Below are 134,470 nucleotides of genomic sequence, written 5' to 3'. Positions count from 1 at the left end.
AACATTAGGGGCGCCTGGGTGGCTCAGTGGGTTGGGCCGCTGCCTTCGGCTCAGGCCATGATCCCAGGTCCTGGGTTCGAGCCCCGCATGGGGCTTTCTGCTCAGCAGGGAGCCTGCTTCCTCCTCTCTCTCTGCCTGCCTCTCTGCTTACTTGTGATTTCTCTCTGTCAAATAAATAAATAAAATCTTTAAAAAAAAAAAAAAAAAAGAAGCCAACATTACCTTGATCCCAAAACCAGACAATGACCCCACCAAAAAGGAAAATTATAGACCAGTTTCCCTGATGAACATGGATGCAAAAAGTCTAACCAAAATATTAGCCAGGAGGATCCAATAGTACATTAAAAGGATTCTTCATCAGGACAAAGTGGGATTTATTCTTGGGCTGCAAGGTTGGTTCAACATCTGCAAATCAATCGATGTGATACATTACATTAATAAAAGATAGGATAAGAACCATATGATTCTCTCAGTAGATGCAGATAAAGCATTATGACAAAGTACAGCATCCTTTCTTGATCAAAACTCTTCACAGTATAGGGATAGGGGGTGCATACCTCAATATCATCAAAGCCATCTATGAAAAACCCACAGCGAATATCATTCTCAATGGGGAAAAACTGAGAGATTTTTCCCGTAAGGTCAGGAACACAGCAGGGATGTCCACTATCACCACTGCCACCGTTCAACATAGTACTAGAAGTCCTAGCCTCAGCAATCAGACAACAAAAAGAAATAAAAGGCATCTGAATTGGCAAAGAAGAAGTCAAACTCTCACTCTCTCCAGATGATATGATGCTTTATGTGGAAAACCCAAAAGACTCTACCCCCAAACTGCTAGAACTCATACAGGAATTCAGTAAAGTGTCAAGATATAAAATCAATGCACAGAAATCATTTGCATTTTTAAACACCAACAGCAAGACAGAGAAAGAGAAATTAAGGATTCAGTCCCATTTATGATTGCACCCAAAACCATAAGATGCATACGAATAAACCTAACCAGTGGCAAAGGATCTGTACTCAGAAAACTATAGAAAACTCATGAAAGAAATTGAGGAAGACACAAAGAAATAAAACAACGTTCCATGCTCATGGATTGGAAGAACAAATATTGTAAAAATGTCTGTGCTGCCTAGAGCAGTCCACATATGCAACACAATCTCTGTCAAAATACCATCAACTTTTTTCACAAATCTGTAACAAATAATCCTAAAATTTGTATGGAACTGGAAAAGACCCTGAATAGCCAAAGGAATGTTGAAAAAGAAAACCAAAGCTGGTGGTATCACAATCCTGGACTTTAAGCTCTATTACAAAGATGTAATCATCAAAACAGTATGGTGCTGGCACAAAAACAGACACCTAGATCAATGGAACAGAATAGAGAACTCAAAAATGGACCCTCAACTCTATGGTCAACTAATATTCAACAAAGCAGGACAGAATATCCAATGGAAAAAGTTCTCTTTAGCTAACGGTGTTGGGAAAATTGGACAGTCACATGGAGAAGAATGAAACTGGACCATTTCCTTACACCACACACAAAAATAGGCTCAAAATGGATGAAAGCCCTAAATGTGAGATGGGAGTCCATCAAAACCCTTGAGAATAATACAGGCAGCAGCCTCTTCGACCTTGGCCACAGCAACTTCTTCCTAGATATATCGCCAAAGGTAAGGGAAACAAAGGCAAAAATGAACTACTGAGGGGAAGAGAGTCTTAAGCAGACTATACCGAGCACAGAGCCCGACCAGGGGCTCCATCTCCAGACCCTGAGATCACAACCTGAGCCAAAACCAAGAGTCGTATGTGTAAATGACTGTGCCACCCAGGCACTCCTAAACACAGGCATGGTTTATTCAATCTGTTGGAGTCTCGGTCTGCTACTCTTTAAGTGCCAAAAAAGGTTAAGGCAGGAAATGAAAAAGAGCAGATTTGACCAGAGTTACTAATTTTATTTTTGGACAAAGCCACCTTTCTCCTCCACTGCTCTGAGAAATACCTATTTCTTCTTACTCTCACCAGCAGTTTCCATCTTGAGTATGTCAAGCTGCTCTCCTAGCTAGCCTCATAGAAAAAAAATACTTGAACTGTTGGTACTATGTTCTTTGCTACTAAATTACTTGGGAGAATAGCATGTACTTGAATAGGCTCTAGCTTTGAGGAAGGGCCATCCCTGCCCTTAGCCCTGGTTGACCATCACATCAGTGGAGAAGGTGTCTAATCACCCCCAGGCTGAGCGCATGAACAAACACCAAACCAGCCTTCTAGGCTCCCCTTAATGCTCTCAGCACTGACCTTTTAAACTGTATACCCACATTATATTCTTGTATGTATTATATCATTCACAATTTTAAAATATAAGTGAAAAAGGCGACCATGAGAATATATACCTTGGGAACGGAGAGAAATCTAGGTATAAATTTTGAACATACTTAATAGAATGTGGGCTAAGAGGATTAAAGGAAATTTCAGTATCAAATGACAGATAACTTTCATGGATATGTGCATTATTTCTAACTGGATGAATTTGTGAATGTATTGTCTATGTTTTTACATACACAAATAGGTGCTTTTAATCATTTTGCATTATAGCATAATAATTTTCATATTGTTACATAGCATTCATATGTCCCATTTTTAAAAGGTGTATGATTTTCTGCAAGTACGTATATAATTCTCATTGTTGGATTTTTTTTTTTTTTTGCTATGTCAGTAACACTGTGATGACCAGCTTCATATATATAACTTTTTAATATGTTGATTATAAATATTGAGTTAAGTAGTATAAATGTTAGAATTGATGTAAAATCATGAACTCAGTGGAAGTCCTCTCCCTCAGGACCATAAAAATATTCAATATTTCCTAGTACACCATAAAGTAGCTTTTTAAAAAATGAAGTTTTTGAAAATTCAAAATATGCATAGTAGTATTTCCTTTTAATAGAAATGATTTCACAATGAGTGTGAATTTCTCCATTAATCTGGCAACTAGGTTTAGCCAAGAACCTCAGTCTGAAGGAGGGCAAGTAGTTGCACTCAGGCTAGAAGCACTTCAATATTAAGCTATTCTGGAATGGTGTCCCATGCTGTGGGGAACACAGTCTAAATTTTAACCTAACACTTTAATCATGGTGTGAGCTTGTAGCTCGGGCACAGTTTGAACCGCAGAATATCAGTGAGCTTTGTACATTCTCCCACTTCCCCCAGCCCCTGGCAATCCCTGATCTGCTTTCTTTCTCAACAGATTTGCCTATTCTAGACATTCATGTAAATGGAGTCATACGGTATGCTGGTCTTTTGCATCTGGCTTCTTCCACATAGTGTAAGGTTTTCAGGGTACATCCAAGTTGTGGCATATATTAGTACTTCATTCATTTCTGTGGCTGAATAATATTCAAATGTATGGATAAAAAATACAAATAAAAAATAATAAACACAGTTTGTTTATCCATTCAAAACTGATGGGCATTTATATTACCCCCACTTTCTGTTATTATGAGTAATGCTGTTGTGGACATCTGTGTATAGGTTTTTGCACATATGCTTTCAGTTCTTAGGTATAACTGACTCTATGTTTCAATTTTTGAGGTTGAACAAATATACCATGCCACCAGCAGTGCATAAGGATACTGATTTCACTGCACACCTGGTAGTAGTTAAGAGCATGTACACTGGAGCCAGGGTGCCTGGGCTTGAATCTTGGCTGTGCCACTTCCTAACTGTGAAAACCTAAATAAGTTACTTAAGCATTATGCCTCAGTATCCACAGCTCTAAAATAGGGGCAATAATAGTATCCTCCTCTAAATGGATAAGGAAGATGTGGTCCATATACACTATGGAGTATTATGCCTCCATCAGAAAGGATGAATACCCAACTTTTGTAGCAACATGGATGGGACTGGAAGAGATTATGCTGAGTGAAATAAGTCAAGCAGAGAGAGTCCATTATCATATGGTTTCACTTACTTGTGGAGCACAAGGAATAACACGGAGGACATGGGGAGATGGAGAGAAGGGAGTTGGGGGAAATTGGAGGGGGAGATGAACCATGAGAGACTATGGACTCTGAAAAACAATCTGAGGGTTTTGGAGGGGTCGGGGGATGGGAGGTTGGGTGAGCCTGGTGTTAGGTATTAAGGAGGGCACAGATTGCATGGAGCACTGGGTATGGTGCATAAACAATGAATTCTGGAACACTGAAAAGAAATTTTAAAAATAAAAATTAAAAAAAATAGTATCCTCCTCACAGGATAAAATTTAAATGTGCTAATACATGTCAATTACCAAGACAGTGTCTAACGTGTAAAAAATGCTGTATGTTTTATTACTGCTCATTAGTCTTTATTGTAATTATTGCATTTTGTTTTGTTAATTTGAGAGTTGAAAGTGATGATAGAGTTTGCTGAGGTTTGCTACTGAAATGGAGTAGTCAGAGATGATAGCAATTTTTTTTTAACATCTTAATTTAACTGTATTTTTCTCGTGTTCCAAAATTCATTGTTTATGCACCACACCCAGTGCTCCATGGAATAGTGCCCTCCTTAATGCCCACCACAGGCTCACCAGACTCCCCACTCCCCTCCCCTTCATACCCCTCAGTTTGTTTCTCAGAATCCACAGTCCCGAGATGACAGTTAATTTAAGGGGGCAGCAAAGTCAAGGGAAGTTTTTTGAGCCGGGGGCAATTATATTTCAGAGTGCAACATGAATAAAGCTGAAGCTTCACATGGTTCAGGCCAAGCATGTAGTAGCTTTCTAAGGAAACGTAAACTGACAGCTGAAATATTGAAAAATAATACTTAAGCTTTCTTAAGGAGTCCCTGCAATGCTCTGCATAGCATATTTAAGACTCCAAAATCTTCTCTAGATCTTTCTCTCTTATTGAATTTTTTCCACTACAGTAGCTATTTATATTTCTCCTCATTCTCAACTATGAGGTCTCCATACCACTAGACTACAGCCCTCTTAACTCCCTCCTCATGCAGCTCACGTGATCCTGTTCTCTACCTGTGACTCTCAGCTGCTTGCACCCCTGAGAAATTCAGCACAAATTCCTTTTTTTAAAAAATTGAGAACAGTCTCTGAACTCTGATGAATAAAATGATCCACTTTGGCACAACATATGTTTGTGCTACCCAAAGACAGAAAAACCATACCCAAACCTCAGCGTTAATTCTTTTTCTCTCTTCCTATGGCAAGCAGCCCTGGGAAGTGCTACACCCCTGGTACAGGCCTGTTGATTTCTTCTAAGTAAGCCTGGGAGGAAGCATTTCAACATTAGAATTTATTCTTCTCCATGCCAACTCCCCATTTTCCCCTTGTCCTCCATAAACACCTGAAAAATGATATGCCAAATTGTTTGTGGTTACAGCAGGCATTAATTATCTCCTTCACCAAAATCAATCCAATGAGGGTTATCTCCAGAATTACTGGCATCTGTGCCAGCCCTCACTGGGTTTTGGCGAAACTGCTTATCTTCCAGACACATTCTCTCTTGAAACAGAAAGGCCTAAATGTTCTTTCAGTAAGGTGGGGAAAGCAAATCTACTTCTCATTTTTTTATGATGAGTCTGCAGTCATGAGTGGTAGATTAAGTAGGTTCTCAATCCAGTAATTCAGATGTGACTAATAACCTTTAAATAACTTAGTGTTTGATTGATCACTTACTCAGACCAGAAAACAAAAATCAGTTATTCCTTCAAAGGAAAAGCTTCAAAGACTTTTAGACATTTAGGACTCATATTGTTCTCAGTTTAAATCTAAGTGTGAATATAAAATAATACTTCTGGAAGCAATTCCACAAGAAACATTTGAACTAAATCATGCCCTTAAATCAAGTGAAATGACTCGAAGGGGGTTATTTCATGTGTACAGCATTCACTTAGGTTAGTTAGTTCTAGAATATTAAGTCAATAAAATATTTCCTAGTATCCTCTAAAAGGGTATCTCTCAGTTGTAAACTTTATTTTCAGTGGCCTTCACTTCTTTTGTTAAGATTCCTTAGAATTAAATTATTCACCATAGAGCCCCAAAGCTCTACAACAGTTTTTCAAGTCACAATTATTTATGTCTGGGTTTATGAATTCCTGAGGACAGGGGACTTGTTGGAGGTCTCAACTTTGTTTTAAACTACCCATGATATGGGAGCTGCCCTTTGAAGGCTAGAGCTCTTCACTTAGCCACCTCTTCCCCAGAGCTTAGGACAGGAAGGAGGGAGACATACACAGTGCAAGTGAGGGAAACATCTGAATGTGGGCACCAAGTGGTGACAGCTGCTACTCTCTGGCCATTCATGCATGTAAACTACTCCTATATTTTAAACAGTTGTATAACATGGGCAAAGTGTGCTCCATGAAATCTGTTTGGCACAAATCTACAGACTGGGAATAGATGGCGAAGGTAGAACCAACAGAAGACAGGAGTTGGTGGATGGGGACACAGAGAGAGAAATAGGCATAACATAGGGCAGCGATTTATAGTCCTACACAATCAAAAATAGAACATGGAGACAAATCTGGATATTGTCTTTATACATACTAATTAATTGCATTTTTAAGCATTCGATGCGAAGAAAGCATGTTGTTGATATTTTAAAGTATCTTCACTTTTACCCTGTTTTTGATGATCAAGAAAGTTAACTGGAAATTGCTCCTTTGCCAGGAAATTGCTAACATCATTTCAAGCCCAGTTATAAGAACTTGGAATCTATCCTCCCTTTAAGATCAGGACAAGCAAAGATCATCTCTCTTATTTTAGGAGCAAAAGTGGAAGTGGGATAAGCAGAGGTAGAGTGAAGGGTGGTATTGATACCAATTAACAAAATTAGATAGAGAAAGGGGAGTTAAGACTATAATAGCAAACAACTCTTGCTCATTTTTCCCTTAAACATTATACCATCAGTTTTAAAGCTTTAGTGTGCACATGAGCCACCCAGGGATGGCCCCAAGAAAACTGGATTCAACAAGTTTTTGGCAGAAACCTGGATTCTGTATTTAAACACCTAGCCCAAGTCAACCGTGATTCAACCGAACCCAGAAATAGCATCTCTGAGAAAGAGCACATCAGCAATGATGAGTTTTTTCCTCTAAAAATGAACAGAGTAAGAGGGGCATGAATGGGAAATAACAATGGTGAAGATGATCTGGGCATCTCATTCTCTACCTCTGGCTTCCCACTGGTCCTTCCCCATCTTAGCACTTCTCCAACTACTTTGCCCAAATTGCAAAATGGGGATTGTTTTGATTTTTGTATTTTTTAAGGTTTTAAATTTTCATTTCAGTGTAGTTACATACAGATTTTCATACATTTTTTTGAAGTGATAAAATTTATTTTTTTCTAAACACACCCTATTTTTCTATCTCCAGAGGCTATCAAGAACTTCATTAAGAAGCTTGATATGGGGTGCCTGGGTGGATCAGTGGGTTAAGTCTCTGCCTTCAGCACAGGTCATGATATCAGGGTTCTGGGATTGAGTCCCCACACTGGGATCCCTGTAAGCTCAGAGGAGAGCCTGCTTCTCCCTCTCCTTCTACTGCTCCCCCTGCTCCCCTGCTGTGCTCTCTTGCTCTCTCTGTCAAATAAATAAAATCTTAAAAAAAAAAAAACTTGATAAACTGTATGGGAAAATGAAAGGCTGCAGGATGCAAACAGGTGGGCAAGATGAACAAAATCAGCAGTCATCAGATTACTAATATGTAAATCAAATATGTAAAACAGCAAGCTAAGTAAGTACCTTCCATTACCATCATCAGCTTCAGAGAAAGGCAAATTCCATTCACTGTCTGCCTTCTCTATTGATCATTATGTAGACCCTGAACATGGCTTTGGTAAAACAAACAAAAAAACCTAAGCACCGCTCAGTTTTAAAAATTTTTCATAGATCATAGAGACCGTCTAAGAGGACGTTACTTAGTCCTGGTACTACTCAGTAAATTGGTTGCTCAGGATAACTCAGCTGGGCAGTGGTAGGTTCTAGAGCCAGTTTTTTCTGACTGTCTTGATAGTCATGACCACACCCACAGGTCATGACATCTATGTCCTGGGTCTTTATCATTTTTAGAAAAATGAAAGATTAAAGAGAAAATAGCAGAGGTAACACTGTTATATTCCACTATGTGGCCTTAAAAAGAGATTTGAGGGGACCCTGGGTGGTCAGTCAAATAAGCATCTGTCTTTGGTTCAGGTCACGATCCCAGAGGTCCTGGATCAAGCCCCACCCACAGGCTCCCTCTCCCTCTGTTTCTCCCCCTGGCTCATGCTCTCTCTCTCTCTCTCAAATAAATAATAAAATCTTAGAGATTTGAAAGAGGGAGCATCTCAGCTGAATCCAAGTCTATTAAACTTTATTGAGGCTAAAGAGAATTTCATACTCTCTACCAGATTTTTAAGGTAGTATCATCCTCAGTATTTTTCCAAGTTTTTTTTTTTTTAATTAAAATATGTGATATTCTGAGAATGTGAGAATTCTTACTTGGGAAGAAAATGTCATAACCAAGTCAATGGACATCTCACTATTCATTTGTGTTATGCAGTATTTTGGATTGCAGCTGAAATGAGTCAGTAGAAAAGTCAAAGAAGAGTTCAGTGTATCAATTTAAAATTAGAAAGAAAGCGAGAAGGAGGAGGAGAAGAAAGAAGGAGAAAGAGAGGGAAGCACCTAGAAGTCCAACAGTGGGGAATGCATAAGTAAATTATGCCATCACCTTCTGGGTGAGTCACGTGATTTCTGCGTGGCTCATCCACTGATCTGGAGTTACCAGTAGAAGAGTTTTCTTAGTCTTCACCTGGAATTTGCTAACTTAATCTGGTTCCCAAAGATGACAGGATCACAGGGATCCAGAGCATTCTTAAAAGGTGTAACTGGTGATAGGAAGTTCTTCTAATGACAAAGCAACTGAAGTTTCATTATGTCGAGGAACTTTGAGGAAGTCCTCAAAATCCACGTATTAAAAATATATTTCCTATTATAGACGCACCTACTTTCTAGAATAAAAATCAAAGCTTTGTGACCTGTCATTATATTTTGTATATATTGTAGAATTATATCAAGTTATGTCAAGAGGTTCCCTCATCTTGTAAAAAACTTTTTATCAGAGGGAGGAACCTGATGGCAGAATTTAAGGTGTCTGTATCCTGAAGATAAAACTCTCTGAAATCCTTATGGTAATTTACTTTACAACGTCTGAAGTTGGGTTGTTTTAAACCTTTGTTTTTAAAAATATGAGATGTTGGGAACTCCTGGGTGGCTCAGTCAGTTAAGCATCTGCCTTTGACTCAATTCATGATCTCAGAGTCCTGGAATCAGGCTCCACATAAGGCTCTCTGCTCAGCGGGGAGCCTGCTTCTCCCTCTGTCTGCTGCTCCCGTGGTTTGTGCTCTCTGACAAATAAATATATAAATCTTAAAAATAGGGGATGATGTTTGCTTTAATCTTTGAAGCTTTTCTTTTTAAAAGCTGATTTACAAGAAACCGAACGGTAAGTTTCAGTTTCGGTTTCACGTTTTTTTCCAAGAGTGCAGAATCCACTAATTTCCCCACTGGAAAGCGGGGCAGCCCAGAGGGAAGTAACTAACCCTAACGCGGATTGACGGGCCTGGGCGGAGGGTGGGTGGGAGGGGCGGCGGAGACCTCGGCCCCTCCTCTTGCCTGCTCATTAGTGTGCCTCGCTCGCTGGCAGCAGCCCCACCGCCCGGCAGCCCCACCGCCCGGCAGCCCCACCGCCCGGCAGCCCCGCCGCGGGGACAGAGCGTGCTGAGCCCACGAGCCCGCCGCCAGTCCCTCCGCCAGCAGGTAGGGAGCATCCTTCCCTCCAGAGGTGCCTCTGGCCATCTCGGGTGGCACTTTACTTAATTTTTTAAAAGATGTTACTTATTTATTTGATAGAGATTGCAAGTGGGCAGAGAGGCAGGCAGAGACAGAGGAGGAAGCAGGCTCGCCGGTGAGCAGAGAGCCCCAGGCGGGGCTCGATCCCAGGAGGCTGGGATCATGACCTGAGCTGAAGGCAGAGGCTTTAACCAACTGAGCCACCAGGCGCCCCTCGGGTGGCAATTTAAAAAGCAGCTGGTCTGAAGTCCTTTTCTTTGGGTGGAAGAGAAGAGAAGGACCAGGCAAAGCGCGATGGTTTGACGAGGCTGTAGAGCTGATACCTGTATAGACTAATAGGAACAGCTAAGAGGTTTGACCTTTCGTAGGGCAGGGGGGAGGTAGGGATTCGGTTTTGCTTAATACCAGTTTTGTAAGTATATGTTTCTATGCGTTCAAGAATATGGCCCTGGGGTAGGTAGCTGGTTCTAGCCGGAAATTCCTAGGCTGGAGGTCGGACACCTGGGTCCTCGTCCACCCTCAGCTGCTCCCTAGCAGTATGCTCTGAGTAAGTCATCACACCGGCAGCATCTCTTAAGGCTCCCCTCTACTGTAAGAGCGAGCCAGGATACCCCAACGGGAGCTCTTTGCTCTGTTTGCTCTGAGGACCTTCAGGAGTCCTGATGGAGAAATACCATGGTCTTTTTGTCTCATAATACAGGGAGTGTTTCAAGTATCATTGTTTCACCTTGTTTGCACCTAAAAAAAAAAAAAAAAAAAAATGCCTTGTGTGATTTTTCTATGGATCTTTTTTTTTTTTTTAAGATTTTATTTTAGAGAGAGGGAGACCACAGAGAAAGAGTGAGAGGGAGAAGCAGACTCCCCACTGAGCAGAGAGCCCAGTGAGGGACTTGATCCCAGGTCCCTGAGATCATGACCTGAGCTGAAAGCAGACACTTAACCAACTGAGCCACCCAGGTACCTCTCTATGGATTAAATAGTCTTCTAAAATGTGATAAATATTTTTTAAATGGCTGCATTCCATGGTACAAAATTAATACCCCATGCTAGGCATAAAGATTATTTATAGTGGTTAAGTGTCTTAGCCATTCAGTGAACATCATTGCTTGTAAATCTCTGGGACATTACTGATTATTTCCTTCAGATAAACTCTTTTAAGTTTAACTACTTAGGTGAAGAGTTTGAATATTTTAAAGGTCTTTCGATTCATATTGGAAATCACCTTTAAGAAAGAGCTCCGTTTACATTGCCCACAGTTTTTAAGAACTATGATAGTTTAGTTGGGTTTAGTTGGGTTTAATAGATCATTCTCTTGATCTATTAATGTGGTGGGTTTTCATCTTGGAGATACGTTGTTGAACTCTAGGAATTTTTTTTTGGAAAATTAAATTATAGTTTTTATAAAACTATAAGTATAAATAAAAGGAAAAGGAAACCCTAAACCAATAGCTATCAAGACATTTCTTGCTCCTACTTTTGAGAATGGAAGCTTGAATTCTTTTCCTGTCATTTCCTCCTACCTTGCTACCCTTGGGAGATACAGAAGTACTACAGGTTCCATAGTGCTATACTGAGTTCCCCAGGGGCAAACCTGCTTCCCCATTCTTCATTTCTTCCCTAGTCCACATTTCCTTGCTCTTCGAATGCTCTTGTTTGGGAATCCAGATATACCATCATATAGTTTCTTACTTGAAGATGTCAGTGTTCTCTTAGACCAACTGCCCTGATGTGGGGATGATGTAGGGAGCACGGTTACTCACATGGTCTCTGTCCTTCTTTTTTCCTCCCACTAATGACAGCTGTACTCCAAGGGAAGGAAACCTTGGGAAAAGGTGGTATCATGAGGAATTAGGTAAATATCAACTCTAACCCATCAGAGTCCAGTAAACTTTTCAACCAAATTCATTTTAAGGATAGGAAGTCTACCAGAGTATGCCATAAACATTGGGAAAACGAATTTTAACCCATGAGTGGGTTTCATTTCCCTTTGTGTTCAGCAGTTCTTTGCTTGGGTATCTTAGAGGTTATCTTAAGTTTTCTTTTGCCCAATAAGTGTATTTCTGTTTATAATATTACAGTTGTTGGGTTTTTTTTTGGTTGTGGTGAAATCAACTCTTGCCCAAGCAAAGGTCATGGAGATAGCTTCTGCAGACTCATTTCAACAATCTTCATGTTCTTACAGGCCTGCATGAGAACAGAAAGGAGAGAAATAGGAATTATGCACCTAATGCTAACAAGAGAATGATGATTACTTTACTTTATTGTTCTTTATTTTTACCTGCATATGTGTATATGAACATGAATGGTTCAAACAGATTGATAAGAAACTAATAAGATAAACAGGGTGAAAAATGATGAAATAATTCACAAAAGAACCAAAATAATCAACAAACCCATGAAAAATTCAAATTATAACTTTTCAATAATCAAATTAGAAAAAATATTTTTAAAACCATACCCAGTAAAGATACAGTATAACTTGTACCAGTTATCTACATGTGTCAAGAACCAGGAAGATGGTCTTTCTTCTTGATTAAAAATTCTACTTGGGGAATCAGTTCTTAGGGCCTGGCCTGCAACGTGGCACACCATAGGCACTTAAATATTTGCTGAATACACAAATATCTATGATATTTTTAAAATTGGGAACAATCTTAAACCTAACAGTAGGGGAACTAAACATTATAGGAACTCCAAAATATTTATGAATATCATTTGGTAGAATGGAAAACATATTGATATAGTCAATGAGAAAAATGAGTGTTAAATGTATGATAAGGTTATGATTGTTTTTACAAAGATTCATAGGGAGAAAGACTAGAAGAAAAATGTGTACTGGAATGCTCACAGTGGTTGCAAGGTTGCTCAACCTTGGCACTGTTGACAATGAGGCCTAGATAAGTCTCTGCTGTGGTGGCTGTCCTGCGCATTGTAGATGGTTAGCAACAGCATTCCTGGCCTTCACCACTAGGAAGTAGCAGTCCTTGCCACCACCCCACTGCATTTTGACAACCAAAAATATTTCTAGGCATTAGGAAATGTTTCCTGGGCTAAAGTAATGGAATAGTCAGTGATTTTTCCCTTCTTTTTTCATTTTCTATATTGTGTTTATATTAAATAATGAAGAAAAACATAAAAATAAACTAATACTATTACTCTGCCTCATCTCTGATGTGTGAGTTTCTAGGGTTCTTTCCATTCTTCTATTCTGTCTCCTAAACGTTCCGCAGCTTAGCAAGGTGAAATGGTTCACTAAATTTGTTTTTGTTTTTTCTAAGAAGAGGAAAACATACCCATTTATTTGAAAATATGGACATGGAAAAACACCAAAGAAATCATTAACAATCTCATCTCCCTTTTTTTTCCTTTTTCTCCCATCCTTTCTTCCTTTGAAATTTTATTTTAAAAATGGGGTGCCTGGGTGGCTCAGTCAGATGGGTGCCAGCCTCGGTTTAGGCTCAGGTCATAATCTGAGGGTCATGGGATTGAGCTTCATGTGGGGATCCTCGCTCAGCATGGAGGTTGCTTGGGATTCTCTCTCTCCATCTCCCTCTGCCTTTCTCTTGCTATCTCTCTCATAAATAAAGAAATCTTTAAAAAGATACAAAAAAGTGAAAGCCTGTTTATTGTCCCTCTGATTTCACTCCTCGAGACAATCACTATCAGTATGTTGGTATGGATTTTTCTGAACATTCCCTATGTCTAAACACACAGATTTTTCTCTTTTTTTTTTTTAAACTGAGGTAGATTTCTGCTACATGTACAGCTCTACAACTTACTTTCTACATCTTTGCAAAATGAATACAATTCTGTCCTTAGTGGTATTACATTGTAGGACTGTCACAACATTTAACTAGTTAGGCTATCTGGAATATTCCCAGTTTGTGGCTAAGATTAGCAATGTCATCACATCACATGTATTGTTTACGTATATGTTTTTGTTTTTGTAGGATACATTTCTAGGAGAGAAAGTGAAAGCTTGTATGTCATATACATTTAAAATTTTAATGGAGATTACCAAATTGCTTTCCAAAAAATGTTATATAACTTCACATTCCTACCACCAGGGAGTGAGAAAACCCATTTGTTCATATCCTTACGAGCACTAAATATTAGGAATCTTTATAATTTTGGTTAAGCTAATAAGTGAAAAATAGTACCTAATGTTTTAAACTTAAGCTTTTTTAAAAATTGTTGATATTGAGCATCTTTCTTTTTGTTTTCATTTTTTAAATTTTATTTTTTTCAGTGTTCCAAAATTCATTGTTTATGCACCACACCCAGTGCTCCATGCAATACGTGCCCTCCACAATACCCACCACTGGACTCACCCGCCCCCCCCACCCACAAAACCCTCAATTTGTCTCTCAGAGTCCACAGTCTCTCATGGTTTGTCTCCCCCTCTGATTTCCCCCAACTCACTTCTCCTCTCCATCTCCCAATGTCCTCTGTGTTATTCCTTATGCTCCACAAGTGAGTGAAACCATATGATAATTGACTCTCTCTGCTTGACTCATTTCACTCAGCATAATCTCTTCCAGTCCCATCTGTGAGCATCCTTCCTGATGTGTAGATGTCATTTATATTTCTTACTCTCTGAACTGTGTGCTAGAACATTTTGCTTGTTTTCTGTTGAGTTGTGTGTGGTTTTCTTACTGATTTTTTGGAACTATTTAACTGATCATTGGTGAGTTTTTGTATGTATACAAGAGGACAAAGAGACCTTAAGAGGGAAAACTGACTTCTCAAAGTGTGTAAACATATGTATAACACAAGAGGGAAAGTGTATTAAGAAATAAATTTGCTGAAATGCAGTACAAATCTTCTTTATTTACTCCCCTACTTGAATATAAGGTCCAAAATGAGAGTGATTTTTCTTTCTTGTTCACTGCTATATTCCTAGTACCTAAAATAGTGCCTGGGACAGAACAGTTGTTCAATCAGTGTTTGCCAAATTAAATAATTGGTAGAATTTCACGCAGAGTGACAAAATGAAGAATAGAATCTTGGCGGATTCTAGCCCTAAAAGAGTGGGTGTAAGTCATTCACATCTTAGTATGAATTGGTCAAATTCAACTGTTTCTCCCTCTCATTCCTGCTACTAGTAGAATCAGTTTATTGAGAGAATAGGATTTATAACTTGGAATAAGCGAAAGACAGAAGAGGAGATTTCTGAAGGATGGCACCTGCAAGAAAAGTGGCATAGTTGGGATGGTGATACGGAAGGCTTGAGTAGTCAAGGACAGAATGAAAATGTTCAGGGTCTAGGGTGGAAGAAAAAGCTTTGAAAGGTGAGAGATGTGGAGGTCAGGTTGTCCTTGAATTGAAATTTTGCACAGGGCAGGTTTGGATTTCTAGATATGTTATACTGCAGAAAAAAACATGAAATAGTTGAGAGGATTTTAGTATAATATTTTATTCTTAGCCTGTTTCGAGTGTTCATTATAAGTTTTTTTCAGGCCTTGCAATTACATTTAAAGATTCTCATCACTGTAACTTTTTTCCATTTGGCTTTATAGGACTGTAGGATATTAAGTAAAGGTATTAAACTTCTAAATTCCATGCTGCATTTTCACACTTACATATCAGTCATTTTTTTGGTTATCTGAAGGCTATTTATTTAGAACTGCCAGGACCCATAATGTCTGGGTGCTCAATTATTGAATAAAGCATTTTTGTTTTTATATTTTCTATAATTAGGTCACTCCAGAAAAATGAGGATATTTAGTGTCTTTGCATTTATGGCCCACTGCCATTTGCTGAAAGGTAAGACACCAAATCCTTTCGTTAGGTTCTATATTTTAACCATAAGTTAAAAACTGTAATTTAATAATAATTTAATTTAAGATGAATAATAATTTAAGATGAATGTAATTTTTTTTTTGTAGGAAGAATGTTCTGTTTTTCTTTCTGTATCTCATAAACCCATTATATTGGACAAAGATAGAGGCAATATGGTCAAACTGAAAGTAGGAAAATTAACCCATTATCTATTTATCTATTACGTGTTATCCATTTCCCAGGGATAATTACTGAAACTATCTGTAAATTTTTTGAGGAGTTTCCCAACTTCTGAAAATTGGTCGTCTTTCTCTACAGCATTTACGATCGCAGTTTCCAAGGAACTGTATGTGGTGGAGTACGGCGGCAATGTGACCATGGAGTGCAAATTCCCAATAGAAAAACAGTTAAACCTGCTTGCACTAATCGTCTACTGGGAAATGGAGGATAAGAAAATTATCCAGTTTGTGAACGGGAAAGAAGACCTGCAAGTTCAGCACAGCAGCTACAGCCAGAGGGCCCAGCTGCTGAAGGACCAGCTCTTCTTGGGCAAGGCCGCGCTTCAGATCACAGACGTGAAGTTGCAGGATGCGGGGGTTTACTGCTGTTTGATTGGCTATGGCGGTGCTGACTACAAGCGGATTACTTTGAAAGTTCATGGTAAGGATGCATACAGGTGAAGAGGCCCAATCTTTATGAGCACTTTTCCCTCTTGGAGATCCACCTTGCTCTCCACAGTGGCAGTCTGCTCATTCATTCATTCACAGGCTCCTCCAATGAGCATTTCTCAAACACTTCCTCTTTGGCAGCCCCTGGAGATCCAGAGCCAGACATGGTAGAGGCATGTTCCACAGTATGTTCTGTTCTCCTAAAAATAAATTCCTGGTCTTTACATTTTTATTATTATGATACATGTACTTGCAAACCATTCAGACACTGTGGAAGGGAATAACATGAATTACAAGAGTGTCCTTCTCCCTTCACTGCCATCTTCCATGGCATGTCAAGATAGTAGCCACTGTTTCTGTGTCCTGCCAGGAAATTTTTTAATCATCTATAATTTTTTTTTAAATTTATTAAGTCTGCCATCATTTTCCTTCTTTTATACCTCTCTATGTCAACTCCAAATTAATAAACTCCACTGTGAGTTTCACATTTTAAAAGACTTGAAGTCAATCTATAAAGGCAAAAAAATAATATCAAACATAAAGGAAACTATTCTTTTTTTTTTTTTAAGATTTTATTTATTTATTTGACAGAGAGAGATCACAAGTAGGCAGAGAGGCAGGCAGAGAGAGAGGAAGGGAAGCAGGCTTCCTGCTGAGCAGAGAGCCCGATGTGGGACTCAATCCCAGGACCCTGGGATCATGACCTGAGCCCACTGAGCCACCCAGGCGCCCCATAAAGGAAACTGTTCTTTAGAGACAGTATAAACTATGCTCACTGGGCATATATTCACCTTGAAAGTCTATGCTGCTGTTATCTTGGAGTGTTGTAGAAGAACTGTGAGTGTCAAATTCCCGAGTACTGACCCACAAATATGTCATCAGGTCACCTGCATTCAAAATTTTGTGTTGCCACTAGATAAGAAAAGGAAAACACCTTAGCTGATCCCCTCTACTTTCACTGTTAAGATTCATAGAATTGAGAGATGAAAGGATCCCAAGTAAGAGCAGCTAATCCAAACTCCCAAAGAACAGAAATCCCCCCAAGGGACCTTCTGCTCACATACTTTCCACAATGACACCCGTCACTTGGACCTCCCTTCCATAGCCTTTTGAAATTATTTTCTGATACTGAGCTAGTATCTGCCCTCTCTAGTCACAGTTCTGAGATTATCTGCCAGCTTCTTTCATTTACATGATGACCTTTTAGTGTGTGACAATCCAGTCATTACTCCTTGTTCTTTCATTCCTGGTCTAACTACCTTCAGTCTGAAGGTCAGTATTACAAGTAGACGTTTACATTCATCGTAAAGGGATAAATGATCATTGTAAACTCAATCCAAATAATATAGCAACTGGGAGAAATGCATCTATTTTTATGGCACATTACTGGGTTTCTGATTCTGGATCAGTTAATGCTTCTGTGGTCACGATGTCCCTTGTCTTGGGAAGTTGATTTAATTTTCATTTTATTTTGCCATATACTTCTCCAGAACAGTGATATTTACGAAAGCAAGCTGGTGAGATCCCAGTTTGGGATTTTCAACTTTTCTTCAGCCCATCAGCACACTGACTGTGTTTCATAACATTGAAGAAATTATCAGTGCTTAGTCTCATAACAGCCAGCATTGCTGGATCTGGACTGGGGAGGAAGACCGTAAGCTTGGCAGTCAGGTGAAAGGAAGAATAGAGTGTAAGTTTCCGCTTCTAGAAGAGAGGGTCTCTCATCAACCTTTGGCAAGTATGCAGAGTGGTCCGGCTGTCCTGTAACAAGGAAGAATGTTCTTTCAGGTACTCTGGTCTCTCTAATAATCCTTTGTTGATCTGTAATGTCCTTTGTTACGGTTCAACACAGTAGGAAACCTTTGGCACTGGAGGATTTTCCAAGAAGGGGTTCCTGATAGAGCAAAGCAGATGACCAGCCAGATTTGACGATCTGATTTTTGTCCATTCCGTTTTATATTATAAATTACTTAATTGGCATCCTAGTCCCAGTCCATCCTGTGGTCATTTGCAAACAGGGGTCTTGGGTGTTGAGTTGAGCTACACTGAGAATAAGCCAGCCACCAAGCTTCACTTGCATTGGGGCAGTGTCACCAATGGAAACAGCCTTCTTGTATGAACTTCACAACTCAAGGAAGTATAATTCCTGAGTCACCTCTATATGCAAATGATTTCACAGTAACACTTCTCTTCCCATCACTGCAAATATGTGGTAACACAGCTTCCCCACAGGGAGTTTACTCACCATGGGATTTTATAGGTGAAGCATTTCAAAACTGAAATGTGTTAAGACTTTAGTTTTGGATTAACTCAATTATTGTTATCACTCTGGGTATTATTGCCCCTTTCATGCTTATCAGTTTAAATATCATACTCTCAGGCATTTGACTTTCAATTAAGAATGCTGTTTTTCCGTAAACATTGAACCTAATAACGAGGAAAATGAAACACCCACTCATACTTTAAGGAACTTAAATGGGATCAGACAACTGAAAGAACAAAATTTTGCACAGTTATCCTGATGAAGCTAATTTGTTCATATGAACCAAGGATTAACTGCTATCATTCCCCACCAACCCTATCAATCCCCAGTTCACCAGCCAGCCTTCATATTTTTTCTATAGTGTTTTTCCCCATCTAATGTATCACGTAACCTGTTCATCCTCATCTAACACATACAGATGCACCTGTATTATTATTGCTCTCCTCTTTCTTATATATGTACTCCACAAAGCCAGAGATTTGGGTCTGTTTTATTTACTGCTCAATCCCTAGGAATTGGCATGCAAGAGGAGTTTGACAAGAGCACACAAAAAATATTTGTTGAATGAATGAATGAAATATTTCCTCAAATAGGATAGGGCTAAAAATTTTGAAACATGAAGAGGTTTGAAGATGTGAAAACTTATTTCCAAGTTTGTCCATGAGGCACTGCCGGTTCTTTCTGAAGACTATTACATGAGTACATTTCTTTTTTTTTTTTTTTTTTAACTTTTAATTTTTTTTTATTTTTTTTTTCAGCATAACAGTATTCATTATTTTTGCACCACACCCAGTGCTCCATGCAATCCGTGCCCTCTACAATACCCACCACCTGGTGCCCCCAACCTCCCACCCCCCACCCCTTCAAAATTCTCAGATCGTTTTTCAGAGTCCATAGTCTCACATGAGTACATTTCAATGGTAGTAGTAAGGGGAGGGGGAGCAGCTCTAGTACTTACTTACCATAGTGGAGATTAACACTCATGTAGTACTTGTTACGTGCCAGGCCCTGTCCTAACCATTTTGTCTATACTAACTCATTTAATACTCAAACGACTCTATGGGGTAGGGGCTCCATTATGTCTAAGATGTATGTTTTCACATTTTACTATCTCGCATCTAAGTGTGTCTTTCTGTAGATGGCATCTTAGATTCAATGATGTGTGTGGTGTTATTCTCATTTTATGGAGGAGTAAATTGAAGCCCAAAGAAGTTAAGTAATGTACCCAAGTTCACTCAGCCAGTAAGTGGTAAAGGCAGGTTTTGAACTCACATAGTCTAGTTCTGAAGTATGTGTCCCTAACAACCAGATTTTACTCCCCATATTTATACCTCCAGAGTGTATAAAGTGGTATATTGACTTCAAAACTACAGTGAGCTTTTCTTGGTCTTGATGTAGCCATTGGATTAGCACATGTGTGCTCTATATCTACTAAACCAGGAGTCTGCATATGTTTTTGATAACGTACTCCATCGGTAAAGCATGTTAGCTAATATGTGTGTTTGTGTGTGTATACAGTTAGAAAGGATATACTTATGCTAACGTAAAGGATATAGCATAAGAAATTGACATTTTTAAAAGGTAAAAGAAGTTGAACATCATTAACTTCATATGGTTCAACCTAATGTATTGTACCTTCTCTAAATGTATAAAGACAAATTTTTAAAGAATGAAATAAAAATGTAATCCTGTTTTAATGCCTTGCTAATTATGATGATTCACTATCATTAGCTAATAGTTTAAGGTGAAATTCATTGTTAACAAAGGTGGATGGTCTTGAAAATCTTGAGTATTGGTTTTTGTTTTTAGTTTCAAGTGTACAGTTTAGGAATTCAGCACTTCATAAAACAACGAGTGCTCATCACAAGTGCCCTTCTTAATCCACATCACCTTTTTAACCCATCCCTCCACCCACCTCCCCTCTGGTAACCATCAGTTTGTTCTCTACAGTTAAGCGTCTGTTTCTTGGTTTGCCTTCTCTCTCTTTTTTCCCTTACGCGTATTTGTTTTGTTTCTTAAATTCCAGTATGTATGAAATCATATAATATTTGACTTTTTTTTTTTACCATTTCACTTAGTATTTTACTATGTAGCTCCATCCACATCATTGCAAATAAAAAAAAAGAGCTCATTCTTTTTTATGGCTGAGTAATATTCGTGTGTGTGTGTGTGTGTGTATGCATGCGCGCGCATGCGTGTGTGTGTTTGTGTTTATATACACATACATGCCATGTTTTCTTTATCCATTCATCAGTCAATGGACAGATGGGTTGTTTCCATAATTTGGATATTGTAGGAAAACAGTGTGAAGGTTCCTCAGAAAGGTGAAAATAGAACTACCCTATGTTCCAGCAATTACACTGCTAGGCATTTAGCCAAAGGATACAAAAATACTAACCCAAAGGGATACATGCACCCCAGTGTTCATAACAGCATTGTCTACAAAACTTCCCTCTTCCCGTAAGACCCTCATGTGGCATACAAAGTGAGGCCCAGTGTCAATTAGTAAAGTTGATAGAGCTTAGATTATTTCTTAATTATTATGATAAAAATTTATATGTAAGTGGAAGCTCTGATATTTTCTTCCTGTATTGCAACACATGCGTCCTACTTTAGAGACTAGAATAGTGGATATCTGACCAATGAGTAGAACAACTCCACTCATTTATTGGATCCTGAGAAGCATACCACATTTATACATATGCTTAGACATAAAACAACACTCTCCTTTATTATTCTGTTAAAAATGATAAGAGTAAAAAAGCTAACATTTTACCTTTAGTACTTCACCATTATCTGTGATTTTAGTCTTGTAAACTAAATTCCCCAGAAATAAAGCCCTGTGCTATGTGAACTAGACCCTGTTATGGTAATACTATTTCAGGAAGTATGATCAATGGATTTATTTTTTTGAAGGATTGTTGAACATAACAGATACAAGGTTGAGGACTCAAGTACTCATGAGAACCATTATTTATGTGTTTTGAAATTATAATTCTGTTGCTTTCCAGTGTTTCTATTGGTGATTTCATTGAATCAAGACCACAAAAACATCACATCATTTCATTCTTCTTTGATTCTGGCTGCCTTGTATTAAATCCCTGTGAATAGATCTTATCACAAAGCCATTGCTATACCTTTGGTAAAGGAATGGAGAGTCAAGGCTCTGTGTGGACCACTGGTGGTTACATTAAAGTATTAGGAGTAAAATAAAGATTATACCAACAGAATAATGATACATTACCATGCTTGTAATGAATAAACACGAATGAAGATCTTAGGTGATGTAAATGCATTAAATAATCTACTAAAATAGTACACTTGATATCTTAATCCTAAAAGGGTCTCAAAGCAATGAGCTAAATTTTCATCAATGACCTAAAATTTAAACTTCCTTTCTTGAGTATAATAATTATTTAGATTCAAATAGCCAGCATTAAAAGGTTCAAAAAATAGGGGCGCCTGGGTGGCTCAGTGGGTTAAGCCGCTGCCTTCGGCTCAGGTCATGATCTCGGGGTCCTGGGATCGAGTCCCGCATCGGGCTCTCTGTTCAGCAGGGAGCCTGCTTCCCTCTCTCTCTCTCTCTCTCTCTCTGCCTGCCTCTCCATCCACTTGTGATCTCTCTCTGTCAAATAAATAAATAAAATCTTTAAAAAAAAAAAAAGAAAGAAAAAGTTCAAAAAATAAGTATCATAAATGTGGTATTCTGCATGAGATCCTAGAATAGAAAAAGGACATTAAGGGAAAACTAGTGAAATGGAACAAAGTGTGAAGTTCAGCTAATAGTAATGTATTAACATTGGTTCCTTAGTTATGACAAATTCACCATGGTAGTATAAGGTGTTAACAATAGGGGGGGAATTGGGTGATAGGTAGGTGGGGGCTCTGTGCTATCTTTGCCACTTTTCTGTAAATCTAAAACTATTTTGAAGCAGAAAATAAGTTTAAACTTTAAAAAGTGTGATTCAGGAACACGTAGTAGTTTCTGTAATGATACCATACTCTTTTCATGCCTAATTTCTGATCCTTGACCCATAGTTGGAAGAGTGAATGGTACATGAAAATCAGATTTTCTGTTTATTAAATAAAGGCTAAGAAAACCATGCTGGTCAGCTGGAGAGGTTCATGTTACGAAGACAGAAATACAACAACAAAAAGAAAATATCCAGGAAGTAAAGTTAAGAAGAAAAGGGCTGGCCCTATGTAAAAACTATAAAGCTTTATGAGAAAGATACAAAGACTTGAGTAAATGGAAAGACATATTTTATATTTGGATGAAAAGACTATTGGTTTAAAGATGACAATTCTCTTTTATCTGTGCATTTGCTTGCAGCTAATAAAAATAGCAATATGATTTTCGTAGCAAGGTAGTTGTTCCTTTGAGCTAAAACATAGCCCAGCTATGAGTGGGTGAGCTGAAGCAGGACTAATAGGGGTTTCTCACTGCTGAAACATCTGAACATCAAGTTTGTTTCTCTGAGAACCCACCTGAATTGATACTTTTCCTAATGTAGATGACACCAAGTCACATATCTAGTTTTGTCCTAAGTGAAAGCCCTGACTTCTTTTTGCTCATGACCTAGCCCCATACCGCAGAATCAACCAAAGAATTTCTGTGGATCCTGTCACCTCTGAACACGAACTAATGTGTCAGGCTGAGGGTTACCCTGAGGCTGAAGTCATCTGGACAAGCAGCGACCATCAAGTCCTGAGTGGCAAAACCACCATCACTAATTCCAACGGGGAAGAGAAGCTTTTCAATGTGACCAGCACGCTGAGAATCAACACAACAGCTAATGAGATTTTCTATTGCACTTTTCGAAGATCAGGTCCTGAGGAAGACAGAAACAATACTGCTAAGTTGGTCATCCCAGGTAGTATTCTGAATGTCTCAATTCAAATGTACCTCCTACTGTCCTTTGGCCTCTAGCATGTTGCCTTTTCATTGTAGGCATCCATCATTCATTAAATAAGTGAATGCATGCATAACACTATACTTACAAAAAGCTTCCTCATCTGCACTCATCCAAGTCTTATTGCTGTTTAATAAACATTCAGCAAATATTTACTGAATATGCCCTATGTGCCAGGCATCAGGGGCTCATAGAAGAGTAAGACACTGTTCACACTTTCCAGGAAACAGATAAGAAACAGGTAAGGCAATCCCATCCCATGTAGAAAATGCTTTTGTGGCTAAGGGACCTGGGGGCAGCTCAGGCAGTGTTGCAGGAATCCAGATCCCAGCACATCAGAGCTGCTCTTTTCTTTCCAGGGTTTCTGTGGTAGCCAGCAAATGGAACGTACCCCATCCATCCACCCCAACCCCAAGATAATCTATGGCATTTCAACACAAAGCAGTCTGTCTGCTTAGTGCATGAGACATAAGGTTGTGGTCCCTGCCTAAGCTGCTCAACTTCTGCGTGTTTCACTTTCCCTAATTATAACAGTTATGAAAGTTATAAGCTATTGGGCAAGGTTACTGTAGGGGTGAGTGAGCTACAGTGTATGAATATGATTTGAGGCTCTTCCCAGCACAGACTCAATTATTTCTTTTTCTTACTACCCTACAGGAGTGGGTACGGTGGGATGCAGAGTCTGATGAGAGGCTGAGACCTTTGGAGAAAGTGGAGCAAGAGAGCATGATGTTAACATGAACCCAGGGGTGTTCTGAGAAGCACTTCTCATGCCCCCCACTTCTAGTAGAGGTTGCCAGTTTAGCTTCAGCTACTTCAGAAAAAAACATTAAAGACCTCAGGTGGAAAATTCAACCAACAGGAAAGGGCAATACAAGATTGTCCCATGAATGAAAAGAGAGGGAAAAAAAAAAAGTTGAGAAACTTAAAGAGATGCTCTTACTGGGTTATGAGTCACTTTGGTAGGGGCTGCGTTTGTGGGTTCCTGCCATTTAAAAGTTGCTTTATGACAACTTATCTGAGGGAAGACTTAGGGTAATTCACCAAAATGCTTGGGGTCTGTTTCCTCATCTATCACCAAGGATTTTTTTTTTTTTTAATTGCATGACTAACTGAACTTATTTTGAGATCGAAATAGATATAAAAGGCTTTGTATGGGGCGCCTGGGTGGCTCAGTGGGTTAAGCCGCTGCCTTCGGCTCAGGTCATGATCCCAGGTCCTGGGTTCAAGCCCCACATCGGGCTTTCTGCTCAGCAGGGAGCCTGCTTCCTCCTCTCTCTCTGCCTGCCTCTCTGCCTACTTGTGATTTCTCTCTGTCAAATAAATAAATAAAATCTTTAAAAAAAAAAAAGGCTTTGTAAAATGTAAGCTACTAGAGAAAGGTTGACCACTGTTGTGGCTTTAAAGCTTTCTGAATGAGGTCGTCAGGGATCATGACTAATGGAAGGACAGTTAGCAAGCAGTCTCTGAATATCATGTGCCAGGGGACCCTTTTCTTCCTTCATGGACCCACAGACAGACTGGTGGGAAGTACCCAGGATCAGATGTCCCAAGATGTTCAAACTGAGAAAGAAAAGACAGTGAGCAATGGCCCTCAACCGTGGCCACACACACCAGGAGGTAGAAGCTCCTGGGCAGTGCCAGTTGGCCTTCCTGTTCCATCTTTACCATGTACAACAGGCGCTAGCTTCTAGGTAAAAGAATACAAGGGAGGTCACCGAGTCTCATAGTTAGTACTGAGCTCTTCACATTGGCCTCACAATAAATTTATTATCATTTCCATTTTGTAGGCAGGTGAAAGGATTTGCCTGAGATCTCAAAGCTAGTGAGTGGCAGCAGAATGTAGCCCCAGGCCCATCTGTCCAAAGCCTGGGCTGCTTCCACTTTTCTGTGCAGCTCCCATTTTCCTATAAGCGGTATCTCACCATTCCAGCCACTCACTGGTCAGGAACTGTTTGTAACCCAAAGCTAACCGAAATTCAACTTCAAGGATGATTCTTCTCTTAACCTCTTCCCATCAAAATTTCATCTTCACTTTCTTTTTGGATTCTTTTGTTTTTCAGAACCACTTCCAGTTCCATCAAATGAGAGGACTCACGTCATGGTTCTGGGAGCTGTCCTGGTGTTTCTTGGTGTAATCCTGGCAGTCATTTTCTGTCTAAAGAGAAATGGTATTTCCTTTATTGCAATGGTCTCCACTGTGCATATGGGGAAATGTATGGGGTAGCTACTTTTGTCAAGGTGGCACTTATAGGCAGAGCCAGAGATGCTCAACCTTCTGTAACATGCACCTCAGTCCCATGTAACTGGGAACTCTCCTACCCAGAATGCTAGTGATGGCCCAATCAGAAAACATGGATTTATAAAATGCTGCCTTCTTACTAGCATTCTCTTCTAGGAGCTGCTTTCAATTATGCAAAGTGGGTTTCAGCTATGCTACCATGTGAAACTGTGTCACCTCTTACTACAGTCCTGTTCATTTCACTGTCCTGCAGCATTGCTTACATTGCCAGGTGGCAGTGAACACTTGTAGCAGCATTTCCAAGGGGGTAACAGTTGGACCATAGCTGCAGGGAAACCTGGTTCGCCTTTGCAAAGTGGCACAAACACATTCCGTTGTTCGATAGCAATGACAGTAAAGCCATGCAGGATTGCTGAGTGAAGATCATGTGTATGGGAGTGAGAGGTGGGAGAATGGTATGTACAGAGGGTGGAGGAGACCAAGCATCATACAGTTTCTTTCCATCATGCAAATAACCCCAGACTTAGAGTAAGGGAGGAAAAGCTAAAATGCTTGTCAGCTTGGGTTGAACTTGAGTCTTGCATTAGTTGCACTATTTTTTTAAAGATTTTATTTTTTATTTGACAGAGAGTGAGATCACAAGTAGGCAGAGAGGCAGGCAGAGAAAGAAGGAAGCAGGCTCCCTGCTGAGCAGAGAGCCCGATACAGGACTCGATCCCAGGACCCTGATCATGACCTGAGCCAAAGGCAGAGGCTTAACTCACTGAGCCACCCAGGTGCCCCATTAGTTGCACTATTATATTGAGCTCTTTTCTGGGCACACTAAGAAATAAAATAGTTTTTTTTTTTTTTTTTTTTCTGTAGAATGGTGATGCTTTTACCATAGAGTATTTTACAAGATTTCTGGCTGAGGGTGTTATACGGTTTTCAAAATAATTTGCATGTGTTTATTTCTCAATTTGCCCACGGGAACAATTAAAACACAGGAAAATGAGTCTATTCAAATAATTTCCTCCCATTTTAAGATGATTTAAAGTAGACATTTCCACAGTACTTTGAGAGGTATAGGGGATCCAATGATGATCTGTGTGTAGAGTTATTTGAGGTCAAATAGGGAAGTGGAAGATGGGAGGGAATTCCAATGGTGGTTGAAAAATTCCCCACAGCCACTTAAGAGGATGGGTGGATCTGGGAAAGTGGTGTAATTTAGTGGAGGTCAGCTATTTCTAAAGAATAGGTATTTAACAGAACTGAGACAATTATCCAGAATAGAAGGCTCAAGGTCCAATGACGTGATGATCTTGAGATGGAGTAGATTAGTCCAAGGAAGTGACTCTTGCCAGCTTGCATTTTGAATATTTCCCCATGGAAAGTAAATAGTCATCATTAGGAATGGCTAGAAAACTAATGTATAATAAAGTGTCTCAGTGTGTTGTCTATCTTTGAGGGAAGGATGGAGAATTAAAGTATATCCTCCTAAAGAAAATCTAGGAGCATGCACCTGCCTGGCTTGGTCAGAAGGCCATGCAACTCTTGGTCTTGGGGTTGTGACTTTGAGCCCTACATCAGCTGTAGAGATTACTAAAAAAATAAGTAAACTTTAAAAATAAATGTAGGACCAAAAGCATATGCCCTAAACTGTTGAATTGACCTCAGGGGTTGAAACCCATGGAATAAATTCAGAAGTCTACCAGATTTCCTAGGGGATTAAAAATGTTTCATAGGAACTTGGAATTGAAACTTGAGTCACTATGTGGGATGTAGGGCTATGTTACAAGGGAATAGAAATGACTTTTTTTTTTTTCTCAAGGGAAAATGATGGATGTGGAAAAATGTGTCACCGGAGACAGGAACTCAAAGAAACAAAATGGTAAGAATATTAGCAGGGGTGGGGCGCCTGGGTGGCTCAGTGGGTTAAGCCGCTGCCTTCGGCTCAGGTCATGATCTCAGAATCCTGGGATTGAGCCCCGCATCGGGCTCTCTGCTCGGCGGGAGCCTGCTTCCTCCTCTCTCTCTGCCTGCCTCTCTGCCTGCTTGTGTCTCTCTCTGTCAAATAAGTAAATAAAATCTTAAAAAAAAAAAAAAAAAAGAATATTAGCAGGGGTTAGAAAGTTGAAAGAAATAGAAACAAAAAGTTAAAGTAATAACAAGGAGAAAGCTATCAGCCATAATCTCTCCTCACTTTAAAGAATGCTGGCTGTTGGAACTGCTGGCTCCTCTTTACCTCACAACTTACATAAGAACTCTTCCCACAGTCCGAGGAAATTTAGGGGTAGCCCTGGCGTGTAGACAGGTGAGCAGCTTTGGGGATGGGGGAGGAGGCAGCTTCTCTCTGCTAGATTTATAGCTCTGCATCCTAACACCTCCCTGCAAAAGGGGACCAAGTTGACTTAAGTGGGTGAGTAAGATAGATTGATAGATAGATAGATAGATGAATGAAACTTGAGCAGCAGACACTGTGCTAACTACTTCATATACATTGCCTTGTTTAATCTCCCCCCACAAAATCAAAGAGATAAATACAAGGATATTTCCTATTTTATAGTAGAGAAAACAGACGGTCAAGAAAAATATCAAATAGCCCAAGAACATACCTGGAACCCACTAGCCTGACCGTAGAACTTTACTCTTAACCTATCCATTTAAATTCATTTTACCATAAATATTTCCATTTATAAAACATCAGAAGGACCTCACCCAGCTGACTAAGAAGAAAGTTATGTTAAGATTTCTAATTCTTTTTAATGCAATTAGAGACCAAACTTCACAACAAGCCCTAATTTAAAGTAATCTAAGTAAGTTGGATGAGCCCAGGCAGGTTTCATTATGTGATCAGTTCCTCTCAACTCTTTTATAAAACTAAATAGTGAATGTTGTTCGGCGAATCCTAGGGTGACCAGCCATGTCTCTTGCTTTGCCCAGAATTAAGGAGTTTTTCAGGACATGGGACTCCCGGTTTTAAAACCAGAACAAATCTGGGCAAACCAGACAGTTGGTCACCCTTTATCATATAAAGATAATGGGACATAAATATCTGCCTCTCTCTCATTGCGAATCTGTTCTATCGTCTAGCAAGTATGAGTTATGCCTGTCGTCATCAGTCTCCAGAGATACAATTTGAAGAGACATAATCCAGCATTGAAACTCCTGATCTTAAAAGCAGGGATTCTCTGGCTGTGGTTTGAGTGTGGCAGAGCAATGCATGACCAGAGCAGCGCCATGGGCCAGGCAAGCTGCAGATGATGCAGGACTTCCAGGCCCAAGCACTCAACTGTGGAAGCTGGGAGAGAAGAGGAAGAGAACAAAGCAAGAAGGAGCAGAGCGGGTAGGCTGCAAGGTCCTTCAAAACAACTGGGAGACTCACGGGCACCTAAGGGAGAGAGAAGGGACGCTTCTGAAAGATGAGCCCCCGTGCAAATCGCCCATCGCTCATCCGAGGAAAACAAGTTGCAATTCCCTGATAATTTAATGGTCAGTTCCTGCAGAAGTGCCCTTTGCCTTCACTCAGTGTCTCTGCTTGTCGTCTGTGTGACTGAGAGTCCCAGTGTTACAACAGTATTTAAGTATGGGATTTTTATCTATTTTGAGTCTTTGGAGTCTTGTCATGTGAGTGTGGTCGTGAATGATTTCTTTTGAAGATATACTGTAGCAGAAGTTAGAATTTTGTCACGGAACTAAATTTACTGCTTAGTGAGTTGTGCATGCTCAGTAAAATGTGTAGTATTGATGAGGTACTTAGTATCCTCCACAGCTACCAGGACATAGGAAGCGTAGAGAGCAGACCCGTGGTTTATATAGGATATTACCTTGTTTAACCCACCAGTACTTTGGTTGACTCGAATAATCTTATTCTCAGACCCTAAGGTAAGATATGTTACTGCAGCATCTGTTCCATTTTAAATGTCAGCGTTAACAACTATGTGGCATCCTACACACAGAATCTCATTTAATGCCTGGGATAGCTATGTTGTGGTAAGCACTGTTATCATACCCATTTCGCAGCTGAGGGAGCAGAGAGCTAAAGTAACTCGCCTGAGTCAGTAAATAGCAGATCTCAGATTTCTACAACTGTCACTCACTGTCCTTTTAGGATATAGTCTAGAGCTGTGTTTTGCTTTAAGAAATTCATTCAGCAAACATTTAGGAAGCACCCATGTCACTAGGCCAGGCAGTGACTGAGCAAGACAAAGAACCTCTCTTTTAGTAGCTCATAGTATCATGGGGGAGACTGAAAAGGAAATTCATTATTACAGCTTAGTGCAGTAACATGACATAAGGTGTTGGAGGAGAAAGATGGCGTGAAGAGGAGAGACTAGAAAGGCTCCCTAAGGGAGGGCATGCCCTGGGCAGTACGTCAGGGTGTTCCTTTGAAGTTCAAAATACATTTTTTAAAATATTTTATTTATTTATTTGAGAGAGGGAAACAGAGAAAGAGAGAGCATGAGCAGGGGAGAGAGGCAGAGGCAGAGAGGAAAGTAGACTCCCTATTGAGCAGGGATCCCAACATGGGGCTCAATCCCAGGACTGTTCGATCACAACCCCAGCTGAAGACAGACACTTAGCCATCTGAGCCACCCAGGCACCCCCAAAAAACATTTTAATCAAACTGATTTCAGTTTATGAGGACAAGTCAGTATTTTTTTTAATTGTGGAAAATAACTCTTGAGCTCCTTTTCTATCATTGTATTTATGTTTGATTTATTTGCCTCTGCCATGCAATCTGGTGTTTATATATATGGTGTTGTTATTGTTCAGCAGTTCTCTCTTTTTTTATTTAAGTGCTGCTAAAATTTGAATTCATACCTTTCTATGATTCAAAATGCAGAAGGTCCAAGAGGAGACATTAAAAAGTCCTCATTCCATCTTCCTAGCCATCAGTTTTCCTTTCCAGAAGCAGCTGCTCTTGCCTTTTGTTCTTGTAATCTTCTAAAGATATTTGATAATATATGTAGAAACATATATAAAAGGTATATTTTTATTCACATAAATGGTAACACACTATTTGCCTGCTGTGCACTTTGCTATTTTTATTTACTGTATTATTTCTCATGGGGCTGTTGGAACAAATGTGAAGTTCCCAGAGGCCAGACACTATCTCTTATTTATGTCTAGATCAGCTTTTCCATAGCCTGTTAGTATCTTTTATGACTTAGTACATGCTAAATATGTACTTCATTGACGTTTGGATGACAAGTAATTGTTGACTGATTGCTGTATGACTGAGTTTGGATTTGGTTTATTTTGCATTCCTCATAGTGAGACCATTGGGTTCTCCAGGGTACCCTGGGTCGACCTGGTCCTAAAAAAGGCTGACTTTATTACTAATTCTATATGACAGAATCATGTCTGGAACTTCTGTTTTTTTCCTATCTGTTTTCTCTTGAGTAAAAACTAGACTTTGATATTGTATTCGCAAAATGATAGGAGTGGGTGTTGTGTTGTGTTTTGTTTTGTTTTGTTTTTTGGAAATTTCAGTAATGTACCTTGACTCCTACCTGTGCTAGAAAAGGCCATGAACTGTGCCCAAACCCCTGAGTCCTACCAGTTCTCATCACTACATAGATCTAAGATGTTGCATTTCAAAGGCTTTGAGGTTCCTATGCCTCCCAGGAGGAGGCATATTCCAGCATATTCCTGCTCTCTTGGCCATTTACCTGGGTTATGGACAAATAGAACCTTTGTTTTGTCACCTGTCAAGGCTGAGGAAACAGAATCTCCGACAGAACTCCTTCTGTTGTCTTTTTGTTCATGTTCATCTGTACAGCATCCCTTGTTTGCATGACGATATCCTTTGTGTGAAGTGTAAGGGAGGATTCTGGGTGAGCCAGAGTACACTCTATTCACTCCATTCCTAAATGTTAATGTCTCTTATGTGTTGGATTTGGAAGGCACTTTATCCCCTTGTCTTGTGTTTCACTCTAAATGGCTTGGCAGAGAGGCTATTTAGTTCTACATTTTAATTGTCATTGTTTACACTTGCATTAATTTAATAAAATATTCTTATTTATTTTGTTCCTTGGTGCACCAGCCTGTCCACTGTCTTGTTTTCTAGACTTTATAAAACAACACTCAGTGTAATGTCCCGATGGACAAAGTTCCTGGGAATATCCGCAGCTACCTTCCTAGTTCTTACCTTCACGGCTGCTGTTTATGTGGCATACTCTTAGTTCTGTGCCAATAAAAATGCTGAAAAAAAAATATTTTCTTCGAAAGAGTGTATTGGAAACTTTCCATCTTTCATACTCTATAGCTTCTTTTAGGACAATACCAAGAAAAGAGTCAAAATTGCATTGTACAAATTGAAGATCTGAGGGAGGGAGAATGAGAGAGAAGGAGTGGTCCCCAAGACGGCTCTGAGGAAACAAAGGGACTTTCCTCTCAGAGAGGACTCTTCTCAGATCAGTAAACATGGATACGCAAGCCAATGCCTATAAAGCTGGATGTGTCCCGTCTTCACATTCTCAAAAGGAAGTGAGATGTCTAGCATGAAGTCAAGGAAAGGATTAAGGCCTGGTCTTGGGGTGGGGGGGGCATAAAAAAATTTATAGTAAAAGACAAACATGAAAACGTTTGTCATTCAAAGAAGTATAGGACTCTTAATTGCTGAGTCAGCAAGCTCACTTTAAAGAGACTTGTGATCATTTCTCTGAATCAGACACTCAAAAGATGGTAACAACTATTCCTAAGAATACAGTTGGATTCTAGATGTTTTCAAAGAAAGACTGAGTATCTCTGTAGAAAAGATAATGACATGATACTTGTGCCAGCTGCTGGAATCAAAATGATAAAAATAAGTGCTGGGCAGCAGAATATCTAACCTTTCTGACAAGTCTTCCTGGCTGACTCTGGTGGCCATGGTTCTGGCTGGAATTCTGTGACATTGGAGGGGTGGGGGCCCATATTACAGGAAAAGAAGCCTGAAAATGAACTGTAAGCTTTCATTAAAGTTTTACTCCAGTCCTTTTTACAAGCATGCAACTCTCTGTTGCAAGGGGGCCAAATATATTTTTATCTAAATATTTTAGAAAACACATAAATTATTACTCTTTTAAAAGTTAGAATTCATGGGGGGTTGAGGGGGTAGGAGAAGAGTAAATGAAACAAGATGGGATTGGGAGGGAGACAAACCATAAGTGACTCTTAATCTCACAAAACAAACTGAGGGTTGATGGGGGGAGGGGGTTGGGAGAGGGGGTGGGGTTATGGATATTGGGGAGGGTATGTGCTATGGTGAGTGTTGTGAAGTGTGTAAACCTGGCGATTCGCAGACCTGTACCCCTGGGGATAAAAATATATGTTTATAAAGCTGTAAAAAAAAAAAAAAAAAAAAAAAAAAAAAAAAGAAGAAAGAAAGGATGAATACCCAAGTTTTGTAGCAACATGGACGGGACTGGAAGAGATTATGCTGAGTGAAATAAGTCAAGCAGAAAGAGTCAATTATCATATGGTTTCACTTATTTGAGGGAAATTGGAAGGGGAGGTGAACCATGAGAGACTATGGACTCTGAAAAACGATCTGAGAATTTTGTTAAGGGGTGGGGGGTGGGAGGTTGGGGGCACCAGGTGGTGGGTATTGTAGAGGGCACGGATTGCATGGAGCACTGGGTGTGGTGCAAAAATAATGAATACTGTTATGCTGAAAAAATAAAAAATTTAAAAAAAAAAAAAAAAAAAAAAAAAAAAAAAGTTAGAATTCAAAATTAACTTTTGCACTGTTGCTGTTGCTGGCCAAATTTGTGAAGACAGATACATTCTATTTTTATAATTTTTCCCTGCTCCACGTCCCCAGAGTTTCAAGGAAATTAATATAATAAGCCAAATTATCCTTATTATAATTATTTCCAGAATTATTTATATTTTAAAAGAAATTAAAGTTTGAAGAAATTTTGAACAGTTGTTAGTGGTAGGGTTTTATCACTGATAGTTGTGACAATCCCTATTTATTGAGCATGTACTCCATGCTAGACATTGGGATTACATATATTCTCTCATTTAATGCGATGGGCTTGTGATGAAATACACCAAGCAATACTTTTTATTGTAATTCTTGCTGATTATTTACTTACATCTTTCCCTCAACAGAAAAACACAAAATGGCCATTTAAAAGTAATGTTTATAAGACTTTGACATAATTTTGAATAGAGAGTAAGTGGCCAAATTGGTTGAAATGTACACTTCTTATTAATTATCATGAAGCTCATATTTTGGCTCCATTTTCCTCTGATTTATGAATGTATTGCACATTCTGTAGTATAGAAAAGTGGAATTGGATTGTCTGGAAGTTCAGAATATCCATCTCCATCCCAAGAAACCGATACACACAGATTCCTGACCTCCACACCAGTGTGGCCTCCTTGGATCACTTGCAGAAAAGGAGAGTCAAAGCTGGGGAGACGGGCAGCAGTCTGTTGTGTGGAGTGAAATCACATCCAGGCCTCAGGATTCAGTCCCTCATCAGAGCCTTTCAGGCTAGATGGCAAACCAGGGGATGATGGGGCAGGGGAGGGAAGGTTAGAAATGGTAACACCCTCTTCACTGCAAAAGGGACACCTAATATAAGGCTAGGTCTAAGACAATAGGCAGCAGCGTCTGAGTTGAAGGGGAGGTAAAAACAAGTAAATGTCTAATCTTGCATAATCTCCGTCCTGGAAACCAGCCGAAGAATCGCACACTCTCAAATTCAGTGCTTTGCAATCACTGGGATGACTACAATGGTGGTGAAATTGAGTTAGGACAGTGCTCCAAGTGCCTACATTTTGAGAGAGGAAAATTCTCAAGATAAAGAAGTAAATGGGTTTATTAGAAGGCTTTGGCAAGTTTCAACATATTAATCTGGTTTTTGTTCATGTATTCCCCTCTACCTCTGCTCTCCTTTGTAACCTAAGAGTTGATATCCCTTCCCCCGCCTGGCAAAGCTGAGACATTGAAAGTATCTGAAATTCCACTCATATTTTTCACAGTTCCATTACAAACATCTCAATGGGTCTCAGTTCCTCATTGGACAACTTCTACAGGCCAGGCATTCACGAGGCATTGCGGAGTCAAAGATACTAAATGTGGCTGCTGTCATTATGGAGCTTACTGTCTAACTGAAAACATGATACATATATTCAAGAAAAGTAATAATTCAAGTGCTAGAGAATATGAGAGTTTAAGGAATTATCTCAGGACAGTGAGAGGAGAGGACAGCAAATGTTATAATGTAGGACTCACCAATGAGGCCAGAGTCAGCTTGGACCTTGGAGAGTGGAGAAGATGCTTACCTTTGATGGTGTGTGTTTTTAGTCCATGCAGGCTTGTATAACAAAATATCACAGTGCAGGTGACTTATAAACGACAAATTTATTTCTGACCTTTCTAGGGACTGGGAAGTCCAAGCTCAAAGTGCCAGCATGGTTGTGTTCTGGTCAGGATCCTCCTTCTAGTTTGTAACTGGCACCTTCTCGCTGTGCCCTCACATGGCAAAAGGGATAAAGGATCTCTGTGGGGTCTCTTTCATATGAACACTAATGACATTCGTGAGAGCTTTGCCCTCAGAGCCTAAGAACCTTCCAAAGGCCCCATCATCTTAATAGCATCATCTCTGGGGGTTAGGATTTCAGCATGTGGATTTGAGGGGAGGGACACAAACATTCAGACTATACCATGTGGAGAGCAGTTCTTAAAAATTTTATTTACTTATTTATTTATTTATATACACGATTAATGTAATGGTAGAAGAAAATCTGTGATCCCTTACATTTTAGTGGGAGTGTAAATTGGTGCAACCTCTGAAAAGGATAATTTGGCAATATCTGTCAAAATTATACATGACCCAGGAATTCAACTTACAGAAATTTACCCTACAGTTATATTCTCATATATAAAAAAATGACGTATGTGTAAGGATTTTCATTACAACTTTGTTTATAGTAGCAAAACACTGGAAATAACCCAGATGTCCATCAATAGGGAACTGGTTGAATGAATGGGGCGGCAGAATCCAAACAAGAGAATACTATATTCGATAGCCACATAAACAGATAAGGAACTTCTTTCAGTACTGATATGAAACAGATCTCTGAGATACATTTATTGCTAAAAAAAGAAGGTAGAGAAGATCACAATATGCTCACTTTGCATGTTATATTAATAATGTATACAACATTTATACTGTGGACACTTTGCTTGCTTTGTACTTCATACATATGCTATCTATATATAATTAATTTATACATTAATTTATTATTAATATATTTATTTATTTATTTATATAATTAATTTGTATATTATGTACGCTGTGTATCCTTCCAGATAAAAATTTTGCATTTTTTGAAAAGAAAAAAATATAGGTACACATTTGCTTATTTATGCAAAAATGTATATCTGAAAGGTGCATAAGAAGCTTTTTTTTTTCATAAGAAGCTTTTTTGAAAAGATATTATTTATTTATTTGAGAGAGAGCACAAGTGGGAGTGGCATATTGGGTTCCTAGGGGGAGATTTACTGGTAGGACCTTTTGACTTTTTTCTTTTTTTTAAATTTTATTTATTTATTTGACACAGAGAGAGAGATTACAAGTAGGCAGAGAGGTAAGTGGAGAGAGAGAAGGAAGCAGGCTCCCTGCCAGGCAGAGAGCCCGATGCGGGATTCGCTCCCAGAACCCTGAGATCATGACCTGAGCCGAAGGCAGAGGCTTAACCCACTGAGCCGCCCCAGGCACCCCACCTTTTGACTTTTGAATCCTCTGAACATATTACCTATTCCAGATAAATTATAATTTTTAAAGTCTGAGCTCAATTATTTGCTTTCCAGGAACTGGAAATGATAACTCATTAATGTGTAAGACCAAATATAACAGAGGTGAGGGAGTTTAAATAACTAAATTCAACCACTTCTGGATTTTTAATCTAGACTTGAACTCAACTGGACTGAATTATTTTCTTTCATTTACTTCTTCCCTATTTTCCACTGGTTTCATTCCCAGTATAGCTCCGAGTATGGAGAAGCATGATCAGTTTATTTATGGACTCTGATTTATGCGGTGTGGATCTGGATCCACATGGTGATAAACGATACTATTATTAAAAATGAATAAACCAAATCAACCCCTTGTTTATGGTGCCATACACATGAAATATGCTTCCATAGATATGAAATAACGAAAACATATAGATCTTGGGGAAACTTGCAAGAATGATCCTAACATATGTACCCAGTCTGAGAACTGAGTTCTAACCCAAGTGAAGTTTTCGCAAAACTGCAAGGTGAAAGTTTTGGCCAGCATTTGGGGGGTTATTGGTGACTATCAAAATCCCCCAAAGTTGGGCTTCCCCTTTCAATATCTTAGCTTCTCCATGGGAAGATTTGGCTATCCACCCAAAGATCAAACAACCGGTCTTTGACAAGACACAGAAGCTGTTTTCACCTCAATGCTCTGCAGTTGTGAAAAATAAAAAAAAACAAGATCACAGAGAAGTTACTCAATAGACAACAAAATTTACATAAGTGAAACTGATTAGAAGAACTTTTTTGGCTCTGAGAGTTAAAATGCCACATCAAGCCTCAATAATGAAGAAACTGGTATCAGCAACAGCACATGACTGACAGTAGCCTCTCTCTATCAACCAGTTTTCTTAGCAAGGTTGAAATAAGTTATAAATGCTAACATATAAAAAAGCAAACAAAATGGTCTCTTTCTAGGACACTGAAGAAGCTGGGGGACTTTAAAACTGGACTAAAATGATTCAGGCATCTAGGAGAAAACTGAAAAACAGGGACAAAACCAACAAACTCGTGTTTGTACCCACCACTGCTCTAAAAGTTGCCTCATCCCAGTGACTATGGAAGTTTAAAAAAAAAAAAAAATCTAGCTGTACTGAGAAAGGTACGTGTATTTGGGAAGAGTGAGAGGTTGCTTTAGAGACCTGGAGTCAGAGTCAAGTTCCAGGCTTATTAACTCCATGACTTCGGGTATGTAATTTAACCTCAGTGAGCCCATTTCCTTGGGTCAAATGGAGTGAGGTCTAAATGAGACTATCTCCAATGTGCTTAGTAAAAGGCATGGTGAAATCTGTGTGTGTGTTGATAGTATCAATGCTAAGAAATGATTTATTGAATTATTTCAAGGTCCAAGAGCTGTAAATCTAACCAGACTGGTTTTGTTATGGATGACTTTAAAACCATTTTTTTAATGATATAATGGTTAAGCTTTATTTAAACTATTTAATACGTTATTCTGAAATTTAAAACTTAATATATATTTTTTTATTATAAATTTTTAAAAATAAACATATAATGTATTTTTAGCCCCAGGGGTACAGGTCTGTGAATCACCAGGTTTACACACTTCACAGCACTCACCACAGCACACCCCCGACCATGTCCATAACCCCACCATCCTCTCCCGATCCCCTTCCCCCAGCAACCCTCAGTTTGTTCTGCGAGATTAAGAGTCTCTTATGTAAAACCATTTTTTTTTTTAAATCGAAATTAATTTTCGAAGGCGCCTGGTGGCTCGGTCGATTACGTGCCTTCAGCTCAGGTGGTGATCTCAGGGTCCTGGGATTGAGCCCCACATAGGGCTCCCTGCCCAGCAGGGAGTATGCTTCTCCATCTCCCTCTGCCTTTACCCCCACTCGTGCATTCTCTCTCTCTCTCAAATAAATAAAATATTTAAAAATTAATACAATTAATTTTGTATTTATTATTAAAATTGTATTTTTTAATTAAAAAATCTTAAGTTGAAATGTTTAATTTTTCCTTCCACAAAGTAAAATAACTGAATTAAAGTTGTGCTGGGCTGAAGGTCTAAGTTGATCATCTTAATAATTTTGGAATTTTTCATTATGTTAAAATTAAGTAGAATTTCTTTTCTTTTTCAATTTGCACATTTAAAATTCTGGCATTGATCCCTTTTTGATTCACCGGGGCCTCTCAAGTCAGAAAATGCTGAGCTACCACAAAACGGAATTACTTACATAAGATAGCGTAACTTATTTAGGGACAATTTAGAAAATGTTTATTTTTGGATAGCTATGCTTTGTTTTTAAGGAAAGGTGCTTCACATCTTGGTAATTTCAGAACAGACAGTTCTCTAGTGGAGAGCATTCCTCTTTTTACACCTCAAGTCAAAAATTTCTGTCTATTCTTAAGTCAGATTGAAAACAAAAGATAGCAAAACAATGACCCTGCTTGGTTTCTCACTAAACAGAACTGAGCCCATAAGTGAGAACTTGTCCTCTTTGTTTAAACAAACATTCATTCAGTGCATACCGTATCTCCTAGACTCTATGTAGAATACAGAGATGAACCCACGGTCTAAGGTACCCTTGAAAACACAAGGACTGAAACATACTATCATAAATTATGGGCACAGCTTCTCCTCCCAAAACAAAAGACAAAAATAACAGTGTTTGAAAAGCCACTGCAGCACCAGAAAGTAATTAAAGCAGTCTGAACTCAACCATTATACTCTCTACCACTGAAGTCATATTTTATCAAGGCTTTGCACACACACACACACACACACAAAGGCTTTGCAAAGTTCTTTAATGTATTTTGGTGCCTCGTTGGTCCTAACCCGAATGTAGTATTTTGTGGTTTCATCCATTCTAGTGCCATATCAGAGCACTAGAACATATGAAAGAGATTTAATAAATAGTATTAAGATTTTTTAAAAATATTTACTGCATCTTGGGCAGTCTTCTCCATGCTTCGTGTGTATCGATCCAATCAGTCTTCCTAAAAATCTCTGTGAGGTATGTACTGATACCACCTCTTCCCGTGTTTATCTATCCTTGGACTCTTCTGTTACATTGATCAACTCATGTGCTTTGTCCTTGGGGTTTTTTTTGTCTAGAAAATGTTGTTAAATTAGTATTAAAGGGTTTGAAATCTTACTCTTGGCATCAGGACAGCACTTGAAGTTGTGATTTTTTTCACCTGCAGCCCTCGCCGTGCTGTGGCAGGCACCAAGGCTCCCATCCTGGGGGAATTTACGCGATGAAAAGATACTGCATCTCTTTCTCCTACTGTTTTCCCTTCCCACTTTCACCCCAAATCTTTATTCAGTCTCTTCCTCTCTGAATGTGTTTGTCTCTTTATAAGTATGAAAGCATACTCACCACTTACTTTTTTATTGGATATCTTCTCCTCATGCATTATTTTAAAAGCAGATGAATATAGGATTTAATATATTTTTAAAAAACAAGGAAATTAAGTTATACTTATCTATGTATGCTTAAATGAATTTTTTCTACTATAAATCCAGTGCACTCTAATTTTAGGAAAATATTTTGGTCTTTCACCCTGAAAAAATAGATATTTGAATTCTACAAGGAAGTGATTTTATTCCAATTTAGCAACCACTATAAAATGATATATCCTTTCTATTTTAACTTAAACATCTATAATAAAAAATAAATTTTGCATGTAACTGCATTCCTAGAATGTTTGCTCACAGCCACAATATTGTAAGAGCAAATAAACTTTATCTCATATTCTCACATCTGGAGTTGAGTAGAGTCATGTAACAATATGCAAAGCAAATTCCCTGCTGGGATGTCTGCTGGCCTCATGGGACAATACTTGACTAAAACAAAGACAGTGGGTATTATCTATCATTTCCCCATTTCTGTTAATGTTTTTTTGGGTTCCCGGTTACCAGAACCAAAATATCAGGACCACATTTACTCCTCTCTTTTCCCTATAACTGAGCTTCAATATTGATCTAATCCCCTTTCACAGATCTCTTGTTCCAACTACTTCTTTTGTGAACTCTCTGATACCATACCCTTTGGGCCTTTACATCAGAATGTTCATATTTGTTCAAGCAATAGGAAGACCATTATCTTAAATAAAAAGAAATATACAGGTAGAATGGCTCTCTCTCTGTTTCTCTGTAATTCTCTTGGCCCCCACTCTACTGGGTGGTTGACTCTATGCCCAAGCTTTTATCATGACAGCTGTGGTAGTTTCACACTCTGGTCACATGCCCATCCCAAAACCAGTTGTTGGCAAAGATTTACTCAGGAGTCAGGGATGAAATCATCTTTCTCTGTGTCACAGGAGGATAGATATCTTAACTAAGTCACGGCCTTGCCACCATGGAAGGTGGGGGTTTGAATGTTGACAGACAACCAACAGTGTCTCCTCCAGACCCTAACTACTTCAGTGTGAATAATAACAGCTTCCTCCTGATCATGCTCCCTGCCTTCTGTTTTTAGCCCCCATTTTCTCAACATTTATAATAAAGCCACTATAATTCTCCTTCAACATATTTCTGTCATCATAGCACTTTCTTAATACTCTGGTGGCTCCTCACTGAGTGTAGGATAAACTCTGAACACCTTGGCCTCCCCATTTAAGACCCCCACAATGAGCTTTCAACCTACCCTTTACCCTTTATCCTTCCTTCTCCCTACTCCCTTATAACAGGGGTGGGCATTTTAAAATTTTCTATAAAGGGCCAGAGAGTAAATATTTTGAGCTTTGTGGGCCCTGTGATCTCTGTTGTAACTACTCAACTCTGCCATTATAGTGTAAAGGCAGCCTTACATAATATGTAAACAAAGGAGTGTGGCTATGTTTTGATAAAACTTTATTTACAAAAACAGAGAGTAGACCAGATTTAGTCCCCAGACCACACTTTGATAAACTCTGCCTTTTAAGAAACCCTTCACTCCACTGGCCCTTAAACTGCCATGAGCAAAACCCCATTAGAGCCATAAAGAGGAAAAAGAGGATGTGGTTTGAGGCATTGCCACACACGTGGGCTATCTGGCAGGCTCTGGGCTTCACATCTGATACATCATCAAAATTTACTATAGCAGCAAGATTTTTTGTAAATGGGGGCTCCTGGGTGGCCCCGTGAGTTGGGCCTCTACTTTTGGCTCATGTCATGATCTCAGGGTCCTAGGATGGAGACCTGCGTCAGGCTCTCTGCTAGGCAGGGAGCCTGCTTCCCCTTCTCTCTCTGCCTGCCTCTCTGCTTACTTGTGATCTCTCTCTCTGTCAAATAAATAAATAAAATCTTAAAAAAAAACTTTTTTGTAAATATATTAATTCAATTATCATACTAATTCAAAGATCAAAAGATGTGGTAGGGTTCTATTTCAAATCTTTTCCAAGCTGTGGTACCTGAATTGCTATACTAAGACAAATAAATGGGTTCATTTCTCTACCATGCAGATAATATCTGGGCAAATCATCAGTTCAACTCTTCTCCCTATCCTCACTGGGAGTTACACACCCTAACTCATGCAATCTTTTTTTTTTTTTCTCCATAATGCTATTGCTTTTTAAAAATTGTGGTAAAATATACATAACATAAAATTTATCATCTTAACCATTTTTAAGTGTACAGATATATTCATGTTGTGCAATCATGACCACCATCTCCATAGCTCTTTTCATCTTAAAAATTGACACTTTATACCCAGGGAATAATAACACCCTATTCCCCACCTCACCTTGCCCTTGGCAACCACTCATCTACTTTGTGTCTCTATGATTTTGATTACTCTAAAATATTTCTTTTATGTGGAATCACACAGTAATTGTCTTTCGGTGACTGACTTATTTAACTTAGCATAATGTCTGTAAGGTTCAACCAGGTTGTAACACATGTCAGAATTTCTTTTCTTTTTAAGGCTTAATACTATTCCATTCAATGCATATGCTGTATTTTGCTTATCCGTCCATCGGCACCTAAGGTTGCTTGCAAGTTTTAGCAATTTTAAATAATGCTGTCATGAACATGGACATACAAATATCTCTTTAGAGACTCTATCTTCAATTATTTTCTGCATATATATTCAAAAGTAGAATTGGTGGATGATACGGTAATCCCATTTTTAATTGTTTGAGGAATTGCCACATTTTTTTCCACAGTGGCTATATATTTTACATTCCCATTAACAATGTGCAAGGTTTCCAATTTCTACACATTCTCGCCAACATGTTATTTTCCTGGTTTTTTGGCAGTAGCCATTCTAGGGTTTGAGATGGTATCTGGTATGGTTTTGATTTGCATTTCTCCTTTGATTAGTGATGCTGAGCATCTTTTCATGTGCCTATGTGCTATTTGTGTATATGGGAAAATGGGTATTAGTTTTATTTTAAATGTTTGGGAGAAATCACCAGTGAAACCATCAGGTCCAGGACTTTTCTTTGTTGGGAGATTTTTTTTTTTAAGATTTTATTTTTTTTATTTGAGAGAGAGCACATGAAGCAAGCGGAGTGGGAGAGAGAGAAAAAGAAGCAGACTCCCCACTAAGCAGGGAGACTGATGTGGGGCTGGATCCCAGGACTCTGGGATCATGACCCGAGCCAAAGGCAGACGCTTAACTGACTGAGCCACGCAGGTGCCCCTGTTGGAAAATTTTTGATTACTGTTTGAATCTCGTTACTAGTTATAGTTCTATTCAGATTTTCTATTTTTTTATGGCATAGTTTTGGTAGATTTTATTTCTAGGAATTTATCTATTTCATGGATGTTATCCAGTTTGTTGGCATATAGTTGTTCACAGTACTCCTTAATAATCCCTCTGTTTTTGTTGAATTAGGAGTAATGTCTCCACTTTGATTTCTGATTTTGATAATTCAAATCTCTTTTTTTCTTAATTCATTTAGCCAGAGGTTTGTCAATTTTGTTGCTCTTTTCAAAGAAACAAATTTTGGTTCCATTTATTTTTTTTCTGTTGGTTTTCTACTCTCTATTTTGTTTATCTCTGCTGTAATCTTTATTATTTCCTTCCTTCTGCTAGCTTTGGGTTTAGTTTGCTCATCTTTTTCTAGTTCCTTAAGTTATATATAGTTGGGCTGTTGATTGGAGATCTTTCTGGCTTTTTAATGTGTTTATAGCTATAAGTTTCCCCTTAAGACTGTTTTCACTGCACTCACAAATTTTGGTTTGTTGTAGTTTTTTTTTTTTTCATCCATTCCTAAGTATTTTCTAATTCCCTTTATGATTTCCTCTTTGAACCATTGGTTGTTTAAGAGGGTGTTGTTCAGTTTTTAGAAATTTGTGAATTTTCCAGTTTTATTTCTTATTGATTTCTAACTTTATCCATGGTGGTCAGAGAAGGTATTTGATGATATTTATTATACAATTATACCTATAGTATGACATTCATTTGAGAAGAATGTGTAATCTGCTGTTGTGGGGTACAGTGTCCTGTATATGTCTGACAGATCTAGTCGGTTTGTTGTGTTGTTCAAGACCTCTATTTACCTGTTTATTCTATCCATTATTGAGAATGGGGTATCGACATGTCCAGCTATTATTATAAAAAGATTTCTCCCTTCAGTTCTGTCAGTTGTTGCTTCATATATTTTGATGGTCTGTAGTTAGGTTTGTAAATGTATTTATAAGTATTATATCTTCTTGCAAATTAAATTTTTATTAAAATAAAATGTCCTTCTTTGCCTCACAAACTTTTTTGTTTTAAAGTTAGTTTTGTCTGATATTAGTATAGATGTCCCTACTTTCTTTGAGTTACTATTTGTGTGGAATAAATTTTCCAACCTTTTACTTTCCATCTTTGGACTTTTGGGGCTAAAGTGTCTTATAGACCACATATAGTTGGATCATGTGTTTTTTACCCATCCTGTTGATCTTTGTTTTTTGATTGGAGAGCTTAATTGATTTAAATTTATTTCTTTATTTTAAAGATTTTATTTATTTAATTGACACAGAGAGAGACAGTGAGAGAGGTAACACAAGCAGAGGGAGTGGGAGAGGGAGAAGCAGGCTTCCTGCCAAGCAGGGAGTCCCATGCAGGGCTTGATCCCAGGACCTTGGGATCATGACCTGAGCCAAAGGCAGATGCTTAATGACTGAGCCACCCAGGGACCCCATAATCCACTTAAATTTAAAGTAATTATGGATAAGGCAGGACTTAGTTTTGTCATGTTTCTATTTCCTATAAGCCTTATAGCTGTTTTGTCCTTCATTTAGTGCATTACTGTCTTCTTTCATGTTTAGTTAATTTTTTTTGGTAGGGAGATGTTTAAATCCCTTTCTCTCTCTCACTTTTTTGTACATATATATTCTATAGCTATTTTCTTTGTGATTACCATGGGATTACATTTAACATTCTAAGTTTACAATGCTCTAATTTAGATTTATGCCACATTAGCTTCAATAACATACAAAAATCCTGATCCTTTATGCCTTGTCCCCATCCATTTTGATTATTGAAGTCACAAAATTACACCTTTTATATAACATAAAGTAATAATTCTTTTTAGCACATTAATTTCTTAAATCATTTAGAAAACAAAAGTGGGCGCCTGGGTGGCTCAGTGGGTTAAGCCGCTGCCTTCGGCTCAGGTCATGATCCCAGGTCCTGGGTGTGAGCCCCACATCGGGCTTTCTGCTCAGCAAGGAGCCTGCTTCCTCCTTTCTCTCTGCCTGCCTCTCTGCCTACTTGTGATTTCTCTCTGTCAAATAAATAAATAAAATCTTAGGGGCGCCTGGGTGGCTCAGTGGGTTAAGCCGCTGCCTTCGGCTCAGGTCATGATCCCAGGTCCTGGGTTCAAGCCCCACATCGGGCTTTCTGCTCAGCAGGGAGCCTGCTTCCTCCTCTCTCTCTGCCTGCCTCTCTGCCTACTTGTGATTTCTCTCTGTCAAATAAATAAATAAAATCTTTAAAAAAAATAAAAATTTAAAAAAAAATAAATAAATAAAATCTTAAAAAAAAAAAAGAAAACAAAAAGTGCATTACAAAATGTTGTTACTATAATTCTAGCTTTTATAATTACCTGTATATTTATCTTTACTGAGATTTTATTTCTTCATTTGGTTTCGAGTTTCTCTCTATTGTTTTATTTTACCCTACAGGACTCCCTTGAGCATTTCTTGCAGAGCAAGTCTAGTGTTAATAACTATCAGCTCACTGCCTTCTGGCTTCCAAAGTTTCTGATGAGAAATCTGCTAGTTATTTTATTGAGGATCACTTATATGTGATGAGTTGCTTCTCTCTGCTGCTTTCAAGTTTCTCTGTCTTTTAAATGTTTGATTATAATGTGTCCTAGTGGAGTTCAGAACTTAAAGTTCATTGAGCTTCTTGGATGTTTATATTCATGTCTTTAATCAAATTTAGGACGTTTTCAGCCATTATTGCTTCATATATTCTCTGCACCTTTCTCTGTCTCTTCTCATTCTGGAACTCACATGATGCAGGTCCTGGCTCATTTGATGGGGTGCCACATGTCCCTTTGGCTCTGTTTACCTTTCTTCAATGTGTTTTCTTTCTGTTTCTCAGACTTGACAATTTCCACTGTCTCATTCTCAAGTTAACAGATTCTTTCTTCTGCCCATTCAAATCTGCCTTTGAATCCCTCTTGTGAATTTTTCATTTCAGGTATTGTACTTTTCAGCTCCATAATTTCTTTTGGTTTCTTCTTAGGTTTTCTCTCTCTTTACCATCTTTCCATTTTGTTCATACATCATTTTCTTGACTTTCTCCATGTCATTCTTTAGTTATTTGAGCACATTTAAGAGTTTTGGAGTTCTTGTCTAGTAGATCTGCCATCAGGTCTTTTTCAGGAATAGCTTATGTTGATTTATTTTTTTCTTTGCACCATACTTTCCTGTTACCTTCTATGCCTTATTTGTTGTTATTGTTATAGAAAACAAGACATTTGAATCTATTATAATGTAACTGGAAATCAAATTCTCCACATTCCTCTGAGTTTGCTGCTTTGTTACGATTTTCACTTTGTTATTATTGTTATTGTTGTTGTTGTTGTTGTTGTTGTAGGCTGTCTCTGTATCAAGGATCAAACTAAGATGTAAACTTAAGGTCTTCTCTAGTCTTTCCTGAACCTGTTCCTTTCCTTGGCCATATACAGTCACTTTTACATTTTTTCCAATATATGCCATTGTTTCAAATGTCCTCGTCTTTAATGTCTGGCTTCCCAGAGGGAAGAAAGAGAAAAATGATGGGGATGGAGTAAGGAAAAGGGTGCTGACCCTTTAAGACCCCTGGAAGTCACTTCAGCTGGAGGTGGAGGGGATTGCAGCAAGGAGAGGAGGTACAACAACAATGGCCACTGCCTCTTTGTCTGTACCTCTGTGATCTGATCCAGCCATCACTGATCAGAGCACAGATCCTCAGTATTGGGAGGACAGGGTCTTTTTCGCCTTCCCTGGCTCCCACAGGCTGTGTGTGAGCTACTCCAGGAACATGTACATAGCTAGCTTCCTGCCGCAAGACTCAGGGTGGGGAATGAGCAGCTGCTATTGTGCTAGGAGCTGAAATGTATCAGAATTAACTGCAATTTACCATGCCTTCCCCTGCAAATTGCAAAACTTCCATAGACTCCAGAGTTCCTGAATAGCTGTATCAGACAGATTCTGTCAATGTAATTATTGTCCAGATGGTGAGACAGACTCTTGGTGCTTTTCTACTCCATCATCTTCCTCCCACCAGCTCATGCAGTCTTATCCAAGGATTTCACTGCCTCCATCTCCCTTGGGGGGGGGGGACAAAAAACCAGAAGAAACAAAAGGTTATAATCTCAGGATTACACTGTTAGACCTATATGTATCAAACGCTGGTGAAGAGACTGCTTTAGTGACCCACAATAATACATGCCAATGGTTAGAGTTTTTCCAATGGTTATAGGAATCACATTCATGTCAGAAAAGACTAAAGTTTGGCTTGTTTATTTAGTTAGTTTGCACCTATATCAACAAAGAGTATTATAAAACTCTATTAAAAAATAGGATGGGGCACCTGTGGGCTCAGTTGGTTAAGTGTCCAACTCTTGATTTCAGCTCAGGTCATGATCTCAGGATTGAGACCTGCATCAGGCTCTACTCCAGGCATGGAGTCTGCTTGAGATTTTCTCTCTCCCTCTCCCTCTGCCCCTTTCCTACCCCCCCTCCCCAAAAAAGAAAAGAAAATAGGATAGTAGAGTGAGTGAGAGCAGGGGCTCTAGAGTTAGGCTGTTTGGGCTTGAATTCTGGATTTACTGCTTCCTATTTATTTGACCTTGGATAAGTTACTTAACTTTGCTTCTTCATGTGTATAATGGAGGCAATGATAATATCTCACTTAAGAGAGCTGTTAAGATAATTATGAGTTAATATGTAGAGAGAAAAAACCTCAAGCACATTATAAATACTGAATATGAGTTGGTGGAAGAATATATATGTTCTGTCCCTAGGCGTGTAAAATTTCTATAAACAAAAGGACAGAGTCAGTATCCACCTAGGTAGGCAGTGTGCTCTGTGTAGCCATTCAGGGATTCAGATGGTTAATGGCTCTATTATATTCAATATGTAGTTTCCAAAGTTCCCTTGGGGTGGGGGGGGTCTCCTTACAGCTTATTAAGCTAGAAAAGTATAGAGAAGCTTGATGGAAGGTTTTTATGAGCCAAGTTTGGAGACAGTGCACATAATTTCCTCTCCCATTCCATTGGTTAGAAATCTATCACACGATCATACCCATTGCAAGGGAGGCTGGGATACATACTCTGCTGAAACAAGAGGTGTATATGAATTTGGAGGGAGAGCTATCAGTGTGTGTTATAGCTGATCATCTAGACAAAACCATATTGGTCCTGGTATCCCAGCAAGAAGGATATATTGAATTGAAATAGCTATAATGTCATTGGCCTCTACTGCAGTTATTTTAACAAAGCAACTTTTTGAAACTGGTCTTTGAGTATAGTTTAAAAATACAGATGAGGACGTTCTTCATTTCATTCCACAGTGTACTTTCTAAGTACACTAAGAAAAAGGTCCCTTTGATCTTGATGTCAAAATAGTTGTGTTTTCTTTTTTTTTTTTTTAAGATTTTATTTATTTATTTGACAGAGATCACAAGTAGTCAGAGAGGCAGGCAGAGAGAGAGGAAGGGAAGCAGGCTCCCTGCTGAGCAGAGAGCCAGATGCGGGGCTCTATCCCAGGACCCTGGAATCATGACCTGAGCTGAATGCAGAGGCTTTAACCCACTGAGCCACCCAAGCACCCCATAGTTGTGTTTTCTCAAGTGAGAATTTGTTTTGTTTTACCGCCCAACCTGGAAATATTATTAGTTGTTTAAATGTCCATTGTTGGCTTGGAAAGCTTAGAGCCAACTTTATTTTTTCATTCAACTGATATTTACTGAGTATTTACTACATATCAAGCTTTGAGCTAGATTCTGAAGGTGTAAGAGACAATAGAACAGACATGGCATGGCTCCTCCCTTGTGGAACTTGCTCTCTATGAGGGTCTGGGGGTGGAGATAGAAATACATAATAAGCAAATGCATGATCACATCAAGGGCAACAAGACCCATGAATAAGAGACCGAAGTAAAATTAAATAGTCAGGAACTGATTTTAAACACAGTGAGTAGGGCAGGAACTTCTTTGAAAAGCTAACATTTAAACTGTGCTGCACAAAAGTTGGTATACTTCCCAATAGGAGCTACAATTTGCACAAAAGCTTTGAGGTGGGACTGAGCTTGACATGATCAGGGGATAGATAGGCACAGCCAGAGTGATAGGAGAGTAGCAAGTGAGGTAGGGAGGAAGTATGAAATTGAAACATGAGCCATACAGGACTTTGAGTGCATGATAAAAAGTTTGGTTTCCATTCTAAATGCAATGGGAAGTTGTCGAAGATTTTCAGGAAGAAAATGATTGATCCTGGCTTGTGTTGTGAGATCACTTTTGCTGTGGTGTAGACGAAGCATTGAAGGGGCATAGAAGCAGGGAGAATAGTCAGATGATGGGTGTCATAAGTCTGGAAAAAAGCAGATGGCAGCCCAGCTACAGCAAGCCCGTATATTCTGACAGGGAGCATACATTCCTGGCTTGTGCCCAGGGAGAAGAGGAGCCTCTTGATGTTATTTGATGTTTGATGTTATTCCTATTTCCCTCCCTTTTCTTGGCCCACTTTTCACTTGCGCTCTTGTGTTGTATGTTAAAGACCCTTAAATCCTTGCTGGATATTCTATATAGTCCTAGAATCCTAGGCTATAGATCCCTCCTTGTTCCAAGAGTGATTCATTATATCGCCAAGAAAGAATAAGTATTGTTTCTCAAGAGGTTTGGTGTTTCTGGGTAAATAAGAGAATTAAGCTGGAAAGACAGGTGGGACTTTTAGAGAAAGTGGGTCCAGAAAACCCAAACTGCTACTAAGAATAATTTGTAAATGGAGGTCATGGAGCTCTGAAAGACGTTTCTCTTTGATATTTCTCCTGGGTTAAATGAAAGAGAGATACTGAGGAATTCTGTGGACTGTCAGGGAAACCTCCAGTTTGGTGCCTACAAAGAGAGGAGCTACCATTGGGGAACCAAAGGGTAAACGTGGAGAGAGGGAAGTACAGCAGGACACTGCTTCCTCAAAATCAGAATGGTTATGAGGGTGCTCTGGTTTGAACTTCAAGAACTTACTGGAAATGAATAATGTCACACACATGCGCACACAGACATCTATTGAAAAGACGTAGCAAATGTCTTGCAAGTGGCAAGTTAAGTTCCATGATTATCCTTAAATCTCCTAAGGGAGAAGAGACATTGACTGCCCAGTGTGGGTATGGACAGGGAGTGAATATCCTGGCTGCTGTACCCATAGTGGAAAGGTACTGCTCCCTCTCTTCAGGCCAGTTCGCCCAGCCAGTTCAGTTTCCCTTCCTTCCCAGCCAATGCACCACACACACTTGCTAACTCTGTCTGCTCTTTTTGGTCACTTACCCCAGAATCTCTGTCACTTCACTGTTAGTATCATGTCATGGGTCAGGCCTCTGGCTGGACCTTTGACAGCCTTGGGTACCTCATTTGACTCAACTCTCTTCCTGTTTTATAGAGCAGTGAGGTCATAATTTAATGACCTTAGACATACCGTATATGGAGTAAAATGTTAAATTTGATTACTTAATAACACTTAGAAAATTAACAACTTGTAGATATATATTTGCATGAATGAAATATGGATGTATATATACATAAGTAGATTATATAGACATAGAGATATACACACATATCAGAGTGTTTGCATGGGAAAGAGATCAATAATGCCTATGTGTCTATTGGATACAAAGTAGCTATAGCCTATGAGGAAGAGACCAAGGGAATAGGAGGGGAAGAGTAAAGTAACCAGAGCCTACAAAGAGTAGAAGCAAAGATGCCCACATACCTTCTACTTTTAATTCAAATACATCACCGTCAGATCCTGCCACTAGTATCCCCATGGTTCCGCCCCTAAAGATGCTGTTCTCTTCTCTAACCCCAAGCCAGGAAGGGCTTCATTCAGTCCTCTTTCATTTGTCAGGTTTGATATACTTAAGAGGTCTCACTTTGGGGCACCTGGGTGGCTCACTCAGTTAAGTGTCTGCCTTCGCCTCAGGTCCTGATCCTGGGGTCCTAGCATTGATCCCCATGGCCGGGCTCCCTGCTTAATGGGGATTCTGCTTCTCCCTCTGCCCCTCACCTTGCTCATGCTCTCTCTCTCCCTGTCTCTCTCTCTCTGTCTCTCTCTCTAAAATAAATTTAAAAATCTTGAAAAAAAAAAAAAAAAGTCCTCACTTTGACTAACCAGGCTGAAGAACTCACATTGGCTTCTCTAAGGATATATACATATATATATATATATCCTGATCATTTGGGGAGTGTCTAGTTGAAGATAGCTGCCCATTATTACAAACATGAGGAGGAGCAATAGTAAGTAGAAGAACTTGGAGCTAGACTATGGGAGTTCACTCAGTTCTCCCGTTTACTCAATATATGACCTCCAGCAAATAGTCTACCCATAAATGCCTCGGTTTCCCTGTTTATAAATGAGACTAATGAGGGTACGTACCTTATAGGGTTCTTGTGAGAGTTAATTGAGTTCATACACATAAAGCACTTGGAACTGCCCTGACAATATTTAGACCTCTGTGAATGTTAGCCTATATTACTGTTTCCCCTTCAGCTAGGAATTACTACAGGTAGTAGCTGCTTATTCCATTCATTCTGTCTAATCCTCCCCCACACCAAACCAGTGTGATGGAAAGTTCCACCAAGTTTCCGACGTGGTCAGGAAAAGAGGCTGGAGTGAAATTAGTGGAGTGGCTGGCCTCTGGTTTAGGGTGAAGGACCAGGTGTTTCTTTACTTTCCTCCACCTGTAAGAAGAGCTAGTGTGAACTGACCACGTCTAGATGTGGTCCAGACTGTGTCGCTTTCCTTCCCATACTCGATTCATCTTTTATCAGTCGCTGGACAGTAGAAGGTGCTGAGCCATATGGCCACCACTCATGTCTCTTGCTGCACATCCCAGCTTTATTTGCTAAGGAAAATACTCAGGGTATTGGCCAGGTGATGAGGAACGTTAGGAAAAATCTTCCCCAAACACGATTGGAGTAAAATACCCTTGGACATTATACCCTCAGAAAGTTCCTCAAAAGTTAAGTGACGTTTTCAACCAAATGAACTTCCCTATCTGATTTCCTGGAAAAGCCAGATATTCAAAGAAATTGCATGGCCACGGTAGCCCAACAAGATGAGTAAATTCTCCCACTGAGTTCCTTCTCAGGTCTGAAAACTTACCTGCTGGTATAGGAACATGTTTGAAACTTGTGGGCAGGGACGCTTCTAAATATTTGCCCTCCTGCAAACTGCCCACTGCCCACTGCCCACTGCCCTCCCACAGCTAGGTCCTGAGTTGCTGCAAAAAATACAAGTTGGTGGCTTTGTAAGTGCCGTTAAGCCATATGACTAGCCCGTCTGTTTTTCCACAATATGTGTTATTCCAGTGGGACTTGTGTCTTCAGGTGTATATCCTTTGATCCAGAGATAACCCTTATAGCAAATGTTCCCAAGGAAATAGTCAAACAAGGGCCCAGAGCTCACTGGGTGGGGTCATTTATGGCACCATTGTTTTGTAATATCAACAATATGAGAAATAACCTAAGTGGCCATCAATAATGACAGCTTAAATACTGATGTACCTTACAACGAAATACTCATCAGTCTTTACAAAAAATCATGAGATCTATAATTATTGATATGGAAAGGTGCTTACAATATCTTTGATGAGTGATAAAAGCACTTCAATGAACAACATCCTAATATAATGACATGTGTTAAAATTACATTCATATATATATATATATATATATATATATATATATATATATATTTGTCCAGAGAGCTATAGAAAATTATGTTCACCAAAATATTAGTGGTTATCTCAGGTATGGTTATTTGGGTAATCTTTACTATTTTTAATTAATTAATTAATTAATTTTAAAGATTTTATTTATTTATTTGACAAAGAGAGAGATCACAAGTAGGCAGAGAGGCAAGCAGAGAGAGGGAGAGGGGAGGAAGCAGGCTCCCCGCCAAGCAGAGAGCCCAATGCGGGGCTCGATCCCAGGACCCCGAGATCATGACCCTAGCCGAAGGCAGAGGCCCAACCCACTGAGCCACCCAGGTGCCCCAATCTTTACTAATTTTTAATTTAAAATATATTTTATAATGATACGGGGTGTCATTTTGGAATTAAAAAACAAAGCTTTCTATATTTTAATTCTGAGGGGGGAACATGAGCTAGGTTTTAATCATATTTTTACAAATATGATCTTGGGTTTACCACACCAATCAGGTAATAGCATAAGAATAAATAACACTTATAGAGCACTTACTGTGTGCTAACAGGCCCTGTTCTAAGCACTCTTCATGTATCAAACCATTTAATCTATACAGTATTCGACATTTTAGGTTTATCCTCATTTTACAGATAATGAAACAGGTACCAAGAGAGAAAATCATTTGTCCAAGCCCCCATGGCTGGCATAAGATGAAACAGATTTGGACAGGGTCTCTGATCTTGACTCCTGTGCTGCTCCAAGCCCAGTTCACCTGCCCTTTATCTGCAGGGAGGAGCAGAAGGTGCAGAGATGTGAGAAGGAGTAGGGCTCTGTCCTCTTCCCCTGTTGTTCGGAACCCTCTTCAGCCTGTCCCTGTTCACCTGTTCGCTTAACTCCTGTGGACTTCAGTTTCCTCTTTTGTAAAACAAGACTTCTTAGACCTCCCAGCTTAAAATGACTGAGTCCCCTGTATACCATACATACATGGACTAGTGGCTACTCCTATTAGAGCACTTACCCCTGCCCCCCACTGTTACCACCAACACTCTATCTCAGGATGAGAGACAGGCTCCAGTGTCCAGTACATATTGTAATGGCCACTGTTTTTGGTTCTCACCTTCCTTTCCTCCCTTTTACTCACTGTTCTTCATAAGGATGGTGGTGACTAAAGTAATCAACCCGTGATATTCTCTAATGCTGAGCCATCAGTTAGGGTATGCTAGAGCCATCAAAATCACCTGATCAAAGTTTCCCCCAAAATGCCTATTTCTGCACCCCAACCATGGAGATTTTCAATCAGGAGGTCTGTGGTAGTACCCAGGCACCTCTAGGCTTTTAAAGTTCCCCAGGGGATTCTGATGTGCAGCCAGGTTTGGGAAAAACTGATCTGGGTCAGAGTCCTCAAAACATGAGTCAGCTGTCTTCTCCTGTCTCTGACTGCATTTGAAAAGATGAATCATCATTTCACTTTCTTTTCTTTTTTAACGAGTTGAAACCAAGAGTCAATATGAGAACTTCTTATTTCCTTTATCTGGCGTTGAATCCCCTCCTCTTCATCCAAGCACTGCCTCTTCTTTTAAAAATCTTAAGGGCAAAGGACATCGGTCCAGGAATGAGGAGAAGATTCCCTCCTCCATTCAGTCCTGGGGCCATGTTGTAGCCCTAATGAGCAAGTCCTTGGGAGTCCTTGGATGAAAGGGCTATATGATTTCTGATTTCTAAAAGAAATAGACGTTTGGTCTTTGGTCTCTGTTTCTGGCACAGAGCTCTGCAATCCCTTGGAATTTCCTAAGTGACAAGAGCTATGTTTTTGTTATGTCAGTGAAGTGACTTTCGGATGCACCTAAGTTTGGGCTGGTTGCCAGGAGAGCCAACCATGTGACTAGAGGCTTGAAATTTGGAGTCTTAACTCCCTGACCTCCTGGCAGGAGAGAGGTGTCAGAGGTTAAATCAATCACCAATGGCCATTGATTTCAACAATCATGGCTACGGAATGAAGCCTCCATAAAAACCCAAAACGAGAGGGTTCAAAGTGCTTCTAGGTTGGGGAATCAGAAGTCTTCCACATGCTACTATGCTGGGCCCAAAGTCTACCAGGACAGGAGGGCCTTTGTTTGGGATCTCACCCTTTGTATCTCTTCATCTGGCTGTTGATTAGTATTTTTTTTAATGTCCTTTGTAATAAGTCAGCAATCTAGTGAGTAAATAGGTTTCCTGAGCTCTGTGAGCCTCTTCAGGAAATTAACCAAACTCCAAGAGGGGTCATGGGAACCTCTAATCGGTAACTGCTCCATCGGAAGTCTGGGTAGCAGCGTGGACTTGGAACAGGCACATGAAGTGGGGTCAGTCTTGTAGGACTGAGCCCTCAACCTATGGAATCTGATATCTTCTCTGGGTAGTTGGGTCAGAACTGATTTGAATTGTAGGATGCCCAGCTGGTGTCCAAGAGCTTCTTGGTTGGTATAGGAAAAACCCACCCCAACCACTTCAGGTTGGCTTTGGGGAACCTTCCTTCCTGAGTTACTGGGACCATACCCGCTGCATCTTAGAGCGGGCCTCAATGTCTGGGGCCAGCAATCTTGCCTCCCTCTCTCCTCTCAGAGACGAGTCAGGACCAGGAAACAGGAGAAACATTGGGATCCATGTAGATTATTTAGTTCCTTAGTTTTACCTTATCTTCTCCCCCATATCACCACAGCTGAGGTCAGGCCTAGGTCAGCATATAGCAGTGAGGGAATCTCAGGTTCCTCTGCTCCTCTGTGTAATTACAACTGTCTGATGTAATACTTGCGCAAAAGTTCCAAAATATTTTGGAATTTCAAATTTCCAAAACTAATTCCAAACCTCATCGTTTTGGAATTCCAGCAAAATTCCAGCAAACCTAATGCTGAAACCACAGGCCAGACAGCAGAAGGAACTAGAACAAGGACCAGAATTCTAGTCAGGGCTATCTCTCTCTTCTCTGCTGCCTTCTTCCATTTCTCTCTGACGAGCTTCTGTGGGCTACGTGGCTGAAGCGGCCTCTACCTCCCGTGCGTCCTCCCGTCCCCCTGCCCGTTGGGTGGAGAGTGAGCTTCATCATATCTCAGTCCAGTTTCATAATTTGCAGCTCACTTATGACTCAGTTCAGTTCCAGTTCTCTTAACAAGTTTTTGAGATATAATTCACTTACCATACAATTCACCCATTTAAAGTGTACCATTCAGTAGCTTTTTGTATATGGACAGAGTTGTGCAGCAAACACTACAATCAATTTTAAAACATTCTTGTCATCCCAAAATGAAGCCCCATACTCTTTAGTAGTCCTGTCTCCACATCCCCTCCTAGTCCCAGTCCTAGGGCACCCCTAACTATATTCTGTCTCTAGAGGTTGTCTATTATAGACATTTCATATCCGTGCAATTATACAGTATGTGATTTTTTAAAAAAGATTTTACTTATTTATTTGACAGAGAGAGACACAGCGAAAGAGGGAACACAAGCAGGGGGAGAGGAAGAGGGAGAAACAGGCCTCCCACAGAGTAGGGAGCCCAATGCGGGGCTCGATCCCAGGACTCTGGGATCATGACCTGAGCCGAAGGCAGACGCTTTGCGCCTGAGCCACCCAGGCGCCCCAGTATGTGATCTTTTGAGATTGGCTTCTTTCTCTGAGCATGACATTGTCAAGGTTCATCCACACTCTAGACTGAATCAGTACTTCATTCACTTTTGAGACTGACTGCTGTTCCCCTGGGTGTGTACACCAGCATGGACTTATCCATTCACCGGCGGCTGGACAGTTGAGTTTGCTCCACTTGCGGCTGTCATGACTAATGCTGCTACAAACATTGGGGCACACATGTTTATATGGACATGTATTTCATTTTCTCTTGGTTATATTCCTTTCTAGGAGAGGAGTGCTTGGTCATATAGTAACTCTAGGTTTAACATTTAGGGAACTGCCAGAGCCCAGTCCCACTTGAAATTCCCATCTCATATCCCTTTCAGTCTTCCCCTTACTCCCAGGACAGGGTAAACAATGGTTCAGCTATCTTGCTGTGGGAGAGACAAATACCCGAGGCTGGGTCTGGTTCAGGCCAGTAAGTGTGGCCTCTGATACAGGCCTAGGACCCCTGTGCCTGTGGCTTAGTTCCCTTCTGTGCCCCCTGAGGAAACAGAAGCCATGGAGTCTTTGATGGTCACTGAGGGCTCCAGGGCCTGAGATGAGGGGTGTCCCTATTTTCTTCATCCCTGAAAATATCCTCACGGCCTTTCCCATCCCCAGGCCTGGTGTACTTCAGGGAAACTTCCCCGCCCCTTCAGAAACTCCAAGCAAGAAGCAGGTGTCACATTTTATTAAGAGCACTCTCAACCCTCAGGATATCCAGCATCCCTTTCTTTCCCCCAAAGATGAGAGGGGAAGAGAACAGTCCACATTTCCTTCAGGTCCCCAGAATGTCCTCCCTGTCTCTGGAATCCGTATCTTGTATTGTACATTAGAGAGGCTGGTGGACCAGGTCAGCCTCTGCCACTCTTCCACTCTCAGCCCTCGTTTCCTGGCCCTGGACCTCAAAGACTCCCCTTACTGAATCTGACCTTTGGGACTGCAGTAACTGTTCTCCACAAGAACCTGTCTCCCAAGTGTTTCTCCCTATGCAGTCACTTGGGAGGAGATGGGCAGGAAGCGTACTTTGTCAGTAACTCAGGTCAACCTATTCAACTTAAAATAAACCTCCCTTTTATCTGAGTTGCTTTCAGGAAGGAACCAAACCTTGACCTTTTTGCTTCTAAAAACAAACTTCCATCTCTGTTGTTCTGGCCAGAACACCCTTCCCATCCGCACCCTCCCTTTCCTCAGGGGAAGGCTATGCCCTACTTCACAGGCAGGGGCCAAGTAGGATCCAAGCCATGTGGGTGACTTCCGTAGGATCTCCAGAGGCTGACCTCCAGTCCCTGGGCTGATCATGGGTCAAGGAAGGGTGGTTTTCAGGATGGCCCCCCGGTGGTCTCCTCTCCCCTCTCTGCCTCCAGCTACCCATGACATTCACCATTTTCAAGAGAGGGTGCTAGCCATCATTGCTAGTCATCACATTCCAGATAAACCCGCAGAATGTGGGTTCTCTGGGAGCAGAGAAGGAGCTGTCTTGCTGCTGTCCTTGGGGAAGGCGCTGAGACTTGTTCCAGATAAGCTGCTCCTTCCTTGTAGTTCTCACCCCTCTTGATCTTGGCTCATTTCCCCAAAACCCTGGCTGCACTTCTCTCTCACCCTTAGGCTGTGTTCTCTTATTTTATTTATTTATTTTTCTCTATAATGTGAAGCCGGGTGGGAAGGATTGGACTTGTTTTTTGAATCTGCACTAGCTAACGCTGATTTCACTCCTGCTGTTTGACAAGGACTCTTCCAGGGGCTTTCCATGAACATTTACATCACATCACATCACATTACATACACTGCACTTGGAGGAAAATATATGGGGAAGAAAGGATAGAAGTGACTTCTGCCTTGCATTCACAAGGTGATCCTGGTGAAGATGTACCATCTCTCTTTGCATCAGTTTTCCCTTCTACAAAACTGTTGGGTGGGGCCTTGTAGGCTGGTGGTGTACCCTGATGGGGTTATTGCTGTGCTGCTCATACTGCATTATTTATGACCTGGATCCTGATTTTCTATTACCAAGCATCAGTGCAACACGTAGTGGTCTGTATCCTACCCACCCCTGCACGTGCACACGCGCCCACACACACACAATTCAGCTATGCCTCCCCAGGATCTTTTATTATAAAGGGAAGAGCACTGAATTAAATAAATTGGGAACAGGCATAAGCTCTTGGCCAAATTCTTAAAATGTTTTCTTGTTGCTATTATTTAGGAGTTGAACTGTCCTGTCCGTTACTGATTCTAAAGGATTATTTTTCTGTGTCCTTACAGAAGTCCTTTGTGTCCATGGCTAGTTACTTGGGAAATAAAGGTAAAAGAAGGCACCTTTAAAAAATCACCTGCAAGTACTGCACCCAGAAACACCACTCTTGGCGTCTATCCTGCTGGTGTTTTGTCGAAGCGTATGGATTTAGGAGGCAAGCAGATGTGCTGAGATTCCAGTTTGAGGTGTTTTGGGGTGCTGCTGTCAAAACACCCCAGCCTTCCCCCATCTGAGGTAAGTCTGTTTTCCTAAGCCTCAGTTGCGCAGAGAAGAGCTGGGAGCGAAGAAGTAGGCAGAGAGGAAGGGGCTTAGACCAGACAGAGGAAGGCATACCGTGGGAGTGAGGCCCTCTCTTCAAGACAAGCAGGAATGCCAGTGGGTGCTGTGGGGGTCCCGAAGACAGTAAACTTGAGAGCCACACAGGGGACACAGCCCACTCCTCAGACCATCAGCTCGCTGGGGAAGAAGGTTGGGGAAGAGCAGACATCCGCCCTGCCACTGCCTACCTGGAGCTGAGGGTGGAGAAGCGGGTCCCCAGGGGAAGGCTAGCTTCCCACAGACACAGCCCCATCCTTGGGGTCTAGGCAGCCAGTCCCATCTGTAGCCAATACAAGTTTCCGTCCCTCTTGTTTGAGGGATACAGTTAAAAGAACAAGAGGAAAGGAGAATGCCACTTTTTCAGAAGAAAACCAATGAAAGGGAAGGCATGGAGAGAGGACAAGAAAACATTAAAGAAATATGGCTAAAAAACCAAACAGGTCCTATCTGTGCTTCAGCGCCCTGTCCCTGCTCATCCCATTCTTATGAGCCCAAGGGGACGGGGCATGGGAACGGCGTTGGTCATCCAGACTTGGTCCACATTGGCCTTCTCTTGCACCTGCTTTGAGTCTTACTAGTGAAAAGCCTCACAATGTAGTGGGATCACAGCGGCCTAAGTTCAAATGCAACCATGCAACCTCGACTCTTTCTTCATGTGTAAAATGGGCCTAATGGTGTCTAGACCACACATTGCTCCAAGAAAGAAATGGAGTACCATAATGGGTTAAATAGTGTTCCCCAAATATTTATGAGACCCTGGAGCCTCAGAATATGACCTTATTTGAAGTAGGGTATTTGCAGGTGTAATTAATTAAGAGGAGGTCATCCTGGATTAGGGTGGGCAATAATCCAATGGCTGGTGTCCTAAGAAGGGGCAAGGACATTTGAAGATACACATAGAGAAGGTCATGTGAAGATGGAGACAGAGTTTGGAGTGGTCAGCTACAAGCCCAGAATGCCAAGGCTTGCCAGAATCTGCCAGAAGCTAGGAAGAGGCAAGGGAGCATTCTTCCCTGAAGCCTTCACAGGCCGTGTGGCCTGTTTTCACACGTCTGTCGCCTCCAGAAATGTGAGAGCGCTGAGAGCACAGTGTCTGTTGTTTGAAGCCACCCCGTCTGTGATAACTCCTGACGACAGCACTGGGAAGCTCACAAAGGTACCTGTGTGAGGTTCCAGGCGCAGAGCGAGAACATGCTGGCATTCTTTCCCACCCCGCTCCTACCACTATGCTTGTACCTGCTTCCCAGGGACATGGTTCAAGGAGTACCCGAGGGCCAAGAAGCCATGCTTAAAAGCAAAACCAAAACTTCTCAGGAGGCTGGGCTTCGGTCAGTTCCTCACAGCCAGTTTTGGTTTGAATTAGCCTCATGTTACAAGGAAGCCTGAGCTGGATGGAGAGGATATCTTTTCCTCGCTCGCCTCGAGTACCTTAAGTGACGGTTTTTCATGACCCATCCTCGTACGTCCCTCTGCCAGCCAGAAGGAGTCCTGCCTTGGAGCTACTGCTTGTTGTAGTGCTCAAGGCATAACCTACATTTGTTTTGCTTTGTTTTGTTTTGGCTGTTTGTTGGCTTCCAGGAGGGGATCTGATGCAAGGGCAACTGTTTGTTGTATTTTCCTTTGCGTCTTTCCCTGAGGAGAGGTACCAAGTTCTGCTGCGAGTATCTAGGAGGCTGAGACTTTCTCCTCTCTTGAGCCGGTGTTGCAGATGGTGATGAGGCCGCCACGGTTGGGTAAGTGCGGGCAGACTTTCACTCCACACCACTGGGGGCAGGAGGAAATCTGCCTTGGCGTTTGTGCTCACAGACACCAACAAGCTTATTTCTGGCTGTCTCCAAAATAGTGGGATTTCTCCTCCTTGCTCGTCTACTTATTACTCGTGTTGGAAAGTTTTAGGAGATGAGGGTTTGTTTGTTTTTTTCTGCATGTAATAAATGCGCAGGGAAAAAGAAACGAACTTTCTTGAGATTGTCTCTCAGCTTACGATTTGGGGAGGATCATTGGAACTTAAAAATTGGTGTCTTTTTTTACAATAGACATCTTTTGTGGTTATCCCTTTGGCAGGTAATCGCCATTCCAGGTGAGCCAGTGTTTACAAGCTATGCTCTAAGAATAAGCTGTTTAAAACACAGAAGAGCAACAACAAAAATGCACCTACAATTAAATTAACTTATAATACAGGCAACCGTTACTTTGAAAAAAAACAACATGATTCGATTAGAGCAAATTTATCTAAATGAGAGAAACCTGCTGCCTCTGTTCTTCATTGCTCACTGCCTGGGTGCAGATAGTAGAAAAGAGGTGACTATGGATTCTCATGGGAGAGGGTTGAAAGGTGCGGCTTGAGTGAAATTCCCTACAATTAAGGCCTTCTGACGCTGAACTCCCATGGTTCTGTGGAATGGAATCACAGATAGCCGTTGACAGAATGCACAGCAAGAATACTCAGTGTCAGCAATAATCAGACATGGTCTCAGGAGTCAAACGCCAATTGCTTGGATATTCTCCAAGCTCCCTTCCAAGCCTGAGAGTTGAGGAGTGGATGAACCATATTGCTCTGAGAGCAGAAGTGGTCTACGCATGTTCACCACTTGAACTCTCACTACCAGCAGCTCTCCCTTACCTGCAGCTTCCAGGTGTCTTCTCCCATATTTCGCTTGTGTGGGAGCCTTTCCATTCAGCCAGAGCTCTTCCTGGGCAAGGACTGCACCTTTCAGGTTGTCTCAATCCCAAGTGCCTGGCACAGTGCATAGGTGACGTGAGGGAATCTGAAAGTTCAGCCAGCCCCAGTCAGCTCAATGCCTTCCAGCCAGCCCTCTCTAACCCCTCTAAGGGCTTGTTCCATTTCTCATTTTCCAGACCTCTGTTATCAACCCCCTCTGCTGCTTAGAGTTTTCCTCCCTCGGCTCTGAGACACTATAGTGGGGAAGCTTCTCATAGTCTTAGGACCATTTCTTCTTTGCCTTCTCTTGTCTCCTATGCCCGCTCCCCTAATTTGGGGGCATTCGTCAGACTTCAGACCTTTTTCTCTAACCTGTGTTTTTATAGTCTCCCCATTAGAAAGTTGATTCATTCCCCAATGTCAATTAACATTTGCATATCGGAATAACTTTTTTATCTTTGTTTCTATCACTGAATTGTGTCCCAAACTTTAGGATTTCATTTTTCTTATATTGTTTCAAGTCCTTCATGACTCAAAACCAATTCATTCCATAGAACCCAGCTCTAAAACCTGGCTCCTGATCTAATATTTCCTTCGTCTCACCCTTCTGCTGTGGCGTCAATATGGTTTTAACTATCAGGTCTCAAAACCACAGTCCACCTGTTGCTTCTCCTTCTTTCCTGAATGGATGATCACTTGTTAATTGCTTTGTCAATTGTTTTGTGAATTGCCTTGTAGTAAGTTTCTCCTTCCTCTGCCTTTCTTCCCTTTCCTGACCCTGAATCAGGGACTTTACCAAATATTTGGATTAATACCATGACCCTCTAATTGAATGACTGGCGTTCCATTTCACTCCCTCAGTTCTATACCAAAAAAAAAAAAAAAAAAAAAAGATTAAAAAAAAAAAGAACAAAAAACCCCACCAGCTTTAATCTATTTTAAATACTCCTTTTAGTAACTGTCACTATCTCTTCCTGGCAGCTCTACCTGGCATTAAGCCCTTGACATTTTTGGCTCAACCTGTATTTCCAGTGTAGATATGCTACTCCCAGTCCCCCTCAACAACCTCTGTGTGTGTGGACCTCTGAGATTATTTCTAACATTTCTTCAGGCCCTCGAGAGTAGCTCCAATTCTCCAAAGCCCATTCATCTTAGAAGTATCCTTCCACCAGTCAGCCTCCATAGTTTGGGCATTTTCATGCAACACCTTTCACATCACTTCTTACCATTTTTCGTGTGTATAGAATTTGGGCTTTCTGACTATGACATCATGTCTTCAAGGGCAGGAGCCCTTTCTTACTTGAACCCTTTTCTTGATTCCCCACTTTGATTTGAATTGATTCCCTGACTTGAAGACTTGCAAAAAGTGGGGGCATAGTGTTTGTTGGCTAAAGAGTTGAGATGCAATTTGAATTTAAGTTAAACATGAACTGAGGTTAAATAGACTATTGTCTTCTAATGCCTAGGTCAGAGACCACACCGTCAAAAGAAACAGCTTCCCTAGTGACCCGGGTGAGAGCAAAGGCAGGGCAGCAATCCGAGCAGGACTTTTCACCAATCTAAAGGGTAGCTTTTGCTTCCTCTCTCTCTCAAGCCTGAGAACTTGTGAGTGAGAGACCCTTCATGACTCTTCGTAGAGGCACCAGAAAATGTTCTTGAATCTTTTATCCTATGCTGTTCTGTTCTGTTTTATACCACGATGACATCTCAACTGCTAGGGTGTGTTCATGGGCAGCATTGTGAAGAATTACCCAGAAATTAATTAAGAATTATCTGGAAGTAAAGAAATTCAGCTAAACTGATTATGTGATTGAAAACTGATTTTTTCTGCTCATGTTCCAATGTGCCCCTTTGAGGGTAGCTTGCCTGAGAACAGATAGCTACAATCAGCATCCTGTCTGACGAAAGCTCCAGCCCAAGCCGCTCATACGTAAGGAATATACAATTAAGATAAAAACGAAAAGCCATGCAGCCCTGGACAGTAAGATACTTACATCCAGACCAAGGTGAATTTTAAAAGGCGAGATTGAAGAGGAGGCATGGTTGTTTGAACACATTCATTTCATCTCATGGTGAAGAGTCATCTCTATGCTCTTTTGGCCAAAGGAGAGCCTTACATATGGATGCTTTATAAATTATCCTTGGGTTACTTAATTTTGGCAATGTACTCTATAAGTTCTCCAAATAAACTCTTTCAGGCTTTGCCAGCATGAACAGAAAAGAATTCATACTTTCCTAATATTGAAGGTTTCCAGAACCTGCTCTTTCAGAAAATGTCATTTTCCTAAAGCACCCAGAGGGCAAAGATCTCATTGAGATGGACTGGCCTTTTGAGAGAGATTGGTGAGGGGCTTGGGGTACCTATGGGAACATTCTTTGGGGAGACAACCTTGTAAATAATCCTACTAAAGAGATATTCTTTTAATCTCCCATCTCTTGTGGAAGCACTTCCTTCAACATGCACCTTCGCTCAAGCAATTTTAAGGGGGTGGATGATGTCCCCACCCCATTAGCAGCCCATTCCACTGTCAGTGACTTAAACTGATGAAAATTTCTTTCTTATTTGGGGCCAAAATTATTAACCAAATTAAGTTTTCTGTTTCTCCAATAGACAACGGAGTCAACTTGGGGGCCAGTAGTCTCACAGTATGATACTAAATTGCCATGCATGCACTCATTCATCTGTCCATTCAGAGAACAGTCGTAATTGGTTATAAACAGTTATAAACACTCATGAAACACACTACACACACACACACACACACACACTACACACACACATACACACAAACACACACAAAGAAAAAGAAAATTATTATAAGGACCTAACACAGTTCCAAGAACTCTTGTTCTAGCACAGAAGACAGATGTGTAACCAGTTATTATACCAGGTATAGGTAAGTGCTATTACTTACCTAGTTAACACTAGTTAATAGCAGATAACAATTAAGGCAAGAGAAACTGCTGAGAGCAGTTAGGAAAGGCTTATCTCCTTGTGTTGAAGGCAGAAGAACAGTAAGGCCACTTAAGGAAATATTTATTACGCAGGACAGTTTCTTTGAGCTCAAGTAGAAATTGAGATAGAAAATAAGATTAGACAAGATAAAGTAAGATCAGATATGAGAGATTAGACTCAGAGCCCCTGTGAGGACCTAGTCATGGAGAGCACATGTATTATTTCTGTGACTGAGGCAGGAGGGACCAGATCACACAGGGTTGTGTAGTCCACGCTAAGGCCTTATAAATAGTGGGAGCTATTGAAGTCTTTTCAGCAGGAGTGTCATGATCACATTTGGTAATTCCATGTTCAGAAGATTCTTCTGCCTAGAGGTAAAGGACTCATTCATTCAGCCAGTATTATCGGAGTGCCAACGTCCTACCAGACACGGCTCTAGGGACTGAAGGACAGTAGTACGCGAAACAAAGATGTCAGTCCTTTTAGTGATTATATTCTTACGTAAAATAGCAGCTGATAATCTAATATAAATGTAATCTAATATAAATGAGTACATTATATGGTATGTTAGGTGGAATTGAGTGCCTTGGGAAAGAGGAGAGTTGGGCATGCTGGAGAGAGAGGCGCTGCTCCCGCAATCTGCATGAGGCAGTCTCACCAGAGAGAGCAAGGGAAGTCTCTGGATGTGGGGAGGTGCACCCTGGCAGCCAGGTCAGCCCTTGGGCAGTGAATCTGAGGAAGAAGCCCACAGGCCTGGGAGCAGGCTTAGGGCCGTTTAGAGATTTCCAGAGTCCCAGGATCCCAGACTGCAATGGGTGGTGGGGTCAAGAGCTCCAGAGGACACTGTCAGTTCTGCAAACGCCTCACGCTGCAGGGAGAGGCATGGCCACTCTTGGGTCTTCTAAAGCGTGGGGCACAAGGCAAATGTCTCTCTTGCCTGGGATACTAGACAGACTTAGGATTTTATTCTCCCATCTGAATGGGAGTGAAATGTTGAGTCATCAAAGGATTTTGAGCAGGAAGTTCTGCTTCAATATAAGGAGGAATGACAAGAATTAAGGTGATAGTAGTGGGGTTGTAAAAAGAAAAGGCATCATCCAGAAGTGTCCCAACACAGAATTAATAGGACTGGGGGATGGACTGGATTTTCAAGATGAGAGATGTATAAGTTTAAGATGACACACGCAAGATTCTGGCTTGAGGTGGCTGTTATTATTATTATTGGCATTATAGGAAAAGGGGGCACAAAGAGTTTTAATAAAGCGTCCAGGGTCTTAAAGGCTCATAATTTCTAGACCCAGGATTTGAGCTCAAATGTGTCTGACTTTAGAGTATGAGATCTTATCCTTTGCACAGAAGATACTACCCCTAGAAGGTTGGAAAGTACCTTCCTAACAGTGTCTATCTCTCTCTTGGCTAAAGGAGACATTGTACAAGGAAAGTCCCCTCAGATGGGCAAAGAAGAGAGGGAAGTTACAGCCAGAGGGGGGTGAGCCAGACATCCTTTCTGTTGCCAGAGCATGTTACACGCTCTTGTTTTGAGCTCCAGAAATAAGGATGCTGGGCAAGTGCAGCATTAGGATGATACCTTGTCTGGGTACATTTGCATTTCAATAAGGAGCAGGGTCTTCAAGTCCAGCTAAGGTCCAGCATTTCCCTATGGAAAGCACTTGATAGGGCTCCCAGTTGATACCCACTGATATGTCCCTCCCTAAAATGAGAACAAGACTATAGCCCACTGTGGACCTCACAGTCTCTTCTAGCTACTGCCTCATTGCTCGCTCCCATTATAACACTCTGAAATGTTGCCTGTATTCTCCTGTCTCTGCACCCTTACCCTTATTTTCTCTCCACTTTACACAGGCTCTCATCTGCACAAATCCCCCGATGTCCTGCTTGGCAGGCTCACTCATGACCTCCACGCTGCTAATGGCAGCTCTCAGCAGCATTTGGCTCAACGGAGCACTCCCTCCTTATGGCACTGCCTTTGAAGCTCTTTCATTATAATTGAGGTATGGCGAGGCCAACAGATCAGGAGATAACTGCTATTGAAAAAAAAAGTTTGTTGTTCTCAGACCCAGAGAGAAGGAGGCATGCCACACTTTAGGGGCCACACAGGGAGGCATCAGGGTCAGACAGGAGGCAGAGCAGAAGGGGAAATGTGGCTAGAAGTCTTTATTGTGGTTTCCACAAGAAGGAGTGGGCAAGGCAGGGTAGGCAGGCTTCAATTGTCTAGTTTGAAATAGCTCATCAGGATTTGGAACAGAGGGGCTGTCCCTTGTTGTGTGGTACCTGGCCCTAGGGAGGTTAGGGCGGTAAAGGAGTGGGTTGAAGTTAGGGGTTCTCAGTTGCTTCCTTTGCATTTGAAAGGCCTCCCTGGGGTGAGTTGTTTACTATCTCTAGGAACTGGCTAATCCTGGTAGGGGCAACCCTGCAGGATCAGCAAGCATCAGAATACAGAAAATAAAAGACTTGATTAATTTCCATTTTTGCCCTTTCCCTCGATCTTCTTTGCTAGTGCCGTCCCTCCCAGAGACACATTGGAATCCCCGACATCTCAATCCTTGGACGCTTTTTCTCTCGTGTGTCTCTTGTGGTGATGTCATGCAGCTCCCTGGCATTAAGTAACATGTAGCCATTGAGGACTCCCAAATTTCTCTCTACCCCAAACTCTAGACTGTTATCCAACTGCTTACTAAACATCTTCATGTGAATGACTAGAGTCTCAAACCATGTACTGATTTCTGCTCCTTAATCTGTTTTTCTCCATCTTCTCCAGTTTAAAGTTAGCACTTTGCTTCTCCTAGAGCTTCAGCCTGAGGGGTAGCCCTATGGTCTTGCACACATTTAGTGGCCCACGGAGCTGCTCTCAAGAAACATAGGCTGTGGACGCCATTTTGGTGCTCTCCCTCTGCCTTGCTTCCACTCAGCAGTATGATCCAGAAGAAAGATGATATGGTCATCTGGAGCCCAGATTTTTGTGACCAACCCCAGAGAACACCTCCAGATTGCCTGGCCTTGGTAGCCAATAGGACTTACAGTTCCAGCCCACAGGACTGTATTATTTGCATATATCACAAGTTGCTGCCTAAGGATCTGACTTTCAACCAACCTGAATCTAGGTGCTAAGATCCTCCTCTTTGGGCTACTGACAGGTCTTGGCATATCCTCCACTGCTGGAAGCTATTAAAAATAAAATCGACTGCTTAGATAAGCACAAAGGTTTGCAGGACAACCAAGAACTGTGGCACGGTTGGAGATCAAGTTTCATTTCCTACATAAGATCAGTTCTTCAAGACTGGGAGAGGGAGTTGTTTCATCTACTGTGTAGAAACGCAGAGAGTCAGGCAAAATGAAGTAACTAAGGAATATATTCCAAAGTCTTCAATAAATAACATCGGAAATATTGGACAGCCATACACAATAGAATGAAACTGGACCACTCTTTTACACCATGCACAGAAATTAATTCAAAATGGATTAAAGACTTGAATCTAAGACCTGAAACCAAAAACGTCCTAGAAGAAAACCTAGGTGAGGAACTCCTTGACATTGGAGTTGGTGATGATTTTTTAATCTGACACCAACTAAAACCAAAAACAACAAAAGCAAAAATTAAACTAAAAAAGTATCAAACTAAAAAGCTTCTGCACAGCAAAGGAAACCATCAATAAATTTAAGTCAACCTGCTGAATGGGAGAAATATTTGCAAATCATATATCTGATAAAGGGTTAATATTAGTCCAAAATACCTAAAGAACTCATAAAACTCAATAGTAACATGCACGCACACACACACACACACACACACAGTCAAAATAAAAATGGGTAGAGGATCTGAATAGATATTTTTCAAAAAAAGACAAATAACAAACAGGTTCATGAAAAGATGCTCAACATCAGTAATCATCAGGGAAATGCAAATCAAAACCACCATGAGTTATCACCTCACACTTGTTAGAATGGCTAGTATCAAAAAGATAAGAGATAACAAGTGTTGGTGAGGATGTGGAGAAATGGAAACCCCTATGCACACTGGATTCTAAGTTGGTACAGCCACTGTGGAAAACAGTGTGGAGGTTCCTAAAAAAATGATAAATAAAAAATAAAACTACCATATGATCCAACAATTCCACTTCTGGGTATTTATCTGAAGAAAATGAAAATGCTAACACAAAAAGATATATGTACCCCATGTCTGTTGCAGTATTATTGCAGTATTATTTACAATAGCCAAGATATGAATCAACCTGCGTGCATGTGTGTATGTGTGTGCATGTAATGGAATATTATTCAGCCAAAAAAAGAATGAAACTTTGCTATTTGCAACAACATGGATGGACCTCAAGAGTATTATTACACTAAGCTAAATAAGTCAGAGAAAGATGAATGCTGTATGGTTTCACTTATGTGTGGAATCTAAAACAAATAAACAAACCAAGCTCATAGATACCGAGAACAGATTGGTGGTTGCCAGAGGTAGGGGTTAAGGGCGTAGGAGAAATGGGTAAACTGGTTTTTTTTTTTCTAGTTTTTAAAAAATTGAAAGAAAAAAATAGAACTTCATAGAGAAAGGTTAATTGCATGCTTGGGCAGCAGAGACATGAAATCAGCTTAAGGCAACTTGTACAGAAAGCAAACAAGCTTCCCAAGATTAATAGGAATGTGGGAAAAGCAAACAGAGGCTACCTTGAAGGGACTTCTAGTGGCTAAAATTACGGTGATTTAGACTATAAAAGAACAATTATTGGGGCACCTTGGTGGCTCAGTTGGTTAAATGACTGCCTTCTGCTTAGGTCATGATCCCAGGGTGCTGGGGTTGAGCCCGCTTCAGGTTCCTCACTCAGCAGGGAACCTGTTTCTCCCTCTCTCCCTACCTGGTACTCTGCCAGCTTGTGCTCTCTCTCTGTCTGTGTCAAATAAATAAATAAACTCCTTAAAAAAAAGAACAATTATTATTATTATTATTATTATTTTTAAAGATTTTATTTATTTATTTGACAGAGAGAAATCACAAGTAGGCAGAGAGAGAGGAGGAAGCAGGCTCCCCGCTGAACAGAAAGCCCGATGCGGGACTCGATCCCAGGACCCTGAGATCATGACCTGAGCTGAAGGCAGCGGCTTAACCCACTGAGCCACCCAGGCGCCCCAATTATTATTTTTTTAAAAGCCCTCAAAATGGATCAGGGACCTAAATATAAGAACTAAAACTATAAAATACTCAGAAGAAAATATAGATGTAAATCTTTGTAACCTTGGATTTGGTGATGGTTTCTTAGATATGCCACCTAAAGCATAACCAATAAAAGAAAAAAATAGATAAATTGGGCTTCATCAGAATTAAATTAATTCGTGCTTTAAAATTAAATTAAAATATTTGTGCTTCAAAGAACGCTACCGAGGAACTGAAAAGACAATTTGTAGAATGAGAGAACATATTTGCACATTATGTATTTGATAAACACTTTGGCAGTTTCTCAAAAAGTTAAACAAAGAATTACCATTTAGCTAAGCAATTCCACTCCTACATATCCAAGAGAATTGAAAACATGTCTACAAAGAAGTTTGTACGTGAATGTCCATAGCAGCATTATTCTAAAAGCCTACAACTAGAAACAGCCCAAATGTCCATCAACTGATGAATGGATAAACAAGATGTATATTCATACAATGAAATACTATTCAATCATGAAAAGGAATGAGGTACTGATACATGCTACAACATAAATGAATCTTGAAAATATTAAGCTCAGTGAAAACAGCTAGATTCAAAAGGCCACATAGTGTATGATTCCATTTTTATGAAATATCCAGAATGAGCAAAACAATTGAGACAGAAAGTATATTGGTGGTTGCCAGAGATTGGAAGGACAGGGGAGGGGAATTGGGAAATTACCATCAAGGGGTAGTGGGTTCCTTTTTAGGGTAATGAAAATAATCCAAAATTAGATAGTGGTGTGGATTTCACAATTCTGTGAATATACTGAAAACCACTGAGTTGTACCACTAAATTGTCTGTATTTTAAGTATATATGAATATATACACACACATGCACACACACACACTCTTTTATCGTATGTCAATTATACTTCAAGAAGGCTGTTGGAAAAAATAAGTTTAAAGAAAAAATACATATTTGTATATAATATATACCTCTCTACAGACCACTTCTCACCTCTACCAGCACCACCATTCAAACCAAACTATCATCTCTGTGAAAACATTCCTCACTGATCATCCTGCTTCTAATCTTGTCCAACCCACTGTCCTTCCCAAGTCTCCATTGTCTATGCCAAAGCTGAGTCCTCTTTTGAAAATGTAATGAGATCATATCATTCACCTGATCCCAGATCTTCTGCTGGCTTTCCATCACACTCAGAGAAGCATCTGACTTAGACGTATGGCTCCAACCAATTTCCCTTGGAAAAATGGTTCCATGGCCAATAAAATTTTGAAAGTCTCTTTGAAGACAGACTAGTTCACAGTGATATATCCTGTCCCTTTTGCCTCAACCACAAGAAGTCCTTGGATTTGAGAACAAAGGTAGTAGTGTAGGAGGGCTAGAAGGACCAAAGTCAGGCACCCACTCAGTGTAGCCAGTTCTGTGCTCTTCCTGTCTAAACTTCTTAGTAACATGTAGTTCAAATAATGGGCAAACTTGATCACAACACTCAAAAGAGCCTGACGCTCTCCTGCTCAGGCACATATCAAGTGTTTATTGAGAATCTCGCTCTGCTCTACTGAGCGCTGTCCTTGAGTATCTGACTCCCAGAGTTCAAGTCCACCTGAAGAAGTTGGTGTGCATTATTCATTTGACAGTCATTTGGTTTTCAAGGACCCACAACTGAAAAAACTATGGGAGGTTTTGTGGAGGAGACAAAGGGGCTCAGATAATTACCAGTGCAGGTGACTCAGTCAGGTTCACAGTCAGGTTCACAGTCAGGAAAGGAAGAAGCTTCTGATTTGGATCGATGAAGAACACCTTGCTTCCTCTTACCTCGTCTCCCATCTCCTCCAGGCAACAACTTTGAACTTCTCTTCCTGGGGGTCCACTATGACTCTGCTGCCTCCAAGATGACCAGAAGGCAGTAGACTTCAGTACAACGGAGCCCCTGGGAGAGAAGCTAAAACTTCTCTTCTGGGGCTTGTTTATGTGTCATTTCCCTGTTTTCAGGAATGAGCAAGTCACCCAATCACGAGACCCAGAAAAACTGTAGGAAGTGCTGAGACGTTCAATTGTCTGTTTCAGATCGGGTACAGATCATGTTCCTCCTTCTGCTAATTTTGAGCCTGGGAATGCAGCTTCATCAGACAGCAGGTAAGAATGGGCGAAAGGAGGGGGTCTGAGGAAGAGGAGTAAGCAGTTGCCCCCAGCTGAAGCCGATGATGAGAATGGGGTCCTCAGGCTGAAGTCTTTCTCTGAGAGGAACTGGGATTACTCTCTATTACGTGCACAGTAAAAAGAATGGTGCCCAGGTGGCCTGTGCTTGCCCATGTCCCTGTCTTACAGAAACAATAACCATTGGGCAGATGAGGAAACTGGAATTCAGAAAAGTTATTTAATTTACCCAAGATTATGTAGTTAATAGACGCCACAGGCAAGCTTTCTACACAACTAATGTCCTTTCTGCCTTACGGGGCAAGATGATGTTGATAAACAAGCATGGCAGGCAGCCCCTGATCTTCCCACTTTGGAATGGGATTTTGGAATTAAGTTTGACTATAGACATATATTCAGTGTTGATACTGGATGTTCACAAAACCAAAAAGTATTATGATGGAGTATGCTGAAGAATTAACCAAAAGATGAGGTGCCCGAGTGGCTCAGTTGTTAAGTGTCCGCCTTCAGTTCAGGTCATGATCCCAGGGTCCTGAGATCTAGCGGTCTCTCCCTCTCTGTCAAATAAATAAATGATATCTTTTTAAAAAGAGAGAATTAACCAAAAGGAAAGTATAAACAAGTTGTATCTTGCTTTCTCCTCAAATTTAGAATTCTTCTCTGCTTTCCACTGTACATTATGCAGATGATATCCGTTCAAACAAATATTAATTACTTGTCTAAATTGGACTGCTTTCTCCTCAGGGGTATTTTTGGTTTTTGTAAGTCTGATCATTTCCCATCTCCCTAATTAAGGAGTTTTAACTTCCAAGGTTTCTCATAGAGGCTACCTGAGCGGCAAAATGTAACAAAAGGGTCTGAGGATGGATAAGAACGTTTATTTCTGGGGAAGGGAAGCAGTCCAGGATGAGGATTAAGAAGGACAATCTTTTTTTTTTTTTTAAGATTTTATTTATTTATTAGAGAGAGAGAGAGCAAGAGAGGGAACACAGGAGCGGGAGTGGGAGAGGGAGAAGCAGGCTTCCCGCTGAGCAGGGAGCTCCACATGGGGCTCGATCCCAGGACCCTGGGATCATGACCTGAGCCGAAGGAGACGCTTAACAACTGAGCCACTCAGGTGCCCCAAGAAGGACAATCTTAACTAGTATGTTTCCCAGGTGTTCTGTTTTTTTTTTAAAACGAGAAATACGCATTTATTTGTGTATTAAAAGAAGTATTATGCCCTTACTTGTCTATTAAAAGAAATATACAAAAATTACACTTGTATGATAAAAATATAAATTTTAAGATATAAGAATTATTTTCAAAAGAATGCTTTCAAAAGCATTTGAAGGCATCAGGCTATAGCATCAGGTGCCTGAGGACAGCCGCAGTTCTCAGGGTGACACCCTGATGGCCTCCTCCCCCTCACTGTGCTTGTTCACCCCTAAACTTCCTCTCTTTGAGAAAGAAAAAAAGATAATATGGACTGAATCAGTATAATTCTTTATTACCTTCCCTATGTAAATTTCTATTTTTAAATTTTAAAAAGAATGCCTATAACAGCATTGTTAATCCTTCCAAAAAAGAAGCCCAAAACAACCAAATCCACATTGATCAACAGGATAATGCATAAATTGTGGTATATGAACAGAATAGAAAAATATACAGCGTTCAAATAAATTAATTGCAAAAATATGCAACTACATTTAAGAGTCTTAGTAACATAATATTGATTAAAAAATACAAAAAAAACAAACACGGAATACAACATATAGTACAATGTCCTTTTTATAAACAATATATACCTATAGCTATATATATTGCAATATACCTATATATATGTATAATATATGCATATAATGCATGTGATATGCATATCATAATGATATGATATAAGCAGTATATATGTGTGTGTGTGTGTGTGTGTATATATATATATATATATATATATATATATATATGATAGAGCTAGAAAATAAGCCAGAGATTAATAAACACAATATTCAGGATGCTGATTACCTTTGGTGGAGGAAGTAGATGTATGTCATTATTAATGTTCTGGTTCTTGGGGTAGGTAATAGATTTGCAGGAGTTCATTTTCTTTGATTTGGTATCCTTTAAAATTTTTTTGTATTTAAACTTTTATGTTGTAAAAGATGCCACAGGCAGAGAAAACCACATGAAACAAGTGTAAACCATCATGTTGCCGTAAGGTGAATGCTTGTAACCAGTCACCCATGTCAAGTGGTAGACCTGTACCAGCCTTCCCTGAAAACATTCCCCTGCCCCAGTCCTACATAACCTCCACCCCATAACACTCTACTGTCTACCCTTTTCTCCATTAAAAAAAATTTCCTAAATATTATTAAAAGAAATATTAGTAAGCACTCAGCAAAATATGTTCTTTATTGTTTCTGAATCAGCAAATACAGATATCGCTCATTTTAAAGTTAATCTATATATTTCATTGGACATGCTGTAATTTATTTAACCAGTCCTTTATTGAGAGAAATTACAGTTATTTAAAAAACAATCGTTTCTTGCTAGATTAATGCTTGAAAAAAATGTGTTTCCTAAAGACTGTGATGAAGGCTGACTCTGAGTATGACCCACATAAAACATTCATCATGAACCCTTTCCTTACTTGCCTGTCTGTGGGTGCTCTGTTCTGTTGTCTATCGAACAGCTTAAATTTTGAAGAGGAAAATTGGCAGAATACATTTTCATTTCATTGTTTAAACATTTATTTATTTTCAAATTGACATAAAGCGACATTTAGTCTTTTTAATAGAAACATCTACGAGTTTTTGGCAAACATGTGATCATATAAACAACGCCACAGTCAAGATCCAGAACAATTCCACCACTTGCCAAGCAAACAAACACAAAACACTCCCCAACTCTTAAAGCGAGGTACCCACTGATCTATTCTCTGTCCTATAGTTTTAAATTTTCCAGATAATCACATAAATGGGATTATCTGCTACATACCTAGAGACGTGTTTTTTCTGGCTTCTTTCACTTAGCATAAAGCAATTGAAGATTTTATTCATTCATTCATTCATTCATTAGAGAGAGAAAGAAAGCACAAGCAGGAAGCAGCAGGCAGAGGGAGAGGGAGGAGCAGGCTCCCCAGTAAGCAAGGAACCTGATGTGGGACTCAATCCCAGGACCTGGGATCATGACCTGAGCTGAAGGCAGATACTCCGACTGAGCCACCCACGCACCCCATCATAACCCAACTGAGATTTACCCATGTTTTTATAGTATCAGGAGCTCATTCCTTTCTGGTGCTGAGTAGTATTCCCTTATATAGACCAAATTTTGCTTATTCATTCCCCAGCTGAGGGACTTTTGGGTTGTTTCCTGTTTTGGGCAGTTATGAATCAAGTTACTGTAAGTGCTAATGTACAGATTTTAGTTAGAAAATACGTTTTCATTTCGCTTGGGTAAATACTTGGAAGTAGGATCGCTGGGTCATGTGGTAAGTATATACTTAATTTTATAAGAAACCAGCAAACCTCTCCATAGTAGCTGGACTTCTTTGCTCTCTCAGCAGCAAAGTACAAGCACTCCAGTTGTTGCATTCCTGGGAGCCCTTGGTATTGACATTTTTGTGTTTTATAAAGTCATTTTAATAGGTGTGTTGAAGTATCTCTTTGTGGCTTAATTTGCATTTTCCTAGTATGTCGTGATGATAAGCATATTTTCACACGGACATATCCATATGCCTTCTTTGGTAAAGTTTGTATTCAAACTATTTGACCATTTTTAATTGGTTTATTCATTTTCTTACTTAGTTTTAGAGTTCGTTGTATAATCCAGAAGCAAGTCCTTTTTTTTTTTTTTTTAAAGATTTTATTTATTTGACAGAGAGAGATCACAAGTAGACGGAGAGGCAGGCAGAGAGAGAGAGAGAGGGAAGCAGGCTTCTTGCTGAGCAGAGAGCCCGATGTGGGACTCGATCCCAGGACCCTGAGATCATGACCTGAGCCAAAGGCAGCGGCTTAACCCACTGAGCCACCCAGGCACCCCAGAAGCAAGTCCTTTAACAGATGTGTGATATGCAAGTATTTTCTCTCAGTCTGCGGCTCATCTTTTCATTCTCTTAACAGTGTCTTTTACACAGCAAAGATTTTAAGTTTGGTGGAATCCAGCTTATCTTTGTTTCTTACACAGACTATGATGCTTCTGGCATCATGTCTGAGAACTCTGCAGAGAGTTCTCAAAGAAAATCTCAAAGATTTTCTCTTATGTTTTCTTCTAAACACTTTATAGGTGTACATTTTACATTTAGGGTTATGATCCATCTTGAGTTACTTGTCACAGAAGATATAAAGTATGGGTTGAAGGTAATTCTTTTTCTTTTCCGTGTGTGGATGTCCAGTTTCTTCAGCCTCTTTTGTTGAAAAGACTATCCTTTCTTTATTGAATTTGCCAAACATCAATTGGTCATATTTGCGTGGGTCTATTTCTGGACTCCATTCAGCAGTCTGTTCTTTGCGTGTATGTTTTCCTTCATAACACACTCTTCTAATTTCTGTAATGTTGTAATTCTTTTTTTCTTATGTTTTTATTTCAAAACCTAAGGTCATCTTGTAACCCAGACATGGTTAAGGGGAAATATTCATTTCTGTATTTTGTCATGCCTTGGAGGAAAAGTAGCTCCAATTATTATTCCTTTTATTCATATTTTTCCTTCTTCCTTCATCCTCCAGGGAGGGATAAAAGCCAGGGAGTCACATGACAATGGTGACACTTGAGGTCACTCTGGGATGGGGACCACACCTTGGGTCATTCCACTTAACCTATCTTCAGGCTCTGAAACTACTTCTTCAGATCCCTGAGGTATACAAAGCAGAACTATCAGGCTGCAGAAAGGATTTCTAAGAGATGACATGTCCCTATGCAGTGTTCCTACAAAGAGGAGTAGATGAGTCAGGAGCCCAGAGCAGGCTTCTATCCTAAACTAACAACTAGAGCTTTCTGAAGGCTGTGGTGTCAAGCAGACCCCACCTTTCAAGTTCATTAAGTACAGAGTCTGAAAAAACTTCAACTTCTGTTATTAAATGGAAAAAAAAAGTATAAAATTAGCTTGAAGGGGAAGCTATCTTGGGAGGTAATGCAAATGATTTGTTTTGTGTTTCTGGAGATGTGACAGGTGCTGACTCCTATAGATGCCTGATTGCAAATAAAAGACAATTTCCCTAAGAACTTTCAGAAAGGCTCCAGCATTCCTAAAGCCAGCTGCTTTCATTTGCTTAAAGAAAATGCATGTATGAATTTTTCATGCCCTGGCCAAATGTGTTACCCTTTAATTTACTCAGGGAGCCAAAATGAATGGGAAAACCTGCTTTGTTTTGCTTTTGTCTGCTTAATCTTGTAGTTGCAGAAACTTTCCAATGTTCTCCTTTGTCTCATAACTTCAGGAGTTCAATGCTAGGTTGAAGCTTAATATAATAACCTCTAATTTCAAGCTGTATTACAAAAGTATAGTCATCAAACAATATGGGATTGGCATAAAAACAGACATATAGCTCAATCAAATGGAATAAAGAACCCAGAAATACACACACACACACACACACACACACACACACACACAAACCAAATTATATTTTCCTTACTATAAAGTTGAAAAGTATATCTATCTCCTTCATGGATGTAATATATACACGCCAGTGGATACATTGTCGTATCTGTAGAGTTGTTAGTATGGGCTTTCAAGACACAGAGAGCACACAACACACAACTCCATGAGCTACCACTCTTGACCTTGGGCAAGTTGAATCACTTCTGTAAGCCTAAGTTTCACCTTCCATGAGATAGGCATGATAACTCCTGCCTTGCAGAGTTTGGGGAACATCAAAGGAGATGATGAAGTAAAGATTAGCCCAGTGTCTGCCTCACTGTGTTGAATAAATGTTGAGGTTTTACTCTGCTTCCCAGTGAGAGCCCAAGTGCAGGCTCATGTTAAAAGAATGCTTCTCAGACAGTGACGTCCACATGAACCACCTCCGCTTTGTTAAAAGGTGGAGTCTGCTTCTCTAGGGCTAAGGCCTAGGGACATCCCTTGCTTGCTTCCAGGTGAAGCTGAGGCGGGATCATAAAAGATATTTGCCTGTGCAGGTATTTTGTTTATCTAACCAATGCTTCCCAATACTCCGCACATTAGAAGCTTCCAAGGAAATCTTTTAAAAAAAAAATGGATGCTGGGGCACCTGGGTGGCTCAGTGGGTTAAAGCCTCTGCCTTCGGCTCAGGTCATGATCCCAGGGTCTTGGGATCGAGCCCCGCATCGGGCTCTCTGCTCAGCAGGGAGACCGCTTCCTCCTCTCTCTGCCTGCTTCTCTGCCTACTTGTGATCTCTGTCTGTCAAATGAATAAATAAAATATTTTTAAAAAATGGATGCTGGCCTCACAAAAGGATTAAAATTTATATTTAAAGAATCCAAGGTGGAGCCTGGTATTTTTTTAAAAAGCCTCCCGAGTGATTCCAATAACGGCCACAGTTGAGGCACCCTGCTTAGTGACTGTGATGTGCATCCAGGCTTGAGAAACATGTCTTATGCAGTTGTTTGCAACTGTAATTTTATTGCCTCTGTAATTTACATCAAGTAAGAATAATTTAGGATCTTAAAAGCATATTGCATTTCCTGAACTCCTCATTTTTATGGGGTAATCAAGCTCTCAGCTTTGCACATCTTCGAAGATTTAATTGAGAAAAATTACACCAAATAACAATTAGTCCTCTAGTTTTCTGAGCTACTCAGATATTTGATTCAGGTTTGCCAATTACTCTTTCCTCTTATGAACATTAGCTGAAAAATATCACCTGCCTAAGAGGTAACATGCTTTATACCCACAACCCCTACACACACTCTGCACAAAGCAGAGGAGAAAAGGAGCAAGCAGAAAATGGACTTTTGTCAAGGGCCCAGAGTGTATAGAGGGGAGTTCTGCTGTCTGCTATGGGGAGTTCCAGAGGAAGTTACATTTTCTCTCTCTCATGAGAAGAAAGCCTAAGTGCGGTAGATAAATTTGCTAAATAAATTCAATAGAGGCAACACCCAAGGTCCTCTTACACTTATATATCAGACTTAGCAACTGAATTTACTTGCAAATCCCATTTATCTTCCCTGCTTCCTGCTGTATCATGTGTTTAAAAAAAAAAAAAAAGTGAATTCCTGAACCTGGCACACAGAAGATGGTTGCTTATGTATTAGGTGAATGAGTAAGTAAATATTCCTCTTCGGGCCAGAGTGGATTTGGTAGCAGGTAGCTCTGTCTTGGTTAAAAGAGGACTTAATAACTCAACGTTTGGAGGTGACCCCTATCAGAAAGGGATCTACCCTTAAGAGGTCCTTTTAGAGAGACCCAGAGTGAGAGTTATTACGAGTGGATTTCATGAAATGGAATCATGCAGGAAATTCGGAAGCACGACTCTCTATTCACATGTGTCATTTCACAGTCTTCTCAACCTGTCCAGGCAAATGCGGGCGTGATCAGCAGTGTTTGACCGAGAAGCACTCATGTTCTAGACCTGCCCCAGCCCCAGCCTGCTGGCAGATGTGAATTCCTTCCTGTACTGCAAATCTGTCAGAAAGATATGTTAATGTTCTAGTCGTGGTGAAAACAGGACTTGCAGGCAAAATGTAAACTCACCCACTTGTTCTTGAGAAAGCTCAAGAACTTGGGCGTAACTACCAAGTGTACTGTGTGATGATTAAGAATGCCAGCCAGCTTGTGCCACAGGGGCAAGTTGCAGTTTGATGAGAGGAAGACAGAAGTGAGTATGGTCAGGCTCATCCTCTCTTACTTCTCCCTCTTGCTGCCCTTTGCCAAACCCTTAAGTGGAAGGTACTGTGTGCTAGGCGCTGAAGATACCAAAACAAACTCAGCCTGGTCACTACCTTCAAAGTCTTGCAGGATTGTAGGAGGAGAGACTCATGTCAGAAGAGAATTGCAATGTGAACCATTTAAGCAACGGGAAACCCAGAATTTACTAGTACTTGAAAATTTATTGCCCAGGAGGTTCCTGGGTGGCTTAGTCAGTTAAGCGTCTGCCTTAGGCTCAGGTAGTGATCCCAGGGTCCTGGGATGGAGCCTGCAATGTGACGTCTCCCTCTCCTTCTGCCCCTCCCCCTCAAACTGTGCTCTTTCAAATAAATAAATAAAATCTTTCAAGAAAAAATCAATTGCCCAGGATGGTCAGGGAATGGGCTGTCCTGGTTAATAAAATATCACAGTTAATAAAGAATGGCCCTCGGGGTGCCTGGGTAACTCAGGGGGTTAAGCCTCTGCCTTCAGCTCAAGTCATGATCTCAGGGTCTTGGGATCGAGGCCCACATCAGACTCTCTGCTCAGCAGGGAGCCTGCTTCCCCCTCTCTCTGCCTGCCTCTCTGCCTACTTGTGATCTGTCTCTGTCAAATAAATAAATAAAATCCTTAAAAAAAAAAAAAAAGAATGGCCCTTGTTAGGTCCGTTATTAAACGAAACGAGACTGAGACAAAGTGAAAAGTTATTTAAAGCTTTATTTTATGATAAGTATTAGAAGTCAGGCTGGTTGGTCAGAGGAACGAGACTGATACAAGGTGAAAGTTATGCAAAGCTCTATTTTATGCCAAGCATTAGAAGTCAGACTGACCGGCCAGGGCCGTCTCCGAAGAGGGCGACCCCTCCCCATCTTACAGACGACCTTTTATAGAGCAAAAGTCTGGCCACACATAGGTGGCCAATGAGATTGTAGTCATGTTAGGTCACATGCAGGTGGCCAATTGAATTACAATTTACCCTATAGTAGCTGTTTGACCCAACCTATTACTCTGGTTAGAGTTGGTGCTCAAGGTTGGCGCCCAAACTGTGGGGTTTACATTCTTTGGTGGTTAGGGGAAAAGTATGTGTGTTTCTTACTGACTGGATGTCTCCACCTGGTCGGACTCGTCCTTGTATTCTGGGCTCTGTTATCAAGAACTGGCCGACCTGGCCTTGTATTCTGGGCTCTGTTATTAGGAACTAGCTGACCATATTTTACTGGTTCCCCAGACTTGCTTCTAAGTAAGTTCCTCTCAGGAGAGGGGTCAGGGTCAGTTTAAGTTTTACTGCACAAACAACAAAATGGCTTTTAACCAAGATGGAGTCGCCCTGGCTAAATAGGTCCTTACAGCCCTGTGTTGCATATACAGATTACCACTTTCCCAAGAATTTTAACAGGGTACAAAAGACAGGAACCAGTGTTTGCTGACTGCCTATCCCCTGCCAAAATAAGGCACTGCATACGTGCCATTTTGTCTAACATTCACCACAGTACTTAGATGCAGATATTAACCTCGCACATTTATAGATAAAGAGGCAGAGACTCACAGAGCTAAATGACATATTCAAGATCAAAGAGCTCATAATCTCACCCCAGTCGCTCTGTCATTAGACCCCAGGCTCTTACTGTACCACTTTTTGTAATAGTAAAATCTCCTTGAATAGCATATGCTTAGAAGCCACAAATATTTGTTGAATGGATGTCTTGACTAATTACATGAATGAATGAAGCAAGCTGTCCTGAATATAATTTGATCTAGTCTTTTGTCATCGTTCAGAAATTACTTTAAGATCTTGCCACACCTCTGTATAATGAATATCCATTCACTAATGATGGAGGTGACATAACCTTGTGCAGTTTCCCACAGTGTCTTCATGCATACACTACCTTCATTAGTTTTACTTTGCTTTACCACTCTTCATGCCGTTGTTTTTATAGAATTCCTTAAAATCAACTCAGCTTTTATTCTTTGAGAACAATGGAAAACAAGGACCACTGTTACTGGTAAACAGAGGATATAAGCAAAAATAAATGTGATGAGGGGCACCTGGGTGGCTCAGTGGATTAAGCCTCTGCCTTCGGCTCAGGTCATGATCCCAGAGTCTTGGGATCGGGCCCCGCATTGGGCTCTCTGCTCCGCAGGGAGCCTGCCTCCACCTCTCTCTCTGCCTGTCTCTCTGCCTACTTGTGATCTCTGTCTGTCAAATAAATAAATGGGGTCTTTAAAAAAAAAAAAGAAAGAAAGAAAGAATAAATAAATAAATAAATGTGATGAAAGCAGTGTTATTAAATTCTACCCCGATACCTACAGCATCTGCCTGGGAGCTTTCTCTTTTATTAAAAGGAGAAATAGCCATTATTGGAGGTGTGAGAATCTAGCTGCAAATTATATGTTACTTGAAGGGTTGAAACAGGATTAAAGAGGAAATAAATTCCTCTCTGAATAATTCAGTTCCCTTTAGCCCTTAATTCTACCTTAAATAAAATTATTTTGCATGCTTCATATTTGCCTCATATTTTGGGAAATACTGTTGCAGTAACTATAGAATTTTAGCGAAACATCTAACTGGCTCCAAATTTTAACTTCACTAACTGTATGTCCTGGCGTGAACCTCTTTGAGCCAGTTTCCTCAACTGTAAAACAGTAATAATAATACATATTTCATGGTTGTATTTTCGGGATTAAATGATGTAGTTATAGAGGACTAACATGGTGCCTGGTACATAGTGGGTATACACTAAATATTAGTTCTATTCTTCCTTTCTCCTTACTGACAAAAAAAAAGAACTTTGTCCAGTGGGCTGATGTGACACAGTGGTTAAGGGCACACCTGGGTCTAGATCCAGGCTACTTTCCTGTGGCTCAGTTTCATTTTCTTTTTTTTTTTTTTAAAGGTTTTTATTTATTTATTTGACAGACAGATCACAAATAGACAGAGAGGCAGGCAGAGAGAGACAGAGAGAGAGAGGAGGAAGTAGGCTCCCCGCTGAGCAGAGGGCCCAATGCAGGGCTCGATCCCAGGACCTTGAGATCATGATTTGGGCCGAAGGCAGAGGCTTTAACCCACTGAGCCACCTAGGTGCCCCTCAGTTTCATTTTCTAACAAGAGGATGGCTCTACCTTGCTGGCTTTCTGGGAAAACTCAATGAGATTGTGTGTTGGCAGAGGACTAACCCCTAGTAAGAACTCAACAGATGATAATTATTATTACTCCCAGTCACGAGAGGAGGTCGTCTTTGGCAGGGTTGATATAATCTGATCCATACAGAGAAAATGAGCCTGGGTGAGAGGTGAGAAGACAATAATCAGCCACACAGGTGGGGCATGTTGAGAGGAGCGAAGTAGCTCAAAACAGTGGATCAAGAGTTCCACTCTTGCCCAGACAGGACAGGGCACAGGAGAGAAAGGAGCCTGAAGGACAGCCCAGTTCGTGACAGGTGTCTCCCGGACCACGGGGGAGGGATGGGCCCCCTCAACTCCCACTCTGTACAGAACTGAGATGTGAAGGCAAACAATGGGAGAACGCCTTGTTTTTTGTTCAGCTTTATTTACAGTGACGGCCCCTAAGGAACTGTACACAGTAGACTATGGGAGCAATGTGACCCTGGAGTGTCACTTTGACACTGGAGGTCATGTGGAACTCAGAAACTTAAAGGCCAGTTTGCAGAAGATGGAAAACTATACATCCTTGCAGAGTGAAAGAGCCAGCTTGCTGGAAGAGCAGCTGCCCCTGGGGAAGGCCTCATTCCACATCCCTCGAGTGCAGCTGACAGACGCGGGCCAGTACCGCTGCCTCATCATCTACGGCCTCGCCTGGGACTACAAGTACCTGACTCTGAAAGTCAAAGGTGAGTCGTTTCCAGCGCGGGAATCTGTGGAGGCATCTGCCCAAGTAAAAACCAGGAGGATGGTTGCACAGAGACGGGGCTATCAGAGAAAACAGAAGCACCTGCCCAGAAATATTTTCTTAACATCTGAGTATAAGGTAGCTGAGGTGAGGGTACGTCAGGGTAGGAGCTGCAGGAATGATGTGGATCTAGAGGGAAGGCAGGAAAGTGGTCCCTGAAAGCCGGGAAAGTGCCAAAGATAAGCTTTGCCTGCTCACAGTTCCCCCAAGGAACAACACTGGCTTGGTCATTAAGCTCCTCTTTAAGAGAAACTTACTCCTCTAGTCCAGAGTTTTTCAAACCATGGTTTGCTGGCCATTTGTGGAATAAAGAATCGGTTTAGTGAGTAGCAACCAGGTGGGTGTCTAAAATGAATAGATCAGAAGGCATCACATAATAGGGCTGAACGTCGTTTTGTGGAACTCTTGTTTCAGAGATGGGGTGTGTGTGTGCATGTGTGTTGGATTATGATGTAAAATATTTTTTCTCACTGTGGGACGCGGTCCCAAAAGTTTGGAGAACACTGCTCTAGTCCAAGCTTCACGTATTGCAAATGAAGCGGCCAAAGTCCAAGAAGCGAAGGGTGCTGGGCTTGGGGAACCCAGTCCGGTCCAACACCGTCCCAGTTCCTCTAGACTGAGGGCTCTCCTCACCACAACACAAGCCAAGAACCTAAGTCTGAAGACATCTTCAAGTTCATGTTTGCTTTGGAAAAGGCCATTTTGGGGAAGCCTTCTAACAAATACAAAAGAACAGACTTGGTTCTGTTGCTAGCTTGTGTCTTTCAGCCCACACTGACTTATCTGGGTTTTCTCTGTCCCCTCCCAGTCTCACCCAGTAAGCCTCAGAGGATCTGTACCGTCTTCTGGAAAGTCCATAGACTTTGGACCCTAAAGACCATGGACCTTGGTAGCAATATTGTGACTTCATGATCTGGTACAAGGAAGGATAAACTGGGAGGATTAGACATGAGGCTGAATGTTTTCACCTGTGATCTTGGGCAGGTTATTTCACCTTTACAATCACAGATTTTTCTTATTTGTAAAAGGATACCATAGTAGCACCTCCCACAGAGGATTATTGTACAAATTTAAAAAGATACTGAACCTAAAGAAGTGAGCATGGTTCTTGGCATGTGTTGAGTGTCTGGAGAGCTGGTCCAAAGCCCTCCTCTCTCTTCAGCTCTCAGTAAGTCATGAGGAGAGTCATTAGCCTGGATGTAACTGCCTTCTCTCTTAATTGCATTTCCCGTACCCACAACTGGGATGAACTCCAGAACTTTGAAGTTCGTCTGATTTCAATTAATGGGAGGAAAGCAGGCTCTACATTCTCACGATCCCGTAATGAATTCAGTGTCTGCACCCCTAGTGCACTGCCTCCGTGTTTGTTAACCTCTGCTTGAATGCTATAATGCATTGTAGGGTCTCTGGGCAACCTGGGGCCAGTCCTTCCACTCCTCTCCAGCTGAGGGCTGCCCCTCCTTCCTGGGATGCCACGCTGCCAGCTTCATCACCTAGAGCAGAGATGGCTCAGCTGCAGACCAGTGTATTCCTTAAATCTTAATTATTTATTCTTTGAATCCTTGCTGCTCTTCAAATGATGGTATATGGGGATCACAAGATTTTCTGAGGGTTTGCAGGGGCCTGGGCAATTTTAGGAAATGAGTTTCTAATTCTTTCTCTTCCCTACGTATTCGTTCCCCAAACTGAGTGTGCCTGAGAATTAGGCTTCCAGGCAAGTCTCTTGGGGTTCCCCTAAAACACTTCCTCTTTTATCATTGGCTTCTTCCATTTCATAAGAAGTGTACCTCTCACCAATGTGGTGTGTTGCCTCGGGGTGTAGAAAAACTCTACCTTGCTAAACAAAAGATTAATCGGAAATATTGATACCTTATCAAACTAATGACTAACAAATCCTTCTGCAGAACAGGTGATGCCAAATTCTGTTTTCAGCAAAGCTGGAGGAGGTCCTAATACAGTTAAGGGCTGATGCTAAAAAATGAAGTAGGGGTTGTTTTTTTTTGTTTTGTTTTGTTTTGTTTTTTTTGCCGTATAAATCATAAGGCTTTTGAGCATGAAATGACATCTCTATAACAAAACTCCTCCCACAACCACTTACTTGTTCGTATGAGCAAGTTTCCTTAGCCTTTCTTGTCATAAAAATGGAAAAATTGAAATAGAGCTGAGGCTAGTCTTGCCTCATTCCAACAACCATATGCATCCTTGGATACATGAACAAATTGAAAAAGAGAGACCCACCCGTCCCCTTAAGGGATACATTTCCAGAAAACCTTTATCTTTTTTTTTCAGTGTTCCAAGATTCATTGTTTATGCACCACAGCCATGGAGGACATTAGGAGAAGGAAAACTCTTATCTTTTAATCATTATCAATATTCATAATATTTTACATTTTGATTTTAGGTGTTCTGATAATAGAAATTAGATTTCAGTCCAGAAGGAAACTGAACACTTGAAGCCTTGTGATCACAAGCAAAAAATTAATCTCAATAGCTATAGGTATTTCATTGTTGCACAGAAATATAAGGATCCCCAATGCAACATGTTGAGATTGGACAGAATCCTATAGAAAAAGTGGAATGGGAGCTGAAGGTCATGGAATGAAACAGTGTGAAAAAGAGAGAGTTTAAAGCTCTGACCATTACAGGAGAATTTTTAAAAAGATTTTATTTATTTATTTGAGAGAGGGAGAAAACACGCAGGGAGAGAGAGAGGGAGAAGCAGACTCCCTGCTGAGGAGGGAGCCTAATGTGGGACTGAATCCCAGGACCCTGAGATCATGACCTGAGCTGAAGCAGATGCTTAACGGACTGAGCCTCCCAGGTGCCCCTACAGGATAATTTTTTTCTTTTCTTTTTTTTTTTTTTTTTAAATTTATTTGACAGAGATCACAAGTAGGCAGAGAGGCAGGCAGAGTGAGAGGAGGAAGCAGGCTCCCTGCTGAGTAGAGAGCCTGATGTGGGGCTCGATTCCAGGATGCTGGGATCGCGACCCGAGCCGAAGGCAGAGGCCCCAGCTCACTGAGCCACCCAGGCGCCTACAGGAAAATTTGTATATGTATTTTTCCAAGGACGGGGGTGGTGTATAAAAGATACCTCCTTTGATGTCTAGACAGCATTAGGTACATATGTAAGAGGGAAATCATTGTTTTACTTAAAATATATAATGTTTAGGGACGCCTGGGTGGCTCAGTTGGTTAAGCCGCTGCCTTCGGCTCAGGTCATGATCCCAGCATCCTGGGATCGAGTCCCACATCGGGCTCCTTGCTCAGCGGGGAGCCTGCTTCTCCCTCTGCCTCTGCCTGCCTCTCTGCCTGCCACTCTGTCTGCCTGTGCTCGCTCTCTCTCCCTCTCTCTCTCTCTGACAAATAAATAAAAAAAAAATCTTAAAAAATATATATATAATGTTTATAAAATGATAAACCTTATATATTTTTCCAATACACACACTTAGAAAAAAATTTTAAGAACCTACCTAATAAATGTGTGAGATGGTGCATACTGTGTCACAGCCTTTAAGAGGAATGCAAGCCAAAACAGGAAAAGTTGAAGACCATCACCTGAGAGTATCCTATCCTGATCAGGGGAGACCCGGTGCCTCAGTTAGGATCTGCTTCAATAAAACAGGACAGGGGGCACCTGGGTGGCTCAGTGGGTTAGGCCGCTGCCTTCGGCTCAGGTCATGATCCCAGGTCCTGGGTTCGAGCCCCACATCGGGCTTTCTGCTCAGCAGGGAGCCTGCTTCCTCCTCTCTCTCTGCCTGCCTCTCTGCCTACTTGTGATTTCTCTCTGTCAAATAAATAAATAAAATCTTTAAAAAAAAAAATAAAACAGGACAGGAAGAAGTATGTGCTTCTTCCTTAAAATGCCTGATCTATGGCATAAACTTGAAAACAGGTTTATAGCACCTACTTTGATATCTGGGCAGTAGTTGATATTAAATATAGTGAAAAGAACTACTTTTTTTTTTAAGATTTTATTTATTTATTTGACAGAGATCACAAGTAGGCAGAGAGGGAGGCAGAGAGGGAGAGGAGGAAGCAGGTTCCCTGCTGAGCAGAGAACCCGACGTGGGGCTCGATCCCAGGACCCTGAGACCATGACCCGAGCTGAAGGCAGAGGCTTTAACCCACTGAGCCACCCAGGCGCCCCGAGAACTACTTTTTTAAAAGCACAGGAAAAACAGTACTAGGTAGAAGGGCTAGAGAGTCTAAAAGACACAGGATCACAGGGTTCTGACAGGCAGCTGTAACGAGGAACCTGTCTGAGAGAGGGTAGGGAGTGTGGCTGAAGACAAGAGGCCAGAGAGCCCAGGGACTGAGCCCGCAGGCTGAGAACTGGCCTGAGGCCAAGGATCCCAGACAGACACAGAAGTCCTGGGAACAGAAGGGCCAAACCCGCCCCCAAAACCCTAGTAGGAAATGAGGAGGGGGATGGGAGAGCGCCAACCCCCAGAGTGGACTGAGGCTCACAGAAGTCTTTCAAACCCACAAAAAGGCCCAGGCTAGATGGGAGTTCGACTTGAGCGGGCAGAGGAAGGAGGCAACAAGGCTTCCATTTTCTCTCACCATGGCCTCTACCCGGAGGAGGGGATGACAAAGGACCTGGAGAGGAAACCGCCCAAGGGAAGCAGGGCAGCCTTGAAAGGATAAGGGACAGTTGGCCTCTGGACCTAGAGAAAGCATTGGCTTAAAGCACTTAGTGATGGGGCTAAGTCTCTCCCTTTCCTCCTTTGGGGAAACAGAAGGGTAATAAGGAAAGCTGGAGTTTGACAATTACGTTCTGAATTCCGCAGTGGGCAAAAGCTCCTGGGGAGTACAAGCTGCGTAACCCGAGCTTCCTTCCGAGGCCCTCTGACAGAGGAATTGAGAGCAAGCCTAAAAGATTTCCCTCAGCGATTCCTAGAAACCTGCCTACATTCTGTAAGACCAAGGCGTGCGAAAACTACATTTTTTCACCTTCATTACGTCCTTACAATGATAGAGCAGATAATACCACCGGCTGCTTATGCCAGAGTGGCCAGTCACGTAGGGATCCTTCAGTCAGAGATGACCAGGGAGACAGAAACCATTCAAACCGGCAGAAGTTTAAATTTGAAAACAGAAATTCTTTTACTAGAACGGACAGAGTAACTAATCAGGGGGAACAGGGAGGCGAATCAGCAATTAGCAATAACGAGAAGCTGCTGCCTGCACTGGACTGGAGGGAGAGGAAGAGGGCAGGGCTCATGGAGCTCAGCGGCCGGAGTCACGGAGCAGACACGAGAACCACAGCAGGCCCATCCAGCGGCAGCAGGAGGAAGGAAGCTGTGGGGGCTGCTGGAGAAGCTGTGGAGCGTAAGGCATTGGGGGGAAACACCGTAACTTCTCCCTCCTGTTTGCCCTCCAGACTTCCCACTGTGCCTCCTGTGGGCTGTCAGGAACCTGGGAGATACGGCCTGCAGGAGTCGGCCTTCACACAGTGCAGAGCAGAGCAGAACACTTGCGGGATGCATCTGAGGGCAGACAGGCCCAGGATCCACACAGCACACATCTTGTGTGTAAACTGGTAAAATGTGAGATGAATGGTGGTGTAGTTGACCAGAACTGTAACAGACTCAATAGCTGGTAGGTGTTGACTCAAGGCTGACAAAGGGTGATGGGCTCTTGGGTCAACCAGGAGACAGTCTGCAGGTGCCCACAGAGTTGTTATAGCCAACAAAGCTGCACCTGGATCATTCATTTAATAACATTTATGACTTTAGGCTGCGTGAAAACCCTATGTGGGCCTAAAATGTGCTCAACACATGGAAGTAATTAGTCATCCTGCACTTCATACTGCTTAGGTAAAATCTGGAATATAGATCATGTTACATTGGCAAACAAAGTGAATCCAAAGACTGGTATGTGGAACTGGGTCTAAAAATTGTCCTGTGAGATATGGTTGAAGAAAATAGGCATGTTTTACCCAGAAGGGAAAGACTATATGGAATCTTGCCACTTACCTTCAAATACCCAAAGGATCATATTCAGCAACTAATGATCATTGCTAATATTAATTGAATTTTTACTATGCTCTAGGCACCTAGCTCATTCAATCACCCTAACACCTCTGTTAAGGATAGGTATTATGATACCTGGTTATAAAGGAGAAACTTGAGGGCTTTAAAGGTCACATAACCAGCCCTTGGCTCAATCCTAATCTAACCACGTTCTTAACTACTATGTAGCTCATACATTGACTTAGTAAACCAGACAGTTATCAAGGGGTTGAAGCTGCCAAGAGGCAAAGTTTGACTTGGGAGAATGATCTTTCCAGTGAAAGTTTAGCTTTCTTATTGTCTAATCATGGTAATGGCTGCTCCTAGCAGGAGGAGTTTCCATTTATAGATGTATTTAGCCAAAAGTTAGTTATCTAGCAGCTTACCGATATCAGAAAAGATAATCTTTAAAAAAAAAAAAAAAGGAAGAAAAAAGAAAAGATAATCTTTATTTTATTGATTGTTATTTATTTATTTATTTATTTATTTATTCCTTTTATCTTTATTAAAGATAAAAAGGGACATTTCATCATGATAAAGAAGTCAATATGAGAGGGAGACGTAACAGTCCTCAATGTGTCCATGTCTAACAACATAACTTCAGAACATACAACACACACACAAAAAAACCACAAAAAAAATCTCTAAAAGCAGAAATAGATCCACAATCTTTTGGAGATTTCAACTCTATTACAATAGGTAAAGTAAACAAAAAAGAAAATAGAAGAATTGTGTAAACAGTGCCATCTTGGCCTATTGACGCGTGTGAAACTTATACCCAACAACAGCCGAGTAGGAAGGTGGACTCATTTGAATTGGAAGATCACTTTTAGCTCTGAAATTCTAAAATTTACTCATCTTTTCCTAAGAATAGCCCCCTTGGTGCAGCTTCCCCATTGTGTGTGGCTGATAATGATGCCTTTCCCCCCACTTCCCGAATTGCACAAGGCTGTGGAGACATCTTTAATATTGTATACATGCAGGTTGTAAGCACCCATCCCTTTTCCCAGCCTTGCTGGTTCTTCTAGTTGAACATCTCTCTCATCTTCTCCCTCATTTGTATATCCCAGGTTACAGACTCAGCCTCCCTTCTGATTCTTGACTCTCCTACCGATGAAATCACCTCTCAACATGGCCCCCAAGAGCAGCTTCTTATTCTGAGCTCCCCTGCAGGAATGGGCCAGACCTTCATATGCAACACATTGCATCCATTTGTTCTCCTCCATCCCTCCCCCAAAGACTCCAGTGCTTACAGAAATAATCTGCAACGTAATAGGATAAATGATCGTAAGAGGACATCAAACCAAGGGGAAATAGTATAGATAAATAAAATGAAAGATAAGTGAGTCCTCAAAATGCATGCTTCAGATACTGTTAAATTGCCAGAGGTAGATCAAAATTGGCCTAAAGGAGACTGGTAAGTCTAACCAGTTCAAGTCCTCACTAGGCTGCTTCAAAACCTGATTCTCCTCATGTTCTACTAGTCCCGTGTGCCCCTAAGTCCCCGCCCTTCCTGTGTCTGTTGCTCCATTCCCCAAACGTTTTGCTATTATATAGACAATCATCCTCTTATGAAGATTCCTCTTATGATGATTCAGAATAATGTAGCCATGAAGGGCATGAGTTCAAGTCCCCCACCCCACCCCAGATTCCAGCTGTTTCCCTGTTTATAAAATAGGAAAACAAATTTTCCCTAACTCCTAGAGTTTAAATGAGGTAATGTATGTTAAAGAGATAGAATCAGATTTTAGAGCCACTCACCTCTGTTCTTCTCTAAGCTATACATACAAGAATCAATAACCAAATGGGAAATGAACTCCATTTTTAAATTCATAATCAGATGAGCACATGATTTTCTCCTTTCCCCTCTCCCAGCTTCAGGGCTTCTCTGGTGGTCTACACTGGAGAACATGACTTGGGGCCTCTTTTTTCTTGCACCCTCATCTTAGCTTAGAGTTCAGGTTTGCAGAAGACCCTGAAGTTACTCATCTATCCAGCGTCATGGGTAAGAAAGTTCACCTCACCCATCCAGTTACAGCAGAAGGTGGAACCATGAGCAGGGAAGATATCAGAGTTTTTTGAGCTAGGCCAGCCAACGGGCCCAGCTGAGTATGCTTTCCCACATGGAGGCAAGAACTTAAGAGAGGGCTGTGGGTTGTGAACCGTGCTTCAAGACTCAGTCACCCAGTCCAGTGAACTGTGACCCACTGAGCATCTTTGACCATAACTAATCAAATTAGCAACTCTTAACACAGGGACACAAAGAGGCAAAAATTGTGAAGAGGGGCCTGAACATTCCTTTCCCCTCCGCAGGATGTAAAATCACAGGGCACGAAGTTGAGCACCTAGAAAACCCTTAGTACCTCACTGTTATCGTGATTTTAAGTTAAAATCGCTTTTCACAAAGGGTGTGCTCATTTCTACTCCTCCCAACAATTTAAGAAAAAAAAAATAGTTTTGTCACCCCTGTGCCATATATGCGATCAAAATTTGTATCAAAATTCTGTTTCTTAAATATTTCCTACCTAATGAAAGCTAGTATGCATTTCCTCTTCCCTTCACTGAAAAATCAACAGGTTACTTCCCGTATTCCCTGGCATTTGCATGTGTTATCAATATTTGTTTGTTTTAGGCTATCATCTAAAATAATTGGACAATTTGTCCTTGTGTCTTCCTATTGCTTTCAATGTCACTTGTATTCATTTTAGATCTGTTTCCTAGAGGGCAGGGAGCGATGTTTGATTAATTCACTCAGCATGTACCACAAGTGTGTGCGGCTCACTGTGTGTGTGTGTGTGTGTGTGTGTTGGACAGGAGAAGCAAGTAATAGATATAGTCAAACTACTTATAGACAGACTCTAGGTCTTTATTTTTTCTCCTTCTAATCTCACAGAGAAGAAAGGAAAGAGGGAAGTGGGAAGAGAATTTTCTCCTGTAGAAGCAGCAACAAATAAACCAAGAATGTGGGGGTAATCAAGTGATTTTATTTATCCCCCTCTCTTTTTTCCAGTCCTCAGCCGTGAGATAATTTGGAATAATACAGGAAGCCACAGAGTGTGGTGGGATAAAGTACTGTTGAGATGTGCAATCCGACTTCTGGTGTACAAACATCGACTCTCCCAGTTATTAGCCCCGTGACTCTGGGAAAAATACTCAATTTCACTTCAGTTACTTCCAGCAAAAATTGGGACTATCAACAATGCCATTTTTGTTATAAGAATTATATCATTCAGTGTAAATAGGGTGCTATCTGAGGCAAAGAAATGTGTAAAAAAGTAAGGCCATTATTACTTAGTATCGATAATGATAATTTTATTCATTTCGCATGTTATCAAGTCCAAAGCCGTCTCGGAACCAGAAAAGAAAGATTATTTCTTTTTCTTCTTTTATTATCCAGCTTCCTACAAGAAAATAAACACTTATTTACGTAGGATCCCGGGGGTAGATGAGGTAGAGCTCACCTGCCAGGCTGAAGGTTATCCGTTGGCAGAAGTATCCTGGTCAAACCTCAGCGTTCCTGCCAACACCAGCCACATCAAGACCGCTGATGGCCTCTACCAGGTCACCAGCATTCTGCGCCTCAAGCTGCACCCTGGAGGGAACGTCAGCTGTGTGTTCTGGAATGCTAACATGGACGAACGTTTTTCAGCCGTCATTGAATATGGTGAGAGTGGTAAGAGTGGCTCCCCCCTTCCTAACTCCCTCGGTCAGGGTTTAGGCAGGAAATAGATGGCACACTCAGAATGAGTCATTTGAGGACAGAGGGATGAAAGACCTATGTATGAAGGTGTGGCAGGATTTAGAGAAGCTAGGAAGAGTACTGCAGGACCCTGGGGCTTCCCCAGTCAGAGAAGCAGTTACCACTGTTGGAGGGATTACTGAATCCTGGGAAAGGGAGCTGCAGGGAAAGTGCCCCTTGACAGGAGCAGTGGCCTCCAACAGAGGGACTCCGCCACCTGTAACAACTCTGCAAGATGGAAGCTGGGTAAATGAACTCCCCAGCCTCCGCCTCCTCCCACCCCCCAATCTCCTGCTGGTGCCTCCCATTGGCTGAAGCCACTAGAAGTCAGAAAACAAGGGAGTCCACTGATGTGTTCCATAAAGGTCAACCTCTCAGAGCTCAGAGCACAGTGTGGCAGTGTAGAGAATGGATCTGAAGAGGAAACAGAAAATATCCACAAAAGCGAGTCGCTGTGACTCAGGCACAGTGCAAGAAATCAGCAGGATGAATATTACTTTGCTGGCTTTGCTGATAATCAAGTGGTTATGGGGATTCCAAGGAAAACTGGTCTTTTGTAAAATCAGAGCCTTTGCTGAGTATGCTGAGTCCCACCCTTTAGATCTTCAGACACCAGGACAATTTCACACGATTTGGGGAGTCTATTTTTTATTTGCCGAATAAGACCATTTATTTGCTAAGTAAGAGCAACTTATATCTAGTACCAAAATTTTTTCATAAGAGGTCATTTTATCACCAAGCACGTCATAATTTTCCTAGTGCTCCTATAACAAATTACTGCAAACTTCATGGGCTTAAGACAACATTAATTAACTTACGCTTCTGAAAATCAAAAATCCAAAAGGGGCTGTGCTGGGTTCAAACAAAGGTGTTGATAGGGTGACAGAGGCTCTAAGGAGAGTTCCTTTTCTCATCTTTCCCAGTTTCTAGAGATCACCTGCCTTTCTTAGTTCATGGTTCCTTCCTCCCCCTGCAGAGCCAAAAGCTACATGCCTCAGACCTCTGTTTCTGTGTCCTCACATCTTTCTTTAATTCTCCTGTCTCACTCTTCCACCTTATAAAGACCCTTCTAATTACATTGGATGCCTTCCCACAACCCAATAATTCAGGTTAACTTTCCCATTTCAAGGTCCTGAATATAATCATATGTGCAAAATCCCTTTTCCCATGTGGGATAACATGTTCACAGGTTTCAGGGATTCAAACATGGACCTCTTTGAGGGGACTCAGTATTCTCCTACCATACCAGCAAAGGACATAATCTCTGAATAAAGGACAGTCCCTAGCACTACTTAAATATGACTTTATAGAAAATTTACTGTGTTGTCATTGTATTTCACCTTTTGCCCTTCATGTTAGTTAGACAAAACAGAGCGTGTGATAGGAGCTTGTGTAGCATCTAAGTATTTAAGTGGCGACCTCAGGGAGCAAAAAGGAGAGGTTGGGGAGATTCAGACAGAGCAGAAGGAAAAGTAAACATAAGGGTACATTATCAAAGTTGTTGCTGTTGGGAAAATAGAGCCCAGATACCCAAGGACCACCTGAGAAGTGTACAGATGGCCTCCTCAGATGCTCACTCAGAGCACGTCAGGTGAAGGTCATCTGCTTTCACCCCTACAAATTGACAGTAGTGTCCAGGATTGCACAGTCCATTCCCCCATGAGCTATGCATGCATGTGTGCTGAGTGAGCCCCCCACCCCAGCATCTGCACTGTCAGAGTCATCCCAGGACAGAAAGCAAAGTAGCCATTTGAGGTGATTGAAATCCATTTAGACTTCTGCTGAGCCATGGCTGAAGTTAGAGGTGAAGTGAGAGGCGGTGGGGTAGGACTACAGCAGTCTGTCCCTTGCATGCTCAAGTTCACCTACAACCCTACATTAAGTCCACTGTGACTAAGCCTTCAGGCTGGGAGGCAGCCATGATCTCTTCAAAAGATTTCATATGAAGACTTCAGAGAACAGATTACAGTTCCTGCTGCTACAGTTGATCCCAAGCCATAACTGGTCATTGAGATCTCTCTCATCCACCGGACATTCTAGGTTTCCCTCACTCAGCACTTCAGATGGCACAGTCTGCTTCTCTGGGGGTGGGGAGAGGACTGGAGACTCTGAGTTCCAGGCCTGAGAGAACTGAGCCTTTAGTTCCCTTGTCCTGAACAGTGGTCGCAATTACCTTTTCATTGTTACTATCGAGCATGCAGGTCACAAAAATCAGAGACTCACGTGGTGAGGAAGGGGAGCTGACTGGAGCCCAGGAGCCATGTCAGGGGGTGGTTGCGTGGATACAGTTCTGGCAAGGATGGGTGAAAGATCTCTAGCTGCACAAAGGTCACCTTATCTCTTCGCCAGTTGCATGTATGAGTGATATCCTAGAAGAGCCTGAGCTAATGTAGACCCACAAGCTGTTGAGTCTGCGGTCAGCTATGCTGGCTTCCATGGAAAGAAGGGCCACCCTACTTCATCTGTAACTTTTCACTAGTTCAAGGTTTCCAGAGGAATGGTCAGTGTGCCCTTTCACTTCTCCACCACAAAGAAAAAAATACTGATGTAATCTGTGGTGCAAAGGCTAGATTCTAGTTATTTCTAAATTCATCTTACCCAGGCCCCTATTTCCCTGACCCTTCTGGAAAACCGCATTCCATCCAAAGTACTGGCTTGCACTTAACTAGGCAAGAGATTCCACACAGCAAAGGACAGTTAAGCAATTCCAAGAAAAATAAATCCCCCTGTGATTGTTAGCATTTAAATGCCTCTAAAGTTCTAGTATGAATTAGTTACAGCTCAGTTTTCATAAGGTGACAAGTCTGGGGATCGTCACTGTGATAAAAAGAGATAGAAAATTTTGAAAGACCAACTTGCCTAGTTCACTATTTTTACTCAAAGTTGACCCTAAAAATGAGGCTTTTCTTTTTTTTTCTTTTTTTTTTTTTTTTTGATTATTTATTTATTTATTTATTTGACAGAGAGAAATCCCAAGTAGGCAGAGAGGCAGGCAGAGAGAGAGGAGGAAGCAGGCTCCCTGCTGAGCAGAAAGCCCGATGTGGGGCTCGAACCCAGGACCTGGGATCATGACCTGAGCCAAAGGCAGCGGCTTAACCCACTGAGCCACCCAGGCGCCCCAAAATGAGGCTTTTCTTATGACTTCATTTCTACCAAGATGCTTAGAGTTATATCCATGCTTCTACCCACTGACATTGTTCCTGGGTTCTTGTCAGCTCCCCTTTCTCACCATGTGCTCTCTGAACTTGTTTGCACATCTCCCACTTTCGTGATTTCTTTGCTCAGGCAGTTTCTCCCACATAAAATATAATCACCTTCTTCACCAACTTGAAGCCCACCCTCTCTCCAGAGAAGCTTAGAGAACTCCGGTGCACAAGAGGTTTTTACCTTATCTCTCCTCCTAAGACTGATTACATGTACCATGACTTTGTTTGCCTGTGACTATATATGTCTTTTATCGTTCGTTGCTATTTTACTTTCCATGTATTTTAATTGTTCACATGGGTCTTCTCTATACCCAGATGAAAGCAAAAACAGAGCAGTCTCCCTATTCAAAGTGTTCAATAAATGACAGATTAGTGGGTTGGAAGATGAGCCTTAATAATCCCAGTCCCATTATCCCAGCTTCCAGACTGTGTGGGCTGCCAGATCTCAGCAGTCAAATGATCCCCTAGTTTGTGGTCCAAATACCAGCAACAAATGACCAAAGTCATACATCCTCCCACGGTTCCTCACATCTAATTCTCAAAGGGATTTTTAAGTTGCCTTATGACTGTCCCCTTTCTACTCATTCTCATCAGTTGAGCTGCTCATTGCTGACTTCTGTGACCCATCACATACTTCTTCAGAAGTCAATGAATAAAGCAAATACAGCAATGAGAGTGTGGTGATGGGAGGTGCTCCAGTGGCTCTAGGATATGACTGAACATCTTAATTTCTAACCAGAAATGAAAGGGCAATAAAACCATTTTCTTTTTGAAACAAGGGTTCTTCTGCTTGGCCAGCCTTGTTGCATTTTCATGAGGACATGTAATGAAATTGGAGACTGGAAATAACTCTAACAACATTCTTGTGGGGTGGGAAGTGAAGGTCCCAAGAGACCTGGAGGGGACTCTCTGACAGTCTTCAAGAGTCTTTAAATTCTCTTTCTGCTGCTGTTAGCTTTGAGAACATGAACATATAACCAAGACATCCTAGAACTTGGTCTCACATTTGTAGAATAAGGGTGAATAATGATAGATACCTTAGAGCATGATTGTGGGGATTGAATGAAACATGCTTGCAAAGTCCTCAGCACTCAATGTGGAAACGGGGAAAAAGATAGTGTCTCTAACAAGAGTGCATGGGATTGTGGCAAGGATAAAACATAGTTCTCCATTGCATCATCATATCATTGTTAAGTAACATGTAATTATTGTAAAATAATCTATAAGAATACATATTAGGGTATAGACTAGGCTTCCATAACAGAGAGACCTCAAAATATGACTCCAACAAGACAGGAACATATTTCTCTCTTATGTAATATTTAGAGATAGAAGGTGACTCAGAGCAGGGAAGTATCTATATTCTGTTCCTTCTGGGTTCTTTCCATCTTATTGCTCCCCTATTCTGTAGAATATTGTCTCTTTGGAACTGTCAAAGCTGGATGACTACCACATCCATGTTTCCAAAAGGGAGAAGAATGGTGGAAGACCTATCCATTATCTGAAGGCCAAGACTCAGAAGACCCATGACCTGAACTGAGTTTTCATGGTTGGCCATGCCTAACTGCAGGGGAGGCTCCAAAATGTAGTCTTGAGGAGCCATGTGTCCAGCTAATGCCCTAATAGGGAAGACAGGGAGAATGGATTTAAGGGATAAACATCAGTCTGCCACAAGGTAACTAAGGACAGGAAGGATTGGGCCAGGCAGACTAGGTAGACAGATGATTAATTTATCACCCCAAATTCTTATCGACATCTTTCATGTAAATGGTATTTGGCTCTATAGGGGATTCAGAGGTGACTCAGGTGAAGTCTTTGCACTCCAAATCCTTACAGGTTGAGCACACCAATGTTCATTGTTAGAAAGTCTTCAGGGATGGATAGAGCTTATGAACGTGGAAGGGGCTTTGAAGGAACCTGCAAAGGACACAAGTTTGCAGGGTGATGCTGAGGCAGGGATTTCTCCTGCTGTGAGGACTCTGAAGGTCCCAGGGCTTCTTGACTCATGTAGCCACTGCAGTGGTTCTTAGTAAGCATTTCCTAAAAAGTAAAGAAGCAGTTGTAGTCAGTGTGGGTTATCCAACCTGTAGATGAGCAGGGCTTCTGAATCCTTTCTTGCTTACTGTTCCCCACACTGTTTTCAGTAGAGACAAATACCTGTGGGGCCTGAGCTTTGGATCAAACAGATCCAGGCTCACAACCCTGACTTTGCCACTTAGTTAGCAGTGATAACCTCAGATAGATTATTGAGTATCTCTGAGCCTTACTTCCTGAGCTCTAAAACGAGAGGCTCAGATTAAATGATGTCTAATCCCTTCTCAGCTAAAACAATCAATAATTCTCAGAAGGTATTGAGATGGGAGAGAGGGAAGGCAGTTGGCAGGACTGAGCCCTTCCTCCCCAGCAGTTTTGCCAGGGTTTTCCTGGACTAGGCTCTTGTGTTTATTCTGTATAACTTAATCCACAGGGCAAAATTCAGGCTTTTAGAAAAAGCACAGCTTACTTTGGGTACTCTTCTACCTCCTATTATGAAGCCCCCTCCAGTCCTTCCCATTGTCAGTCTGGAGCCCTTATTCTAATCTATAGATACCCAGAGCTCTCCTCTAAAAGACCTTCCCTGGTCTCCAAAATTGCTCATCTCATCCACCTCTCTACTAAACTCACATTTTTCTCAGTGCCAGAACATTGATTAGCTGAGCCAAGGAAAGACCCCATTGTAGTAATTCATACTGAGGTATGAATGACTGGATTTTGTACGTTAATACTATCTACAATATTATATTTTCCCAAAAGATCCTGTTAATTCTTGAAATTGAATGATTAATAGCATAGCTTCTGAGCACTGTGAGCGCTTGACAGTGAAGAGAGAAGACATGTTTGGGTTCAGGGACTATCCTACTGGAAACAAAATTGATCATGATAGGTAGATAGATAGATGGATGGAGGTATCAGAATGATGAAAAACACAGAATCTGGAACCAGACAGCCTAGATTATATCTCAGCTCTGTCTCTTACTGTGTAACTTTGGGAAAGTTTCCTACACTCTCTGCACCTCACTGTCTTTATCAGGAAGATGAGGGTCATTGCAAATCCTGCCACTTAGGGGGTTGTGAGAAGGAAATGAGCTAGTACACGCAGCACACACAGATTAGTACCTGGCATGGAATAAATGCTCGCTGCACATTGGCTGTGTTGGTTATAATCTACTCAGAGGGCCAACTTATTGGTTTACCTCTAAGCTACCATGTAATGGGATTCTGGTGCTTTTTTTTCATCCAGGTGGCAAAGAACCTGACACCTCTTCAAACTGGCTGCTTCATGTTTTCATCCCTTCCTTCATCATTGTTTTGATGTTCGTAGCTACAATGATAGGCCTAAGAAAACAGCTCTTCCAAAAGCTTCCTTTTAGAAAAGGTAAGTACCTGAGTTTTATTCAAGGTAACTGAATGGACTGGTGTCTGCAGTGTGGGGTTCTGCTTCTCTCCAGTGGCCTACAGCTTCCCAGTTTCCCACGAATCTCCTCAAAGCCTCGTGCATCACTTTGGGCTCAGAGGGCCCGTCCTGATGATTTTTCCCCAGAAGAAAATGGCTCTAGTCTTCAGTGAGCTGAAATCCCCATGCTGTTTTTAAAAGGAATGTTTTGTTCCTGTGCTAAAATAGTTTGCTTTGTTCTTTGAGCTAAGAAGTGTCATTAGCCTCATGAGATCAGTGTTATTTTGGCAATGCGGATGGCTGTGTGTCAGAGTTCGTGGGTGGGAGGGTACCAAGATCGCTTCAGAGGATTCCTTCAGTTCTCATCCCTCGTTTCCCCCAACTGGGTGTAAGGCTGAGCTAAGCCTTCCCCCAAACCTCCAGGAATCTGAATGCCCTGGTTCGTAAGGAAAGGAGAAAAGTGTGTGAGGCCATTTGGGGACAGGAAAAGCGCCTGTTTTGATGGTGCCCTGAAGTCTTTCAGCAGCTCCAGGAGTCCCTCCTTAGCCTGTCCTATTGTCACCCATCCACTCCTGTTGTGCAACATTTGAACCATGGCCACAATATCTGCAGACTGTCTGGTACTTTCCTAAACTATTCCTTTGCCAGCACCCAATGAGCTCCTCCCAAAGTCTACACATGGCCTTGTCTATAGAAAAGAAATGACATGTGGAAATAATTCCATAGGAATTTGGTGTGGCCACTCTTTGAGAATCGGGGGACCTTTAGGTTGTTGTCATGCTACATCTATAATCTAACTTCTGTGTTCTCTTCTGCCATAAGATATTCTCTGCTCCTGCTCTGATACTCTCTCTCGTGCTCTGTTTGTCCATTGCCCTATGTATGCATCAACTTGTGTGCTAACCACAAAACCCTCTACTATAAAATCTGACGTATTATTGTCAACAGAAAGGGGGGTGAGAAGGAAGGAAGAAGTGAAGAAGGAAGGGAGGAAAAGAGGAAGAAGGGGAAAAGAAAAAGAAAGAGAGAGAAAGTACAGAAATGGAGAGGAAGGGCATCTCACCATAGAGGAGGATTTACAGCATCTGATAGAACTTTAACTAAACAAGATCACTTCTGCAAGTCTGTGACCCCAGAGAAGCATGGTAGATGCCCCTCATTAGAATCTTGTCTTCTGCCATCTTCTTTCTCCTCTCCCATGCACACCCCTCAGAAACAGATTTATACCTAGTTCCAGGCCTGGGGCCTGACAACCCTTCAGTCACCTCAGGAATGAGCAAGAATTTTCTGTCTTGACTCTCTTTGGAAGAATGAAATGGGTCATACTCAAGATAGAGAAGAAAAACTTTTCCCCCTCATCCTTCATCCCAGTCTCAAGAAGGGGCAAGGATATCTGTAGCTCCAAGCTGGGTGTAAGACTCGGGTGCCAACTGTGGTGGGAGACCCTTGTTGCTAACGAGAGTTAAGCGAATAAATATGCAAATCGTTCCTTTTTTGTTTTTAATGAGCCAGAGTAAAATCATGGCTGCCTATATAATACCCACTCTTCACCCCCACCCCACAATTTGCATGCACTGAGTTCTGCTTTCTCTCATGGGAGATACATGCACACATGCGGAAATGCATCTGCCATGCACACAGACTCATGTGTCATGGAAAAAGGTTGAGAATGGCTGGCACTGTTAGTCGAGCTTCAAGCCAGGATCAGAAGGCTAGGTCTGCACCCAGTGCTGCCATGTATTAGCTCCGTGATCTTGTACGAGTCACCTAACTTCTTTGAGATGGCTTTTCTACCTGTAAAATGGGTGGTGACATGAGAATGAGCTCTTCGTGGCTTATCGACCCAACCTCGCTGTCCCTATTGGAGTTCACCTGAACTAGAACAGGACCTTCCGAGCTGTCTCCCTCCATCCACTCCTGCCACTTCCGATATAGTCTATTTTCACTTTTAGCTGGAACAGGCTTTTAAATGCCACTGGTCTACCATGTCTCCATGATTGGACCTCCTCCATGGCTTCCTTCAATTCTGAGTTTTCTCAGGCAACATTCTCTCTTCTTCTTCTTCTTCTTTTTTTAATTCATCGTTATCTTTCATTTTTAGTAATTTTGTTCAACATCAATTTTTATATTAACAACATACAATGTATTATTGGTTTCAGAGGTACAGGTCTGAAATTCATTAGTTTTATATAACACCCAGTGCTCATTACATCACGTACCTTCCTTAATGTCCATCCCCCAATTACCCCACCCCCCTTCCCTCTGGCAACCCTCAGCATTTGCTCTTTTTATTTGCTCTTTTTAAGATTTTATTTATTTGTCATAGAGAGAGAAGCGAGAGCGAGCACAGGCAGACAGAGTGGCAGGCAGAGGCAGAGGGACAAGCAGGCTCTCTGCCAAGCAAGGAGCCCGATGTGGGACTCGATCCCAGGACACTGGGATCATGACCTGAGCCGAAGGCAGCTGCTTAACCAACTGAGCCACCCAGCTGTCCCAGCATTTGCTCTTCTTAAAGTACTTCTTTCTCCTTGTTCACCGAAGTTTGTTATCCTTCAAATCTCAGTGAAACTGCCACTTCATCAAGTCTCCCCTGATTCCGCCCCCTCATTACACCCATTACAGCAAATCCCCTTGTGAGATGCTTCCGTAGTACCTACATCTTCTTTCAATACACTCAGCACACCCTTATATATCTAGGGCCCCTTTGAATACCCTGGGCTCCAAATGCAATTGCCTCCCTTTTAATTTTCTAATTAATACCTTGAGCACTCACTTGCCTGTCTTAGCCAGAAGTCCAATGTCTCCCTCTTACAGCTTCTACTTCCCCACCTCCTACAGACTGTCAGGAGGCTAAGTTCGCCAACAGTGCTGCCGCTTCCGAACAGGCCGGGAGGCTCCTGGGGAGCCAGGTCAGTTCCCCAGCGGGCCCTGGTTTTGAGCTGCTGCTATTGCTATTCCCACTCCTGCCGTGTGCATCTCTGTTCCCTCTGGGGAGGGAGGTTCTCCATCCCCCAGTCTTGCTGGTCCAGATCCCAACACAGACCAGAATGATCCAACATGACAACTTTCTGGCTCCCCTCACTTGTTCTGCCATTGCTCCCACAGCAAGACCCTCAAGAGCTGATGAGGCCGAAGGGGCTTCCTTCTTTAACTACCACTGCACCCAACCAGCCTCCTCGCCTCAAGGCCTTCACGTTAAGCCTGAGATGTCAGTCTTAACTTCCTTCTCTCTCTCATTTTTTTTTAAAGATTTTGTTTATTTATTTGACAGAGAGAGAGATCACAAGTAGGCAGAGAGGCAGGCAGAGAGAGCGGAGGAAGCAGTCTCCCTGCCGAGCAGAGAGCCCGATGCGGGGCTCAATCCCAGGACACTGAGATCATGACCCAAGCCGAAGGTAGAGGCTTAACCCACTGAGCCACCCAGGCATCCCTTAACTTCCTTCACTTGAGCTCCTCTTAGGGCTGGTGCTGTCCTGAACTTCTGAATCTATCTGAGAGAGTCAAGTAAAGGGGTGGCAATCTCAGCCCCGTTTGTCAAGAAGGCCCCTTGGCTCCATTTACCCACCTATGTCTCAGTGCCCAGCTCTGCACACCATGATGTGTGGGGAGGGCAGCCGGGGTCAGTCCATAAAAGGTTCTGCTTACCGTCTCTACATAAGTGGAGCCCTCAGAGGTTCAGGACTCCAGGTGACTCACTAGGTTCTGGAGAAGAATCTGGCAACTTCTGTTGTAAAAATAATATTAAGTTCTTATTCATAAGCATAAGGGCTGTGTTTCTCTTATTCACTAATACATGTCCACTGTCTAAGACATTATCTGACATATGTAGATATTCAATAATATTTGACACATTGAGCCTACTATATGCAGGTAGCCATGCTAACCTGCTCTGTATGGTACAATAGCCATACATGGTCATTTAAGTTTAAATTAAATAAAAATTTGGGGCGCCTGGGTGGCTCAGTGGGTTAAGCCTCTACCTTCAGCTCAGGTCATGATCTCAGGGTCCTGGGATCGAGCCCCGCGACGGGCTCTCTGCTCTGCAGGGAGCCTGCTTCCTCCTCTCTCTCTCTGCTTGCCTCTCTGCCTACTTGTGATTTCTCTCTATCAAAAAAAAAATAAATAAAATCTTTAAAAAAAATTAAATAAAAATTTAATTCCTTGGTCACATCTTAAGTGCCTACACCTTGTTAATGTTTAATAGTGACAATGGGGCTAGAGGCCACTGCACTGGACGGAGAAAATATACAAAATTTTCATCTTTGCAGAAAGTTCTGTTGGACAGCACTGAGCTAGACCCTTTACAAATTCCTGTTCAGTTAATTTTACAAAAACTGTTTGAGGCAAGAAGTAGAGTGTATATTGCAGATGAAGAAATGGAAGTTCAGAAAATATTCCCAATGTCATATAGCTGGGGTGTGAACACAGGTGTGTCAGACACTAAAATCTGTGGCCTTTTTGTTACCAAAGTGCTTAAGAAAAATTGGCTCAATCTGAATAGTATTATTTTGAGCAATGGAAGGAGAGAGTTTCAACCCAAAAGAATCAAGGGGCTTGACTGTTGGTTGAGCCAATGGGAAAGCCAAGAACAGAATCCACAAAGTGTTGCCTAGACATCTAGAGACCAGATACCTAGGACAGGCCTGTGGATCTTACGCGCAGTATTTCTCAACCTCTCTAGGGTAAGGAACCATTTATTCTTATATTTCTAATATGCTAGGGTCAATGCTTTTGTAATATATATACTAAAAATAGGATTACCAAAAAGTAAAATAAAAAGACATACTAGCCCAGCTTTTACTGGATTCAATAAATATATGACATTTCAATGAGTATCAGGGAAAAAACACAGTAAAAGAATTACTATAAAAGTTTCTAAAGGTTTACACTAGATCTCTGTAACTGTCTCATTGTGGGTTGGTAAGCAGTAGGTCACCTACCACCACTAACCCATGAGCTCTACACTTTGAATGGCACTGCCCTAAAAGACTGAGCCAGAACTTTACAGGGATTTAAACCAAAGACCAAATATGTTGGCCAAAGGTTGCATAAGAACCACAGAATGGCAGCACTAACCCCAAGCCTTAGAGAGCACTGCCCTGAAACTCCACCATGTAAGGGCAATTTCTGTGGGTTAACTCCTAGACTCTTTTCAAATGTGAATCCTCTTAGAGGAGATGGCAATGCTGGATGGAGGACCTCAAAGTCCAGGTCAAGGTCAGTATTGTCATGAAGGAGTTCCTAAAAAGCTGGTGTGCACAGCAAAAGCTGAATTAGGGATTCCCTGAGTTCAGGAATCCAGGCAACTGCAGGACATGGGCATCAAGCTCAAAGAAAATCAGAGTGAGGGGGGACATGTGATGTCAGTGGTTGAAGAGAAGAAACCAGGGGAACAGTGGTGAGTGGCATCCCATTATGTGAACTTGTGCTTCTGCCCCCCGAGTTGCTTTGGAATATTATCTGTCATGTACACCGTAGGGTGAATTAATTGGTCCGACCTCTTGAAGTGAAGAGCAAAGCAGAAAATGGAGAGGAACTCCTGAAGCTGGAAGTTTCCTGGGCTGATTATCCAAATCATCAGTCCCTCAGCCTTGGAGTGCCTGGGACTAGTGACTGAGGAAGGAACGGAAAGTAGAGGATTGCCTTGTTTGCAGTTTTCACCTAAGGGCACAATTCTCCCCTGTCTGTCCTTCAGCCTGAGGTCTCAAGACACAGTGCACACTTGGACTTCTGCATGGGATTTATTTGGATTAAACTTTGTTCTGCTGTGTTTTCATCTAGAAACAGAATACTTTTCTCCTTACTCTTATTCCATCACTGGAATTTCTCTTTTTCAGACACAACAAAAAAATCTGTTGCTGCCATAAGGAGGGAAGTGGACAGAGCTGTGAGTAGTCATGGTTTTTCTTACCTTTTTGTCTCCCAACTTGAATTAAGCAATAGCCCCTGTGCTGTGTGTGCACAAAGAGCAACGGGATGCTTTCAGCCTGTACAGAACCTTCCTGTTGGATGGCACTTCCACTAGCTGTTGTTACAAACATGTCGTTCCACACCCTTCTTGGGAAGAAAAGGGTGTTTGGGTACAGCCATAGAAAGTTGTAGAGCCTTCAGTCTGTCTCTCTTCCTAAGGGCGGCTGCACAGGACATCTGGGCTTAGATACTTAATAACACGGTTAACACTTAACAGCAAGGGAAGATATTCAACAGCAAAGAAATCAACAGCTCATAGTTTTACAACGATTACTAAGTACACTGTTGGCCACTTGGGGTCAAGAATTTGATGGGGGAGGAGTAGAAGGCTCTCCGTGAGGCTGACAGGCTTGGAGCTGGAATTTGTAGATGTGACGTGGAGGTCAGGAGAATTGGGGTTGCTAAAATCACTCAGGCTGAGGAAATGCTGTTTTGGGGACCCACAGGCCTGGGTCATATTGCACAGTGGGTATTTCTAACTTTCTTGGGAAAGCCACCCTCCTTTTGTAATCTAGCAATCACATGATGTGACACGTGAATTCATGAGTTCACCAGAGTTATAGGCAATTCACAGAAATTTCTAAATAACCTTGTTGTCAGCTACTCAAAATATTCAGAGTTGTTCATTTGAGAATTTGGCTGAATGTATCTATAAAATTCCAGAGACACCAACCGTAAAACAACTCTAGAAAACTTTTAATACCGGGATCTGTGTCTGGCTAATACAGGACACATGGCAACTCATGAGCACAGAGTATGACTGGAAGGGATGAAGTTCGGCCCTCCCCCCACCCCCCGCACCTGCTGCCACCTCCCTGAAAGCCACTCGTGAAATACACCCGTTACCGTAATACCTGTCCGAAGGAGCAAATGCCGCTCAGACCTGGACTCTACTTGAGGTCCAGTTGTGCTGCGGTTTCTCTGAATCAGCAGCGAGATTTTCTTGACTCAAAAAAACTTCAGATTAATGCTGGCCATCCTAATTGAAACACCTGTTTCTTGAGAAAGACCACTCCTGTGTTCCTATAGATCGGTCCTCTTGATCTGCAGGAGCATTCCCTGGGAGCAGCCTCAGCATCTGTCTTGAGTTTCATGAGCTCCAGGCTTTGTGTAAGTGTTTCCTTCAGTTGCTGAGTGTGAGGAGGATAGAGTGAAAAGTCCCGAGAGCAGAGGTGGTAAAGTTAGATGCCCACAGGGCCAGGCAGGTGCTGAAGTGAGGAAAAAGGACATTCTTTAACCAGATCGGGAATGGTGACAAAATGGAGGGCTAGTGCTGTCAATTTAGCACTAGCCTAAGGCTGTCTGAGAAGATGGAAATCCAAAATTTTATATAAAATGTCCTGAAAGTATTTCAAATCCCAAACAAAGCAAATAAAACATGTCCATAGGCTAATTGAGCCTATTAATGACTAGTTGCAGCCTCTGTCCTAGAGAGAAAGTATTGTATCTGAGTAACAAAGGCAGAACCGTCTGTCTGAGGAATGAGGGATGCTCAAAGGCTTGCAGCCATTTCAAATGTCCCATCCTATGGCCCCCACATGGTGTGAATATTGTACTGTTTATAGAGTGATTTCTTTGGATTAACAGGGTACCACAACCATTTTTAACAATACATCTCCTTATAAACAGAAAAATCTCATACCCTTTTTTAGTGGTATTTGAAATTCAAAATAAAGTAAATATCTTGGCCAAAAGTCAAATTAAAGAAATTAGACTAATTCTCTTTTCCCCCAACTGATTACATATAGTCACCCTTTGTACCCTCCAACCAGGGGATGGGAGAGTCAAGGAGGTGAGAGGATGATGCTCGTCCTCTCTCTTCTTCACCCCTCCCTGGCACTTGCCTGAGAATGCGGGGTATGCTGTAAAGAGGTCAGGACCACTTAGGTATACACCACAGAGGACTCACATAGGAATATTCCCGTACTATTATTTATAAGAGTAACAAATTAGAAATAATCAGATGTGAATCAACAGGAGAACAGATGAATAGAGTGTATATATAACAACTAAAATGGAAGTACCAGCACTGGATGTATTTTGTGGATGGATAACTCTGAAGTATAATTTTGAGAGGAAAAATAGATTTCAGAAAGATATAGACAGTATACTGGCAATTACAGAGTTTAAAAGCTGACAAAGAACTTACATAGTGTTTATGGAAATAGTCATGTGAAGTGAAAGTAAAAAAACAGCAAGGAAATTATAAACACCAATTTTGACCTCTTCAGCTGGGTGGTAGGCATACAGATGCAAACAGTATTCTGGGAGTGGGTATGCAAATCTTGATATTATTCTGGGGGGGGCATGCAAATGTTGATATTATTCTGGGGGTGGGCATGTAAATGTTGATATTTTCTGGGGGTAGGCATGCAAATCTTGATATCATTCGGGGGGTGGGTACACAAATCTTGATATCATTCTGGGGGTGGGCATGCAAATGTTGATATTTTCTGGGGGTAGGCATGCAAATCTTGATATCATTCTGGGGGTGGGCATGCAGATGTTGATATTCTGAGGGTGGCTACACAAATGTTGATATCATTCCGGGTGTGGGTATGCAGATGTTGATGATATTATTCTTATACTTTGTTCTGTGCCTGAAATATTTCTTTTTTGTAAAAAAGAGATCATGATTAAAAATCAAGAGAATTAGATTCAAGTTTTTCTGTGAGCTAGCTATACAATTCTAAGTAAGCTCAACCCCCTTTCTGGGCTTTAGTTTTGTAAAACTGACAACCTAGAAGGTTGGACCAAAAGCAGAGGAGGGCAAACAGGCCCCTGTCAGGTTGAGGAGGTGCCTAGGGCAGAGATGAGGATGGTTTGGGAGACCATTTCTAGGTGCAGAGTGTGGTGATTGATGAATGATGTCTGCTTTGGGTGAGGGGTGGGGGGAAGTCATAGATCTTGGCCATATAATTTGCTAAACTTGGAATAGATGCTCTTATGCAAAAAACGGTTTTGTGTTTGTGTTTTGTGTTTATCTGTCATATACCTACATATTTTAACACTTGGGTAATGCTGACACATTATGTTGTGTTTTATGTGTTCCATTTGCATTCAAAGTTATTTGTGGGTTGGTTCAAATGTAGAAATTGACAGTGATCAATGGCAGTGGAATAGTAAAGGAAAAAACGGCTCATTTTTCCTTAGCATAATGTTTTATGATTTTGTCAAGACAAATACCAATGTATTAGATTTCAGCAGATTTTTTTTAAGTTCCTCCCTATAAAGTTGCTCACCAGTTGTTAACTCTTTATGGAGAACTAATTTAGCATTTTGGAGACTATCCCCCCAGGAAGAAGAGGAAACAGGACATGGAAATACTGATTTGGGGAATGGAAAGAGGATGGGTCTGGGGCTCCTGTTTGGGTCGCCAAGAAAACTTGATACCTGTTGCTGAGGGAGGGGTACTTCAGGCTTCTCCCAGGGAACAGAACCACAGAACCACTTGGAGACTGGCAAGTGTGAATGAAATCTGTAGGGCAGGCTTGCGGTCTGCAAGTTCACTAAGACTTGAAATATGGAATCCAAAATTTGTTGAGTAGGCCAGCACCCTGGGGACTCAGGTGGGATATCTATACTACAGTCTGAGGCAGAATTCCTTCTCTGGGGAATCTTGGTTGCTCTTAAACTGATTCACTGAGGCCCACCCACATTCTAGAAGGTAATCTGCTTTATGTAAGGTCACCTGATGGCAATAGTTGAGCTAAACTGACCCAAGAAGTTAATCATCACAGCCACCAAGGCGTGAAGGGGGCAGTCTTGGCTGGAGTAAGTGGGTTTGTCAGACTTCCCTGAGCCTTAAAAAAATAGAAGTAAGTGACTCTCTGTTATCTGGTCACAGATTTGTCCGAGGGTCCAGGGCTCTGTCTAAAACCCCTTGAGCCATGAACCTGCCACCCCAGATATTCAGACTCACTATTTAGGGATTTCTGCTTAGCTCACTGCCTCTCTCAGCAACAAAAGGATGTGTGTGGCCTCGGCACCCTGCACCTGATGTGTTTTGGAATCATGAATAGCTGAGTAAATCTGGAGGGGGCAGAACAACACTGTCACCAAAATTCGCTGACAGAACTTAACTGAAGGGTTTGGAAATGATTTGTCTGCCTGACTCTTCCTTTGTCTGTGTTTCTTATAGTTTCTTCTGCAGTAAATGTAAAAGGTAACTGATTTTAACCAAATTTGTCTCACTACTGAAAGATAAATCTTGCTTAATTTTAGTTGTTGGGCAGGTCAAAACTTTGAGAACATTTTTCAAATTACATCATTTTTTCAGAACAAAAATGAAAAATAAAAAGGCATAAAGGAAACCAAAATAATTTATAATCCATTGCACACAGATTACCATGGTTAATACTTAATATTACTTTAATTTCTAACATCTTTCTGTATTTAAATTTCATAAAATTAAATTATAATGCATATATAACTTGGTATAGTTTTTTTAACTTAATTTTATGTCATTAGTATTACCTATGTGCTAAAAGTATAATTAATAGTTTTCATATTTTATTGTATACATGGACTGGGATTTATCTTAACTAATTCCCTCTTACTGGACATTTCATGTCTACCTCAAGGTCTTTTATGTTTTGGTTATTTAAGTATGATCACAATAGCCTTATACATAAATCTCTGTGTGCAGCTCTGATTATTACCATGGGTAAACTCTAAGATGCAAAATTACTAGGGTAAACCTGTAGGTATTTCTAAGACTCTCAAACGGTATTGCTGAATTGCCCTCTTAGTTGTACCAATTTGTACTAGCAATATATGAAAGAGCTAGTTTAATCATTATACCTGTCCCGATGCTGGATGTTACTGTTTTTCAATTTTGCTAATTTAGAAATTAAGAACCGTACATCTTTCTTTCTTGGTTACTCTCTCTTTCTCTCTCTCTCTCTCTCTTTCTTTCTTTAGAGCGAGTGTGAGCAGAGGGTTGGGGGGAAGGGTGGAGGGAGAGAGAGAGAATCTAGAGCAGGCTCCACGACCAGCACAGAGCCCAATCTCACCCTGTGATCAGGACCTGAGCCAAAATAAAGAGATGGACGCTCAACCGACTGAGCCACCCAGGCAACTCCATCATTATTTTGCATTTAAAGTTATTAGTGAGATAAAACATCTTCATAAATGTATAGGTTTTATCTTCTTTTGGGAACTGTCTATGCATCTTTTGTCCATCTTTTTACTTATGTCTTCACTTAGAGTTAATAGTAACCCATTTCCTGTGATATATTTTATAAATTTCCCCCTGATTTGTCACTTACTGTTAAGTTGTTTTTTTTCTTATCCTGAGAAAACAGGCATTGGGTATAGTAAAATTAGGTTCAGAGGACCACACTATAAACATTGATGTCCTATATGTGATATATTTATTAAAAGAAAGTAAGTATAGGGGCACCTGGGTAGCTCAGTGGATTAAGCATCTATCTTTGGCTCAGTCGTGACCTCAGTGTCCTGGGATCAAGTCCTGCACTGGGCTCCCTGCAGAGGGAGCCTGCTTCTCCCTCTTCCCCTTCCCCTGCTTGTGTTCTCTCTGCTCACTCGCTCTCTCTCTCAAATAAATAAAATCTTAAAAAAGGAAAAGTATATTTATTATAACATTTATGCTATGTAACAGCTTACAGCAAGTAGGATCTGCTGTCCCCAGAGGACTGAGTCACACATTTCTAGAAAGCAGGTGCAGTGTCTTCTTCTTCCTTTCAAAGCCTATCACATCCTAGGATGTATTGTACTTTCAGTAGCTGCCTTTGAAATGATGGTCGACCAAAGTGAACATTCTGCTCTCCACTGATACGTGTCAGCTCAGAAGGAGTGATGAGCTACAGCCAGGGGGCCAAATCACTTCCTGTTTTTGTAAGCAAAATTTTATTGAAGCAAAGCCATGTTTAATGTTGTCCTCTAGCTTTCCCCCCACCCCTTCCCCTGCATCCAACAGCAGAGTTGAGTGACTGTGGCAGAAACCATATAGCCCATAAAGTTGAAATATTTCACAGTCCAGCCCTACAGAAAGCATGTGCTGAACCCTGACCCACAAGTTCTCCACGGCTCTGTGCCTTCTCTCACACTGAATGTACTCGGTCTTGCTCTCAATGCTCTAACGCTACCCCCAGCTCCAATCTCAGCTCCGTAAAGTCTGAGGACAGAGACCCACGGGGGTCCAGCCAGCTCAGGGCCCTAGGGCTCTCACCCTCCCACACACATCTCTGCCATCCCAGCTCTGCCTCACCCCCAAGCCACCTATGTGGGGACAGTGTCAGGTGTGCAGGCGGCATCCTGGCCCCCCTGTTTTTAGTCACATTCAGCTACTGCATGGAGTCTTGGGACACACATGTCTGACAAGACATCTGCTCAGATAAATAGTCTCCCTTCCCACTTAAGAAGGGAAGAGCTTGGTGGTTTTGCTTCGTTGACCAGAGACTGACATGAGACCTGATTCATGTGGGAGTGCCCAGCAGTACTAGCTCAGGCGACAGCTGTGTAGAGCCGGGTTTTCCATTCCATGGTTCTGCCTTGAACTCTCTAGGCAGCTCTGGGAGAGGTGTTGCCTGTTCTTATTCTTGTGCAGATCCAGACTTCTCAGTCTCCCCAGATGAGACTTCAAGGCCTTCACTTTAATGTAATAAAATCAAAAGACTCAGATCTAACTCAGTGTGGCCAAAGAGACAGCTCATTGTCATTTTTCTCCATGGTGGATATGATGATGTTTAGTGCAATTTCACAGAGTTCCTGGATCTCTCGCTTTTCTGTATGTGATAGGACTGGACTTCTCTACAATTAGTCTGTGGTTAGGTATGGTCATGTGATTTGCTTTGGTCAACCAAACCTAAGCATAAGTGACATGTGTACTTCTGGGTAGAAGATATAAGGGCTAGCTTATGCTTTGCTATATTTTCTTTTTCCATCTGGAGTGGTAACCAGCAACATTTGAGGTAGTGATTGCTTCCTCAGCCTGGGTCTCTGAGTAACTACAAATAACAGAGTCCCTTGCCGATCCTCAGTGAACATGGAATAAATTTTTGTTTATTATACAGAGTTTTGGTGATTGTTACTGCAGCATAAACAAGTCTCATCCTGACTAATACAACAGGAGAAAACTGGAACCTCTACTCAATATGGCATATACTCCCATTTACAATTCTGTTTCTGAGGAATGAAAACATTGGGGAAATGATTTCTAAATAACAAAAAGAAAAGAGGGGTAAGATACAAATATATACTTATCATATCATTAATGCTTTATTTAAAAAATGTTTTTAATATACCACCACACCCCTTTCTCCCAAAGAAGTGAAGTAAAAATACTTGAATGCCCATAATAATTGTCTTTACATGATGGAAGCTTGTATTGTTTTCTTCTTTTATATTTCCTGAATTTTCTTTGTACTTGAATACATTATTAAATGTCCCAGTGTATCATTTTTAAGTACTCAGCAGTGCGTGTTAGACGAAGAAGGATATCTGTCCTCATCTGTCATTTTATGTATCACTTCTTTCATATCCCAGCATATCAAATGCATTGTATAGAACTCTCCACTGGGTCCTCATCAGCTTCAGGGAGTCCTCTTTCAAGGACACATACAAGTGTCTTAGTTGCCTTTCAGAGGTTCCTGACCTAGTGAGCCTAGAAGGAGTAGATACACGCTCCAAGGATGTAAGAGGTCAGGTCTGGTCCCATGGCTTCTTGTTCTCACACCGGCAACCAAGCTGTCAAGCAGTATAACTTCAGGAGTCGATTCTGATACCATAGATACATATCATGCTCCTTTAAAAAAGATCCTCGTCATCACGACATGGTTCGTTAGCAGTTACAAACCATGTAACCTGACTTCCTCATTTTACAGATGGCAGGATTTGAGCTAAGAGGTGTTAAGTGACTTTCTTGAATGAAATAATGATAGAAAAATGAAAGGTCTTGTGATTCCCAGTATAGTGCTAGTCATTCTCTCATTCCCTCTGAAACACGTCATGTCTGCTATTTGCATGACTCTCAAGTAGGCTGTGTGGGAAGTGTAAGGATGAATGAAGCCCAGCAGTAGTACTCCAAGATTCTTACAATCAGGAATTGGAGATAAGGTGTTCAAAATCCTGTTCTCATTGGCGTAATTTGGGCTAAGATTAAAGAAGCTAGATTTCTATAGACCCTCTAGCAATCGATCAGATATCTGGGTTTTTGTTGTTTTCTTCTGTTGCGTGAGACTCTTGTCTTCCCCATAGGAACTTCCACCTGAGGACTGCCCACAACCTACACACCCATTATGGCACAGGTGCCTTGTTCCCCTTTTCTCTTCAGTGGGCGCCAACCTTTTCTTTCTTTTCCCATGATAACCCTTCATAAAGGAAATATTAGATGGAATACTTTTATGCAATGAGTGGGGGAAAGCTCAGTCCTCTTGTGTGTCTCCTTTACTCTCACTACTGCATAGACACCTCAGACATGAATGCATGGGGTGTCTTCTCTGCGACACCCACTTGGTGTCCTGTGTCTTAACTCAGCTCTGACACTATCTACCTGGAAGTAGCCTGAGATCCCACCCATGAAGGGCTCAGTCCCACAAGACTGCCCTCCCTGACTTCCACTCCCCACTTCAGATGCCAAGAGCGAGTCCAGGTGGTCACCTGTACGTCTGACCAATCAGCTAAAAATCTGAGGTTCCCACTGTCCCTTCCTTGGGTTCGATGAATTTGCTAGAGTAGGTCACAGAGCTCAGGAAAATGGTTTACTTACTGTTGACCAGTCTATTTTAAAAGGTTATGAAGTGATATGACGAACATCCAGATGGAAGAAATGCACAGGGCAGGGTATGTGGGGCGCCTATGCTCTATGCACGCCTCACTCTCCCAGCACCAACATGTGCTCACCCATGCAGAAGCTCTCGGAAGCCCTACTTTAGGGATTGTCATAGGGGCTTTATCACATGGGCATAACCAATCATTAACTCCATCTTTAGCTCTTTTCCTCTCCCTGGAGAATGGGGAGGAGAGTGGGAAATGGGGCTGAAAAATCCCAAGCTACTAATCATAGCTTGGTCTTTCTGGTGACCAGCCCCCATCCAGGAGTTCAGCAAGAGTCACCTCTCTACAACAAAAGACCGTGCTATCATCCAGGAAATTTCAAGGGATTCAGGAACTCCGTCAGGAAGTGAAGGCTGAACATTAGAACAAAAGATGTTCCTAGTGCTCTTATCTCATAGGAAATTACAAGGATTTTAGGAACTCTATGCAGGAACCTGGGGCAGAGACCAGTACATACATTTTCTATGACCTCACAAAAGTAGATTAAAACCATGGTGAGACTAGAGTGAGGGATATAAACACCCTACTGTAGGTCCCTGCAAAGGCCTCTAAGGTGCACATGTGCTTCTTGGAACATACTCAGAAAATCACGTAGCTCTCAAACTATCACTTTATCCCAAAGCCCACCTTATTTACATATCCTCAGAATCCCCAGAGACACCCACCCCATATCCAGCTTCCTGCCACACAGCAGCCAGGTGTTCCCTGGAGGAGGAGACACTAACAGCCTCATCCACCTGGGCTCATGAGTTTTTAATTGTGCCAGAAGTCAGTGTAGTTTTTTATAGTTTTCTGTGGCTTTACAAGAAGTACAAATACAACATGAGAGTTCAGAGATGGGAAAAAATATCACTTTAGGCTGGGGATAATCAGGGAAGAGAGAAGTTTTCATGGAGGAGGTGACATTTGAACCAAGCAAGAATGGAAATAGCAGACTATTCTAGATGGAAGAGACCAGGGGGAGGAGACATGAGCATCCATGGGAAAAAGCATGGGCTCCTAGCCTGGTAAGAGCCAGTGGGGAGATAAGAGGAAAGACCGTCGGGGCCATCATATGAGCCAGGAGTTCCAGGCATAGAGGTTAGATTGTACTCATCAGGCTTAGTGCCTCAGTCAGGTCTCAGCCGGAAGCAGAGGGCACACTCAGGAGGGGTGACTGAGGCACGCTTCTAAGTTTTTTACTAGTTACAAAGACAGGAGGAAGGTTGGGGGAGACCGGTTAGGAAGGTTGAACACCCTGGAACTGGAAAGAACAAGGAAGAGTTGACTACCCCAGGCCTGAAGGGGAAAAGGGAAGAAGGAGTTGCCACAGGCTGGTGAGAAATAGTGGGAGAGGGCCACCCACAAGGATAAAGCCAGTCCGCAACCTGTCTGGAGGTTGCGGAAGCATGCACGCCCCAGCCTCACTGTGCTGCCCGTTACAGTCTTCTTTATCTCCAGCCTGCGGGGGAAGCATGGAGTGGAAGCTAGGGAGAGGAGAGCCCAGTGAGCAGTCCAGTGTCTTCCTCCTGGGACCTGAGCCCGGTGGAGCAGAGAGGAGAATGAGTCTGAAAGAATCGGTGGAAATGTCTGGTGTGATGGAGAACTAGCAAAGGTTTTGAACGGGTGAGCCCATGAACCGAGCTGACTACAAGCCGGAGAATGGGCGGAACAAGGCTCTTGCCTTAGGTCTGGAGAGAGAAGTTGGAGACGTGGACCCAGGGCAGTGGTAGAGGCAGTGGTAGAGACAGTGGTGCAGACAAAAGGTCAGGAACTATGCTGCTTTCAGATACATGAGCTTTTCTGCTTTGGCAGTCTCTCACTCCAATCTGATTTTTGAGAGCTTATATATTTTCTAACCAGAAAACTGATTTTCCTATTTGTGGACTTCTCTCCCCAGATTTGAACCTGTGGTTTCAGGAGCTGGGGTGACCTGATGGGACATGCTTAAGAAGCTTCTGGACTCTGAACAAGAGAGAGGCAGCACCAGGCCACGTGTGCTCAGAGGAAGCCAGGCACCCCACCCCTCCCAGATCCAGGCGCTCACCTCCACAGCTGTGACTCTAAGCAAAGCACGATAGCACTTTAGGAAATGACCACCCTGGATCGTAGACCCCAATGAGTGTTCTGAGGCTCCTTCTTGCTGCCAGGCTGAAAACAAAGGGAATTTCCCCCCCTGCTTTTCCAAAGTGATTTTCAGAAGCAGAGATGAGTGGAAATTTTCAGTTGCAGAAATGGACCCATTGCCAATAGAGTTATTTTTATCTGCAGTTTCTTCTTGATTCCAGAAAAGCCTATTGAGTCCATGAACTCACAGAACTTTAAACAGAGTCAAGCCATAATTTGCTTATCATATGGTTTAGTGGAATCTGGAAAGAATCTGAGTTATTTTAATTAACAGAAAGCATTTAAGTACACAGTGGACAACTCCAATTGTGGAGAAAGGCCATTGAGTATTTCTGTGAGATCTAAATCACAAAGCATTTGTTTTAACCTGTAATGGCACCATACTAAATGATTTTTTTAAAACTCCATCTTCCCTTTTAAAAATGCTGTTTTTTTTTTTTTTTAAACCTCAGAAGCCAATGGCATACATTAAAAAAAAACCAAAACGCTAATATGCCATACGTGCAAAGATTTCAGATGGGTACCCATAATGGTCAAAGCCCCAAATGAAGGCTCCTTTCCTGGCCCTCTCTCTGACTCTAAACTCCACCTTTCAGTGTCTCTGTCCCTGTCTGTGACACAGAGACACTCACAAGTCAAGACCTTTGATGGCTGGCACTGTAGAAATGCTGTGGGATCCCTTTGTGTGTGTCATCGAGGGGGACAGTAACTGCATGCCGTGACAACCGGTAAATCCTGTTAAATTTGGTCTGTGTGCTGCAGTCGGGAAGTTCGGAGCACTAGTTAACCTAGGACGTACCCAGATGTGTGCATTGTTGAGCTCAGCAGAGTCCTGGGTTAGCGGCCTATCTCTCTTGTCTGGAGCCATGAGGATTGGGGCACATGTGATAGCTTCCCCTTAGACAGTGAGCTCCTGGAGGGCAAGGAGGGAGCAGATTTTGCTAATGCTGCAGCGAGCTGCCTCAGGCACGATTGACTCTAAGACTCCTCCTAATACGGAAGAGAACGGTTACATGTAATATTCTTACTTTCTGTGACTGTAATATGAATGGCTAAAAAGAAGGTAATGGCAATCCTTAAAAACAGAAGAACTGGAGGAGTTGTGCGTCTTTAAAAAAGAAAAAAGTACCTTTTACAAAAGAAGCAAAAATAACATTTGGGAGAGTTTGAGGAATTGAGAAAGGCCGAACAAACAGAAATCACCTATGATCTCATCATCTCAACACAAGTATTTTCGTTTTTGCTGTTGGCGTTTGGTCCTTGTCCAGACATGTACACAATTTCAGCCATAGTTGTGATTGTCTATCCTTTTTTTTTTTTCCCCAAATTTGTCATTGTACCACGGGTTCCCACCCATGCGGCTGACTAGTCCTCCTAAGTATCATTTTTAATGAATGCATGAGTCGCATATCATAATGAGTGGGGATTGGGCCCAAACTCTCTTCATCCTCTGACTGCTATAAGCCCATATTTTGACTAGCGGCCTACAGTGACATTTAGGGTTCCTAAGGATTAGTATCGTTTCAGAGTAGTGTTTAGGAATCCCTGAAAAGCCTGGGTATTTCCATTTCCCCCAGTGCACAGACACCTTCATAATGACCTCAAGTCCCTTTGGGGATGGCTTTGAGGAAGATCTACAGTATGCGGTGTTGTTGCAGGTCCTTTCTGAGAACTGGGGAAGAAGCTATGACTCTCAATTGTGAAAACTCAAGTCAGATTTCTATTATATAAATCAAGTAATGCTTTGGTAGGCTGGCCGTCAACTTCATTCTTAGGGCCAACCACCACTGATGATTTCCTGCAAGTAAAGAATTCTGATGACTATTCTGGGATCATGTCCTCTCCACTGAAAACAGGAAGCCCATCTCAGGGGCAGCATCTCCTCCCAGCACCCTTGGCATGCAGAAAACAGCCACCTGGAGGTGTCCACGGTGGCTGGGGCTCCCTCACTAATGCATTTCTCAATGCTTTGGTGAAGGGAATATTCCTTGGGCCCTTTGAAGGTGAGGAAAGATGCACAGGTTACATATGATAAATTACTCCATTATCCCTAACTCCTTAAGCCTTTAGGATCCTTCCTGTACATTATTCCACAGAAATTCTATTAACTCAGTGTCACTGTTGAACACAGGTTTCAGCCAAAACAACTAAAAACACAGACCACTCCCAGCTGCTCGAACTCCTACATTCATTTCAGCTTGCTTCCACTATATAACAAACCTTATGACTTATGTTTCTCACTTATGCTTTTATGATTGTGTACATTAGCAATTCAAGCTGGGTTCAGCGGGGCCGACTCATTTCTCCATCAGCTGGGCTCACTCACACATTTGCAATCAGTTGACAGATTGCTTGGAGGATGCTGGTCTGAAGTGGCCTCACTCACATGTCTTGGAGTTGGTGCTGGCTGTGGGCTGAGCCACGCACCTTCGGGAGGTCTATCCGTGCTTTTTTTCAGTATGGAAGCTGATCCAAAACAGCAAAAAGAGGGCCAATCCCAACGCGCAAGTAGTTTTCAGGTTTCTGTTTGCATCACACTTGCTAATGTCTCAGTGGCCAAAGCAAGTCAGATAGCTAGGCCAAAATCAATGTGGAAGGGACTTACGTGAGGGCCTGATCCACACAACGGTATGATTCCCTGGGGGCTATTGCTGTAACAATCTACCCGAGCATTAAGTCCAAAAACCTATGAAGAGCAGATTATATCAGGGTTACCTACATTTAGCCCCAACCCAATGTTGTATCCTGTTTTCCTTGGTCCGATACCCTTAGAGTCCATCTCAGTGTAGATTAGTTAGGTTTCTTCTAGTATAAATTTAACAAAATCATGTAATTCTTTTGGAGTAAAGTCTTCTCCTCCAAAACAAGACTCTGCCCTTCTCCCCCTGAATATGCTGGGATCTGACTCTAAACAAAAGCCCAACGACCACAAGAGCCGAGAGCGGTGGGGTTTGAAAAGGATAGGGGGTCTCCATGCAAGGGGACTGTCTCATCTGAGCTAATTACAGGTTCCCAAGCAAAGGAAGTCTGGTATCAGCAAATAGAAAATGAGAGGCTTCTTCCAAGGGAAGCTCAGGGATATTGAGGCATTAGGGGCGGTCAAAATTTTCAGCTTCGTCCAAGTCCGCCCAACATTCCTTTCCTAGTTGTCAGGGTCCTATCCTTCCAAATTCCTGCCTCAGCTTTCCCATGTGAGACTTGGCCGGTCTGTGACTGTTGGACTTGGGTCTGATTGTTTAGATACATCTGTCCTATAACTAAAAGGAATAAGAGATGTGTTCAGGGCAGGCTCAGAAGCCCTCTCATGCGCTGAAGACTATTTGAGCTTTTGAGCTGTAAGCTCTGCCTGCGCCATTAGTATGTCTCCAAAACCCTGCCTCCTGCTGACACTCAACCTAGTTTGGATAGCCCCTAGTGTAATGAATCACAGTGCCACTGTATGCTGACTACCCATTCCCATTTTCTACCGGTCAAGTGTTCAGCTCTGAGTTTGAAGCAAATCCAGCCCAGCATCCTGTTTTTCAGAGTCTGTTTCCTAGGATTACTCCTGGTATCCAGTCCTTTACCAGCCAGCATCTGGTCAGGAAAGTGGAATGGATTTAATATTAGGAATTGGTTATAAAGATAGTAGAAGGTAGAAAGAGCAAAAAGTAGATAGCAAAGAAACCCAAATATTAGAGCTACAGACAGCAGCTAACTTTCTGGCCTGGGCTGCTTACCAAAGTGACAAGTGCAGGAACTGGAAACAGGAAGGAATTCTCTGCCTCCCGCATTCCCATCTCCTAGGGCCTCCCATCTATTGAACTTTACATGAAGTCAGCTGGCAAGGGAATCTGGTAGATACAGTTTGCTGAATTCCAGCCCCTTCCTGGCAGGAAGGTAGGTTTGGAACTGAGAACAGGAGGTAAAGAACCAACCAATTCCTGCACCAAAACTTATCTAGGTAAATGGAGATCTATTCCCTGAGAGAGGAAAATACAGAGACAATGGATTCCAGTTACACTGCAGCACAAGGAACATTCTTAAACTTTGTGGCATTTGCCCATATAACAAGAGCCTAATATATATTTATTGATTAACTGGACAAGAAGATAGCAATAGAGAACTGCTTTGGCCAAGAACATAGAATAAAATAAATTAATTTTTAAATGCATTTTGTAGAAGAAGTTGTATCAGTTGCATCATTTGGTTGCAATTGAAAGAAAACCTGATGCAAATGGGCTTATATTAAAAAAACAGAATGCACTGGCTTATGTCACCGAACGGCTAAAGGTGTGGGCGGGCACAGGGGTCTAACGATGACATCAGGATCCAGTTTCCTTCTACCCTCTCTTCCCTCTGCTTACCTTTTGTTGACCTATTGTCAAACACGACTTTGTATTCTCAACAGCAGGCTCCTCTTAGGGGAAGTAAACTCCAAATAGCATGTTTTCCTCTCAGTTCTGTTTCCTCTCAGTCCTATAAAAATAGAATTCCATGTTAAAACAGAACAGCTACAAGAAGTACTGAGGAAGCAACGAATGCCCAGAATTCCGGGTTGTACAGATTGAACAGTAATATAACCACATTTAAGGAGAAAAAAAAAAGGGTTAAAAGAAAAAAGAGAAAAGAAATGTAATCAGACTGCTGGTCAAATCAGGCAACTTCCCATGGTCTTGATCCCCTTTGCTTTAAAACTCAGCACATGCAATGCTCAACTTATAGGTAATTTAGAGTTTAAATCAAAACAAAATTTAAGGAAGCATTTTCAATCATGACATTGGCAAATTCTTTTTTTTTTTAAGATTTTATTTATTTATCTGATAGAGACAGTGAGAGAGGGAACACAAGCAGGGGGACTGGGAGAGGGTAGAAGCAGGCTCCCTGCTGAGCAGAGAGCCTGCTTGGGTTTTGATCCCAGGACCCTGGGATCATGACCTGAGCTGAAGGCAGATCCTCAACTGACTGAGCCACCCAGGCAAATCCTTTTTATTGATAACATACACTGCTTCAGAATATGTTGTTAAATTGGTGGACTCATAAATTGTTAGTGGTCATATAAATCAGTACAATTTTTTTGAGATGTATTTGTCTATAGATCAGAGACCATGCAATTTGTCATACCATTTGTTTAAGTAATTATACTCTATAAATCTGAAATAACCCAAAAAGATATAGAAAGCTAAAGATATAGAGACATTCATTGCAAATAGAAATATGTGATTTTTTTTTTTAAAGATTTCATTTATTTACTTGACAGAGCGTGCACAAGAAGGGGGAGAGACAGGCAGAGGGAGAGGGAGAAGCAGGTTCTCCACAGAGCAGGAAACCTGATGTGGGACTCCATCCGAGGATCCTGGGATCAAGACCTGAGCCAAAGGCAGATGCTTTACCCACTGGGTTACCCAGGCGCCCCTAGATGTGTGATTTTTTAGAAAAAAGCTTTGCCATAACACTAAGGGAAAAAAAAGCAAAGTATATAACTCTATACTCAGTTAAAGTTTAAAAAAATGAACTAAAAAAAATATGCTTGGATATGTAGCAAGAACGATGTCAAGGCTTATACTTTTACCCCAAAATACCATTCTAGTGATTTTTTTCTAAAGGAATCCACAGACTGAAGTAAAATGTGTCTTATATGAAAAACTGTACTAATTACTGTCTTATCTGAATGGCCCCAAACTGGAAATAACCCGTCAAACAAAATACAAGTGAGTTAGTCATAGTAATTTGTATTTGGAATGCAGACTACTATCTAGTCATAAAATGACAGTTATAAAGATCATATGGAAATATGGAATAATTGGTATGATATAGTTTTCTCTATTTTACAAAAATTTTTGGTATTGTACAGCACTTTTGCAAAGTATTATTTTTTTTAAAGATTTTATTTATGTATCTGACAGACAGAGATCACAAGCAGACAGAGAGGCAGGCAGAGAGAGAGAGGGAAGCAGGCTCCCTGCTGAGCAGAGAGCCCGATGTGGGACTCGATCCCAGGACCCTGAAATCATGACCTGAGCCGAAGGCAGTGGCTTAACCCACTGAGCCACCCAGGCGCCCCGCAAAGTATTATTTTAAGTGTTCCCTTTGGCAACACCTACACTAAAGCTGGAAAGATAGAATGTTAGCATGGCCCTGTGCACACAATTCTGCAAAGCATTCCATGTTAAAATATAGATGTGTATCATGATACGGAAGCCAGAGCTCGCTCTGCTTATTAACCGTTGAAACACCGTGATACTTGGAAATAGCAGCGGTACTCCTGGCAGTGTGTTATTAGAAATATGAAATATCTGTCATTTCTATCAGAGATTTTGAGAACTATGATTTTACTTATATGTGGATTCTAAACAAAACAAATGAACAAACAATAAAAGAGAAAGAGGCTCATAGTTACAGAGAACAAACTGGTGGGTGCGAGGGGAAGGGTGAGGGGGTGGGCAAAATAGGGGAAGGGGTGGAAGAGGTATAAACTTGCGGTTATCAAATAAGTCACAGCATAGGGAATATTGTCAATAATAGGGTAATCATTCTGTACAGTACAAGATGGTGACTAGACTTAACTGTGGTGATCCTTTCATAAAGTATGTACATGTCGAATCACGATGTTGTATACCTGAAACTAAGGAATTTTATATATCAACTCTACGTCAATAAAAAAAAAATATGGAGTTTACGTCCACAAAGTCCTGCTTTTAGCATGTTTGGGAAGAAAATCTAAAATCCCATATTCCTTCCTTTTTTCCTTCCTCCTCTCCTTTGCTGTCTCAACTGTGAAATTAAAATGGTAATAACAGTCTCTGTCTCTGTCAGTGTGGTGAGATTATGGTCAATTTTTATTTTCTTTATATTCTTCCTGTATTTGGAAGGTTTTAAAAAACACATTTTACATTTTATTTATTTATTTATTTTATTTGCCAGAGAGAACACAAGCAGGGGGAACAGCAAGCTGAGGGAGAAGCAGGCCCCCACTGAGCAGGGAGTCCGATGTGGGGCTGGATCTCAGGACCCTGGGACCATGCCCTGAGCCGAAGGCAGATGCCTAACACACTGAGCCACCCAGACATCCCAACATTTTATATTTTAAATCTGAAAAAACAATAAAATTGATGTTTTAAATTAAATTATTTAATTTAAATTTAAAATACTTTTTTAAAATATTTTGAAATTTTAGGGGCACCTGGGTGGCTCAGTCAATTAAGTGTCTGCCTTCAGCTCAGGTCAGGTTCCCAGAGTCCTGAGATCCAGCCCCACATCGGGCTCTCTGCTCAATGAGGAGCCTGCTTCTCCCTCAGCCTCTGCCCTTCTTCCTGCTTGTGCTCTCTTTCTCTCAAATAAATAAATCAAATAATTTTGGAGTTTCAGTGTCTATCTCTTGAAAATTAAAAGGTTGCATGAATGGCAAATATTATAGTATTTTTGGCAACAATTTTATGAGCACAGCCCCTGTTTTTTCCCTCATGTCAGGGGCACATTTTCACCCATGTTTTTAAGAAACGCTAAAAAGAAACTAAAAGAAAAGTTGACTAAGTGAAAGTGCGCAGAGGCGCAAAGGTTGCCAGCATCCTGCCGGCTCAGTCAGGTGTGATGCCGGCCTCTGCACACAGCGCATGACGGGCCTGTGACAGAACGTGTGACACACACATGTGATGGGTGAGCGCCTCCCTTCTGCTCCACATCGCACCCTGGGGACTTGACCTCAGAAACCACCCTCCTGGGGGCAGGCAGGTCAGGGGTGGGGAGTGAGAGGGGTCTTTCCAAAACACACATTGTTTGAGTTCTCGTCTAAAAATGAAGAGAAGGGGAGAACACTGTGTGTAAGGTGCTGGAATGTGACATTTGGAAGCTGTTCGGGGAAATGCCGGTCGCACCATCTCTAGCTCGGTCCCCCTGAGAGGTGAAATGAAAAGTTCGAGCCGGAGTCCAGAGTCTCTCATGATCTCATGTAACCCCAAACTGAGGGTTACAGAGGGAGGTGGGCGGGGGGATGGGGTGACCTAGTGACAGGCATTAAGGAGGGCACGTGTGGTGATGAGCACTGGGTGTTATATATAGGCCACTAATGAAATGTTGAACGCTAAAAAAAGAAGAAAAGTTCAAGCCCAGGCTGGCAGACACTGCACTTTTCTGAGTGTTCATCAATGAGATTAGGGGTTCATTGGACTCCCCAACAACATCTTCTCCCTTTCAGGGCCATCTTGGGGGAAAGGCCGCTGGTCTAGTCCTAGGGACCCATCAGAATCCATTCTGGGGTCTTAGACCACCCCCCCACCCGCCAAGTCAGCACCATGTGAGATGCAAGGGGCACACGTTCTCTATGAGATAACCCGCACTTTCAGGGATTCTCAAGGGGCTGGAGAAATCCACACGGGAGAAGTTGTAGAAAAAGTAAAGCCACCTGTTGCATGGATCCCTGGGTGTTATACACAAACAACGAATCACAGAACGCTGCATCAAAAACTAATGATGTACTGTATAGTGACTAACATGATTAAAAAAAAAAAAAAGCAAGGCCACTCACAGTTAAGTGTCTGATGAGAGGAAACAGACCATAAGACTCAAGGAATTGGAGTGGGTGGGAGGAAAAAGCACAAGACTAGGGAGGGAATGAGAAATGTACTGGGCCTAGAAGATTTTTAGTGACAAGTAAGGAATAGATCAGTAATGGAGGCAAGGCTGATACTCGCAAATTTCGAGGACCCACCCAGCAGTGGCAACGGACCACAGGCTGGGGAAGCCTCTGGAGGGTGGTTGTTGAATGGTGGCCGGGGGGATATCTGGGGAACCTGGGGAAGCAGCAAGATGGTCAGGATGGTGGGGGTCACTCAGGGTGCTTGGGATAGTGAATATTTTCTATCTAGATAGTTCTATCTAGTATCTGTATACTAGTTCTATCTAGTATCCAGTATCTGCTGAAAATCAGCCCTGAATGAGGGCAAAATGTATAAGAAAGTGTAATACTTGCTTTTGTATATGGCATTTCATTTGATCTACCTATCTGTGGGTCTATTTATCTGTCTTTCTGTCTGTCCACAAGAGACCAAAAACACAGGTGAAGGGGCAGACATGGGTCTGAAGGCAGCCATTACTCATCTTTCATTCAGTCATTTCCCCATGCCTCTCACAAACTCAGAGCCCCCAGGTGTTGGCAGCTGGACCCTGAGCTGAGGAGTCCATCCAGAGCTGGAATTGTCACATGGGAACTGGGAGTCATGCCACAAGCCCTGAGAGGCAGCCAGGTCAGAATCTGCAAATGGCAACAGGAGGAAACAAGTGAATCATAATCTGAGTATGGATCCAAGTGAGGTGTCAGGGGAGGCGGGTCTGACAGGGAGGCAGGGACCCATCAGAAATCCAATCATGGTGTTTTGTTGGGAACTGATGGCTCTCCAGCATTGCAAACAGGTTTGAGAAGGAAACAAATAGAGCCTGAACCAATTGGACTCGAGAGTAGTAATATCACCATCATTTCGATTTCTGTGGCTCGTTAAGATTTGCAAAGCATTTTCAAATATCTAGTTGAGCCTTCCTGACAAGTGGTAAAGCAAATAGTGCAAACATTCTCATCTACTGCTAGGGCAAATCAGGTTTGGAGAAGGAGAGTAACTTGTCCATTTCTTTTTAAGTAGGGTTACCAGTTGAGTAGCTCAAGGAGAGGCCATAAACACAGAAATCTTCATTTTTATCCCAGCACGTACAAAGAGTTGCATTGATATGCATACACATCAATCAATATGGTTGGGGAAAGAGCTCAGACTAACAAAGCATCTATTTTAAAAAATTGTCTTTTTTTCTGTTTACCTCTGTCTTAATTAGCAACCCACATAAGGACAAGAAGGTGAGCTTGTACTGTCTGAAGACTAAGAAAGCAGAGAGAATAGTCAGTCAGGTAAGCAAGAGTTTTCTAATTTAAGATCCCAGTCTGACTAAGTCAAGACCAAGGAGATGGAGTATGAAGTCTTTCTTTCAGGTGTGTGGGCACCGAAGATGGAAGAAGCTTGCTTTGATAGCAGTGAATGTGAAAAAAATCTCAGGACGTAATGTAAAATGATGAGTAACATCATATTCATAAAGTACAAATGTGCTGTAACCACAAATGGGGGTTGAATTGAAATCCAACTGCTAGAAAGCTAAGAACTTTAGCACATCTGATAGCAGGATACTGTTTAGGACTGTGAACAAATAGTTTTGATGCAACTTCTCTGTCTAGACCAGCCTGCATCTAGGGTGTTTTGTTCTATTCTCGGCCCTACTTAACTGGGACATTGATTGATGGGAATAGATCTGGAGTGGGACACCCAAAATAGTGACAGGGCTGGAAAACATTGTCGATTAGGAATACATAAGGGATTTGGGTGTATTTCTCCTGAAGAAGAATTATCAAGGGAAAACATGAAAGCCGAGTTCAAGAGGTATGAGTTACACTGAAGTAGAGTTTGACCTAGAACTGGCAAGAACTCACTAACAACTAGAACTACTCACCAAAGTTTATCTCCCAGTTGTTTGAAATATTCACACATCCTGGAACTACGTTCCCAAAGGAGCCATACTCATAAGGTCTCCTTTTTATCCTAAGATCTGTAACTGTTCAAACTAGTCATTCAACTTCCTTCAGGGTCAGGTGGCAGTTGAGGGGGTGATGGTAGAATGAGATGGATTCCAGCTCTCCCCTGTCTGATGCATTGGTTCTAGGGTGGAGTTTCACTTCTGTTTCACAGCGATACCACAGACCGGGATCTTCCATCAGCAGCATGACTCTCAAGATCTTATCCTCAAATGAACTTTCCTCTACCAAGATATTCTAACCAATCTATCATCAGATGAGCCCAGTTTCCGTACCTCATTGGCATGGTTCCTTGAGAACTATGTCAACTTGCCATATTCCTTTTTTTTTTTTTTTTTGGCACAGAAAGGGAGAGGTAGAGAGCACAAGTAGGGGGAGCTGCAGACAGGGAGAAGGAAAAGCAGGCTCTCTACCAAGCAGGGAGCCCAACACAGAACTTAATCCCAGGACCCTGGGATCATGACCTGAGCAGAAAGCAGACACTTAATCAACTGAGCCACCCAGGCACCCAGCCATATTCCTTTCTCAATATTCTTACTTTTTCCCTCTAAACTCTGTTTGTAAACCCAAACATCCTGTTTTCAACACTCCTTGTGTCTAGGAACAGAGTGAGGCTAATGACACAAATGAGAGACTAATTAAAGGGTGGGAAATATCTGCCTTTTACCTGGAGGATAACATCAGGATTGAGGAAGAGCGGAGGGCTTGGTTTTAAGGTGCCAGCCAGGAGTCCTACTACCTCAGAGACCTGCATCCAGATAGGATCAGTCACTGCAGGCAAAGGAAGTGGTTGTGTCTGGGCAGGTGAAGAGGGATGCCGGGAAGTCCCTGTCCTTCCTACTATACCGACACCACCTGCACGTCTCCATCTTTCTGCCTGAACACTCACCTTCCGAGATTATTTCCTTTAGGCCTCAAAGCCTTTTTAGACTTCAAGAAGCTCCCTAGGAGCTACTGATTAACTCAACCAAGGCAACAAACTAAGACTTGGGAGAAAGGGCCGTTTTTAGGAATGTAGGGTCCAGGGCTCTCCTTGGAAGATGTAGTCATGGGAAAACCACACTGTTATCTTTTTCATGTGTTTACCACAGATTTAGTGCTAAGCACTATATACTAGGCACAAGGGAGACAGAGATAGTAAGACACCGTTCTTGTCCTCAAGGGACTTGCAGATCATAGAAGTCGTCTTTCTGACATTTTACATAGTTGTTTACTATATACAGGGAAAGATGTCATAAGATGACTCAAATGGGGAAAGCAGTTGGGGTATGTGTTGTTGGTTAACCCATGACGGGGCCTTTATCCTGCAGTCACGAAGCAGGTGGGGAGGGGTTGGCTAGAAACCGCTGGTTTGGTCAATGGAGGACAGTACACCCAGGGAGGGAACAGGGATCCTGGAAGAACTGGAGGGATGTCCAACAAAACCTCTCAGTCAGGAGCTGGGGCCATAAATTTTTCTGTAGGGATTTATGTTTTCAGGCATTCCTTTACAGAATTAAGGAGCCACCACTGCCCACCCACCCCCCCCCCCAACCCACCCTCTGCTACCCTGGCAATACCAGTAAGGCTGAGGAGCTAGAATTCCTCAGGATTTTCTTTTGGTGTCTCAGGCAGAAGAAGGCAAATGAGAGACGTAGCATGCTGTAAAAGCAGACTTTTCACCACAAAACACTGGGGATAATAAAACACTCTCCCTCTCTAACAGTAGCTAACTTCAGCAGAGATACACCACCTTGGGGAGGCACGTGGCAAAATCTCATGGGAAAAGGGGGAAACGGAGACTGATTTCATAAAGTTTCCTAGTTGGGTTTATATGACCTTTACCAGCCTGCCTTGAGACCTGTAGATAAAGGCCTGAGTCAAAGCTGCTCTGCCACTGATTAGGGACACACCCACAGACTGGCCCCTCTCTGAGCCTGTTTCCTCACAGGTCAGATAACCAATCTCCCGCCCCCCAGCATTGTTGAGAGGAGTAAGGATAACATACTCACGTGCTCACCCCCATTAGTATGTAGCCAAATAGCCAAAGCCATTCCAGTTAGGATCTTGGTTTTACATTTATGTAATTAAACTAATTATTAAGTCTCCCCCTGCCCCGAAAGAATCAACCTCAAAGGTAAATTTAGAATGTTCTTTCTGGGGGAAAAAATCTGGCAACTTAGAAATAGCAGCTTCAGAAAAAGAAAATGAAAGAAAGAAAGAAAGAAAGAAAGAAAGGAAGAAGAAAGAAATAGCAGCTTCTCTCTACTGCCACACCCCAACTTCCTATTTCCAGCAATTAAGATGTCATGAAATATTGGCCCCCAGTTTAAGCTGGGGCGCCTCACTACATAGGGCGATTTTCTGTGAAGAGCTTATTTCCTGAAAATCTCAGGCTTTTCACTGCTAGTTGAGCAGATTCTGTTGTCCCACAATGTAGGTTTTGAGACGAAGGACCATACTAGTGGCTAATCATTCACTGAGCTTTGGTTAGTTGGTGCCCGGGTGAAAGTGAAGAAGGAAGGAATCCACAGGGAAGTCTGCTGTGCTAAACACTGTGTGGGCTGCTCTGCGTATATCATTAAATTTAACCCCTTCGAACAATTTGGAGAGATAAATAGGATTATCCTCATTTTTCTGTTGAGAAATGGAAGCTGAGAGTCCCATGTCCAAAGTAATGCAACTGGCAACTAGGCAATAGTTCTGGGGCCCCAATACATTGCTCTCTAACTCCAAAATTTCTTAAATAAACCGCAGAGGAAAATGTATTTTGGAGCTCATCTAAGCAAGACATAGTTAAGAAGTGCAATACTGGGAGATAGGTTCACTACTTCTACACACACATAAGTGATTTTTCTCTCCACTGGACACTCACTTCTGGGTGTAACTGAAACCAAGCTGCCCGGGCTCAAGTTCAGACACTTCCTTTCCACTCAGCCAACTGCCACAAAGGAAAAAGAAGTGGCGAAAGGCAGTTTCAGGCCCGTCATCAGCAAACTCAACTAACCTTCCCTGGTCAAGAGGAGTAAAGGGACCACATCTGTCCATCCCAGAACATCCAGCAATTGCCTGGGAGATCAACACCAATCCGTTGTTTCCCAATACACATTGTTCTATTCGTCTGGCCCCAACAGTCAAAGCTGAAAAACCATCGTGCTTCCCAAGCAAAACCGTGTTTATGTGTAAAGGCACATTTGCGTTCTGCCATTCGATATTCACTGCCGTCCCTCTGGTCGCTCTCAGGAAGCACTGGCTACACAGGTGTTTGCAGACCCGGGACCCTTTGGGGGGTCCACACTTGGAGACACAGACCACACTTGGAGAAGAACTGTTACCATCTCACTCTGAATTACAACAGTCTGACCTCGGTTCCTTCCAAGATAAATCCCACCACTTGACCCTCGAGGGGGTCTGCACCTATCAATTAAATGCAGATTACTTTCTTCCTCTTTTTGTCTCCCCCCCCCCCCGCCGTTTTATTTCAAGCAACCCAGAGGCCTGCCTAAAGCAATCTTCAATGACTACAGATGTTCTGAAGGAAATAGAGAGATGAAGAGATCTAGACCATATTTTCTTTTCAGCGATTCCTGTATAACTGAGCCCAACTGTTATTTTTTATCTTGAAAATTAAAGCTGCCCCTGCAGGTTCTAGGGTAGGGCTTTGCTATTTGCATGTTTCTTCCCCTGTCTTCCCCTTTGGCTACCCCGCACCCAGGGGTTTAGAGGAACCGGCTACCTGTGGGAAGGAGGTAGAGATATCACGTAAGCAAAGCTACCAGCCCAGGGTAAGCACCTGACTTGGCCTTTCCGCAGTCACATTGCACAATTCAGTTTAAAAGCCAACGCAAATACCACCCCACCACCAACTATACCTTTCCTTTGTCAACTCTATTTTATGGTAACATGATTTTCCATCACTGAGTGATGAGACTGTGATGACCTTAAGGTATTTCTATGCTGAATTCCCAGAAACAGTTTAGGGGAAGAATATTACTTCTCTTTTGCTTTGCCTCTCCAAAGGTCCCTCCTGAGCACCTCAAATTTACTCTTCAACCCACTCTTCTTTTGAGGGAAATAAGTCTATGTTTCCCCACACATCCCACTCTTACACCTCAGTGGCCAAAACACACAAAAACCAGAGCCAGTCCCTCAGCCAATTGCAGGAATAACCTCCCACAGATGCTGAAACCTCATTTGAGCCTGGATTTCCGCCCCCCCCCGCCCCAGGATTCCTCTTGGAGAAAAAGAATCAGGGCAGCCCCCACGCAGAGGACTGAGCATAGAACAAAAATCCCAGAGCCTTCCAGCTTCAAGCGTTTCTTTGGTTCCCATGAACCACCTGGGGCTGGAAGGAGAAAAGTCTAGCACAGGAAAGACAGCAGAAGCTTTGGAAAGGGATTTCTCAGGAGACCTGAAAAAGTGTGCAGAGAGCTCTGTAGTGACTAGGAATGCGAAGATATCAGTGCCTGACAAACAGTAGGTGCTCAATATCTACTTATAATAATTGAACGATTGCATGAATGAATGGGTAAAAGGGAAAAGGCGGAAGAGATTAGGAGAGCTGGGTACAGATGACACTCGCCTTCCTTTCCTCCTAGGATCTTTCTTAGGGTTATTTCCATTTTTTCCACTGGCTCCAGGATGGTGCACAGACATCACCTCCGGGCCGAAGGCTTCTCTATCAGTCCATCCTTAGTGCTGGCAAGACTTAGGTGTCTACTTCCGCACCTCCCAGGCAAAGGCTCAAGATAAAGCAAGCCTAGGTAGTTATGGCAAAAGAGAAAAGGAAAAGGTGAGCCAAGAAGCCTGCATTCTCTTCCTTCTGTTTCAATTTGCTGGTGCTTCTGGAAGAGTTAAATTCTTCAGGCCCAGTTATCCATGACTGAACTGTCGTTAATATCACTGAAGCACCCGGATGGGAAATCCACTGACACTAGATTTGTGACATTGTAAAGGGAAGTACCATAGATATCTAGAGAATACATCTTCAAAACAAACCCTTAGTTCTTAGCAGCTCTTTCCTAAACCAGTGCTCCTCAAATTTTTTTTTTAAGATTTTATTTATTTATTTGTCAGAGAGAGAGAGAGCGAGCACAGGCAGACAGAGTGGCAGGCAGAGGCAGAGGGAGAAGCAGGCTCCCCACAGAACAAGGAGCCTGATGTGGGACTCGATCGCAGGACGCTGGGATCAGGACCTGAGCCGAAGGCAGCGGCTTAACCAACTGAGCCACCCAGGCGTCCCTTCCTCCAAGCCCCATCTTACTAAAGGGATTATAACAGGTATTAGTGAAAAGAGATGGAAAGGCTGCAGTCAGCGCCTGTAGAAAACTCATCAGAAAGAGCAAAGAAACAGACTGCCTGCAAGCACTCCTGACTTGTAATGTCTTTTTGAGTCTAGGGGAAGAAGAGGGAGACTCCGAAGATACTGTTTGCTCATAAGCTTCAGAAGCTTTTGAAAGCAGCAGTTTCTACAGCAAAAAAACATCCTGAGGACAAGAAGAGGGGATGACAAAACCATGAATTTGCCTAGAGGGGCTGAAGCCAGAAACAGAGGTGAAGGTCCCAGCTTGTAAAAGTGAGTCTCCTCTGACCGCAAAGACTCTGGGCTTCATGGAGAAAGGTCCAGCCCGGGCAAAGGAACATCTCCATGCAGTCTTTTCACCAGGGCAGGGGGCGGGGGGTCCTTTGATCTGCTTTGTGAGAGTTCCTCCGTTGTTTCCACATGAGCACTGCTCTGACAAGACTGTGAGGTTCCAGAAGTGGGGACTCGGACTTAGGCCTCTTTTATCTTCCTGGGATCACATGCTGCTCTATGAAATGAAGTCGGTGCTGGACTTGCACGGCGGCCACTGCTGATAAAAGAAGGAAGGGTGAAGGTCTAAGAATCCTCAGTCAATATCCAGAATTTCACTTTGGAATGGTGCAAGAGATTCTTCTGGGAGACATACTGATACCTTGCAGAAACCCAACCTGGACTTTGCCTCTTACATCACCTTCTTCTTGTTCAGACCAGTTTCTGAAGATACAGGCATGGTTCTGGAGTAAGGGGAACTGAGAATCTTGGGTACGGTAGGCTATCATGTGACTTCAGGATAACATGTTCAAAACAAAACCTAAATTCAGCGCACACACAGAGAGAGAGAGAGAGAGAGAGAGAGAAAGGAATGTGGGGTAAGGTCTCTAGATCGCCATTTATCTCTTATCAGAATTTAATCCCAGATTTCCTTGCCTCCAGCCAGTGTGGCAAATAATCAGAAAGAGCGAGACAGCTCTCGTGGCATATCTTTCCGTGCAAGGGACTCTCTGTTCTTGTTATCTAGGATGAACTTTGTGATCAGATGACATACCATCACTGTCAAGAAGAATAGAGATGAGATCTTTCCAACGTATCACCACCCGAACACTTAACACTAACAGCTACTCAACAACCGGGGGCTTCTTGAGGCAAGAACCAAGTACATACAAAGTTTCCTCTTTTTAAGGCAATAAAAAATGCTGAGTTCATATGCTTATTCCCTGTGTCATTTCTAGATGGAAGGCAGGCTAGTTAATTTCTTGTTTTACTTTCCTAAGAAAATAAGCCATGTTGCAACTGTTAATTTAAAAAAAAAAATGGTTTTCAGGTCTTAAAAAACACATGCTCATTTTAGAAAAATGTGGAAATCGTCAAGGAGTTCAAAAAAGAAAGGTCCCTTTGAATGCCAGCAACTAGCACAACCTGACCCATATATTGCTGTAGCTTTTCAAAAGTCAGAGAGAAAATCAGCATAGGAAAAGCTACCTTCACATATTCACTGGTGGGTCAGATGCAGGCTATGTTCTTACCTCGGGGGAGAAGTGCAGTAGTGGAAGGAAACTCATCTGGAAATGTGCAATGTCAGATCCAAAAATTAAGACACCATGTGACTGCTGATCATGACTTCCCCTGGATAAGGATGCACATTTCCTGATCTATAACATGACTTCCTGTTTTAAAACAGATTGGAGAGGTTTGGACACACTTGTGTGCTGTCTCTACCTTTTGAAGGAAAGCTTCAAGCACC

The 134,470-nt window shown here is 41.7% G+C and overlaps 2 protein-coding genes across 8 annotated transcripts; both read left to right on the top strand.

Annotated features, from left to right (window-relative positions):
* Positions 1-9,565: 9,565 nt before the first annotated feature.
* On the top strand, positions 9,566-31,718 carry CD274 (CD274 molecule). 4 transcript variants are annotated; one of them, XR_007122320.1, is made up of 7 exons: positions 9,566-9,797; positions 15,531-15,596; positions 15,930-16,271; positions 23,126-23,416; positions 25,519-25,655; positions 27,508-27,567; positions 28,770-31,718. XR_007122320.1 is itself a non-coding variant. In XM_047700352.1 (7 exons), the coding sequence occupies exons 2-7, from the start codon at positions 15,545-15,547 to the stop codon at positions 27,803-27,805; spliced, it is 876 nt and encodes a 291-aa protein (XP_047556308.1). In that variant the 5' UTR covers positions 9,566-9,797; positions 15,531-15,544; the 3' UTR covers positions 27,806-28,760. The 4 variants fall into 4 exon arrangements, 3 of the variants coding, with proteins under 3 accessions (XP_047556308.1, XP_047556306.1, XP_047556307.1); XM_047700352.1 differs by lacking the exon at positions 28,770-31,718 and adding an exon at positions 27,801-28,760 and having other exon boundaries at positions 25,519-25,626; positions 27,508-27,585; XM_047700350.1 differs by having other exon boundaries at positions 9,569-9,797; positions 25,519-25,626.
* A 28,605-nt stretch (positions 31,719-60,323) lies between these two features.
* On the top strand, positions 60,324-133,853 carry PDCD1LG2 (programmed cell death 1 ligand 2). Of its 4 annotated transcripts, none has more exons than XR_007122358.1 (8): positions 60,324-60,702; positions 71,838-71,906; positions 83,269-83,574; positions 93,047-93,313; positions 99,875-100,009; positions 105,865-105,914; positions 126,701-126,773; positions 132,826-133,853. XR_007122358.1 is itself a non-coding variant. In XM_047700600.1 (7 exons), exons 1-7 carry the CDS (start codon positions 60,678-60,680, stop codon positions 116,679-116,681), a joined length of 867 nt encoding a protein of 288 aa, XP_047556556.1. In that variant the 5' UTR covers positions 60,324-60,677; the 3' UTR covers positions 116,682-121,747. The 4 variants fall into 4 exon arrangements, 1 of the variants encoding a protein (XP_047556556.1); XR_007122355.1 differs by having other exon boundaries at positions 93,047-93,322; XR_007122357.1 differs by lacking the exon at positions 132,826-133,853 and adding an exon at positions 126,855-126,869 and having other exon boundaries at positions 93,047-93,322.
* Positions 133,854-134,470: the final 617 nt, after the last annotated feature.

The sequence above is a fragment of the Lutra lutra genome, chromosome 13 (assembly GCF_902655055.1).
Source record: "Lutra lutra chromosome 13, mLutLut1.2, whole genome shotgun sequence".
In the NCBI taxonomy this organism is placed as follows: Eukaryota; Metazoa; Chordata; class Mammalia; order Carnivora; family Mustelidae; genus Lutra; species Lutra lutra.
This window is presented reverse-complemented; position numbering and strand designations above follow the sequence as displayed.

What these genes read in the sequence shown, in the direction of transcription:
- PDCD1LG2 (XM_047700600.1), top strand. Translation starts at nt 60,678, where the DNA reads ATGGTGATGAGGCCGCCACGGTTGG. An exon ending in CCTGACTCTGAAAGTCAAAG is followed by an intron (nt 83,575 to 93,046) that starts GTGAGTCGTTTC and finishes TTTATTATCCAG; the next exon opens with CTTCCTACAAGAAAATAAAC. An exon ending in AAAGCTTCCTTTTAGAAAAG is followed by an intron (nt 100,010 to 105,864) that starts GTAAGTACCTGA and finishes TCTCTTTTTCAG; the next exon opens with ACACAACAAAAAAATCTGTT.
- CD274 (XM_047700350.1), top strand. Translation starts at nt 15,545, where the DNA reads ATGAGGATATTTAGTGTCTTTGCATTTATGGCCCACTGCCATTTGCTG. An exon ending in GATTACTTTGAAAGTTCATG is followed by an intron (nt 16,272 to 23,125) that starts GTAAGGATGCAT and finishes CTCATGACCTAG; the next exon opens with CCCCATACCGCAGAATCAAC. An exon ending in TTTCTGTCTAAAGAGAAATG is followed by an intron (nt 25,627 to 27,507) that starts GTATTTCCTTTA and finishes TTTTTTCTCAAG; the next exon opens with GGAAAATGATGGATGTGGAA.